Source organism: Malaya genurostris, chromosome 1 (assembly GCF_030247185.1).
Source record: "Malaya genurostris strain Urasoe2022 chromosome 1, Malgen_1.1, whole genome shotgun sequence".
NCBI classification, from domain to species: Eukaryota; Metazoa; Arthropoda; class Insecta; order Diptera; family Culicidae; genus Malaya; species Malaya genurostris.
This window is the reverse complement of record NC_080570.1, coordinates 80,075,646-80,208,932: the sequence shown is the minus strand read 5'-3', so window position 1 is coordinate 80,208,932 and position 133,287 is coordinate 80,075,646. Positions and strand designations below refer to the sequence as shown.

Here is a 133,287-nt window from a genome sequence, read left to right as displayed (position 1 = left end):
ATGATTCTGATATACCACTCACTTGAATGTAAATCAACTACAAAATGTAATTGCAAAATCTTGTAGCAATGATGTAATTTGCAAAATCTCGCAAGCAAAACTCTTACAAATAACGTATCATATTTGGTCAAATATAAATAAAAATCTTCTCTGCAACAAAATGTGACAATCGAGTTCATCTCTCTTTGTTCCATGAAATTCGTTCCATTGACTCACTACTTCACGACTAATACCGTTTTCGTTTATTGATCAGAGCAGCCCGAAAGCCGACCCAGAGTCGCCCAAACAACGTTTGATATGTTTGTTTTAGCAACCTGAAGTCGCTCTAGATCGGGCTCCAATCGCGTAGTTTCGCTCTGAAAATTTTCTCGGGTCGCACCACGCATCCAGCCGAGTTTGTTTATTTTTTCTTTTTTTTCATGAGTTGTTGTTTAGGGTGCGTACCACGTGTTCGTTTTACTCGGAGTCAGAGTAGCCCGCGTCTAGGTTCAAAAACGAAAACGGTATAACTTTCTTTATTTGAGACTAAGCTTCCTCCGAAAGTTGAGTTCCTACCCAAGCATCAATGCATCCGCAGCGCTACATTTCCTAGATGATCATCAGTAGAATGCGACAATACAACACTCTTTTCGGTCTCGAGTCATCAGTTCCCATTGTTCCCATGAAAGCAAAGAATTCCTTCAATTTAGCAAACTGTTTATTTATGTTAGGTAGAGTGACTATAATCAGAGTGGCGACAGCTGTTCGTTTGGAATGACAGCTCCCAGTTCCAAACGAGCAAACGACCTGTCAATTCAATGTAAAGCTAATGGAATGTTTTGAATTGTTGCCAAAATTACGGATGAGATGTCGTCACTCTGGTTATAGGCACTCTAATGTTAGGGTTTCTTGGCAACTGGTTAGTAACAACTAGAACAGTGTTGTTCGAGATGATTATTTTTATCATTTTCAGGGGGTTGATCAATGTTATGGTAACTGATGGTGATTCGTTAGCGAACAGTTTTCAGGGCAAATTTTCTTTGAAGTGTCAGGTCGTGTCGTCGGTTTTTCCCTTTTCAAGGTAGTCGATGAAAATTATACCATGCGAATCCCAAAATACAGACGCCATAACCTTACCGGCCGATTGTTGAGTCTTTCCACGCTTTCGTTATTGTTTTTGATCGATTGTGAGCTCACGCGGCACCCATTTTGCACAAAGCTTTCTCATATCCAAATATTCATGAATAATATGTCCAATACGTTCCTTTGATATCTTTAGGGTGTCAGCTATCTGATCAACTTCACTTTACGGTCATTGAAAATCATTTTGTGGATTTTTTCACGGTAACAGCCTCTTTTGGACGTCCACTGCGTTCATCGTCTTCGATGCTCATATGACCAGTACGAAATTTTGCAAACCACTTACGAATTCTTGCTTCGCCCGGTGCAGAGCCTGGATAACACTCATCAAGCCATTTTTTGGTATCGGCGGCACTTTTTTCATCAAAAAGTAGTGTTTCATCAACACACGAAATTCCTTTTTTTCCATTTTTTCACAATAACAAAAGTAGCTTCACACAAAATGCAATATCTCACAAACTAATAATCAGACAGCTGTCAAATGTATACACGTATCTTTTGAAGGTTGATACTAACTGAAAATGGTATGGATTTAATTCTAGTGGCGCCCTCTCATAGAAACGTCGTCGGTTTTAAGGTAGCGCTTCGCCGTGGTCACGGGAGTTCGCTGTCTATCCCGGGGTTTCACGCACTTTACCCAAAATTGTTTGAAAACGGTAAAGAAAACAGAAATTCCAAGAACATACGATTCTAGATAATTAATTTTTCTATCGATTCGTATATAAACTGTGCCTGATAAACGTTTTTATCGAAAGATTTCGTGCGAGTTTTAAAAATAAATGAGTTTTTCCTTATTCTTTCGCACGCACACAATGTCAACGCATGCAAAATCGCACGAAATCTCGCGAAAGAAAAGCTTTCTAACTAATATTTTTCGCCAAATGCATAGTAAAATCATTTACCTACAATCGTATGTTTTTGATTTTTCGTGAATCGGGTTAGTATTGGAGAAATTTGCAATTTAGAGTGAAATTTCGGCGACAAAGCAAGAGGAAGCAGTGAGTTGTCTCGCTTCGACTTGACCACGGCGAAGCGCTACCTTAATGCTGATTTTTCTTCGGAGTGCCTGGTCGTGTCGTCGATAGAACGGTCAGATAACAGATTTCATGGCTGGGTACATCTTACGCAACGTGTACTAATGTCCTGCTATGGTTGCGCCTGAACTATGTGTGATTTGTTGTATGGCAGATGATCAAATCCTATATAATAAGTGAGCACCGATGAACAAAAAAAATTACAATTCTTGATTATTCAACGAAGGTTTTTACTTACCTATTTTTCGATATTGGCACGAAATGCAAAGCGGTTTGTTTTGGTTTATTTGTGTTAGAATATAGGATCCTTGGTAACGAGTTTGTAGCAACCAGAAGTGTTGCTGGAAATATTTATTCTGTCATTAACAAGGGGTCTTTCAACATTGTGGTAACTGGAGAAGAATCACTTTTTATTAAGTTTTTTGTTCCGAGTGTCTGGTCGTGTCGTCGCTATAGCTTTTGAATTAACAGATCGGCTGAAAAGTTCGTATCGTTTCTACGACGACACGACCAGGCACTTCGAAGAAAAATCGCAATAAAAAGTGTTCATGCGCGATCACTATCAGTTACCGAAGTATTGAAAGACCCCTAGGTAATAATGAAAATATATTTTACAAGCATCACTGCTGTGGTTGCTACGAAATAGTCACCATGCACAGCATAATAAACAAACAGGTAATACTTTAAAAGATGTATTATAAGTAAAACAGTTTATTTCAAGTTAGGCTAATTATATTGATTGCAGGAATAAACCAGTTTTCATGGCGCTAACAATATGGCGATGTAATGGTGATCTAGCAAAATGGAACATATCCGTATATATATTGCCACTGAATTTTTCGTTTGCTATCTACGTATCTATCAAAAATATTTGAATGACAACAGGAATGATAATGTCGTTTCGGGATTTTGGTTTTTTCCTTAACGTGCAGAACCGCGATTTTGCATTTCATTCTAATAATCAAAATACCCTGTCAAGTCGTTCCCACTGATTGTCTCGTCTTCTACTGGCGTTTAAAAAGAGTTTCAGGCCCTAATAACCGTTCTCACTTCCACTTTCACTTCACACTTATATCACTTCACTTGATTTTCCCTGTTACTGAACTGTTACGCACACTGAAGTAGTCACTGTAGTGAAAAAAATCATTTTTCCAAAAAAATTATGTGATGTTCGTAATAACCACAAGCTCATGAAAGTAATTACTTTTTCCTCTGAAGCGACTTTCGTGATAAATACCTACATTCACTTCACTTGATTTTCACCGTGAAGTGATACCTATAATAAGGGTTTTCACCGTGTAGTGATACTGGTAATAAGGGCCTCATTATATGAATTCGATATAAGGGAAGAATTAAAAAGGGACACTCCGTTTCCGCATTTTAGCGTAGGCCACTCGACCTACGGTTGAGTAATTACGTACATATATCATTAAATGCAATTCATATCAGCGAAGCGCAGATCACAGTTGATTGAAATTGTAATCGCAGCATATTTCACCGGTAACTAAACATTTATTTTGTGTAGGACTTTTGCATAATTGAAATATTGGTGAAAAAGTCATATAAAATTTGTGAATGCTGATTAGTACATTTGAAAGTATATAAATAATTGCAATCACGATCGAAATGATTCTAACAAGTATCAACATCATCAAAATTGCAGCATAATACCAACATTCGCGGTCATACTGTTCATCTGAACTTCTGAGATGCTCTAGATTGAGCATATGCAATAATGAAACCGAGAACGATTACCTTGAAAAGATAAACAATGGTAACTAGGGTTACTGTAACTGTTATTTTGAAAACAACAATTTCTCTGACCGCGTTCCCAATTTTAAACATTTTTCATTAGATATCGTTTTGACATTACCAGTTACTGAGGGGTAGCTCGATTTGCGATACAGTTTTAAAAGCGAGTGGCAGGTCGTGTCGTCGGTTGTACTTTAATATGAAAAAATAAATTTTGAAATCGAATGAACCGTTTGTGTTTTATTGCATGTTTAAAAAAAAGTTACATGGCGGACCCTGTATAGAAACCTATAACACGTCTTCTACTTGGCTTACAATACTCTATATGCTTTTTCAGCAGTGTATGATTATGACCAAAAATGTTTTTCAGGTCGTGTTCGCATCTCATCCAGACGACTGAAACATCTCGCAGACGAGAGAAACAAAGACAACACAGCATAGTGAACAATAGAGTATACGAAATGGGCAAATACCATTCAACAAAGCCTGAAACTTGACCTAAAAGACCAAATTCATTTGTATTGATTTCAAGCGCTGCAAAGTTAGACCAGTAGCAACCGAAATTGAAATCTTGCTTAAGGAACAAAAGCATCTAAACGTTAATGATGTAAGTAAGATTCAATTCAACAAGGCGTCTAACTGTATGTAACTTATGTTGAAACATGGAAGAGTTGAGTGTGACAATATTAAAAACAAAATCCCTATAAACATGATGGACAATGCCATAGAAGTACGTGTGCATGACCTCCGCAGGCCAGCGATATGTTCGTTCGGGGAAATATGTCGCAGCACGGTGAAATTCTTTCCATCGAAAGATAGGTATGGCGGAATTTGCGAAAAAAGAGAAGAAGCGAAAATAGTGAACTCGCCTTAGTTGCGTAAAATTGAATATGGAAAAACCTTCGCTGTAACCGTTTGACGTATCGGATACTTCATCGATTGGAACACGGTGGAGAAAGTGGAAAAGATCATTGGATCCATTCTTAGACGTAAATTGTATCGGCTTGCCATCGAGAAAGAAAGCGTATTTACTCCACTATACAGGACAAGAAGTTCAGGATATATTTTATGACACGGAAGGCAACGATAATCCCCCACCTCCGGGATCAGATGTTTAAAAAGAAGCTCTCCGGATTCTAGATGAGCATTTCGCTCCATTTGCGAGCGTCATAGGGATATGATCGGTTTTATTTCGGAGCATCAAACAGCAAGGCGCCGAGACTGTCGAGAAATTTACTGCCCGACTTCGGGAACAAGGTCGACTGTGTGAATATGGTGCAGCACATGATAAGCGTATTACAGAGCAAATTTTTGATAATTGTCGATCCGAAGAATTGCGAGAAGTCATCCTAAAGAAAAAACTTATGACGGTTGCCGATATTTTGGAACAAGCACGAATAATAGAAACTGTGCAGAGAAACAGAGAACAAATGGAAAGTTCCAACGCGGTCAATGACACAGAAGTCAATCTGGCGAGAATTTCGAGAAAGCATGTATGCCACAGACTAACAGACATGACAGTATGAGTAATTTCTTATAAAAATAATTTTTCGTGATGCACTAGTTCCACCTATATTGTACTGCGCGAACTATTTACTATTTGTACACCCCTTGTGTTATGAAAAAGTTTTTTTTACTAGTTGGTTTCCCCTCGTTTGTCAACACCGATCAGCTGCTTGCAGGGATGCCTGATTTCATCAAAATATTTGAAAATAAATCGTCAATAAATTATTGGATTATGTTGATAATATATTTAACTTTTTCGCGATGTTGGAAGGTAACCATTTATTTGACTCAACGTTGTTCATCTAGACTATTTTTTATTGTGTTGGTAGTTTTCACCCGAAATTAAGTGGCGGCAGACCAGAAGCAAGTAAATATTGTAACAAAGCGGGTTCAATTTTGTATTGCGTTGGAGGATGAGAAGTAGGCAAAATTATGTATATAGTTTTGGCAATATGTATTAAATCTGTATCCTGCATGAAATTCGCATGGACGTATACAAATCAAAACATTACAGGTTATTTTGTATGAATGGCAACTCTGTTGGTAAATGAAAAAAATAAACACAGTCTAGATGACAGACAGGATGTTTTTGATAGGGTAACGTGGCGCCATCATGACACATGTGAGTACTGTCCCAAATAAAGGAATATTCAAAATGACCGTTAAAATGATTGAAGAATCTAATTTGAGTGTCCTGTCTGTTAGTCTGTGTGTATGCTATTGCTGCGGAAACACGGAACACATTGCAAGCGACGAAGCCCAGCAAAGGATAAAACCTAGGACAGGACCTGACAATTGTTAATTTACTTTTAGAACCAATTTCGGACCAGCTCGTGATTGGTTGAAATTGACATAAGCAAGTACAAGTTGTTGAAATTAAGATTACTGCAGGGTGATAGAAAAAGTGTTGTCAGTATCGTCGATAACAATGTAATCAGTTAGTAGATTTTTAAATCTGATTCATGTTAATTTCAAGCTAGAATATGATTGTTTCAAACCATTTTCTCCCTTCAACATCTACAAAGATCTCTGTTCAATGTGAAAACATATTTTGGTCTTGCCAAACTAAAAAAAATAGTTCCAGCTGATTTTTTTTTTGTAGAAATAATTCATCGATATATTGCGTATCAACAAAAGCAGAGTTGATTTTATTAGCAATATCTATGTTGATTCAATTATGCTTTATCTTTATGTTAATAACAAAATTTGTTTATTTTATTTGTTGTCTTATTTGTGTAATGATACAACAAAGTTCATTGTTCAAAAGAACCGTATCAGCCCTATTTCTTATAAACCAGAGCTGTTTTTTCAATCGTGAATGAACAGAAAAGTTTTTACGCGTTTCAAAAGTAAAATTTTATCTGCTTATATATTTTTAATCAGCTTTTCATCAATCCAAGCGTAAGTATTGATAGTTAATAATATTGGAAACTGCAATAACACGTTTTCTTAACAATATATATTTGATACAGGTTATCTCTGTCTTCATTGGAAGGGCACCGGGAAAGGGTACCGAATCATTGGATACTATAAAAAGTAATATTGGATTGATTGTGGTATGTAGATAAATATTATAAATGTATGGAATATAAATGTAATTGGAATTCCTTACAAATATATAAATTGAAGAAAAATGTACCAAAAACAATCCTTCAAATTATTTCGAAAGAAATCATTTTACTTGTAAAAACAAAACAAAATGAATAATTTTTACAAACAAAAGCGTAAGTTGAAATACTAATCATTTCAAGTTAATATCTTATCATTTATTTCAACTGCCAAGTTTATAAATTCAAAGCACTATAAATATTACCTTCATCCAAAATTAGTTCATTTTAAACTGATTTTGCAAGTTGAATTTACTATGAAATTGTTTGTCAAGAAATTGAAAGGAACGCACAAGTAAAATGTTTGTTTGTATTATCAAAATATTTATTGAAACTAACTAATCCACCGAGAAAAATCAAATATCTAGTTTTGTTGTTTCAAGCAACAATGTTTGCTATATTAAACCAATTTTTCTTTTGTCATTATTTTAATCAAATAAATCGTTACGTGAAACCCAAATTTAGTTACATTTACAATATTTTTCTCTGTGTGTACTTTGAACTCGATGGAAGAGCTCCCCGCACTTGAAGAATAATACTTTGTTTGTTCGATTCTGGAGGCCGCAGAACAAGCCAAAACCAAACGATTTCTTGGCCCATTGTCTAACAGGAGGCCTCCAAATCCTTGGTGGAACAAAGAGTGCTCATATGCTAAACGCGCGAAACAAAATGCCAAGAGAAACCTCAATGAGCACTCTTTGGAATATGGCCAGACGAATGAGGAATCGTAACGTGGGCAATGAGAGTGAGGAATACTTGAACCGATGGATATTTGACTTTGCTAGGAAAGTTTGCCCAGATTCTGTTCCTACGCGTAGCATTATTAGGGAATCTTTTCCAAATAATGGTTCCATTGATAGCCCCTTTTCAATGATGGAATTTTCCATAGCACTCATGTCTTGTAACAATAACGCTCCTGGGTTGGACAGAATTAAATTCAACTTGGTGAAGAATCTGCCCGACCTTGCAAAAAGACGTTTGTTGGAATTGTTCAACAAGTTTCTTGAGTAAAATATTGTCCCACCTGACTGGAAGCAAGAAAGCCGGGGAAACCATCTTCCAATAACAACTCATATAGATCCGTTGCAATGTTGTCCTGCATCAGAAAATTGATCGAAAAAATTATTCTTCGACGTCTCGACACTTGGGTCGAGACGAACGGTTTGTTGTCAAATACTCAGTTTGGCTTTCGTAGAAATAAAGGGACGAACGATTGCTTTGCATTACTTTCGTCTGAAACCCAAATTGCCTTCGCTCAAAAACAACAAATGGCATCTGTATTTTTAGACATTAAAGGAGCATTTGATTCAGTTTCCATTAATGTTCTTTCAGACAACCTCCATCAACATGGACTTCCAGCGATTATAAATAATTATTTACACAACTTTTTGTCAGAGAAATGCATGTATTTTTCACATGGCGATTTGGCAACATTCAGAATTAGCTACATGGGTCTAACGCAAGGCTCATGCCTCAATCAGCTCCTCTATAATTTTTACGTGAATGACATTGACAGCTGTCTAGTAACCCCATGTATACTAATACAATTGGCAGATGATGGCGTGGTTCCAATTACTGGACCCAAAGTTATTGATCTGCTAAAACCATTGCAAGATACCTTAGATAACTTGTCCGTTTGGGCTGTTCATCTGGGTATCTTTGAAATATCGTTTTTGAGAGCTTTCATCGCGACTGCTAATAAGATGTGAGGTACTGAATCCCCTGGTTATTAATAACTTCGAAAGGCTAGTTGAGCTTCAATCTCAAACAAGATTAATGACAGTATATTTTAACCATATGTCACAGGAAATCGACTCTTCAAGATATATTCCTATCTGTGACAGCTTCTTAAATGTCCCTGACTCAACTTTATTTTTCGACACATTCATGCAGCGCGAAGTGCGTGGAATCCCGGAACACCTACGCTCGATGGAAATCCCGAAAATGTTTACAAGTAAGTTAAGGCATGTTGACTCTGAGAAAATATTTTACACGGACGGATCACATCACTTACAGTTATAGTTACACGGACGGATCACAGAGTTAGCAGCAGTTCATTATAGTTTGCGTGTAATCGTCACATTAACTCCAAACCATTATTTACTCTTCACAGATAGTCTGAGTGCAATTGAAGCCATTCGCTTAAACGCTGCTGGCAAAAACGAACCGTTTTTCGTGGTGCTGTTGAGGGTGAAATTTATGAGAGATCGATTGCTTTCAACGAATTCTATAGCGCAGCTCGCTAAAGAACACTTGTCAGCTGGTAAGCTTCTTGGGATAAAGATGATCTGGGTCATTCGTGTGATGTCCAGACTCATGTCCAATCACTACACGTTAGATGCAAATCTCCTTCGAATTGGACTTTCCGAGACTAATAAGTTACCCTACTGATCCGATACTTATTTCACATTGATGTTAAATTTTTGTTTCAATTTTTTACCTTTCTCATAAGAAAGGCTATGCAATCGCTGTGAAAACCGACTTTACAACCGAGGCCCGGAGGGCCGAGTTTCATATACCACTCGACTCAGTTCGCCGAGGTCACAAATTGTCTGTGTGTGGTGTGTGTGTGTGTGTGTGTGTGACACAAATTATCTGTGTGTGTCCCATACAAAGTTCCTGAGTTTCATTTGGATACGACTTCCGGCTCCGGAATTACATGGTGATATGAACCAAAAAAAGGAAAAAAATAGTCACACACGTTACTCAGAGATTGCTGAATCGATTTCCACAAACTTAGATTCAAATGGAAGGTCTTATGGCGTCATAAAATTTTCCTGAATTCCATTTGGATCCGACTTCTGGTTCCGGAATTATAAGGAAATATGTGCAAATTTATAAAAAAATGCTTCCTCGGAATTTTTTTAACCGATTTTTGCAAAATGGGAAGCAAAAAAAAAGGTTCTTTAAAAAGTCCTCGAAAAGTTGACTCAGATCCAACTTTCGGTTCCGGTATTAAAGTGCGATTAGTGAAAATTTAAAATTTCATAAGTATTTTTTTCACAAGCGATAGCGAAACGAGGTGCACAATTTTATAAAGTTTACTGCTAAATTCATCTAGTAAGCAGATCTTGTTAGTTAGTGAATATATAAAACTACTTTGGGACTACTAGCAAATACAAATTGTTGGTTGAGTTCCCTCGGTTGAAAGTTACCAGAATTTTTACCAGCCGCACAATGAATTGTCTGCCCTTGATATCTCTCGTGTGGGTTGTGATGAAGTCCAAGAACATGCATTCGTCCACACACGACTTTATTTAATGACTTAACATGCGACTTTAACATGCAGCTTTATTGATACTTATAGCTAAACTTTAACTTAACTCTAAAACATTAAACTGAATTCCAAGCGGCAAAATGCCGTGTATGCGTGCAGTCACGATGGATGCTAGAAGACGACTGGCGATCGATGATAATGAAGGAGATCTTCTACTCGATCGCGTGCTATCTCGCTCGGTGATAAAGAGTGGTGAATATGGCCTAATGATAACATGCGCAGGTCAGTAGGTACTACGCTGCCGTTTTGGTATTGATGATTTAGGGGAAACTGTAGTACTCAAACATCCCGACCCACCCTGAAATTACACAATTTCAGTTGACTCTTACTGTTGCTGGCTGGTATCGGGTTCGTCTGCGATGGCCAATGGTAGTAGACATATTTTAGTTACAGGTCGAGTCACGTAACCGGTTGCCGTCCGTAGAGTAACGACGCGAACTACACCGTCCTTGCCTGGGTGAGTTTGATGAATGCGGGCCATTCTCCATTTCATCGATGGTTGGTTCTCATCGACGATGATGACAAGTCTGCCAGTTTCAATGTTAATTGCAGGCTGCCAATTCTTAACTCGGGCCTGGAGCTGCGATAGGTATTCGGTATGCCATCTACGCCAGAAATGTTGAAGTTGTTGTTGGATTAGCTGCCAGTGTGTGAGTCGATTAGGGGAAGTGTTGGTGAAATCCTTATCGGGAACTGCTTGCAATGATGAGCCGATGAGAAAGTGACCTGGCGTGAGCGGTTGGAGATCAGTTGGATCATCTGAAAGCTGAGTGAGCGGCCTAGAATTGAGACAACCTTCTACTTGGGATAAGAGGGTTGTAAAATCTTCGTATGAAACGGAAGTATTTCTCAAGACACGAAGCAAGTGTTTCTTAGCGGAACGTACGGCGGCTTCCCAGAGTCCACCAAAATGTGGGGCGGCAGGGGGGTTAAAATGCCATGTGATGCCATCTCTGCTGCACTCCCTTTGAATTTTTTCATGATGTTTTTGATTTCGCAGGTTCTTAAGAAGTTCTGATAATGAGTTTCGAGCTCCGACAAAATTGGTACCGTTGTCAGAATAAATATCTGAACATTTTCCTCTACGTGCCGTGAATCTTCTTAGAGCTTGGATGAACTTGGCAGTGGATAAGTCCGAAACTAGCTCAAGGTGAACTGCTTTCGTACAGAAGCAGATAAATACGGCTACGTAAGCCTTCGTTGTTCCCTTCCTGTATCCTTGACGTATATATACAGGACCGAAATAATCGACTCCTGTTGTTGTAAATGGACGAGCTGCAGTTATTCTGGGTGTCGGTAATTGAGCCATAAATTGACGTTGAAATTTTGGTTTTACACGATAGCATATCATACAACGATGAGTTATTAATCGGCATAAACTTCTTCCTCCTAGTGGCCAAAACCGTTGACGAATAGTACTTAATAGGAGCTGCGGTCCAGCGTGCAAGAGTGTTTTGTGATAGCTTCTAGCCAAAAGTTCTGAAAATTTATGATTACCAGGTATTACCATGGGGTGCTTCGCCTCCTCGGGAATGTCGGCATTCGTCAATCGACCTCCAACTTGAATGACGCCTTCAGTAGTCAAAGTAGGGTTGAACCATCGAAGTCGTGATCCTTGATGCACTGATTTATTTTTTGTAAGCGCCTCCATCTCCTTCGAAAAGACCTCCCGCTGAACCAATCGAACGAGACATGTTTCAGCTTCTCTTAGTTCATGACATGTGAGTGGTAGAAATCGCATTCCCTTATTTCGCTTAGTTCGTAGGTTTCGAATATATCGCCGGCAATAAGCTGTAACACGAACGAGCTTCGAATATTCAGAAAACTGGGTAAAATACCAATCGTTAAATGACTTTACTGGGGTCACCATAGCTACGAAAGTTTTCCGTCTCTCATTCGCATGGTCATCAGACTCCACAGAGGTTTCCGTTTGCTTTGGCCATATATGTGGAGCCTCGTTCAACCATAATGGACCATTCCACCATGCCATGTCCGAAATTAATTGTTTTGGATCCAATCCACGAGAGAGCTGATCTGCTGGATTCTGTGCGCCAGGTACATGATTCCAATGACAATTTTGGGTTGAATGCTGAATGAATGAGACGCGATGTGCCACAAATGTTGACCATGTATTCGGTGGCTGAGCAATCCATTGCAAAACCGTTCTGGAATCAGTCCAAAAAAAGGATTCGCACTTGAAATCGATAGATTTTATTACCCTTTCATAAAGGTCTACAGCCAATTGCGCTCCACACAATTCCAACCGAGGAATGGTCTGCGTTTTAAGTGGTGAAACTCGGGACTTGGATGAAATGAGCGACACCACGACCTTTTCGTTACTGTCTTCAGAACGTAGATAAATGCAGGTACCATATGCCTTCTTTAATGCATCGGAAAACGAATGTAATTGAAATGATACTGGATTCAGACACGTTACGAATCGCGGTATACGGATAGTATTCAGTTCGGGAAGTTGAGAATAAAATTGGTTCCACGAGTCCACAAGAAGTGATGGGAGATTATCGTCCCAACCTAGTGACCTTTGTCCTATACCTTTAAGCTCCCAAATCTGTTGCATGAACATTTTTGCCTTTGTTATGACTGGTCCAACTAATCCCAAAGGGTCGAAAATTTTCGCTATGCGAGAAAGTACCTTTCGTTTGGTCAGCGATGAATCCGAAATAATCTCATATTGATTTTTAAAAAGAAATGTATCTGTTCGTGGTTCCCAAACCAGACCCAAAGTTTTAACCGTTCATTCCGCATCAAAATCAACCGTTTTGTCTCGTGGAAGAGCCAAATTATCTTCTTCAACTCCAGTTAGTAAATCTTCATTGTTCGAGACCCACTTACGTAACCGGAATCCTCCTTTTTGTAACAATCCATCTAATTGACACCGGATTATCCTTGCTTCTGCGATGTTATTTGCTCCCGTAATAACGTCATCCATGTAAACGTCCTTACAAATTCGTTTTGCTGCTAGCGGAAAACTATATACTTCGTCGATGGACAGCTGCTTTAGAGTCCTAGTGGCCAGAAATGGAGCAGGTTTAGTACCGTACGTTACGGTTAATAATTCGTACGTTTCTACCGGTTCATCTGGAGAGAATCGCCAAAGGATCCTTTGCAGCGATAAGTCTTCCGAGTTCATCCAAACCTGTCGAAACATCTTCTCAACATCAGCAATGAGCACGATGGGATAGAGCCGACTACGCATTATAATCCTCCGTAAATCGTCCTGAATAACTGGTCCGTTTAGGAGAATGTCATTCAGTGTTACTCCCGTGGAAGTCTTACTTGATGCGTCAAAAACTACTCTTACGCGAGTAGTGGTACTGGAATCTTTTACTACCGGGTGATGTGGGAGGTAATAACTAACCTTAGTATCTGCAGGATTCTCAATAATCCTTCGCATGTGACCTCGACTCAAGTAATCAGTCATGAATGCATGATACTCCTGCTTTAATGTTTCATCTCGCGCTAGTCGCCGTTCCAGCAGCATTAGACGTCTTAAAGCAGTGGATTTCGATTCGCCCAATTGAGCCAGCCCATCCGGAGATTTCGGTAAGCCAACTGAATAATGACCATCATCTCTTCGCGTAGCAGTCTGAACGAAGTATTTCTCGCACCGCGTTTCCTCCATCGAGTAGGCTGAGAGTGAGTGTCCTTCTTCGCATTCCCAAAATTTGTTCATGAGTTGTTCGATCGAGTCTAAAACTGAAACATGACAAACTGATATCCTTTTTCCTAGGTTCTCTGCACACCGTCCTGTAATCATCCACCCGAAAACAGAATCCACGAGTGTAGGCATGTTAAGTCCCAACGAAACTTGTTGTTTCTTGGGGAAGAAATCGAAAAAGAACTCCCCTCCTAATAGTAGATCGATTGGATGAGTTCTGAAAAATTCGGGATCGGCCAACTGAACCCCTACAGGTGATTTCCAATTACTAACACTAATAGCTGATGTTGGTAAATCTTCGGTAACCTTATTCAAAACATATAATTCCATGTTCTGTGAGTAAGATGATAATCGCGACGTAATTGTAACTCGAACCTTCTCCGTAGTTTTTACTGGAGCTTGCCCGATACCTGATATTTCAATATCTGTCTTGTACCGTTTCACATGTAATTTCTGCGCCAAATGGGTAGAGATAATATTACACTCCGATCCGGAATCCAGAAGCGCTCTAGCGAGAAATTCATGTCCATAATCGTCGACTGCTCGGACTACCGCGGTAGCCAGAAGCACCTTCGAACCATACCGCGCTATGTTGCTGCTGACCGACGAACCTTCTGAAACTTTAGACGTAGATGCTTTATCAACTTGCAATTGATCTACTGCTCCCTTGACTTGTTTTTCTGCTCCATGCAGAACCTTCTGTTTCTCCTCCTTATAGCAGACCAAGGTGTGATGTCTTTCCTTGCACCGTCGACACGAAAACCGTGATGTGCACTCCTTTGCTTGGTGCCCTCTACGAAAACAGTTTCTGCACAGCGAATTTTGGCGTAACAATTTTTCTCTTTCCATTACCGGTAATCTACCAAATACTGGACATGTAAAAAGTGGATGTGTATCTGCACAAGAGAGACATTTGGATTGGATTGATTGAAATACTCCATGACTGGCAATCTTGTTGGGATGAACCCTTTTAATTGTTGGGTTTTGAGTATCTGGTTGTCTATTTGGCAGAGACTCTAGTACTCGTATGCGGCGAAGCAAAAACTCCATCAAATCCTTTATACCTTCTTCCTCCAACACCGACGAATGTTCTTCCCAACTTCGACGTGTTTTATCATCTAATCTTGAGCACATTAGATGAATCAGCAATAAGTCCTTGTAATCACCTGGTTGTACCACCTGATCCAGTACCTTGGTAGACTTCTCGAAAGCTTCAACTAATTTTTGTAATTCAGCCGCTGACTCCTTACGAATGGCCGAACATTCAAAGAGATTTTGAATCTGCTTCTTTTTGAGACATTTACTGTTCGCGTACCGTTTGACCAGCAACTCCCAAGCAACATTATAATTCGCTTGAGTGAGTGGTAATGATGATATCACTGCCAAAGCTTCTCCTTCTAATTGACTCCTAAGATAATGGAACTTTTCGATGTCAGGCAAATCCGACGAAAAATGTATTAGTGAAACAAATAGGTCTCGAAAAGCTAGCCACTCCTCCACATTCCCAGAAAATTTTGGAAGACTTATCAAAGGTAACTTAACGTGGGGGTGTGTTGGAGTTATGGTGGATTCTAAAAGCTGAGACGCTGGAAAGGCTCCGTTATGCTCGGGATTGTCCCGAAGTTTCGAGACTAAGAATCCCTTCAAGGTAAAGAATTTATTCTGGAACTCAACTCTATCCTTCACATACCTCTCCCCAGCCGCCCCCTCTTCACTATCAGCCAATTCCGTTTCCGTCATTGCTTCATCTATCTTCTCCCACAGTGGCTCCAATTTCTCCAACCGCGAAGCCAACTCACTAGAATGCCGGGTATCTTCATATTCCTCCATGAACGAATAGATTACGTTGAATGAAGTCATCAGATTGCGAAGACGTGTTTGTTTCGATCGAAGCTTGGACATCTTCGAAGTACCGGCGGCGACGGACATGAGCGGGCACCAAGAAAGGAAATAATTCACGAGAAGCACCCTTTGGATTTTACGTAAATTGTAGGAGAGGTACTAACCTGCTTCCAATAAATTCGTGCCTCGAATCTATTAGGTAAATTCTTCACTATTCACAATATTTTACTCAACGGTTTGATTTTAATCATGCAGCATGCAAATCATCCAAACGTTTCGGTATTCGTTGAAGTAGGATAGTTGTAAATGATCCAGGAAGTTCTTATTTTGGAGCACTGATAGGCTCTGCCTTGTCCTGTCCTATTGGACGTTATCGGGTAACAGTTGGTCCAAAGAATCTTGGTAGCCTTCGCAGCAACCATAAAAGTAAGAAAAAACCAAAGGAAGCACCAATGCCAGTTATGTGTAAGTGCTGGAATACTACTCACGTGATTCCATAAAATAAGTGCCTTGTAGATAAGTATTTAAACTAGTCGTCTTCAAACAGCCTTGTGATCCGAAACCCACGTGCTCCACATGCACGTTATGCGATGGCGGTAAATCACAATGGCGATTTCCTGAGCGTCTAAACCATGTACCAATGGCGGTAACCAATTGTGCTTCCTTGCAACAATGGTGGATGGCGTCCCTGCCAAACCGGGAATCCTACCTTCCGAAAGACTTTCAACCGATCCGGCTCGAAGGACCAAATGTTGGTTGAGTTCCCTCGGTTGAAAGTTACCAGAATTTTTACCAGCCGCACAATGAATTGTCTGCCCTTGATATCTCTCGTGTGGGTTGTGATGAAGTCCAAGAACATGCATTCGTCCACACACGACTTTATTTAATGACTTAACATGCGACTTTAACATGCAGCTTTATTGATACTTATAGCTAAATTTTAACTTAACTCTAAAACATTAAACTGAATTCCAAGCGGCAAAATGCCGTGTATGCGTGCAGTCACGATGGATGCTAGAAGACGACTGGCGATCGATGATAATGAAGGAGATCTTCTACTCGATCGCGTGCTATCTCGCTCGGTGATAAAGAGTGGTGAATATGGCCTAATGATAACATGCGCAGGTCAGTAGGTACTACGCTGCCGTTTTGGTATTGATGATTTAGGGGAAACTGTAGTACTCAAACACAAATTATAATACGGAATACTTCGACAAAGTTTCAAGGACACATTTTGCATCGTGCGGTACACTGTCATGATACACTGTCAGAGTGACAATGTACTTTAACGAGTTTTCTATAAAACTAGCAACACTGAAGGGTAAGAACAAGTTCACTATAGTTACTGTTTATTATAGTGAAAAATAAATAAACAAACAGTTTTTATCTGATAATCAAGATCACAAGCGAAATGTAAGTTAAACAATAATCTAGAATGGTTAAGCCACCATGAATATACTACTAGCTGTATTGATATTTGTAGATTCGTGGGTGTTTGTGTTCATTTTTCATCTTTTGTGCTAGTGCCGGTGACATTTAGACTGATTGTTGCAGTTTAATACAGCAACGATAAACATAAACAAACAAGTTTGTTTTGCACCGTAGCAACTAGCATAAATCGTTGCCACAAACGATCTCCTTCCACATTTTCAAACTATCGCAATGAAAGGGAGTAATTTGCTAGGGTTACTTGTTCGGGCTGTGAACCAAACATTGGCGGCTCGTTTGTATGGGACTTAGGGGTATTATTATTTGTATTTGCTACTAGTGCCCGGTTTCCGCTTCCGAAAGCGCCGATAATAGTGAAGAAAATCTCCAAAAACGGAACTCATTTCGATTTCTCAGCAACGGTTAAGCCGATTTTCACGAATCATGATTCATCCTGATCCGACTTTCGGTTCCGAAGTTACAATTTGTATTTGGTTATAGGGCGATGATTGTCAAAATCGGAGCCGAATTTTTATTGAACGCTTCCTCTAGATCGCTAAATAGGTTGAAGATTGTCTTGAGTTGTTGTGTGCGATTGGTTTTTCATCTGTTCCCACCCACCTACAGAGTGAACTGCTTGGTTGTTCTTTCAATGTATTTTATAAATCTCGGTTATAAAGCGTATAAGCAAGTGACAATTTCTCTTTGTTTACTTTCTCTTCTATTAATTACCAAGCGGTTTCCACGTTTATCACTCAACTCTTTGCATGAAATGATACCCGAAACTTTCGACTTTCAAACAGAATAGTGATATCAAAGAAAATCTTTTTAATCATCACAATAATCGAAAGAGAGAGTGATTAAAGAGAAACTGTCACTTGCTTATACAGCCTTTTGAAAAATCACCCGAGAAATCTCGAGCCTATATAACATTGTTTAAAATAATTAACACACGTAATCCAGGGTATCTGTTCGATAAATTACAAATGTCCCACAGTAACCGCACTAGGAATTTTAATTTCTCTTAATATCGTACATCTCATTATGGGAATACCTTTTTCATACGAGGCATTGTCCAATGGAATCAGTTACCTGTCCAGATGAAGAGCAATCGCTCTTTTCATAAATTTCGAACAGAATGTATGAATTGGTTTAATACAGGGGATTAATACGTCATAGTAGCTTAGAATATAGTTAGTGATAATTGTTATGAAAAATCACCTGTATTGCAACCGATTGTGGAAATTTAAAAGGACTTATGCTATCATAAGTATTATGAAAATGTATAAATAAACAAATAAAACTACTCAAACCTTTTTTTTACTTATAGGCAGAAAATAATTTCATATCACTATGTCCACTTGCTGCCAATACATTTCGTTCGAGAGTTATTTATGATGGACTTGACGAGTTATGCAATACTCTGAAAGGCGCTCATAATTCCGGTCAACCGGGAAATGACGTTACATTTTTTCTAGATATTTTTTATATTTTTTCGTGGATATATAGTGCACCGATATAGTCACGACTGGTTCGAAATTACTTCACTCGTTTCTAAGAAAAATATCCAAATCCAAAAAACCTTATCGTAAGCTTAATGCACAGACTAACAGACAGGACACTTAAATTAGATTCTTCTATCATTTTAACGGTCATTTCGAATATTCCTTTAGTTGGGGCAGTACACGCATATGTCATGATGTCGCCACGTTACCCTATCAAAAACATCCTGTCTGTCATCTAGACTGTGTTTCTTTTTTTCATTTACCAACAGAGTTGCCATTTATACAGAATTACCTGTAATGTATTGATTCGTATACATCCATGCGAATTTCATGCAGGATACAGATTTAATACATATTGCCAAAACTATATACATAATTGTGCTACTTCTCATCCTCCAACGCAATACCAAATCGAACCCGTTTTGTTACAATATTCACTTGCTTCTGGTCTACCGCCACTTAATTTCGGATGAAAATTACCAACACAATAAAAAAAAATCTAGATGAGCAACGTTGAGAAAAATAAATGGTTACCTTTCAACATCGCTAAAAAAGTTAAATATATTATCAACGTAATCCAATAATTTATTGTGATGATTCATTTTCATTTTGCCCGGGTTGGTGGTTCAATGCATAGGGCGCTGGTCTTACAAGCCAGTTGTCGTATGTTCGAGCCCCGACCTGGAAGGATTCTTAGTGTCAGTAGGATCCATAGTACTAGCCATGCAATGATTCTGTACACTAAGAATCGGCTGCGAAGTCTGTTGAAACAGAAAGGCCAAATTCCACAAAAGGAATGTAATACCAAGACTTTGCGTTGCTTCATTTTCAAATATTATGATGAAATCAGACATCCCTGCAAGCAGCTGATCGGTGTTGACAAACGAGGGGAAAGTCAGTGGCGGATATGAGGATATATTATTCATATAATATATGAATGGTAATCACACATATAAGAAGTAAAACTCACTGAATATTGATCATATGATCATGCAGATTGTTCTATCATTCAATAGTCGGAATCCTCAGTTATTTATCGTATTGAATGAAGTTTAATTCAAAATGCGGCTGGCGTTTTCATTCAGTGTAGCCAAAACCAAGAAAACACAACAACAACAACAAACGAGGGATAACCAACTAGTAAAAAAACTTTCACATAACACACCCATAACATTCAGAGTTTTGTTCCGATAGACTTAAAAATTTCACAGAATATTCTTGAAATGTTTTAGATCCTATACCTCTTTATGAATTCTTGTTTATTTATTTTATTTATTTATTTATTTATTTGGAGCAGGAAAAAGCCCAATGGAACTGAAATAATAATCTCTCACTCCAGCCGACATAAAACCTCCTCATCGTTTGTTGAACTTGCGCTTTCAACAGCTATAGTTGTTTGTTATCTTTTTGTCTGGGTGCTCTAGTTGTTACATACGACGGTTCGAATTCAGTTTGCGTTATTGGACTTGTTTCGCAAATTTTTTTGACATTACTGAAGAAATCAAACAAAAGTTACTCCATCTTCGATCGAATATGTTATGTTTTCGGCTTGCGGTATACATGCCCTTTTCCATCCTTCAATAAACTTTATTGGTGAACTAACTGCGCTAAGTTTTCCGCTGATGCCAACACACGAATGTTTGAATTTTTCATTCACGACTTGTTTTAAGATGGGTTTCTCTAGCAATATTGTCGTGCTTTGTCATAAATTCATCTAACATGGCTAACTGTTGCATTGTCCAGATAAAGGATTTTTAACAATTAAAATGAAGTCATTGAAGTCATCTTCTATACTTGCGAGAAAAAATACAATTTATTGGCTTGATGAACTTCTTCTTCTTCCTTCTTCATCTCACGTGAGATGACACCGATTGATGGCACATCAACTTAGGATATATTGCCTGTTAATTTTCGTTTATAGTCCAATGGACTTTTTTTCACTGGACTACAAGCGAAAATCTCTTTGATGAACGTTCATAGAAAACGATTGTAGCATTGTACGCATCAAAAATGTAGAAATTGGTACGTAAAGGTGGACATTACACAGATATCTGAAATAGTAAGAGAGCCCCTCGTACTAACAACTGAGTATAGTGGTAGAGATACTCTCGCGAGTTCTACCCTTCTCCTAATTTGCCCAAGGACTCGAGAAGATTAAGTTCTAGGTTGAGTACTCCGCACCGCATAAAGGTTCATTCGCGCGTGCTGAAAAAAAAATGATCGATTAAAAATATGGTGGATGCGGCGGTAGCATTCATTCGTGCCTGCCTGGTTAGCATGTTGGATGGGAGTAGGGTTTGGAGGATGGATGCGACGCTGACACCTTCATGTAAAGTGACACCGGTATTCAGCGTATAAGTACGATGAAAGGAAAAGGTAGATCAAACTCGGGAAAAAGGACGACTCGATTTGAACTGCGCTTCTTGACGGAAATTATTCACTTCGTGAAATAATCAACTGTTTCCGGTACCGAAGACTTATTCTGATGCCTAGACTGAGGATTCCACAGTTCTAGTCGTTCACTTTGTTCTGGTTCGTGGAAGAGGCAGGAGTTAATCGCGAATTATTAGCGCCGCGGTGTGAGATTAAAGGTAGCTGGTGGAACAGCGTGAGATTCTGTAGTCAGTAATATTGAATGAAGTTCCCTTTTCTCGTGCAGTTAGCTAGGTCGATGCGACTGGCATCTGCGATCTTCTTTATCGACTGAAATAGTTCTAATGTTTCAGACTCGGAGTCTGTGGAGGTCTCTCGTGTAGTTATGGGTGACCATCTGAAGTCGTACGGGGACAGTCGAGTCGTTTTGGAACCGTTTCCGATTTACCAAACGACCCGTCTTTCGGGAGAAGGTCTTACTAGCTGGGGAAAGCCACCTTGGTGGATGATCTCCTTCGGGAGTGGCGCAAAAGTCATCCACTTTCCATTCAAACGATTCCGATTCCGACAGCCCTTGGTTACACGATTTAGAAAACTTAAATTTGAGGTTAGTTTGTGGATATCTAATACTATTGAAAACTTTTGCATAAATTACTGAACCATATTCCGATTTCAACAACAACACGAAATATTCGCCATTAAGTTCTATCGGTTCTAGTACTTAATAAATTTCGAAAAGGCACCAAACGAAAGGCATGGAAATTCGTACACGCAGAAAAATTTATTTTAAATTTTAATATATTACACTTTGAATTCAAAGATATTTTATTTTGAATCAGCGCTCATTTTCATTTTCCTTTGATTCAAATACATTTGATATTTACTTCAAAGCAAATTATTTTTATTTCTACGCACACAGAAATAAACAAAATAAACATTAAATTCAAATATATTGTGTTTTGAATTTAAATATATTTTATTTCCACCTGAATTTCATTTCACTTAGAATCAAATACAATTGTTATTTGATTCAAACAAAATAATTTTGTTTCTAAAATCATTTCACTTTGATTTAAATACAATTGTTATTTGATTCAAAGCAAATTAGTTTTGTTTCTAAAATCAGGCTTTCGGGCGACTGTGTGTAGATTCAATGATGTTTTTTTTAATTCAATAAATTGTTATTTGAAAAGAATTTTTGACTAATTATTGTAAATTAAATATTAATTATTGTAAATTAATTTTTTATTTATTATTGAATGCATTTTGTGCGCTCAGTTGAGTACGGTTCCGGTATTGACTCCTCTGATTCCTTTCGTTCAATAATTTCCAAAAGCTCTACTGTGAAACCGCTGTCTGGAATGAATACAAATGTTAGATAAGAATTCATAACCTACCTATCCTATGAAAGCACTCACTATAGTATCGCACAATTCGATCGATTTCAATCTTAGCCAAAGTTGTGTTAAATTTCATAAAATCAGCCAGTACAAACGTTTGATTCAATGAAAATGTTTTAGAATCAATAATCTCTGGCATTTGATTCAAGGACGAAAAGTTTCAATCCAAGAATTTGAATCTAAGACTAAGTACATTTAATTCAATTAAACTCAAGCGTCAACATATTATCTTATTCGAATCTATTCAACGACATATTTGATTCAAATACATTTAATGTACTGTAACAAGCATTTGAATCAAATACATTTTTGATTTGTTTCAATAAAATTTGGAAATTTGAATCCATATCTCAATATATTTGAATCTAATATACTTTGCCACACTAAATTTGATTCAAAAAGTGTTTTATTAGATTTAAATTTTAGTTCAAAAATTGTTTTATTTGATTCAAAAAATTGTTTGAAGTTGACTTAAAGACTCAATATATTAGAATCTAATGTGTTCTATTTTCCTGCGTGTATGCATTGGGAAAAAAGCTTGGAGGTTAAGCAGAATTCATTTAATTTATCCGATACGGCTAAATGAACAAGTAAATACGCAGTATTGATTTAAATGCTTGCAATTGCTTTCTGATACACTTCAATAAGAGTTTTTTGGATATTTTATAAAATTTCTATATTTTCGATCAGGTAATACATATTCCTGTATGCACATATAATTGCAACCTACTGGTATTCTAGCATTCAACCTATGATCAATTTCTGAAACTCCACTATTTTCTATTTACACAAACATCATGAAACATCTTATTTTATTCTCTAAAATCCTAGTAATACCTCAACCCGAAGAATGTGATTTCACTTAATATTATTATCACTATTGTTTTACATGCACTTATTTTGTAGCTGTATTATCTCAATTTTATTGGATTATAGATGTCTAACACCATATAGGAATGTCGTTGTTGCTTACACCACGATAAATTGAATTTGCAGTTGTATCGGATACAGCTTTGAATGTTTAGAGTATAAACAGAGAATAAAGATTTTTCACTAGTCCTGGACTACATGTTCTTCGCGAGGAAATCGCAATAATGTTATGGTATAGAAAACGAATCACAGGTTGTTTAGTTTTTAAACTAAAAACGGTTTAGATTGTAAAAAAATAAAAGGTCATTATCCTAAAATAAATCTATCATTTACATAACCCACAACAGTTCACGATATTTGGTTCATTTTGCTCATAGTTTTGATCACTACAACATACACCTCGTCGGAACACATTGATTAATTGACAATTACACCTGTGAAAACGATTGTTTCAATTGAGTTCATCTTAATCAATCGACTACTTACTCTACAATAATGTCAGTGCCCGGAAGTATTTCTCCATCACAATTCCACTTAGACAGATTACGGGATGCTTTAGAACCGCCATTTGAATTTTTCGAGGTAGTTACATTGTGAGTCGTTGTGCTGGTCTCGTGGAATTCATCCTCAATAGCGGAATTATCGCACCCATCATTTGCAGTAATTGTCGTATCCACGCTGAAAGTGAACTTCTTTGTTCGATAAATGTCCACAAATGGCAAATCGCTCTACATAATTGTACCATTTTACGTGTAGAAGAAAAAGTCGAAGAAAGGGATACAAAAGAAACATTAGGGCATATTCAGTAGTGTAGTAGTTCTAGATGCATAATTTATGTCAGTTTTAAAATTTATATCTAGAAATTATAACAAAATAAACTGGCAGCCCCAACAGCGTTTTATCTGTGCTTCAAATATAGAAAAAATAGAACGGCAATGTATACCAATTTTAAATTTGACAGTAGAACTGGTCGAGTAAATAAATACGTTTGTTTCAGTTTCATTTACATCATAAACCACCCATATGAATCTTGCAGCTGCTGAATTTGCTCTTAGAGCCAAATGCGCATTAAACAAATAAATTAACAACTTATGGAGTTTAATACATAGCATACAATATTTAATAAATGTGATTTTCTTATCACGTTATATAGCTCGGGGATGTATTAAAATGAACAATGAAATCATTGTGATTAAAATCTACTTACGATCTTTTTTGTTTTGGAAGACATTGCTAGTAGCAGGCGAATATTGTTCAAATAGGACGTATGTCGAACTAGAATCAAATCCAAGTAACCATCACCGAGATGACAATAAGGATTAAAGCCCTGCGGGCTGCGTGTACATGCACATGAAATATTTGCACCATTCACCATTAGGAATTTTCCACTTATAGTCACTTCCTCCGTATCGCGCTTGATTCGATTACTGAGTTTTGTTGAGCTATGGCAGCGCTGACAATTTTCTAAACAACGAACTCCATCAAGTGGGTTGTTCCGATTCTCACTCACTTCATTGATCACTTCCTTCTCTAGTTCTACAGTAATATTGCCCTTATAACCACGGTTTAAAAGAAATTTTTTGACACCTGTTAGAAAATAATGATCACAAGTTTAGCATTTAAAAACCTATGTTCCACTGAAATTTAAACCTGAATAATCATATCGCCTAGGCCCCATCCAACGGTAGTTTTCACTATCCATTGTAACATCTCCAAGAAAACCATACGATATAACGCTAGCATACAATTTGAGCAATTGGGGCCGTTTGTTTATGTTACTGCTTTTACTAGTTCCACTCGTTGGATTATCACTTTCTGTATGCTTTTGTGTTCTGCTTTGTTTACTGTGACTAGAAACAATGTTCTGCTTCCGATAGACGCTCGATATATCTAATCCGTGTGATTGACCCAGGATTATATGAATGATTGATGTCTTTACATCAGTAGTTCCATTCAAACAGTACGCAACTGTGTCGGTACTACCCGCTGGAATAATTCCAATAGGAAGGTTTGGTTTTGGAAGATAGGGTGGATTGATAGTATCCAAACCTAGAAAAAAAACATAAAATGATTGATCAGTACAACAAGGAAACATTTACAAAACTTCTACGTTTTTTAAAAAAAAATTTGTTCTTCATGGCTTGATTTTTATCCTTATTTGCTTTAAAGAAATGACTAATGCTCATTAATGATAAAATTAAAATAAATTTATAGGATTTATTAAGCTTCAGCGACGACCAAAACTGTTGCAGGAGTTTCTTTTTCGCTTTTACCAGTGCGTAAGTTTCATTTCTACACTGCGGATACATTTGGTGTGCTCCACAAAAAGAGGAAAGCGCACTGTTCTCAGTGTCCATTAGACAGACTTTGAGTGCGTGCTTGTGTTGAAAGAAGCTGGTGCGAGAGAACCACATTCTCTTCGCATGAATCGCTTTCACGTGCTCTCGCCTAAATACACCCAACTGATCACTGGCGCGTGATGGTGAGCGAACACTTCTGTGAACTTCAATTAATAGAGAGTAGATCTGGCCTTGCTATGAAAAACTATCAAGGAAAAACGAAAATTCAACGATAAATTATTTTATTTTCCTGATTTTGCGTGTCCCACGCTTCTGTTACGCAAACCATACACCAGAGTGCTCACCGGTGTGAACACCTCTGTGAAAATATCTGGTGAACTTGACGTAGTGTCCTTTCATATGAATTGCTTACAATTAATGTTGTTGTTCCGTAATCGTTCCATTCAGGTGATAGCCGCTTGATGCTGCGTGTGAATCGCTTTTACATATTGTTTTGTTTTCATCAGGAAACGTGTTGGCCACCCATTTTTCAGTAGGGCCACCGTACATTTTTCACCGGGCATAGAAACCTCAATTGCGGCTGCTGTCAAAATTGTCCAGGTGAAATTGTGTCATTATCTCGCCGTATGTGTCTTGTTTATTTCCCTTCTCCTTTTTTGTTTATTTTTTATTCGATTTCATTTGTTATTCGTCAATCCCGCATGTACATACAAGAAACGAATCTTGAGACGAGGTAAATAAGATTAAATTATGGGTATGTTTGGTAGTGAGAAAGCAATGTTTTTGACAATAACATTTTCCATAATTAGTATATATGAAGGGCAATAACTTATTGCCCTTCATATGTACTTTTTATTAAAAAACTAGAACCAAGACGCTAAAAATGTAGAACCGATTCAAAACGGTTCTGCCAATCTTGTATGGCAAGAATCCGACAGAAAAAGAACCGTTAATAACCGCTAGGCGAGATTCTCTGCCGGAAACGGTTGTTGCATTGTTGCCAGACTTTTGTCGGAATTCTTGGCGAGTAAAAAGACCGAACACGAGCCTGGCGAGAAGGGTCAGCAGGATAAAGAGAATCCTGACAAGCACCGACCCGACATGGAGCGGCCGTGGCTCAAGGTGACTGGGAAAAAGAAGAAGAATGTCCTCATAGAACACGAGAGATGAGCTAGGGGCAATAGAGGAAGCCTTGCTGGACAAAACAGACAAGGAGAAATACGCCGACGTCCTCAACACAATGCGGAGCGAGGCATAGGCTGCCGGCCTTGGAAAGGAGATTCGCTCTATTATACGTACTAGAGCTGGCGAGATGCTGCTAGAGCTAAAATAAGGAGTGGTCGGATCAGAACTCGGGGCGCTAGCCCAGTAAGTCCTAGGCGACGAGGTCGAAGTGAGAGCCTTGCAAAACAAGGTGACACTTCAGTGTAAACGGCTGGACGGGATCGCGAGCGCCGATGAGTTATTTATGGCTTTTAAGGAGCAAGCGTCTTACAGGAATCCGTTCGCCTGGGAAAAGGACCCCAAAGCACTCAGATAGCCAGGTTCAAGCTATCATTCATGAATGCTAACAAGGTGCTAAAAGTGAGTAAGCTATATGTTGGTTGGTTGGTTTGCTCAGCGACTGCATAACTACCGCCGGTGGTGAATATGTGCTTGAGGTGTTTCGAATCTGGCCACAAGTCTTGGGACAACAAAGGCGTAGAAAAGAGCAAACTTTGTAAGCGTTGCGGTGGTGAAGGCCACAAGGCGTTTACTTGCAACAAAACACCACGGTGTGTGATCTGCGCGGTCTAGAAGAAGGCTCAAAACCACGTCATGGGCGGCTTTATCTGCCCCTTCGGCGGAGGAAATAAGACGGCCCAAACGTAGTGCAGCTAAACCTCAACTACTGTGCAGCTGCGCAGCAATTGATGCATCAGTCGCTTGTAGAATGGAGCACAAACGTCGTTATCCTCTCGGACTCCTATCGCATCCCTGCCGACAATGGGAACTGGGCTGCGGACGGATCCGGTTTAGCGGCCGTATGGACCACGGGTCATTATCCAATTCAGGAAGTGATGACAACGCAAGCCGAGGGAGTAGCCATTGCGAAGATAAATGGCATATACTATTGCAGCTGCTACGCCCCACCGCGGTGGCCAATAGACCAGTTCACCCAACTGGTCGACTGGCTGACCGTAGACCAAAGCATGGACAACAGCGTAGCCGCCACACTAACCAGAGAGAGCAAACGCTGCTAGAGGCCCTCGCAAAGCTAGATGTGGTACTGGGGAACGATGGTGCCAAAAGTACCTTCCAGCGGAACGGTGTTGAGTCATTCATCGACGTGACATTTTGCAGTCCCGGCCTGGCTGGAGAGTGAAAGATGGCTATACCCATAGCGACCACCTAGCCATACGCTACACGATAGGTAGCCTAGCGAGGTACTGCAGTAGGGAAAATGCCTCCGGAACCCGAGCCGTCCTAATACGGGCGTGCGACGCGACAACGCCGAGGAAGGCACAACAGACGACCTGTCTACTGGTGGAACGAGCAAATTCCGGACCTTCGAGCAACTTGCTTAAGGGACAGGAGAAGGATGCATAGAGCTAGATCACCGGATATAAAGAGATAAGGTTCATGGAGATCATGCAGTGACGTCTGGACGAGCCAACGTTCCCAGACATTTGGAAAAGGCAGAAATTGGTACTGTTACCGGTTGTACAAGATTCTGGTAAGCTACTTTCAGAACCGGGTATTGCTCTATGAGACCGAGTAAAGCTTACGCAGCACTTCTATCACGGCCGAAGTACCACAGAGATCCATCCTGGGCCCACTCCTGTGGAATATAATGTACGATGGTGTACTGAGGTTGAGATTCCCCCCGGGCGTCAAGATAGTCGGATTCGCGGACGACATCACGCTAGCAGTCTACGGAGAATCCATCGAAGAGGTCGAACTGAGCGCATTACACTGGATCAGCATCGTGGATGATTGGTTGCACAGCAGGAAACTGAAACTAGCGCATCATAATATAGAGATGACGGTGGTAAACAACAGAAAATCAGAGCAAGAGGCGTCGGCACATGCTGGTGATTGCATGATCCCCTCCAAGAGATCACTGAAACAATTGGGTGTGATGCTTGACGACAAGCTCAGTCTCGGCAAGCACGTTGAATATGCCTGTAAACGTGCTTCAATGGAGGGAACGTCTGCCAACGTAGCCTCCTTATGCGAGTGACAAAGGAAATGGCGAAGTAAACTTTGACCTAACGCAGTTCCTGACAGGTCACGGTTGTTTTAGGTGGTACCTCCACAGGTTCGGCTACGCGGCAACTTCTGGTTGCCATGGCTGCCCAAATGAGCTTGATACGGTAGAGCACGTCCTGTACGCCTGTCCCCACTTCGCGACGCGAAGAAATGGTCTATAAAATGTATGTGAAACTATACCAGAGAACCTAGTCCAGAGGATGTGCCACAGTGAGGAGAACTGGAACGCAGTGTTGACCGCGACCTCCCAGATCGCGGGCAGCCGCGATCGCCGGCCGCTAAAGAGAGATCAGCGAACAAGCGTCGGTTCTGTTGTTTCTGTTGTCGGGAACTCTCCGTCGGTGTAGTTTAAATTCTTCGCCGGCGATTAAGCGAGTAGATTGCGACGTAGCCCCAGTATGGTTCGTCGAGGCGCCAGTGAACCGGAAGCCATCCTCCAACCGAAGTCATTGGACCGACCCAGGCATCCTGCCGATCGATCCGTTCATGGGTATCGGAAGCGACGGTTACGGGAAAACTTCTATTGTCGGGGAATTCTTCGTCGGTGTAGGCTAGATCCTTCGTCGGGGACTAGCCGAGTAGAAGCCACAGCACCGAAGTCGAGTCGTCGGGGCGCCAGTGAACCGGAAGCTATACTCCAACCGGAATCATTGGATCGACCTCGGCACTCATTCGAGTGCCCCGGTGGCATAACATGTACGGTGGGTGTCGGGAAAACTTCCTGGCCGAGTAGAAGCCCCAGCATTGAAGTGGGGTCGTCGGGGCGCCATCAAATCGGAAGTCACGCTCCAACCGGAATCACAGGATCGACCTCGGCACTCATTCGAGTGTCCCGTGTGGCGAAACACGATATTCGGTGTCGGGAGAAACTCTTTCGTCGGGGAGCTCTCCGTCTGTGTAGTGTAGATCCATCGATGGGGATTAGATGAGTATACTGCAACGCAGCTCCGGTATGGATCGTCCGGGCGTCAGTGAACCGGAAATCATCCTCCAACCGGAATCACTGGACCGACCCAGGCATCCTGCAGTTCGAACCGTTCATGGATTTCGGGAGCGTCGGGCCCGGAAAACTTCCATCGTCGGAGAATAGCCGAGTAATTCGTGACGTTGACCAGCCCTGGGTCGTCGAGGCGCCAGCAAACCGAAAGCCAACCTCCAACCAGAATCACCGGACCGACCTAAACAACCTCTTGGTCGATCCCCTGTAGCGAAACGATTGACTCAAAGTCGAGAGATAAATGGCCCAAAAGTAGGAGAGAACGACGCAGGCGTCCATAGCGATGCATAAGGCTGGGAAGGGTCTTTGATCACCGATAGCCTTCCACTTCGAAGTAATACCTAACGATAGTTCCGGGGAGGTAGGGTTGAAGATCCAAGGTGTTTTAGTGGATAGTTCTAATTATACAGTGGTAGTCCTGTGGAGAGTCCCACACTTTGAGCGTAAATGCATTTCACCTTGTAAGAAAAAAACGGGCTCCAGCCATAAGAATGCGTGTGCATCAATCGTGTCAACCTAAAAACGCATCGGCATAATCGAGCCGACGTTACTTCGATAGAGAACTTTTTACCATCGAGCAAACGTCGTGCTTCTTGTTTTGTTATCTGCTCAAGCGAGACACAATGTTAATGTCAATCATATACAAAACGTACATCTAAGCTTCGTGCACGATTCATCCGATGTTCGAATTTACTGGGTATGTAAATATCAATCTCCCAGTAAATTCGAAAATCGGACATATCGTGCACGAAAACTTATGATTACGTTTCGAACAAGATTGACATTTATATGGAATATCGCTACTGCAAAAGAGTGAAGAAATATTAAAGAAAGGAGCACGAATCTCCGAGGACGGGTATAGCGTGATGGGTTAGTCGATGCTTTTCATGCAGCCCACCTGGGTATGATTCCCATCCCTGGACATAGGGTCAGAGTTTTTTAGCCCGAAGATGCGAATGACCTTAAGGTTAAAACCTCTATAAACGGAACAAAGAAAATCCTACGCATTTTATCACTCAATCGAGGAGACTTTGGCATTTTTTCATTCATTAAATATTTTTTGTTTCTCTTTGGTTACATTTCTGTATAATGTAACATGTCAAGTAATGTAGTAATGATACTATTCATCTTTGAATTTACGGTATTTTTCTAGTTAAAAAGTTTTGATTAGTTTTCTTTTTAACATTTTAACTAAGACACAGTTCGATTTATACAGAGGAGACTTCGGCCTGATAATGCCTTCATTTGGTATCTCTTCACACTTTTGCGCTAGCGATACATACTGTAAACGTATGTAAACTTTTGGATAGACGCGGTTGATGCAAATGGTGCATAATTGTTCGATGACGGCCCGATCGCAGCGCTACGAGAGTTTTCAGCGTGTACTCAATAGTAAGTTATATTTACTCAAATTATATTGATTATATTATTATTATTTCAATCAATTATTGACTTAATTTCAAGTTGAAACACTTTTCATTTTTATATTAAACTTGAGCATTTATGTTCAGTGTATACATATTTCAAATTCGACATTATATACGGCATATTTTGAATACGACATATTTTAAATACGGCAAAATACTGCTATATGCAGTCATAAAAAATCAAACATGGTATGTTACGAAATACGGAAACACATGTGTCGCTCAAACCAAATAATTGTTTGTGAGTAATTGAAAATTATTATTTTTTTTTCAATTTGAAACAAAGGATGAACAACGATCCTGCAACATTGGTATCGTTAGTCTAGATATCATTTAAAAATTACCTAAATCAATCATAGTTCTGTACACAAGTCCATTGAAAAGTTCTGCAAAGGTACCATCTCCACCACAGCACACAACACCATCGTAGCTGTTAAGATTAATCGTTTGGGACGTCATAATGTCATAAATTTGCTGGGCGCGTTGAGTGATTATCAAATTGATATCGATTTGTGCTAGTTTGAACAAAGGTTTGCCATACTTTTCGAACAATGTAAAAGCCTTTTGCTTACCGCCGTATGGATTAAGAAATATCAATAAGTGTTTTGGGCGATTTTGATCTGCGTAGAAAAAATCATTTTAGTGAATTATAATAAAACTTTCAATCATTGATTTTTCTAAAAGAGATATCTTCATTCACCTTTGATATCATCCAATAGACGATTGTGCCAAAGTTTGATAATTCGTTGCTCATTGTTGAATAAAACCATCTGTTGAACTCTCCATTTGCATGTACGCGAACTTACGGGACGCGCATAATGTATTATTAAGTAGTATTCATTTGCAATATTGCCTATATTAATCCTATCGTTATCATTGTTAGTTGCATTGCTTAGTAGATCATAAGAATTAACTGAAATGTATAAATAGATTTGAGAAGGTTTGTTGCTAAGTTGAAAACAGAAATTAACATTTCACCTCTGGTACTGGTATCAAGTGTGCCTGTTGGCGTATTTATTGTGGCATTTGAATTCATAGATTGTGAAGTGGTAAATACCGGCACCCGATCAAAATCCATACCTTCGTTTATTGTTGAATGTGTGTTAGAATTCGTTCCGTAAACGGTGTTGGGTTTTGCAGTCTTAGAGATCAATCGACCACTTGCAGTAGTAGAACGCTTGACTGATATGATATCAGTTATACTAATCGTCTTTTTTCCTAAAAATAGTTCAATAATAGCATCAGTTATATCTTCAGTTGTGATAATATCTGTTTCTACACAATAGGTTTGCAGGAATCTCGCAAAGTATTTATTATAGTCGTCTCGTATTATTTACGATCCCGTAAATAGAATGCATTTGTGTTCGGGATTGATGAGCTTACGAAGTACAAAAAAATATTCAGTATAAGAGCCTCAACAAAGAGGGATACACATTATTTATATGATCGAACATAACACCGAAAAAACTGAATAGATTTCCACCTAACTTGGCACAAGTAATTCTTGTTGTTCATAGATTGATATAAAGATTTTTCAAGTGTTTGCTAACAGGGGGAATTTGAGAGAAAATGTTTCGAATTTTGCGAAAAATATTTATATGCATGAAAGTAAGGATAGTGTCTCTAATAAAGAAGCTGTAAGTCTAATTGTTTGTATATACACCCAACCCTCGATGTACGCGCTTTTATATTACCTTGATCAAAAAGCTCCCGGAATTTATTCAGAAAATTAAACATACAAGATTATTCATTAAAATCGATATTGTTCCCCATCGATTGCAACACACTTATGCTAGCGCTTGATCCAATCCTCGAAACATTTTGATGTGGAACACATCTTTATTTTCTATATAGGGGTGCAAATCAGAAACTCAAGGAAAAATACACGTAGAAATGTGGTCAGGGTTTAAACACTTACAGCTCAGTCTATTTTGTATCAATTATTAATATTATTTCATCATTTGATTGGAAATATTTCTAAGTTTCGATTTGAATATATCAAGCCACGTATTTTCAATTATATATGATTGAAATTTGGATTAGTAGCGAGCAGTGTCCTATTTTGTCTGCTAGAAATTTCCGGCATACCGGAAAAGCATCGCTCTGATTGGTCAGTCGATGCAAAAGCGAAGCTGTTGGAAACACGCGAATCTATAAATAGAGGCGAAATTATAGTTAACCTTCCAGTCCTACGCGTAGCATGTTAGAGGTAGGTTGTTGCTAGATAGCAAAGACAAAAAGTGCCATACCTTATAATCAAAAAAGAACTTGAATTTTCATTTTAAAATTCCCACGCTTGTCCAATCGGTAAACTTTTATTCTCTCAACGTTGGCAACACTTTTATACACATTCTGTCAAATTTTGACGTATATAGTACGATTAGTTTTTGATTGGCGTCTATACAAAGAAGTTTAAAAATTTTCGTGTTGCTATTTTTATAATGGATGAAAATTTAAAACAACGTGCGTGCATCAAATTTTGTGTTGCAAATGGATTTAAGTGTTCCGAAACGTTGAAAATGTTAGAAAAGGCCTTTGGTGAATCGTGCCTAGGAAAAACACAGGCATACGAGTGGTATAAACGCTTCAAAGGTGGTCGTACAAGCTTGGATCATGATGAGATCCCTGGCCGCCCAACATCTGTTACTGAAGCAAATATTGAATCAGCGAAGCAAATCGTGTTGCAAAATCGTTCTGTACCGATTAGAGAAATTGCTGTGTTGTTGGGCATCTCTTATGGATCAGCCGAACACATTTTAACTGATGTTTTGGGTTTGAAACGCGTCGCTTCTCGGCTGGTGCCAAAAAAGCTGAATTTCACGATAATGCGCCGGCTCACACAGCGTGTTGTGTCGCAATTTTTGGCCAAAAACTCAACCAATATCATCAACCAGGCACCGTACTCTCCAGATATGGCTCCGTGTGACTTTTTCCTTTTCCCCAGACTCAAATTGCCATTGCGGGGAACGCGTTTTGAGACCATAGAGACCATAAAAGAGAATTCGCTGCGTGAACTAAAGGCCATACCTTCGGCAACCTATAAAACTTGTATGGAAAATTGGATCAAGCGTTGGCATGCATGTATTGCCGCAGGAGAAGAGTACTTTGAAGGTGAAAATAAAGAAATTTATTAAAAATTGAAATTTTGCGTTTGTTAATAAAATTCCGGCTCTTTTTTGATCATAAGGTAAAACGATTTGAAGCTTTAATTGGTATGCTCTGATCTAGTGTCATGCAAGCTCGGATGAAATTCCATGTTATGTCGTTTCACCTGAGAAATTGACAACTGTCCCAGGGTAAATTTTGAGTGCTTAAGATTAATTTCTAATTTATATAAGATGAACTCGATTGATAATGAGAAAAATTTAATCGCTTCAACCGAAATCGCAGAATGGTAGAGAAACTTAACGCTATAAAAATAACTGCTTGCATACAAAACTAGAATAGAATAGAAAAAAGTCGCAGGGAGCCAAATCAGGTGAATTCGGTGGTTGCTGAATGGTATTTGTTTCACTTTAAGCCAAATGTTCACTGATAACGATGGCATTGTGTGATGGTGCGTTATCGTGGTGCAAGAGTCACGAATTGTTTGCCCACAAATCTGGTCTTTTTCGAACTATTGTTTTACGCAAACGTCTCATAACGCCCAATAGCAGTACGTTCTTTTTATGCCTTATAATAGCGACACGTTCTTTTCGTTCCGAATACCAAAGCAAGCAGACGCTTGTACTTTTTGTTGCGCTCAAAACAAATTTTAATTGCGTGAAATCAACTCAAAAGATTTTTCTGACTTTCATTATAGTATCATAAATTGAGGAGCATCAATCGAAAAGGTAGAGATGTCCATCTCCTCTGTGTGACGAAGAGCAAGCAATATTTCTCCCCTCGCACTGACGACTTCAACGAGAGCTCTTCTCTTTCACATATATACACCACTGTTGTATAAAGTGTGCACGCATCATGAGTGCGTTTGTTTTTTTCCTTTTACCTCCTCCACTGAACCGCATCAAAGTACTAGAGCAGATCTATCAAATTCTCTGAGGTGGATGCAGATACTTTCACAGAGGTGTACACGCCGGTGAGCACTCTAGTGTATGCTTTGCGTAGAAGAAGCGCGGAGCACGCAAAATCAGCAAAATAAAACAATTTATCGTTAAATTTTTGGTTTTCATATACATACACGCTTAACCAATCAATTTATGTATATAGATATACAGGGTGGCAAGTGAATTGCCGATTTCAATTTCCCGATTTCTTTAGATAAAAATTCCCGGTTTTTGGAATTAGGCTCAAATCGCCCCTGTTTAGTTTTTTCTAACATTTTAAAATTCAAACTTTAAACAGATATCCCAAGTCCAAAAAGGATCATTGTAATAGGTCCGCTAATTGAGGATTCAAATACTTTCCAGGCATTTCGATGTATAAACAGAAAATATTCAATATGACATGTGCATATAAGAAAAGCATAAAACCGATTTCTTCCGAGTGCACATGACTGTTTTGCTTTCTCTATAGAAATGTATTAGAATTACTGGAAAACCCGACTTTTGAACGGATCCTCGGAGACCCATTCGACTCAGTTCGACGAGATCGAAAAATGTCTGTGTGTGTGTGCACTTTTCGAAGATATTTTTTCGAGCTCAATTTTCTCAGAGATGGCTGAACCGATTTTAACAAACTTATGCTCGTTTGAAAGCTACTGTCGGACTATTCATCAAGTTCAAAGATCAAATGGCTGTGACTTTTTATTCCGGAGATATGATTGTATAAGTGATGTAACTGACAAAACGCGTTATATTTTTACGAGCTTAATTTTCTCAGATATGGCTGAACCTTTGTTAAAATGAACCTATACGGGTTTGACCTTGTTAATAAAGGCAGCACTAGTACGTGCAGAAGTCATGAGTCCATAATCGATGTTACATTAGGCAGTCCAGGACTGATAGGAAGCTGGTGGAACATACCCACAGTGACCATCAAGCGATCCAGTACTCCCTTGGAAACTGGCCGCAGAGGAAACCATTTTGGAAGACAGACATGCGAGCGGAGGTGGTAAACGGTAGTTTTTAACAAGGACGTGTTCATCGAGGCGCTTAGGTATGAATTGTTGAACCTAAATACAGAATAGCTGACAAGAGCAATTTCACGAGCCTGTAATGTCACTATGTTAAGAACGATGAAACCAGAAGATAATCGCCGACCGGTTTATTTGTGAACACAACAATAGCCGATTTGCGTACGAGCTGTCTACAAATCAGATGGCGAATACAAAGGACCCGCGACCGAAAGAGAAGAACGTAAGAAAGCGCACAAAGCGGCAAGAGATGCACTCTACAATACAATCAGGCTGAACAAAAAGTACAGGTGTGTAATGTAAGAGACATAACTGGATGTCGTGAATACGAATAAAACTGACAGTCTTACTTTATACTTTGTGAAATGTATTCACCTTATTTAGTGAATCATGGTCGATATATTTATCAACCTCCAGTGTTACCAACTAAGGAGAATGAAGTTAGAAGATGAAATGAACAATCGTTAAATAGATTTCACTTTGATGTTAAACGTTAACCAGTTGAGTCGTGTTTATTCCTCTTCCGAAAGTTCTGCAAAATCAGTGAATTTATGAAATAGAAAAGTGGCGACGAGGTTAAAAATAACATTTCTTTTGGTTATCAGCGCTTACACATGTTTAGTACAATATATAATATCGGATAGTAAAGTGCTGTGATTATACAAATTTTCATTACGAAGAAACACAATTTTCGGCATAGCGTGCGCAAAATTTAATCAGCGAGTTTTTACGGCTTGGGTAACCATCTTATTCAACACGATTACATAAGGAAAAAAGATTTCGTCGGCAGCAGTGAGGTTATTCATAATACGGAGTGCTGAGAATTTACTTGTCCGCAGCAGCCACGAGGTTTCGGACCGGCTGAAATCGAGAAGGTTAATCTTGAGCTAGATTAGTGAACTGCCATCAACTGTTTTTCCGCACGTGGTTTTGGCATCCGGACGACGGCTCCAGTTGGATTCAAAGAAGTTTCTACTGCACTGGTACAGTTCCAGCGTGAGAGCGTTTTCTTCGGACTTAGCATCGTTGTTGAAGGTTTTGGTAGCCATCGTGATTTTCGGCGCTTGGCTTGACAATTTGATCGTCGACGGTGTTTCGGTGAAGCGTGGTTTTCAAAATACTATTGGCACAGTTGGATATAAAAAAAACTATCAAAGTTTACTGTATGCTGTAGAATAATTCAAACCTGGTATTGAAATTATTCGGATAAAGACGGTGAGAATTGAATTTATTGTTCAAAGCTGGCAAGGGCCGGAAAACCATATCGGTGAGTCATTTTACTTTTTTTCATGGAAACGTGATTAATTGATTGTGATATTTTGCATTTTTCATTTTTTCATGGTAATTATTATTCTTGGATTGATTATTTATAATTGTTACTATTGTTTTATCTTTGTATTTGAATTTTTCGTGAAATCCTTGATTTTATATGTATATTTGATCAGTTTTGCTTTTTGAAACAAATTTTAATAAGATGAGTTTATCTTCCACTATCGAGCCATACCGTAAGGGTACCTCCTTCGGGGATTGGGCCGATAGATTGGCGTTTACTTTCGAAGCAAATGAGGTGGCTGATGCAAAGCGAAAGTCCCACTTTATGAATCTGTGTGGACCTTTTGTTTATTCTCAATTGAAAATGATTTACACCAAAGATGCTCTTATAGAAGCAACTTATGCTGATATAGTTGGCAAGTTAAAGCAAAAGCTAGACAAAACTGAACCTGACTTGGTTCAACGCTTTCGGTTTAGTCATCGCGTACAGCAGCCGGATGAATCGGCCGAGGACTTCGTACAAGCAGTAAAACTGCAGGCGGAGTTCTGCGGTTTCAGTGAATTTAAAAACTTAGCGATTCAAGACAGAATCCTAGCCGGTCTGCGAGATGAGAATCTCAAACAGTTACTATTAAATGAAGAGAAGTTAACCTTGGAGTCGATGGACAGATTTATAACAACGTGGTGTATGGCAAAAGACAATGCCCGCACCTTGAAAGTCAACAGTTTTTTCCCAGATTATGGGACAGTTTCATCTCATAGCCCATATGGCCCTCCTGATCAGATAAATTATGTTAAACGCTCTGTACATGACCGAATTGGTTATAAGCCCTATTATAGGCATGATATACATACACAAAATAACAACAGACCAAACACTAGTAAATACAATAGGAACACAAGACATACTTTTAATTACGATAACAGAAACGACTACAATAGCAGAAATAATTACAATAACAACAAGAACAAGGTTTATAGTTACAGCAGAAATAACGAATACAAAGAACAAAATAAAACAAATAACAAATGCAAAGACTACACGAACATTATCTGCGATTATTGTGGAATAAAAGGACACATAAAAAGGAAGTGTTTTAAATTAAAGAATATGAAAAGGGAAGCGGTAAAATTTATAGATTCGACAAAACCTGGAACAAGTGCAGAGAAACAACTGACGTCACTGATGAATAGAATGACGACAACAAATAAAACAGACACGGACAGCGAGGAAGAATGGGCCGAATGGAACCCAGGTGATTTACAATGCATGCATGTAGAGTCCACTTATAAAATAAGTAAGCCCTGTTTAATTGATGTGTTGATTGATAATATTTTTATAGAAATGGAAGTAGATTGTGGGTCTACAGTTACGGTAATGGGTTTTATGCAATATAAAAAAACTTTTTGATAAATGTCTGAAGAAATGCAATAAAAATCTTTTGGTAGTAAATGGATCTAAACTAAAAATAAAAGGAGAAGTAAATGTTTCGGTGAAACTAAATGGTTTACAGCATCAATTGAATATTTTGATTTTAGATACAGACTACCGTTTCTTGCCATTATTTGGTAGAAACTGGTTAGATATTTTCTTTCCTCGATGGAGGCAAGCATTTTCGAACAAATTGATTATAAATGAACATATTAACAACATGAGTACACCCAATGGTGATATTTTTATAGATGAAATCAAAACTAAGTATTCTGAAGTGTTTAGGAAGGATTTTACGACTCCGATTAAAGGTTTTGAAGCGGAATTGATTCTTAAGAGGGAAATCCCAATATTTAAAAAAGCTTACGACGTACCCTTCAGATTGAGGGAGAAAGTTTTAAATTACTTAAAAAAATTAGCGAAAGAGAATGTGATAACGCCGGTAAACACCAGCGAATGGGCATCACCTGTGATAGTAGTTATAAAAAACCCTTATTTATCCACCTAGTGGTGTGATAATGCCTTTCTCTTCTTTCATAACAATCTCATGAAAATATGTTTCATACTTTTATTAGATAATTTTGGACACTAATTTTGACAACAATTGATTTAGATTGATTCGAGTAGTTCACAAAAGCAGGCTTCAGTGTTTATGTCACATAGTCAGCATCATTTTTCCAAACTAGTGCTTGACATTTGCGTTGCCAATTTGTATGAGAACAGTGATACTAATCTAAAAAAAAATCGACTTTTTGGGACTTAGAAAAAATACGAAAAAATACGAAGTCCCAGAAAGTTGATTTTTTCAAAAAAATTTTTTTTGAGATGACACTAAATTTCGATGTTTTATGCAGTTTTAAGAGTTTTGGCATCAAAAAAAATTTTCTATTTTGGAAATTTCGTGTACTCCTATGGTGCTTTTTCAAGATCGAAAATTGTCAAACTTTTACCACCGGGCAGCACCCCTTAAGCATGTCCGATTTAGGTCAAATTTTGCATGAAGGCTGTTTTCGAGGTGCTTAAACTTTTGAGCACTAGAACTTAACGAAAACAGAGGTGATCCCAAAATTTTGGCACCCTTATATGTTTTGTCGGTTACGTCACTTATGCCATCATATATCTGGAACCAAAAGTCACAACCATTTGATCTTCGAACTTGATCAATGGCCCGACAGTAGCTTTCAAACGAGCCCAAGTTTGTTAAAATCGGTTCAGCCATCTCTGAGAAAATTGAACGCGTTCAAATACAACGCTTTTTGTCGGTTACGTCACTTATACAATCATATCTCCGGAACCAAAAGTCACAGCCATTTGATCTTCGAACTTGATCAATGGCCCGACAGTAGCTTTCAAACGAGCCCAGGTTTGTTAAAATCGGTTCAGCCATCTCTGAGAAAATTGAGCGCGTTCAAATACAACGCTTTTTGTCGGTTACGTCACTTATACAATCATATCTCCGGAAACAAAAGTCACAGCCATTTGATCTTCGAACTTGATCAATGGCCCGCCAGTAGCTTTCAAACGAGCCCAAGTTTGTTCAAATCGGTTCAGCCATCTCTGAGAAAATTGAGCGCGTTCAAATACAACGCTTTTTGTCGGTTACGTCACTTATACAATCATATCTCCGGAACCAAAAGTCACAGCCATTTGATCTTTGAACTTGATCAATGGCCCGACAGTAGCTTTCAAACGAGCTCGAGTTTGTTAAAATCGGTTCAGCCATCTCTGAGAAAATTGAGCGCGTTCAAATACAACGCTTTTTGTCGGTTACGTCACTTATACAATCATATCTCCGGAACCAAAAGTCACAGCCATTTGATCTTCGAACTTGATCAATGGCCCGACAGTAGCTTTCAAACGAGCCCAAGTTTGTTCAAATCGGTTCAGCCATCTCTGAGAAAATTGAGCGCGTTCAAATATCTTCGAAAAGTGCACATACATACACACACACACACACACACACACACACACACACACACACACACACACACACACACACACACATACACACACACACACACACACAGACATTTTCCGATCTCGACGAACTGAGTCGAATGGTATATAACACTATGGGTCTCCGAGGCTCCGTTCGAAAGTCGGTTTTTCCAGCAATTCTAATACCTTTCTATAGAGAAAGGCAAAAACCCTTCTTAGTCCACTTAGTGGAATTTTCATATATCTTGAAAAATCACCATAGGGGGGAGTACATGAAATTTTCGAAATCGAAAAAAAATTTTTGATGCCAAAAGGCTTAGAATTGCATGAAACGTCGAGATTTAGTGTCATCTCGAAAAAAAATTTTTTTGAAAAAATCGACTTTTTGGGACTTAGAAAAAATATGAAAATTTTTCTAAGTCCCAGAAAGTTGATTTTTTCAAAAAAACTTTTTTTTGAGATGACACTAAATTTCGATGTTTTATGCAGTTTTAAGAGTTTTGGCATCAAAAAAAATTTTCGATTTTGGAAATTTCATGTACTCCCCCCTATGGTGCTTTTTCAAGATCGATAATTGTCAAACCTTTACCACCGGGCAGCACCCCTTAAGCATGTCCGATTCAGGTCAAATTTTGCATGAAGGCTTTTTTCGAGGTGCTTACACTTTTGAGCACTAGAACTTTACGAAAATAGAGTTGATCCCAAAATTTTGGCACCCTTATATATATAAGAGCGGTAAAAATCAACGTGTTTTGTCGGTTACGTCACTTATACCATCATATATCTGGTACCAAAAGTCACAACCATTTGATCTTCGAACTTGATCAACGGCCCGACAGTAGCTTTCAAACGAGCCCAAGTTTGTTAAAATCGGATCAGCCATCTCTGAGAAAATTGAGCGCGTTCAAATACAACGCTTTTTGTCGGTTACGTCACTTATACAATCATATCTCCGGAACCAAAACTCACAGCCATTTGATCTTCGAACTTGATCAATGGTCCGACAGTAGCTTTCAAACGAGCCCAAGTTTGTTAAAATCGGTTCAGCCATCTCTGAGAAAATTGAGCGCGTTCAAATAGCACGATTTTTGTCGGTTACGTCACTTATACAATCATATCTCCGGAACCAAAAGTCACAGCCATTTGATCTTCGAACTTGATCAATGGCCCGCCAGTAGCTTTCAAACGAGTCCAAGTTTGTTAAAATCGGATCAGCCATCTCTGAGAAAATTGAGCGCGTTCAAATACAACGCTTTTTGTCGGTTACGTCACTTATACAATCATATCTCCGGAACCAAAAGTCACAGCCATTTGATCTTCGAACTTGATCAATGGCCCGCCAGTAGCTTTCAAACGAGTCCAAGTTTGTTCAAATCGGTTCAGCCATCTCTGAGAAAATTGAGCGCGTTCAAATACAACGCTTTTTGTCGGTTACGTCACTTATACAATCATATCTCCGGAACCAAAAGTCACAGCCATTTTATCTTCGAACTTGATCAATGCCCCGATAGTAGCTTTCAAACGAGCCCAAGTTTGTTAAAATCGGTTGAGCCATCTCTGAGAAAATTGAGCGCGTTCAAATATCTTCGAAAAGTGCACACACATACACACACACATACACACATACACACACACACACATACACACACACACAGACATTTTCCGATCTCGTCGAGCTGAGTCGAATGGTATATAACACTATGGGTCTCCGAGGCTCCGTTCGAAAGTCGGTTTTTCCAGCAATTCTAATACCTTTCTATAGAGAAAGGCAAAAACCCTTCTTAGTCCACTTAGTGGAATTTTCATATATCTTGAAAAATCACCATAGGGGGGAGTACATGAAATTTTCGAAATCGAAAAAAAAATTTTGATGCCAAAAGGCTTAGAATTGCATGAAACGTCGAGATTTAGTGTCATCTCGAAAAAAAAATTTTTTGAAAAAATCGACTTTTTGGGACTTAGAAAAAATATGAAAATTTTTCTAAGTCCCAGAAAGTTGATTTTTTCAAAAAAACTTTTTTTTGAGATGACACTAAATTTCGATGTTTTATGCAGTTTTAAGAGTTTTGGCATCAAAAAAAATTTTCGATTTTGGAAATTTCATGTACTCCCCCCTATGGTGCTTTTTCAAGATCGATAATTGTCAAACCTTTACCACCGGGCAGCACCCCTTAAGCATGTCCGATTTAGGTCAAATTTTGCATGAAGGCTTTTTTCGAGGTGCTTACACTTTTGAGCACTAGAACTTTACGAAAATAGAGTTGATCCCAAAATTTTGGCACCCTTATATAAATAAGAGCGGTAAAAATCAACGTGTTTTGTCGGTTACGTCACTTATACCATCATATATCTGGTACCAAAAGTCACAACCATTTGATCTTCGATCTTGATCAACGGCCCGACAGTAGCTTTCAAACGAGCCCAAGTTTGTTAAAATCGGATCAGCCATCTCTGAGAAAATTGAGCGCGTTCAAATACAACGCTTTTTGTCGGTTACGTCACTTATACAATCATATCTCCGGAACCAAAACTCACAGCCATTTGATCTTCGAACTTGATCAATGGTCCGACAGTAGCTTTCAAACGAGCCCAAGTTTGTTAAAATCGGTTCAGCCATCTCTGAGAAAATTGAGCGCGTTCAAATAGCACGATTTTTGTCGGTTACGTCACTTATACAATCATATCTCCGGATCCAAAAGTCACAGCCATTTGATCTTCGAACTTGATCAATGGCCCGCCAGTAGCTTTCAAACGAGTCCAAGTTTGTTAAAATCGGATCAGCCATCTCTGAGAAAATTGAGCGCGTTCAAATACAACGCTTTTTGTCGGTTACGTCACTTATACAATCATATCTCCGGAACCAAAAGTCACAGCCATTTGATCTTCGAACTTGATCAATGGCCCGCCAGTAGCTTTCAAACGAGTCCAAGTTTGTTCAAATCGGTTCAGCCATCTCTGAGAAAATTGAGCGCGTTCAAATACAACGCTTTTTGTCGGTTACGTCACTTATACAATCATATCTCCGGAACCAAAAGTCACAGCCATTTGATCTTCGAACTTGATCAATGCCCCGATAGTAGCTTTCAAACGAGCCCAAGTTTGTTAAAATCGGTTGAGCCATCTCTGAGAAAATTGAGCGCGTTCAAATATCTTCGAAAAGTGCACACACATACACACACACATACACACACACACACACATACACACACACACACACAGACATTTTCCGATCTCGTCGAGCTGAGTCGAATGGTATATAACACTATGGGTCTCCGAGGCTCCGTTCGAAAGTCGGTTTTTCCAGCAATTCTAATACCTTTCTATAGAGAAAGGCAAAAAGATGGCCAGATTAGACTTGTAATTGATTGTAAAGTTTCGGTAAACAAAGTTTTGATTCCGAATACTTATCCTTTACCCTCTGCTAATGATTTATTTGCTAAATTGGCAAACTGCAAGGTTTTTTGTTCACTTGACTTGCAAGGCGCATATACGCAATTGGCCTTGACAGAACGGTCTAAGAGATTCATGGTCATAAATACAATTAAAGGTTTATTTACGTACAACCGTTTACCACAGGGTGCTTCTTCTAGTGCCTCAATATTTCAACAAGTTATGGACCAAATTTTGAATGGAATTGATGGAGTTTATTGTTATCTCGACGACGTTTTGATTGCAGGTAAAGACCTGAACGATTGTCGTGATAAACTAGACATAGTATTGAATAGACTTGCAAAGGCAAATATAAAGGTAAACTTAGATAAATGCAAATTTTTTGTTTCGCAATTGAATTATTTGGGACATATAATAAGCGAAAATGGGTTATTACCTAGTACAGATAAAATATCAACTATTCAGAATGCCAAAGTACCTAAAAATGAGAACGAGTTGAAATCCTATTTGGGATTAATCAACTATTACAATAAGTTTGTTTCTCATATGTCTTCCAAGTTGTTTTGTCTTTACAATTTGTTGAGAAAAGATGTAAAATTCATATGGGATAAAAATTGCGAGAAAGCTTTCCAAGATAGTAAACAATCCTTGATTTCAGCTAACATATTAGAGTTTTATGATCCTAGAAAGGAGATTGTGGTCGTTACAGATGCCTCAGGCTATGGTCTTGGAGGTGTTATGGCACATGTAATAGATGGCATAGAAAAGCCAATTTGTTTTACTTCTTTTACCCTAAATGACGCGCAAAAGCGATACCCAATTCTTCATTTAGAAGCCTTGGCTTTAGTTTGTACAATCAAAAAGTTTCACAAATACCTTTATGGGCAGAAGTTCATCGCTTACACTGACCACAAGCCATTGATAGGAATATTCGGCAAGGAAGGCAAAAATTCAATATTTGTAACAAGACTTCAAAGATATATTCTTGAATTATCAATTTATGATTTCGAAATCCAGTACAGGCCTTCTGCAAAAATGGGTAATGCGGATTTCTGTTCGCGATTCCCATTAGAGCAGTCGGTTCCCGTAGATTTAGATCAAAATTTTATAAGAAGCATAAATTTTAGCAATGAATTCCCAATTGACTTTGTTATTATTGCCAAAGAGTCAAATGACGACATTTTCTTAAAACAGATTATGACTTTTATGCGTGATGGTTGGCCGAAAAAGTTGGACAAACGCTTTTTAGACGTTTATGCCAATCAGAATGATTTGGAGATAATTGACGGATGCGTATTGTATCAAAATAGAGTGGTTATTCCACATAAAATGAAAAGCGGGATACTTAAACTTTTACATGCCAATCACGCGGGAATGGTTAAAATGAAACAGTTGGCAAGAAAACAAGTTTACTGGTTTGGGATAAACAAAGATATTGAAAATTATGTTACAACATGTGAAGTTTGTAGTAGCATGGTAGTAGTGCCAAAAACAAAGGTTTTGTCTCATTGGACACCTACTACTAGACCTTTTAGTCGAATTCATATCGATTTTTTTCATTTTTCTCACCACACTTTTTTTATTGATTGTTGATTCATTCTCAAAGTGGTTGGAGGTAGAATGGATGAGAAAAGGCACGGATTGTGCAAAGGTGGTGAAGAAATTGGTAGCTTACTTTGCTAGATTTGGCTTACCAGATGTTCTGGTTTCTGACGGGGGTCCTCCATTCAATTCTTATACATTTACAAACTTTTTGGAAAGGCAAGGAATTAAGGTGTTGAAAAGTCCACCTTATAACCCTTCAAGTAACGGCCAGGCCGAGAGACTTGTTAGGACAACAAAAGAAGTTTTAAAAAAGTTTTTATTAGAGCCGGAATCGGCAAATGTTGATTTGGAGGATCAGATTAACTTATTTTTAATAAATTATAGGAATTATAATATGACAAGTGAAGGGCGATTTCCCACAGAACATATATTTAATTACAAACCAAAAACTATGCTTGACTTATTGAATCCCAAAAATAATTATAAAAACCCTTATTTATCCACCTAGTGGTGTGATAATGCCTTTCTCTTCTTTCATAACAATCTCATGAAAATATGTTTCATACTTTTATTAGATAATTTTGGACACTAATTTTGACAACAATTGATTTAGATTGATTCGAGTAGTTCACAAAAGCAGGCTTCAGTGTTTATGTCACATAGTCAGCATCATTTTTCCAAACTAGTGCTTGACATTTGCGTTGCCTATTTGTATGAGAACAGTGATACTAATCTAAAAAAAAATCGACTTTTTGGGACTTAGAAAAAATACGAAAAAATACGAAGTCCCAGAAAGTTGATTTTTTCAAAAAAATTTTTTTTGAGATGACACTAAATTTCGATGTTTTATGCAGTTTTAAGAGTTTTGGCATCAAAAAAAATTTTCTATTTTGGAAATTTCGTGTACTCCCCCCTATGGTGCTTTTTCAAGATCGAAAATTGTCAAACTTTTACCACCGGGCAGCACCCCTTAAGCATGTCCGATTTAGGTCAAATTTTGCATGAAGGCTGTTTTCGAGGTGCTTAAACTTTTGAGCACTAGAACTTAACGAAAACAGAGGTGATCCCAAAATTTTGGCACCCTTATATGTTTTGTCGGTTACGTCACTTATGCCATCATATATCTGGAACCAAAAGTCACAACCATTTGATCTTCGAACTTGATCAATGGCCCGACAGTAGCTTTCAAACGAGCCCAAGTTTGTTAAAATCGGTTCAGCCATCTCTGAGAAAATTGAACGCGTTCAAATACAACGCTTTTTGTCGGTTACGTCACTTATACAATCATATCTCCGGAACCAAAAGTCACAGCCATTTGATCTTCGAACTTGATCAATGGCCCGACAGTAGCTTTCAAACGAGCCCAGGTTTGTTAAAATCGGTTCAGCCATCTCTGAGAAAATTGAGCGCGTTCAAATACAACGCTTTTTGTCGGTTACGTCACTTATACAATCATATCTCCGGAAACAAAAGTCACAGCCATTTGATCTTCGAACTTGATCAATGGCCCGCCAGTAGCTTTCAAACGAGCCCAAGTTTGTTCAAATCGGTTCAGCCATCTCTGAGAAAATTGAGCGCGTTCAAATACAACGCTTTTTGTCGGTTACGTCACTTATACAATCATTTCTCCGGAACCAAAAGTCACAGCCATTTGATCTTTGAACTTGATCAATGGCCCGACAGTAGCTTTCAAACGAGCTCGAGTTTGTTAAAATCGGTTCAGCCATCTCTGAGAAAATTGAGCGCGTTCAAATACAACGCTTTTTGTCGGTTACGTCACTTATACAATCATATCTCCGGAACCAAAAGTCACAGCCATTTGATCTTCGAACTTGATCAATGGCCCGACAGTAGCTTTCAAACGAGCCCAAGTTTGTTCAAATCGGTTCAGCCATCTCTGAGAAAATTGAGCGCGTTCAAATATCTTCGAAAAGTGCACATACACACACACACACACACACACACACACACACACACACACACACACACACACACACACACACACACACACACACACACACACACATACACACACACACACACAGACATTTTCCGATCTCGACGAACTGAATCGAATGGTATATAACACTATGGGTCTCCGAGGCTCCGTTCGAAAGTCGGTTTTTCCAGCAATTCTAATACCTTTCTATAGAGAAAGGCAAAAACCCTTCTTAGTCCACTTAGTGGAATTTTCATATATCTTGAAAAATCACCATAGGGGGGAGTACATGAAATTTTCGAAATCGAAAAAAAATTTTTGATGCCAAAAGGCTTAGAATTGCATGAAACGTCGAGATTTAGTGTCATCTCGAAAAAAAATTTTTTTGAAAAAATCGACTTTTTGGGACTTAGAAAAAATATGAAAATTTTTCTAAGTCCCAGAAAGTTGATTTTTTCAAAAAAACTTTTTTTTGAGATGACACTAAATTTCGATGTTTTATGCAGTTTTAAGAGTTTTGGCATCAAAAAAAATTTTCGATTTTGGAAATTTCATGTACTCCCCCCTATGGTGCTTTTTCAAGATCGATAATTGTCAAACCTTTACCACCGGGCAGCACCCCTTAAGCATGTCCGATTCAGGTCAAATTTTGCATGAAGGCTTTTTTCGAGGTGCTTACACTTTTGAGCACTAGAACTTTACGAAAATAGAGTTGATCCCAAAATTTTGGCACCCTTATATATATAAGAGCGGTAAAAATCAACGTGTTTTGTCGGTTACGTCACTTATACCATCATATATCTGGTACCAAAAGTCACAACCATTTGATCTTCGGACTTGATCAATGGTCCGACAGTAGCTTTCAAACGAGCCCAAGTTTGTTAAAATCGGTTCAGCCATCTCTGAGAAAATTGAGCGCGTTCAAATAGCACGATTTTTGTCGGTTACGTCACTTATACAATCATATCTCCGGAACCAAAAGTCACAGCCATTTGATCTTCGAACTTGATCAATGGCCCGCCAGTAGCTTTCAAACGAGTCCAAGTTTGTTAAAATCGGATCAGCCATCTCTGAGAAAATTGAGCGCGTTCAAATACAACGCTTTTTGTCGGTTACGTCACTTATACAATCATATCTCCGGAACCAAAAGTCACAGCCATTTGATCTTCGAACTTGATCAATGGCCCGCCAGTAGCTTTCAAACGAGTCCAAGTTTGTTCAAATCGGTTCAGCCATCTCTGAGAAAATTGAGCGCGTTCAAATACAACGCTTTTTGTCGGTTACGTCACTTATACAATCATATCTCCGGAACCAAAAGTCACAGCCATTTTATCTTCGAACTTGATCAATGCCCCGATAGTAGCTTTCAAACGAGCCCAAGTTTGTTAAAATCGGTTGAGCCATCTCTGAGAAAATTGAGCGCGTTCAAATATCTTCGAAAAGTGCACACACATACACACACACATACACACATACACACACACACACATACACACACACACACACAGACATTTTCCGATCTCGTCGAGCTGAGTCGAATGGTATATAACACTATGGGTCTCCGAGGCTCCGTTCGAAAGTCGGTTTTTCCAGCAATTCTAATACCTTTCTATAGAGAAAGGCAAAAACCCTTCTTAGTCCACTTAGTGGAATTTTCATATATCTTGAAAAATCACCATAGGGGGGAGTACATGAAATTCAATATTTGTAACAAGACTTCAAAGATATATTCTTGAATTATCTATTTATGATTTCGAAATCCAGTACAGGCCTTCTGCAAAAATGGGTAATGCGGATTTCTGTTCGCGATTCCCATTAGAGCAGTCGGTTCCCGTAGATTTAGATCAAAATTTTATAAGAAGCATAAATTTTAGCAATGAATTCCCAATTGACTTTGTTATTATTGCCAAAGAGTCAAATGACGACATTTTCTTAAAACAGATTATGACTTTTATGCGTGATGGTTGGCCGAAAAAGTTGGACAAACGCTTTTTAGACGTTTATGCCAATCAGAATGATTTGGAGATAATTGACGGATGCGTATTGTATCAAAATAGAGTGGTTATTCCACATAAAATGAAAAGCGGGATACTTAAACTTTTACATGCCAATCACGCGGGAATGGTTAAAATGAAACAGTTGGCAAGAAAACAAGTTTACTGGTTTGGGATAAACAAAGATATTGAAAATTATGTTACAACATGTGAAGTTTGTAGTAGCATGGTAGTAGTGCCAAAAACAAAGGTTTTGTCTCATTGGACACCTACTACTAGACCTTTTAGTCGAATTCATATCGATTTTTTTCATTTTTCTCACCACACTTTTTTATTGATTGTTGATTCATTCTCAAAGTGGTTGGAGGTAGAATGGATGAGAAAAGGCACGGATTGTGCAAAGGTGGTGAAGAAATTGGTAGCTTACTTTGCTAGATTTGGCTTACCAGATGTTCTGGTTTCTGACGGGGGTCCTCCATTCAATTCTTATACATTTACAAACTTTTTGGAAAGGCAAGGAATTAAGGTGTTGAAAAGTCCACCTTATAACCCTTCAAGTAACGGCCAGGCCGAGAGACTTGTTAGGACAACAAAAGAAGTTTTAAAAAAGTTTTTATTAGAGCCGGAATCGGCAAATGTTGATTTGGAGGATCAGATTAACTTATTTTTAATAAATTATAGGAATTATAATATGACAAGTGAAGGGCGATTTCCCACAGAACATATATTTAATTACAAACCAAAAACTATGCTTGACTTATTGAATCCCAAAAATAATTATAAAAACCCTTATTTATCCACCTAGTGGTGTGATAATGCCTTTCTCTTCTTTCATAACAATCTCATGAAAATATGTTTCATACTTTTATTAGATTTATTTTATTGATCAATGGCCCGCCAGTAGCTTTCAAACGAGTCCAAGTTTGTTCAAATCGGTTCAGCCATCTCTGAGAAAATTGAGCGCGTTCAAATACAACGCTTTTTGTCGGTTACGTCACTTATACAATCATATCTCCGGAACCAAAAGTCACAGCCATTTTATCTTCGAACTTGATCAATGCCCCGATAGTAGCTTTCAAACGAGCCCAAGTTTGTTAAAATCGGTTGAGCCATCTCTGAGAAAATTGAGCGCGTTCAAATATCTTCGAAAAGTGCACACACATACACACACACATACACACATACACACACACACATACACACACACACACACAGACATTTTCCGATCTCGTCGAGCTGAGTCGAATGGTATATAACACTATGGGTCTCCGAGGCTCCGTTCGAAAGTCGGTTTTTCCAGCAATTCTAATACCTTTCTATAGAGAAAGGCAAAAACCCTTCTTAGTCCACTTAGTGGAATTTTCATATATCTTGAAAAATCACCATAGGGGGGAGTACATGAAATTTTCGAAATCGAAAAAAAAATTTTGATGCCAAAAGGCTTAGAATTGCATGAAACGTCGAGATTTAGTGTCATCTCGAAAAAAAAATTTTTTGAAAAAATCGACTTTTTGGGACTTAGAAAAAATATGAAAATTTTTCTAAGTCCCAGAAAGTTGATTTTTTCAAAAAAACTTTTTTTTGAGATGACACTAAATTTCGATGTTTTATGCAGTTTTAAGAGTTTTGGCATCAAAAAAAATTTTCGATTTTGGAAATTTCATGTACTCCCCCCTATGGTGCTTTTTCAAGATCGATAATTGTCAAACCTTTACCACCGGGCAGCACCCCTTAAGCATGTCCGATTCAGGTCAAATTTTGCATGAAGGCTTTTTTCGAGGTGCTTACACTTTTGAGCACTAGAACTTTACGAAAATAGAGTTGATCCCAAAATTTTGGCACCCTTATATAAATAAAAGCGGTAAAAATCAACGTGTTTTGTCGGTTACGTCACTTATACCATCATATATCTGGTACCAAAAGTCACAACCATTTGATCTTCGAACTTGATCAACGGCCCGACAGTAGCTTTCAAACGAGCCCAAGTTTGTTAAAATCGGATCAGCCATCTCTGAGAAAATTGAGCGCGTTCAAATACAACGCTTTTTGTCGGTTACGTCACTTATACAATCATATCTCCGGAACCAAAACTCACAGCCATTTGATCTTCGAACTTGATCAATGGTCCGACAGTAGCTTTCAAACGAGCCCAAGTTTGTTAAAATCGGTTCAGCCATCTCTGAGAAAATTGAGCGCGTTCAAATAGCACGATTTTTGTCGGTTACGTCACTTATACAATCATATCTCCGGATCCAAAAGTCACAGCCATTTGATCTTCGAACTTGATCAATGGCCCGCCAGTAGCTTTCAAACGAGTCCAAGTTTGTTAAAATCGGATCAGTCATCTCTGAGAAAATTGAGCGCGTTCAAATACAACGCTTTTTGTCGGTTACGTCACTTATACAATCATATCTCCGGAACCAAAAGTCACAGCCATTTGTTCTTCGAACTTGATCAATGGCCCGCCAGTAGCTTTCAAACGAGTCCAAGTTTGTTCAAATCGGTTCAGCCATCTCTGAGAAAATTGAGCGCGTTCAAATACAACGCTTTTTGTCGGTTACGTCACTTATACAATCATATCTCCGGAACCAAAAGTCACAGCCATTTTATCTTCGAACTTGATCAATGCCCCGATAGTAGCTTTCAAACGAGCCCAAGTTTGTTAAAATCGGTTGAGCCATCTCTGAGAAAATTGAGCGCGTTCAAATATCTTCGAAAAGTGCACACACATACACACACATACACACACACACACACACACACACACACATACACACACACACACACACACACACACACACAGACATTTTCCGATCTCGTCGAGCTGAGTCGAATGGTATATAACACTATGGGTCTCCGAGGCTCCGTTCGAAAGTCGGTTTTTCCAGCAATTCTAATACCTTTCTATAGAGAAAGGCAAAACCCTTCTTAGTCCACTTAGTGGAATTTTCATATATCTTGAAAAATCACCATAGGGGGGAGTACATGAAATTTTCGAAATCGAAAAAAAATTTTTGATGCCAAAAGGCTTAGAATTGCATGAAACGTCGAGATTTAGTGTCATCTCGAAAAAAAATTTTTTTGAAAAAATCGACTTTTTGGGACTTAGAAAAAATATGAAAATTTTTCTAAGTCCCAGAAAGTTGATTTTTTCAAAAAAACTTTTTTTTGAGATGACACTAAATTTCGATGTTTTATGCAGTTTTAAGAGTTTTGGCATCAAAAAAAATTTTCGATTTTGGAAATTTCATGTACTCCCCTGCTTTTTCAAGATCGATAATTGTCAAACCTTTACCACCGGGCAGCACCCCTTAAGCATGTCCGATTTAGGTCAAATTTTGCATGAAGGCTTTTTTCGAGGTGCTTACACTTTTGAGCACTAGAACTTTACGAAAATAGAGTTGATCCCAAAATTTTGGCACCCTTATATAAATAAGAGCGGTAAAAATCAACGTGTTTTGTCGGTTACGTCACTTATACCATCATATATCTGGTACCAAAAGTCACAACCATTTGATCTTCGAACTTGATCAACGGCCCGACAGTAGCTTTCAAACGAGCCCAAGTTTGTTAAAATCGGATCAGCCATCTCTGAGAAAATTGAGCGCGTTCAAATACAACGCTTTTTGTCGGTTACGTCACTTATACAATCATATCTCCGGAACCAAAACTCACAGCCATTTGATCTTCGAACTTGATCAATGGTCCGACAGTAGCTTTCAAACGAGCCCAAGTTTGTTAAAATCGGTTCAGCCATCTCTGAGAAAATTGAGCGCGTTCAAATAGCACGATTTTTGTCGGTTACAATCATATCTCCGGATCCAAAAGTCACAGCCATTTGATCTTCGAACTTGATCAATGGCCCGCCAGTAGCTTTCAAACGAGTCCAAGTTTGTTAAAATCGGATCAGCCATCTCTGAGAAAATTGAGCGCGTTCAAATACAACGCTTTTTGTCGGTTACGTCACTTATACAATCATATCTCCGGAACCAAAAGTCACAGCCATTTGATCTTCGAACTTGATCAATGGCCCGCCAGTAGCTTTCAAACGAGTCCAAGTTTGTTCAAATCGGTTCAGCCATCTCTGAGAAAATTGAGCGCGTTCAAATACAACGCTTTTTGTCGGTTACGTCACTTATACAATCATATCTCCGGAACCAAAAGTCACAGCCATTTTATCTTCGAACTTGATCAATGCCCCGATAGTAGCTTTCAAACGAGCCCAAGTTTGTTAAAATCGGTTGAGCCATCTCTGAGAAAATTGAGCGCGTTCAAATATCTTCGAAAAGTGCACACACATACACACACATACACACATACACACACACACACACATACACACACACACACACACACAGACATTTTCCGATCTCGTCGAGCTGAGTCGAATGGTATATAACACTATGGGTCTCCGAGGCTCCGTTCGAAAGTCGGTTTTTCCAGCAATTCTAATACCTTTCTATAGAGAAAGGCAAAACCCTTCTTAGTCCACTTAGTGGAATTTTCATATATCTTGAAAAATCACCATAGGGGGGAGTACATGAAATTTTCGAAATCGAAAAAAAATTTTTGATGCCAAAAGGCTTAGAATTGCATGAAACGTCGAGATTTAGTGTCATCTCGAAAAAAAATTTTTTTGAAAAAATCGACTTTTTGGGACTTAGAAAAAATATGAAAATTTTTCTAAGTCCCAGAAAGTTGATTTTTTCAAAAAAACTTTTTTTTGAGATGACACTAAATTTCGATGTTTTATGCAGTTTTAAGAGTTTTGGCATCAAAAAAAATTTTCGATTTTGGAAATTTCATGTACTCCCCCCTATGGTGCTTTTTCAAGATCGATAATTGTCAAACCTTTACCACCGGGCAGCACCCCTTAAGCATGTCCGATTTAGGTCAAATTTTGCATGAAGGCTTTTTTCGAGGTGCTTACACTTTTGAGCACTAGAACTTTACGAAAATAGAGTTGATCCCAAAATTTTGGCACCCTTATATATAAGAGCGGTAAAAATCAACGTGTTTTGTCGGTTACGTCACTTATACCATCATATATCTGGTACCAAAAGTCACAACCATTTGATCTTCGAACTTGATCAACGGCCCGACAGTAGCTTTCAAACGAGCCCAAGTTTGTTAAAATCGGATCAGCCATCTCTGAGAAAATTGAGCGCGTTCAAATACAACGCTTTTTGTCGGTTACGTCACTTATACAATCATATCTCCGGAACCAAAACTCACAGCCATTTGATCTTCGAACTTGATCAATGGTCCGACAGTAGCTTTCAAACGAGCCCAAGTTTGTTAAAATCGGTTCAGCCATCTCTGAGAAAATTGAGCGCGTTCAAATAGCACGATTTTTGTCGGTTACGTCACTTATACAATCATATCTCCGGAACCAAAAGTCACAGCCATTTGATCTTCGAACTTGATCAATGGCCCGCCAGTAGCTTTCAAACGAGTCCAAGTTTGTTAAAATCGGATCAGCCATCTCTGAGAAAATTGAGCGCGTTCAAATACAACGCTTTTTGTCGGTTACGTCACTTATACAATCATATCTCCGGAACCAAAAGTCACAGCCATTTGATCTTCGAACTTGATCAATGGCCCGCCAGTAGCTTTCAAACGAGTCCAAGTTTGTTCAAATCGGTTCAGCCATCTCTGAGAAAATTGAGCGCGTTCAAATACAACGCTTTTTGTCGGTTACGTCACTTATACAATCATATCTCCGGAACCAAAAGTCACAGCCATTTTATCTTCGAACTTGATCAATGCCCCGATAGTAGCTTTCAAACGAGCCCAAGTTTGTTAAAATCGGTTGAGCCATCTCTGAGAAAATTGAGCGCGTTCAAATATCTTCGAAAAGTGCACACACATACACACACACATACACACATACACACACACACACACACACACACAGACATTTTCCGATCTCGTCGAGCTGAGTCGAATGGTATATAACACTATGGGTCTCCGAGGCTCCGTTCGAAAGTCGGTTTTTCCAGCAATTCTAATACCTTTCTATAGAGAAAGGCAAAAACATATATTTATTCCTGAAACCCTAAATGATGATCGATTGGAAAATTTTCCAAAACAAAACAATAAGAAGTCATGTCCGAATGATGACTTAAGTGATCTGATGGAGGGTGATACCGTTTGGTATAAAAACCACCATCATCACTTGCCAAACAGATGGGTAAAAACCACATTCTTAAAACAATTTTCGTTGAATACATTCCAGGTACTTCTTGGAAACGTGGCCCTCATGGCGCATCGAAATCAAGTTAGACGTTATAAGGATCGGGACCTCGAAGCAAGACCGAACATTCTGATGGCTCCTAGTTCGTTTGTCGACAAATCCGATGGTTTGGAGCAGGAGGAGTATTATAACGGGACCGAAAGCGGTTCAGACGAAAACGTGTTCCGGGGATTTCCAGAACATGATCCGGCGAAGGTCGGAAGAAAACGAAAAGCTGCCATGGCGAACTTGTCAGGTAGCTATGCGAAGCGCGCTAAGCGCTTTCGAAAACAACTTAGAGATCCTGATTATATCTATGATATGTGAACTTATTGATTTACTCAGATTACTAATCTGTTCGAAATGTTAAATAATTTTCCTTTAAAAAGAATTCAAATTGTATTTGTAAATAGTAAAATAAGGTTATTTTTCTTAATTATAAGCAAATTCCTCTGAAAAAGGAAGAGTTGAAATGTATTCACCTTATTTAGAGAATCATGGTCGATATATTTATCAACCTCCAGTGTTACCAACTAAGGAAAATGAAGTTAGAAGATGAAATGAACAATCGTTAAATAGATTTCACTTTGATGTTAAACGTTAACCAGTTGAGTCGTGTTTATTCCTCTTCCGAAAGTTCTGCAAAATCAGTGAATTTATGAAATAGTAAACTTTGGAATATAAATTAGTTGATCGATAGCGGGAATTGTGCAAGTTTTGCCATTTTATGCTACTAGAATTTGAAACGATACACCTAAACTGCAGTACAGTACACTGCTCCCGACGAATGAAATCTAAATGAAAGCACGACCTAAGCGTTTGAGGCTCTATACCACGCAAAAGGTCTGCTTTCATTGCCAACTGCTCCAGTGGACGACTGAGGTCCAAATGAGAGTTGCGACCTGAGCGTTTTAGGTTTTTAACCACGCAGAAGGTGCACTCTCTGAAGCTGCTGGTTGATTAAAGCCCTGTCCGCATTAGGCCGATGCATGCAGCTGTGTGCATGTGCAGCTCAGCCATAGCCGAAGCAGAGAAAAAGTAAACGCCGGAGAGCTCGGATCGGCCTAATGCGGATAGCCGTTAAATCATTCACACGATGTCTCCTTCCATCGAACGCACAAGAAGAAATGCTCGATTTTTTACCACGCTTCCCCTTTTATACGCATTCAGTTGAAGATATGTGCCTGACTACCTCAAAATTGTCGTCCTTGCGCGAAAAACCCAAGCGAAAGTAAAGAGTTTTCCGCATTGTTTTCAAATTTTGAGAAAACTTAATTTTTGAGTTGTTTGTGGTTATCTCACACTGTTCAAATAATTATCCTAAATTCCTGATCATATTTTTTGATGAAATGGTGAAAGAATTATGTTGCTACCATTAATACAAGTCGAGATATTCACGATTAAGTTCTGCCCATTCTTCCATATGGCTAATTTTGAAAAGGCACCCCATAGTAAAGTAAGTCGTATTCACGACAAAAAGCTTGCCTGGAGGAACTCTGTCGAAACGCTAACGTGAACCCTTGGGAAGACGCCTATAGAGTTGCCGTGTCAAAATTAAAAAACCCTACTACTCCACCCGACAGGTCCCCGGAAAAGCTGAGTCATCATGTTCCCGCGACATGAAGCTACGATATGACCACCAACACCGTACGACGAGCCAGTTGATTACGAAGAAGAGGCTCGAGTAACGAATGAGTAGTTGATCGCAGCGGCGAAATCAATGAAAGCGAAAAACAGCTCCATGACCTGACGGAACCCCAAACGTCGTTCTTGAAACAGCGATCCAAGCGTACCCGAATTTTTTCAGGTCCACGTTTCAAAAATGCCTCGATGAAGGAAACTTTCCCGACTTCTGGAAAATGCAGAACCTAGCAAGCCTCCTGGAAATCCCTCCTCAACCAATATACCTGTTGGATACTGTAGGTAAGCTGCTAGAGAGGGTGATATTACAGTTAGCTGAAATATACAGAGAGCGAAAATGGCCAGTCGAGTATGCAGTTTGGGTTCCTAAAAGGTAAATCAACAGTAGATGCTACTCGGACCGTTCGTGACATCATAGAGGCAGCGCAAAAGCGACAAAGAAGAGTTAACCGTTGCTGCACGGTGTTAACCCTGGATGTAAAAAAATGCTTTCAACAGTGCATGCTGGGAAGAAATCGCTCGATCATTGCATAGACTGAAGATGCCGGTTTATCGTCGTAGAACCCTGAACAGCTATTTCCTTAATTAGATGCTTATGTACGAAACAGATGGAGGTCAGTCCTCGGCCCAACGCTCTGGAATATGATGTATGACAGAGTACGGATGCTGAGACATCCCTGGGGCGTGAAGATTGTTGGATTCGAGGATGACGTTGTGCTCACAGTAACTGGAGCATTCCGAGAAGAAGTCGAAGTTCTTGCCACAGAGGCGATAGGCATAATGGGAAACTGTATGATGGAGAAAAAGCTTGAGATAGCCAATCATAAGACTGAGGTGTGCTAATTAGTAACTGCAAGGCGGTGCAGCAGGCGGAAATCGCAGCGAGACACTTGGGTGTGATAATCGATGATCGGCTCAACTTCAACAGCTACTTCGATTATGCATGTGGAAAGGCAGCAAAGAAGATTTCAGCTCTAACCAGGGTCATGCCAAACAACTTGGCAATAAGCAGCAGCAAGAAGAGACTGCTAGCAAGTGTTGCTACATCAGTTCTCAGATACGGGAGCCCAGTCTGAGTCCCCGATATTAAAACGAAGCGAAATCAGGCATTTCTGAACAGCACGCACAATGCGATGAGTATGCGAGTCGCGAGTGCATATCGTACCATATCGTTGAAAGCGGTGGGCGTAATCGCTGGAATGCTCCCTATCATAATTCTGCTGGAGGAGCTTAGGTACAAGTTTTGTATGCAAGCAGTTATTTTTATAGCGTTAAGTTTCTTTACCATTCTGCGATTTCGGTTGAAGCGATAAACTTTTTCTCATTATCAATCGAGTTCATCTTACATAAATAAGAAATTAATCTTAAGTACTCAAAATTTACCCTGGGATAGTTGTCAATTTTTCCTTTGATGAGGAAAGGGTAATAGGATAATTACTAATACATGAATAAATAAATACAACAAATTTTTAGTACGAGTTCACGTATTAAATTTCTCCCAAGATAGGAATATTAGCAAGAGTTAAAGAGTAGGTTGATAATCTAGGCACCTGTAGTAAAATGTTAGTTCCCATATCAACAGTTACACTCTGTTCCAAAGCAAAGTAAGGTATGTTTGAATTTGGCCTTTCTGTTTCAACAGACTTCGCAGCTAAGCGTACAGGAATCATTCCATGGCTAGTACTACGATCCTACTTACACTAATAATCCTTCCAGATCAGGACTCGAACATTCGACAACTGGCGTGTAAGACCAGCGCCGTATGCATTGAACCGCCAATCCGGGCCAATTCTACCCCACTGCTTGCTAACACTCCGCATCTCCTCATTCTGCTAAAAACAGGAGTCACCGGTCATCGTTTGACATCGAGTAGGCATGAGGTCGAGGATTGTGACGACCAGAGCTAAGTCAATAAAACTGCCGATACGAAACAGTATGATATGATATTTGTTGCTCTTTCCGGAATGTCGTGCACTTTGACCCCCAACATTGGCTGTCATACACATTGTACATATAAAAATGATTATTGATACATATAAATAAATGTTATTTTGATTAATTTTCCAGAACAGAAAAACCGAAGCCTTTTCTCCAGAAATTCATTACCTATAAAGTATTAATCTCCAGAAATACAAACTCTAGAAAGTAATAAAATCCAGAAAAAAAATCTCAGAATGTACTAAAGTCCAGAAAACCATACGCCCGTAGGCATTAGTCGCTAAAATATTATTATTGGTATAATAGGCTATCTGCGCAGCTCCGGAAGCGCCATGTGGCCCATGTGGCGCATAGCGTCTCCAGCGCGGTGCGCTGCATCGAGCGTATGAAATGTCCAACAAAGTGTGATAGCTTACAAAGTTTACAATGGTCTCTATTTTCTTCTTTTACATCAACGCAACTGAAAATTTTGAACACTTCTGTTCGCATTATCTGCAAAAATCAGATTTTTTTGGTGAGTTTTCACAATATTTTTGTAAATATAAAAAATTAGGTATAGGATTCGCTCGAATTTTGGGAAAATTACCCGATGTCCGGAAGGCCAACCGATTCAGCTCGACGAACTGAGCAAATGACCGTGTGTGTGGTTAGTTGTGTGTGTTGTTCACAAAGAGGTCAAGATCTCAGAGATGGCGAGACTAGTCGCAAATGAAAAGTCTTCTCGTCAGCTAGTACGCAACCGATTGGTTTTGCGATTTGATGTTTACTTTTTAAGTTATACATAGTTAGATGTTAAAATTTTCAGTTTTTTGTAATTGCAATAATTGGATTGCCTAGTTTCAAGCCAATCTATGTAAAAATCCATTCACTTTTAACAGAGTGTTCAGTGGTCCCAACCACATCAAAACACGTTTTCTGTTTGAGTTTCAGAGGTTGATTTTGGGGCTTCATTGCATTCAGAAAAACTTTTGTTTGGAACTGTCTTTTTCTTTGAATAAAATCAGTTTTCATTAATCCACTTAGAAGTGAGTTATAAGTTTTAATTTGCATACATTGCGTGGAAGTGAAATTCAAGCCTTTTGAAGAATTATATAACATGTTACTATAAGAAAATATGCCACACATGGGCCCTTTAAAATGCATCGGTGTCGATATAAGGAGCATAATTGATATGAGGCTCCCAAAATGTAGTTTTTCCTTCATAACTTTCTTGAACACACAGACGAAAAAGGGAATTGAAGGAACCACGCGGTAGATTCACAATTTATACGCGACCCACTGTGCTCAGGCCTAAAATAAATATGAAAATACACGTTTAGAAATGAGTGTCTTAAAATTCGTTACTAAACGTAGCACTCTAATATGCGTTAGTTGTCCCTTAGTTGTTCCCAAAACCTGTTGGGAGGTATAAAAATGCTTCTTCATTATTTCTATCTGAAACAAATGATAACGAACGAGTCTAAAATAAAACAATCACTGGTAGATAAAAACTGATTCGTCGTTTACGTCACTTATATCATCATATCTCTGGAACTGGTAAGGATAGCCACTTGATCTTCAAACTTCACCAATAACTCAATAGTAGCTCTGAAACGAATCTAAGTTTGTTTCAATTGGTTCAGCCTTCTACACACACAAACACACATACACACAGAGAAACATTTTCCGATCTCGTCGAGCTGGTCGTCTGATCGAGCTGGATCAAAAATTGTTTTTTCAGCAATTCTATTACCCTTTATAGAAGAAGGCAGAAACATTGATGCAAGAGTATTCAAACGTATGTAGTGAGATGAAATGTGGTGAATCGCTTTTGTACGCGAGTTTCCTTAATCGACAAGAAGTAAAGATACCTAAAAAAACGGGATAATACAAATTTTCGCTTTTTGGCGAGCTATTGGTGCGCAAAACAGTTCCCTGGAAAAACCCATTGTCATTTCGCTCTTCTTTATTTTATTCCTTTCCTCAACGATTTATGACGAAAACTAGAATATTTTACGGTTTGAAAGATGTTTTCAATAACCTTGCTCGTACTTCATCTGATTATGCAAATAATATTAATTAAAATAGTCGAGTTAAACTTGTAAAACCAAGGCTAAGGATATCAAAGAGTACCGCGCTGACGACGCCAGCCCTCACAAGGTGCCGCTTTAATCGCTATTTCGAGATATGCAGTTAGCCTATACCGTTTGACATAATGGTTATTTAGCATTATAGTTATTTGGCATAATGATAATTTGGCATAACAGATTCACATGCTGCTTAATAATAGAATTTACTGCGATTTTGAAAGGTCTAATGCGTCGTTTTCAATGACCCGCTGCCCGACCTCGCTGTGCTTAACTGAGGGATAGCCCCTAGCAGTAATCGGGGCAAACGTCCGCAACTAGTCAGAGGTGGCTTCGGCGGGGGCGCTGTCATATACATATATATATATATATATATATATATATATATATATATATATATATATATATATATATATATATATATATATATATATATATATATATATATATATATATATATATATATATATATATATATATATATATATATATATATATATATATATATATATATATATATATATATATATATATATATATATATATATATATATATATATATATATATATATATATATATATATATATATATATATATATATATATATAAATGTGTGTGTGTAAGATATATTTATTAATGTCATATAAAGAATATCATATTTGTGAAGCAGTCCATTATTATTATACTGAGAACATCATCTTACCTTTTTTCGAATTCTCTGCATCCCATACGAGTACACCACCATTGTAAAATACTCGATATTTTTTCTTGGAGATTACGAAGGAATTCAAAAGCACTTCATTTTGTTTGCTCATGACTTCTGTACTTCAGAGCGATTTCACGTTTCTATGTTTCTAATAGTGTTAATGTTCAAGCACTTTAAATTTTTATTGGCTGCTATCAAACAATTGAATTAAACTAAACAAATAACGAGCTGACTATTTTACAAAAACGATGTTATTCGTATGCCTGTATATGCTGGAGCTATCTAAATTTGTCAGTCGGAATGTTCTCGGCACATATTCTCTGCAATAGACTACTACACTGAATGGAGAAAATCAATTTGACCATACATACTTACTGACAGATAAGTTATATACATCAATTTTCTTTTTCGCGAAGGGTAATTACCGTAATTATAATTCTCTTGCTGGATGAGATATTGAACCAGTATTATGCTTTATTTACTTTTACGACTAAACCAAAAATTTCAAAATTTAAGAAACCACATTCTTAGAATAAAAAACAGTTTGAGAAAAATATTGTTATTTAAACTGGTACAACCTTTATCTTAACACTATTAGGCAGTCAGATTATTACAAACAAAAAAATTGTATTCTGTTTTTTACGGAAATGCAGAAAAGTGTAATCCAGATAATCAACACAAATTGTACACAACAGCAACGTTGCCAGGTATACCGATTTCTCGGTATTTATACAGATTTCTCCGCAATACAGATATGTACTCAAAAAATACCGACTATTCACGGATCATGCAGATTAATACCGACTTTGGGTTGAGCTGGAATAGACATGACTAAAAGGCTATCCGCATTAGGCCGATCCGAGCTCTCCGGCGTTTACTTTTTCTCTGTTTCGGCTATGGCTGAGCTGCACATGCACACATCTGCATGTGCAGCTCAGCCATAGCCGAAGCAGAGAAAAAGTAAACGCCGGAGAGCTCAAATCGGTCGGATCGGCATAATGCGGATAACATTTAAAGGTTGTCGTGGGACCTATTCTTTTTGCTCACCTAAATAAGCCTTGGTGACCATTTTACTGGTACTTCTGTAGAAGAGATTTTGATACCGATATGGCTCGGATAGATTTTTGAGCCTAATACAGATTTTTGGAAAAATGACCTGGCAACGCAGCACAACAGGACAAAGGAAACTAACAAAACACGATTGGCACATCAACGTTGAAATGAAATGCAGAGGCGCTATTCGTTTAGAGAGGAAATTCCCCTCTAAGAAAAACAACGTCCAAAGGATGTCCTCTGTTTCGGGTCTTCCGTTTGCCGATTTTGAAACAGACCATTGAACCGCGCGTAAATTTTTTCGTTCGACAAACTCGGCAGACAGAGGTCCAGTCAAATACAAATTATAATACGGAATACTTCGACAAATTTTCAAGGACACATTTTGCAACGTGCGGTACACTGTCATGATACACTGTCAGAGTGACAATGTACTTTAACGAATTTTCTATAAAACTAGCAACACTGAAGGGTAAGAACAAATTCACCGTGGTTACTGTTTATTGTAGTGAAAAATAAACTTGAACTATGTCGTCCCGGGTTCGTGGTTCAATGCATAGGACGCTGGTCTTACAAGCCAGTTGTCGTATGTTCGAGCCCCGATCTGGAAGGATTCTTAGTGTCAGTAGGATCCATAGTACTAGCCATTCAATGATTCTGTACACAAAGAATCGGCTGCGAAGTCTGTTGAAACAGAAAGGCGAAATTCCACCAAAGGAATGTAATGCCAAGACTTTGCTTTATGTTGTTGTGTATGAGATATGGTTATTCCATATCGGATTTTATTTTTGTCCTCCTTGGCTTTTCAGGATGTTTGCTCCTTGGCTTTTCGGAAATTGCTCAGTATTATATGTTAGAATGTCTCGGCACTGTTCACCGAATCGTTGTGGTAGCCATCCGTTCTTCTCATTGCAAATCACTCCCGTCAGAGGAGTAGAAATTTTTCCAACATCTGCTAAATGCGGGGAACCAAGGGGCAAATCACTCTAAACTCTAGACAATCTCATACTAATAAACTCATGTCATTCCAAAATAATTTTCTCTAATTTCATTTAATCCCAACTAGTCTAGATAAGTTTGGGTAATTTAAAACTAAGCCAACCTAGTTTTGCCTAATCTTGTTTGAAGTGTATCTGTCATTCGAGCTCCCACGCAGAGATGCCATTTATACAGATTTATCTGTATTATACAGATTTTTACATGCGCATACAGATTTAATACAGAGTACAGCTTTTATACAGATTTCTCAAATTAAATACAGATTTATACAAATACCACAAAAAGTAAGAAAGAAATAATGAAACTTTTCCGTCTAAGCGTGTTTGATTGCCCATATTAAAATGAAAATTTTTTCGTGCAGCGTCATGAAACTTTATTGTCAGACTGAAAAGTTGTATGATCTGATTTGACGTTGCGTAATAAGGCGTTTGAATTCCAAGTCATCATTTTCAAACGAAAAAAGTATATGGATTTACAATTCAATTGTGGTTGATACCAAAAACAATTAAATTTCGTCCTTGAATGTTCTTGTCAGTGCGGCAAGGACTTACGATATAAAAGAATGCTCCTTGCATTTGCCATTCTATAACAATAATCTAATGGAATAACATCTTTAAACATCATTTTTTTCCGAAATTTCCTTCCTTTAGTGAATACAGATAAATACAGATTTTTTTATACAAAGCAATACAGATTTTCTATGAAAATATCTGGCATCTCTGCTCCCACGTTTACAGCTTCTGATGTCAAAATAATGCATTTCCAGATCTCGGCTAAACTTCTCTAATCCCATTCCAATCCAGCGAGATCCCTGCTAAACTTTTTTACTCCCGGTAAAACTTGTTTGAGTTCAGACAAAGTTTAGAGTGATTTGCCCCTTGCGGGGAACCTTTACGTCATAATACTAATAGAAAATAATTCAATTAATAAGTTTATCCATCGTGAGAGAGAAACTGCTGTGTCTGCCACCGTTCGGGCTATAATCAATTTGTCTGGGTCACGCATAGATGAGTGACTATTGGGAAAACGCATACACAGCTTGCATTTGTTTCTCTTTTAACTTTTATTTTATCGTGTAGAGCGTTAATCGCTGTTTCCGTGGTACATATACGAATCGTACCCATGTTCCACGCAAGGCCCGTTTATGAAATAAAGTACCATTACAGTCAAAAAATATCGCCATTCTTCATCCATCGATTAGCTGGAGTGTACCTTTGAATTTGTTGCAATACAGCATCGGAAAACATAAACAAACAAACTTGTTTTGCGCCGTAGCAACCCAGTAAATCCGAACATCGGACGCATCGTGCAAGAAAGCTTTTGATTGCATTTCGAGCTTGCATAGTGTATCGGTAGAACAAAAGAGTGAAGATATACCAAAGCAGAGAGCGGATGTCTAATTACTCAGGTGATGAGATATATCGGGGTTGGATTTCCAACCTCGAACATAGGGTCAGAGTTTTTCTGGCCCTAAGAGGCGAATAACCTAAAGGTTAAAGCCTCTATGATCAAAACAAAATATTGTATTTCACACTCTATCGGGAAGACGTCGGCTCGAAAATGCCTTGTTTGATGTTCCTTCGCTCTGTTCCTATAGCGATACATAATGTAAACATAAAGCTTTCTTAGGTCAACGCGGTTGATGCAAATGGTGCAGAATTGTCCGATGACGGGCCGATCGAAGCGCTACGATCGGCCCCATATCGTGCTCAATCGGTCCGATAATCGGGCCAATGATCGGACTTATACGGGTCGACAAATTTCATTGGGAACTAGCATAAAGCGTTGCCAGAAACGATCTCCTTCCACATTTTCAAAATATCGCAACGAAAGGGAGCAATTTGCTAGGCTTACTTGTTCAGGCTGTGAACCAAACATTGGCGGTTCGTTTGTATGGGACTTAGGGGTATTATTATTTGTATTTGGTCCAGTGTCGAGTAATTTTCAATGTAAGGACTTGAAGCCCCGTTGGACTATTTTTACTGAAGAATTTTGGAAATGTCTACCTTTTTTTTAATAAACACTACATTTTTACAAACTACAAACTAAGACAAAAAAAAACAGCTCACGTTACGATTTCGGAGCCAAGTCTGGGATCCATTTTGACGTTCTCGGCGTTGTACTGTTTCCTTTTTTTCTTTTATTATTGTATTTTACCAACACGTATATACAGTTTCGTAGTATTAGCAAATACAAATTATAATACGGAGTACTCCGGCAAAATTTCGAGGACACGTTTTGCGTTATGCGGTACACTATCAGGGTGCACTGTCAGAGTGACAAAGAACTTTAGTGAATTTTCTGTATAACTGGCATTGCTGAAGGTTGAAAATCAGTTCGCCATGGTAACTGTTTATTATTATTATAAATAAAATCGGAAATGTTCAATTCATATCGAAGAGGATATATTCTATTGTGATTTGATTCCTAGTTCAATTTAATCTAACAATAATTCGCTTTCATTTTCGTTACAATATCATAGTTATATTTTTTGATTGTGTATTTTTGCAGGAAATTCACAGCTAAAATGCGGTTCAAGATCGAACTTTTTCTATTGAACCATCCTCGGTGGATTTTTAATAGTTTATGCTAAAAACTACAAAATTATACTAAGAATTATATAAGTATTATGTAAACATTGCGGACAAATTATACGGAAACTGAAACTTAAGCCCACGATAGAAACAATGGAACAAAGAATACCGCTGAATTATGACACGGTAGATATTGGTGCAAGATAAATAAAATTAGCATTAGAAGTCTGCAAAAGATACAATAGTTTAGATTTTTCTGAATATTTTATTATCCTGTAATTTTGGTGATGGAATTTTAGTCCGCTTAACGAAAATACCATTCCATTTCTTAGATCTAATGAAAATATTTAGTACCGCATAGTCCATTGATTCATTGTTCGTACCTGTTTTCAAGTTTTGTCAAACAACATCCTTATCAATTTTGCCCAATTAGTTGGTTAAGCACTGCATCGTATGACGAATACAAAATGGATCACATTTTACCTGATTATACTATAGCCGACGACACGACCTGCCACTCGCCTATAAAAACTGTATCGCAAATTTAACTACCCCTCAGTAACTGGTAATGTCAAAACGAACTTGCCTGGAAATCTATTGAAACTGGCAACAAAGGCCGAAATCTGTTGATTTTGAATAACATTTACCATAACCTTGGTTACGTTTGTTGTCTATCTATAAGGTATAAATTGTCTATAAAGAAATCAAATGTGTTTTGTGCGAACCAGAAGAACGATGGTCGGTTGGTCAATACAAAAGTCGGAAGGACCATGGTTTCATGGACCAGATGACTCCTGAAATTGCCCAGTAAACCAGGAAATTGCATAAAGAATGTTCAGCATGAAGAAAAAAATGGCAAATGCCTTTGAATCATAATATTGCTGAGACACTTCTATCTTCCCTTCTATTGTAGATACTTCGATATGAACCGTAGGTCCTATCTTGTTCACCGAGAAAAATTTATATGCTAAAAAGGCGTTTTCGAAACATTTGGATAAAGTAACTGTGTAGAAGTAAACGGAGCAGTTTTCACACGATAATTAAGGGCGTAAAATCGATCCCGTATGTTTCGGAAACAGTTTAAGGAAAGCATTTATTTTTTCTCATTTCGTGACGGATAACAATCGTATACAATCAGATGAAGGGGAGCGTCTAGCATTCTTCCGAGCGAGTACAGGAGCTCTACTTCATGTAGGATCGGGAGTGCCTACGTTTGCCAGTTTTAAGCTTAATCACAGACTAACAGACATGACAGTATGAGTAAATTCTTATAAAAATAATTTTTCGTTATGCACTAGTTCCACCTATATTGTACTGCGCGAACTATTTACTATCTGTACACCCCTTGTGTTATGTACAAGTTTTTTTTACTAGTTGGTTTCCCCTCGTTTGTCAACACCGATCAGCTGCTTGCAGGGATGCCTGATTTCATCAAAATATTTGAAAATGAATCGTCACAATAAATTATTGGATAACGTTGATAATATATTTAACTTTTTCGCGATGTTGGAAGGTAACCATTTATTTGACTCAACGTTGTTCATCTAGACTATTTTTATTGTTTTGGTAGTTTTCACCCGAAATTAAGTGGCGGCAGACCAGAAGCAAGTAAATATTGTAACAAAACGGGTTCGATTTTGTATTGCGTTGGAGGATGAGAAGTAGGCACAATTATGTATATAGTTTTGGCAATATGTATTAAATCTGTATCCTGCATGAAATTCGCATGGACGTATACAAATCAATACATTACAGGTAATTCTGTATGAATGGCAACTCTGTTGGTAAATGAAAAAAATAAACAAAGTCTAGATGACAGACAGGATGTTTTTGATAGGGTAACGTGGCGCCATCATGACACATGTGAGTACTGTCCCAAATAAAGGAATATTCGAAATGACCGTTAAAATGATTGAAGAATCTAATTTGAGTGTCCTGTCTGTTAGTCTGTGGCTTAATTACAGCGTTTTTATGGGCACGATAGAACCGACGACACGACCTGCCACTCGTTTATCAAAACTGTATCGTAAATTTAACTACCCCTCAGTAACTGGAAATGTCAAATCGGAAACACTAGTGATTTTTTTTAAACTGGCAGCACAAGTTGATATATTTATTGATTTTGAATAACAGTCACCATAACCTTGGTTACTGCATATCGAAGGCAAGATGAATGTAAACAAAATAAATTTCAGATCAGTTATTATAGTACGGAACATTTTAATGGATTTATTTGACTCGAGCGGAATGTAAAAATTGAGGAGTATGAGTTAGTCTTTTATAAAGCCAAGTTCAAAATTCAGGTCTTGACTTGAAACCGTTGTGTGAGAAGGAAGACATGGAAATGACCGACAACGAGCTGAGCGAGGCTAGTGCTCTGCGGTACCTGTATAACGTACGGTAAAATGATTTCTTTGTGGAATTCCACTAGTAATCCTTGAATAGTGGCCTATTCGGTGAAATACTGTTTCCACTTCTGCGCAATCAACCGACACAAAACAATTTTGACACCGGTATATTACACCGAATCCTACTGCCCAGAAAAGCTGGCAGTTGAAGTGTACGGATGAATCGCTGGAAGCAGATCATTGTCCTCGTTCGTTGGTTTCATCCATAGTTTCGATTAAATTCCGAAAATCGAGTTCATTTAAATGCATTTCTGCTTAATTTGGACAAAGTTTAACACTAATAGAACTATTCCACCGCTTTCAAAACATGTTTATTTGTTTTGGGGTTCCTTGGTAACTACACTGAGCTAAATTTTCTTTTTCACATTATATGATATTCTAATGATTTTGCACTATTAGCATTTCCAATAATAGTTACAAGATGTGTTCAACATCATGTCAAATATATGAGATAATCTTATGAAACATAAAACTCTTCTTAACGTTATTTTCACAAGATTTCCATATAACGAATGAAATTTCCAGTCTGAGTCAAATTTATTGGCGCGTCTTATAACCATTACTAGATATCCGCACAACATACATTGGAACAATCTATGAAGCGCATATTATATTCACTTCGAATTTATTTATATAGGTTCATATATACCATATGACTAGTTTTATAAAATTTATACATCCAAACCTCCATTTACGTAACTTATATATGTATATATGTATTAATATACGTACGCATGTGTGCAAATATTTGTATTTCCTAATACATATAAATATTGGTGAAGTAAAAGCGATCATTTATATGTTTAAATATATACACATATAAGCAAACGAGTGAGTGTGTAAGAATACATACATACATATATAAGGTTCGTTCAAGGTTTGGGTGTATATATATATATATATATATATATATATATATATATATATATATATATATATATATATATATATATATATATATATATATATATATATATATATATATATATATATATATATATATATATATATAACTTTCAATGGAGGTCATGCGAATAGCAGATAATTGCCAACTGCTACTTTTCTTTGAGGATTCAAGCTGTACTAGTATTCCATTCGGTAAGGGAGCACCTCATGACATTTGCGAAAGAGAAGTGAGATCCCGAGACTGAAAATAAAAAAAAATGAATCTTACTAAACAGATAGAGTAATGAAATGTACCGGATATATATTTCATGGTTCGTTAACGCTCATCCTTGAACGAAGTTGGATGTGCTGTCTTGTCAGCGATTTAAAATTACATTGAGATGCGAAACTTCCTGAAAAAAATGATCTGGAGCAGTTGATGAATATCGAGGACACAACTATTCACGACTTTCATCGGATTTCCATATAAATTATATGGGATATTTTTATAACTTTCATTATGATAACGTCCATTTAGATTTGACGTACACATTAAATAAAGATTATAAGTTTCCATATAATTTCTATGAATTATATTCTGCGTATGATTCATATGACAAATCTAATGAATATAAATAAGATTTTCATTTCAGTGTAGTCCATAGCAACTTAAACAGTGTTGCTCGAGAAGATTATTTTTATCATTTACAAGGGGTCGCTAGATTTGTGGTAACTGGCGGTGAATCGTTAGCGAACAGTTTTAACGACGACACGACCTGCCACTCGTTTATGAAAACTGTATCGCAAATTTAACTACCCCTCAGTAACTGGTAATGTCAAAACGAAATTGATTGAAAAAATATTGAAACTGGCAACAAAGTACGAAAAATGTTGATTTTAAATAACAGTTATCCATGGTTACGTATGTTGTTTCATTACAATATATTAAACGACATTCTTAGAAGGAAAACAATATGTGAGTTCTGTGAATCGGAAGGAGGTTGGGTGGTAGAAAACTTGATCGGATTAACACGAGGCCCAGAGTTATCTCAAAAAAGGTATTAGCTTCGAATTACCACGTACGAAATGAAAGTACGGAGCTTAACTCTATTTTGCCTATATTATAGATCACATACTTCGGTATGAATGAAATAGTAGGTCCCATCTCGTTCACCGAGCAGGGTTGGAAAAATCTGTATGCCGGAAAATTTTTGTGATAGTCACTTAATAAAATAAAAAACACAAAGAACTGTAAGGTAGTTTTCACATCAGTAAAAGACCAGATGAATAAAACCGAGGATAAATAAACCTTATTATAATGAAAATAACAAGAAGGCAAATTGTTTCGACAACTTTAATAACGTGAATCATACCGCCCGATTGCCCCTAACAAGCGTGTAGCGGTCGTTGTGGCCGTATTGTGAAGGATAGCGATAGTACTCGTTCTGCAATGAATAACTGAGCTAATCGTACAGAGGAGCGTAATGCTTCCGTTCGTATCGATCGAGAGCCAGTCGCTCACGTTTTTAGGTAAAGCAGAGCAACTACGAATAGTACGGCGTTATACTAAGCGAGATCGGATTCCAAAGCGCATACGTCTAAGTTCAATGAGCGAGCTTGGCTAAAGGTATCCTATAATTCGATCCAGGCCGTCGTGAACGAATTAACGACGGAAACAGTTTGGTTTTATAGCGATTGGAATGTTGAATTGACCTACTTTTTACTTTATTCTCATATTAATTTTTTGTATCTGGTTGTTTGTACCATAGTGTTTCCGTTTGGTTTTTGTACGTTAATGTGATTTTGCGAATAATTTCAGTCCTATTTACAAAATGTGTATCATATGCAGAAGTTTGAAAATCATTCAGAAATTCGTAATCGTCTTGGGTCTATGGTGTTTTATACTAAATGAGTTCTTAAATCCTGAGTTTCAGCGGATTGGGCAGCTGTTGCGTGGATATGAAGTATTTCTACATATCCGAAAAAAAACTATGTGGTTTGACATGGTCGTCGCCTGCCAAAGAAAAAATGTTCTTTTACTATTTATACTTTTTATTAATGCAATCTCGATCCATATTAAACAACCGAGTTTTTCACTTACCTATTTTATGATATTGCCAAAAGTTGCGAGCGAAACCCGATGAAAACTTTTAATTCTAATTGAAGAATAGTTTGTTTTTGTTTATTTGTGTTTCAAAAAAGGTTTCTTGGTAACGAGTTTGTAGCAACCAAAAAAGGGTTGCTGGAAAATTTTTTTTCTATGATTAACAAGGGGTCGCTATATTTGTGGTAACTAGCGGTAAATCGCTCACAGACACTTTTTAATCTGATTTTTCTTCGGAGTGTCTGGTCGTGTCGTCGGTACAACCCTTCCGGTTAATTGTGGAATATAATTTCATTCAAATGGCTGCCTCGGCTGGCCTTGCATTACGCCATACGGTCGGTCAAGTTTTTTAGTACATTTTCGATTGTATGCAGCTTTATTTCAGCTATGGCTGCACGAATGTTGTCCATCAAGGTTTGAGCTGTCTCTGGTTTGTACACATACAACTTATCTTTGACAGCTCCGAGGCGGCCAAACGACATCCGAATTTCGACTGATAATTCGATCTTCGAAGACTGTGCGCAGAAGATCGGTCGTAGCGTTGGCTGTTTGGCACGGCGCGCCGTTTTGTTCGAACCAAATGGTGTCCTCTTCAAGTAACGGGAAGAACCAATCGCTAATCATGGCGCTCGCCATTGACCGTGGCGGCGGCTCCTCCCTCATTTAAAAAAAATGGCCCAATGATGCCGCCAGGCCAAAATCCGCACCAAACTGTCACTCTCTGAAAATGCATCGGCTGCGTGCGGGTTTTCCGTCCCCCAGATGCGAAAATTTTTCTTATTAACATACCCGCTGAGATTAAAATGTGCCTCATCCGAGAAGATGATTTTTTAGCGACCCTTACACGAGTCATTAAAAATGTCATTACTGAATTATTAATGAACGTGTAATGGTGCAGTAATGACGAGATTTCTAACAAATTTGAAATACATCATTACTTAGTTACATTAAAACTGACATTTTAAATGCTCGTGTAAGGGCCGCTTTTGGCAAAAATCGGCGTCTTCTTCCAGCTGATTCTCAAAGTAAAACTGCACTATTTTCACGCGTTCCTTAAGCGTATACACAACCATTTTCGTTCAGCAGTAGGATAAAACAAAGTCCAGTTATGATGCATTCGATGAATGTGGGGTCACTATCTGCGTTGGAAATCATCTCTTTGGCCACATCAACACGACGCTGATTTTAAATGAAATTCACCTTTTTTGGCACCAGCCGAGAAACGACGCGTTTCAAACCCAAAACATCAGTTAAAATGTGTTCGGTTGATCCATAAGAGATGCCCAACAACACATCAATCTCTCTAATCGGTACAGAACGATTTTGCAACACGATTTGCTTCGCCGATTCAATGTTTTCTTCAGTAACACATGATGTTGGGCGGCCAGGGATCTCATCATGATCCAAGCTTGTACGACCACCTTTGAAGCGTTTATACCACTCGTATGCCTGTGTTTTTTCAAGACACGATTCACCAAAGGCTTTTTCTAACATTTTCAACGTTTCGGAACACTTAAATCCATTTGCAACACCAAATTTGATGCACGCACGTTGTTCTAAATTTTCATTTATTATAAAAATCGCCACACGAAAATTTTTCAACTTCTTTGTATAGACGCCAATCAAAAACTAATTGTACGATATGCGTCAAAATTTGACAGAATGTGTATAAAAGTGTTGCCAACGTTGAGAGAATAAAAGTTTACCGATTGGACAAACGCGGGAATTTTAAAATAAAAATTCCGGTTCTTTTTTGATCATAAAGTATATGTATATATATATTTTGGAATCATTGGCACGATACGGCTCGACAGAATTCACTATGTATTTGCGACATACATACACCAGCATTCATTACACAATCACTGAAAATAGCCAAAACAACACATTCACACGTGGATTGGACAATAGGGTGACTAGTCACCTCACTCGACTCGCAGAATAAGGGCCTATATCACACTACTAGGTGAATCAGGAAGTTTTGTTTTGTATTCTGAAGTATTTGTTGGGTGATCTAACATTTATTTTTGGTAAAAACATTGTTATAGATTTCTCACATGATATTCGGATGATAAATAAAAGTTAAAATTTGTGTTTAAAGTAAAATACAATCTTAAAATTTACAAACAATATGTTGTGGTATTGAATTGCCTACTTTCATCATTTACATATCATTAATTTTATTACAACGTTGATATCTACTGTTAAATTTGGAAATGACAAAAATGTTTATTTTTATCGATTCCAATAATTAAAAGGATATATTTTAATTAAATTGCAACTCAATCGGACAAATATTCAACATAAGCATAAATGGTATTATTTATGATATTTCCCCTAATTCGGTTTAGGCAATACATGAAAATCTGTTCTGCATGTTCAGCTGTGAAAAAAGTTAAACAACTAATACCGTTTTGCGATAAAATAGAACGGTCAGCCTGTGTTGTTCGGAAGTTCATCATTTTTTAGCAAGTTCGTTGGAAAGCCAGTCTAATCCCTCGTATAAACCGTGTCCTTGGGTGGCGCATGTTGCCTGTATATACCACTGCAAAAAAATATAGACGAATATTATATATATATATATATATATATATATATATATATATATATATATATATATATATATATATATATATATATATATATATATATATATATTTATATATATATATATATATATATATATATATATATATATATATATATATATATATATATATATATATATATATATATATATATTTATAAGTATATATATATATATATATATATATATATATATATATATATATATATATATATATATATATATATATATATATATATATATATATATATATATATATATATATTTATATATATAACTCGCGTACCCAGAAATCATGTGAATTTTTTTTTGTTATGGTCATTTCTACATAACATAGCCAAAAATTAACAGAATCGATCGAATGTTCCACATTTTAAATTTAACACCCTTTTTAAAAAAAATCGAAAAAGCAATTTTAGATTTTCAAAAAATTATGACTCAACAACAAAAAAACATACATCGCCCATTTTTTATATTTTATGTGAAAATGTTTCAGCTTTCAGAAGAAAATATAAAATGGCATAGTGCCCATTAGTTGCAAACCATGAAAACCGGTGAAAACTTCACAGCATATCTAAAAATTAGCAAAAACGGCAAAATTTGATTTTTTGATCCACCATAACTTCAGTGCACATATCTCAATGCACTGAGCACATCTTATTTTTTTAGACGACTTTCTAGTTTGAAAATTTCCAAAGTTGGACCGGGCGGCCACTCACTGTTGCATCAACTTTGCACAGATTTGTTTTGAGGTGTTCAAACATTGGGGCATTACACTACATTCTTCAATACTTGTTTCAACTCATAAAAGTTAGGAAAAAATACTGAAACATAATTATACCTGTCTGTTTTTTAGTTGATTGAGGTGTAATTTATCTGTCAATTCAGCAGCTGTCATCGCATTTGGTAAGTCTTGTTTGTTAGCAAATACCAGCAAAACAGCATCCCGCAACTCATCTTCCTGCAACATACTTTGCAGTTCTTTCTCCGCTTCTAAGATTCGTTCGCGATCATTGGAATCAACCACAAAAATTAATCCTTGTGTGTTTTGAAAATAATGACGCCACAAAGGTCGAATTTTATCCTGACCGCCTACATCCCAGACGGTAAAGCAAATATTCTTATACTCCACTGTTTCCACATTGAATCCTATCGTAGGAATAGTTGTCACGACTTCGCCAAGTTTTAGTTTATACAGGATAGTAGTTTTACCAGCCGCATCCAATCCAACTGCCAAAAATATGAATACATGCAATTTGATAGAAAACATTTACTTGCAAACTAATAACTTTAAAACAAATTGAAATTAAAAGAATTCATGTGACGTCACATATAAACCGACAAGCCAATTTAATAATGATGATATTACTGTATTCAATTTGAGTATAGAATTGTTTTGTTATATTTGCAATTGTTAAAACACTCACCCATTAAAATTCTCATCTGTTTTTTCCCGAAAAGCCTGGTTAAAACGCTAGAAATGGTAAGACCCATTCTGAAAAACTTCAAATTTTACGAGATGTCAACTATCAAACTTGTAGAGGCCACGACAACTGGGGCCAGCACTGTTGTGCCGATTCTAAACTCGTCGAATGAGATCAGAGTGCCCAGGTAAAAATTTCTAATATCTTCAGACAGGGTTGCACAACAGAGTTACCATATTCACCTTCACAGTTTTTCTGTAAAACCTAGGACAGGACCTGACAATTGTTAATCCACTTTTAAGACCAGTTTTGGACCAGCTCGTGATTGGTTGAAATTGACATAAGCAAGTACAAGTTGTTGAAATCAATATTACTGCAGGGTGGTAGAAAAAGTGTTGTCAGTATCGTCGGTAACAATGTAGCTTGATATTGGATATTATATTTTTCGGGCCATATTTCAAAATTATTAATTTCAATAGGATTTAAGTTTAATTTGTTTTTAAGTTCTGTCAATGCGGAAAGTATACAAGTACATTTAACAATCACTGGATGATGCAAAGAGAAAGCCTGAAATCACGAAGTGTGATATGGACGAGAATATTGATTATGTTGGTTGAGAATAGCACCGAATCTTTGGATACTATTGTATGTTATTATTATTTTTCTCAAATAGAATATGTTGAATACTTTAGTTAATAAAGCTGCAAAAATTAATTACCCAAAATTGAGTGTTTTAGAAAAATTTTATTAAGCTGTTTCAACTAAACGTTTTCTTCAAAACAAACATCTGATCAAAATGAATCCAGAGCTATATTTTTGACCGATATAACATTTGTCTAAGTGTTTTCAAATGATAAATAATTGCATGTTATAAGGGGAGAAAGTTTTCAGAATGAATAATTATCTCTACTGGCAACAGTGATCCCGAGGCATTTATTATTTACAGCAGGGAGCAACCGGAATAAGAAGAGAAATATTTTTCTGGAAAAAGAAGCCAGTTGTCTGGTCCTGTCCTAGTGTAAAACCAAATTTTTTGCCTATATGCCACACAAATTCTGTGTCACAGAACACATGTTTTTGGTGTTGTACTGTTTTCGTTACCACAGTGTTATTCTCATCGTATTTCGCAGTATTTGCAACAAGATTAGAGAAAATGTATTAAGGAAATTTAAACTCAAAATAAACTGAATTCAACAATGCAATAATTGTTTTCGTATTCTGAAATATTCAATACAGCTTGCGAATTAGCCTTAACAGTCAACATACTACAAGATACCAATAAATTATAGATGCTTTTATTGCTTCCGGTTTTGAGTTTTTTTTTTTTTGGTTATTGTAGGTACTCTAATTAGATAATTGTAAAACCTCCAAATGTTGGATAGCTCAATACCACACAAAATACGACGAAATTTTTGTTAATATGACAAGTATTATTATTTGAATATTGGAATGTAAATAACATGCATTAATATAAAACAGAAATTGGCTGCACTGCCAATGTCGCTAGTCACATACTAAAACAAGACCTGACAACTGGGGTGCTGCGTTTGTTCCAAAATGGACCAGTTTCTGATTGGCTGATTTTGATGTGCTACCAGTGTTGTAAATCGGTTTTTCCAAAAATCTGTATTTGGCGGAAAAATCTATCTGCACAATATCTTTCTCGAAAATTCAAACATCGATTGAGTGCGGAAACTGATGTTGCGATCAAAAAAAAAAAGGTCGCTCGACCTCGTTTACCCCTATGAAATCCAACACAAAAACTGAAAATCGGTATGTATCTGTATGAAAATTGAAATATCGGTATTTTGAGATAGCATATCTGTATTCCTGTATCGAGTCCAAAAATCGGTATAAATACCGAGAAATCGGTATAGCTGGCAGCGCTGTGTGCTACCCGCACATTGTGAAAAGAAAAAACTATTGCAGGGTACGCGAGCAATGGTGCCAAGTATAAAAAAAATTAGAAAACAAGTTTATTAAAATGTATAATTTTAACTTTCCAATGAACATGAAAATTTTTCAGAGAATGTTTCACTTTTTTCCAATCTCATTTGTAATAAATGTTTATAGTGGCAGCACTGTGTAATTAAAATCAGTATCAAGCCGTTTTTCTTTTTAGTTAATTAAAGTATAACCAAAAAAGATTTGTTAAATTAGTGTAAACTCGAAAGTGTGTTCAGTTTTACGAGAAGAATGAACTGTTGTGTTCCACACTGTGGTCGCACTAAGCATTTCTATCCAAACTTGACTTTTCCAAACGGTTTCTAAAAGATCTGGTAATACGTCAACAATGGATTCGATTTTGCGTTCAACATGAGATATTTCGTGTTTTGTCATCAAAGCTCAATTAATCGTTTTTAAGCATTAATATATAATACTAAAATGCATTCGCCAACACATTTTTCATGTTTTATTATAAAAAACCGAGTCAAAAAATTCAAATTTTATAAATAGTTTTTTTAGCATAAAGTTATTAAAAAATCTGTATATATGGCTACACTGTAGCCGATACGTTGGTATTTATTCCACAGGGCGAAAATGACGAGAAGGATGATTCTGAAGGAAGAATAAGAAGCCAGTTGTCAGGTCTTGTCATAGGTCACATACAGCCAGAGATGCCATTTATACAGATTTATCTGTATTATACAGATTTTTACATGCTACAGATTTTATACAGATTTCCTCAATTTAATACAGATTTATACAGATCTCACAAAAAGTAAGAAAGAAAAAATTAGCTTTTTAGTCTGAGCTATCTTTTAGTATTTGATTCCAGTGACGATATAAAAGTCTATCAAACAACGACAAATCACAAATTAATTTGGAAATCTGTGAAATCTATTTATATTATAATTTGAAACCATTTTGAACTGATATTGAATTTTTTTGCAATGACTTAGTGGGAACATATATTGGAGAAGCCAAATGAATGAAAAACTAACAGAAAAGATGATATATTGGAAAAAGATACGCTCAGAGACAGTACTTTATCCAAGGAAGTGATGGCATCATGAAACTTTACTGTCAAACTGAGAGTTGTATGAACCGACTTGACGTTGCATATTGGGCGTTGAAATTCCATGTCAAATTATAAAGTCACCAATTTCTAACTAGATAAATATATGGGATTCAATTGTTGTGGATAAAAAATGAAACTTCGCCGTCGAATATTCTTGTGAGCACGGCAATGACTGATTGAATCTACCATCCTACAACTGCAATCTATTGGAATAACATATCTTAGCATCATTTTGTTGTATAAATTTTATTTTATTAGTGAATACAGATTAATACAGATTTTTTATACAAAGAATACAGATTTTCTATGAAAATATCTGGCATCTCTGCATACAGCTAACTTTCATTAATAATTCAGCAGAGCCCATGGAAAGCAAACAAAATAAGAGTAAGAAGCCAGCTGTCTCGTCTTGTCTTACGGTTTGGGTTGTGATCAGGGATGCTATTCATACAGATTTATCTGTATTCATACAGATTTTTACAAGCGCATACAGATTTCATACAGAATACAGATTTTGTACAGATTTCCTGAACCCGATGCAGATTCATACAGATTTATAAAAAAAGGAAATTATTAAATAATTGTTTTCGTTTAAGCTCTCTTTGGTAGTAGTTTTTTTTTTTCATAAATACGTTTATTTCTTAAGGCAGTTTACTTAAGTTTTTCTTCGCCGTAGCATCACTTTTACATAAAATTCTTATCCTAATTTAATTCTAAAATAGTCACAACGATTTGAATTTATTACAACATATTCCTCTTATTACTTAAGACATTTTGTTGATAATTTCATAAACTATTTCAAGTTTGTTTGTATCATTACATAATTTCTATTCTAATTTAGCTATTAGTTGAACTCATGGACGCAGCTGGAATCAGTACTAAGTCTTAAAAGGGGCCTTTATTAAATTGAAACTCCAATTTTCTTTATGAAATGATAAATAAGTTTCATGTATGGAAGGTTACGACAAGCAAGAATGTCTCGAACTGGGACATTGGATAGTCTACCTTGGGTACGCAAAGAATTTATTAGTTGAGATCTGACATCACGATACTCCACGCATGTCCAACCGACATGATCAATATCCCGATAACCTTCTCCACAAGCACAATGATTAGTCTCGGAGTGCCCAATTCGAAGGAGATGTGCGTCTAGCGTGTAGTGATTGGACATGCGTCTGGACATCATACGAATGAAATCCCTACTCACATCCAGTCCCCTGAACCATGCCTTTGTCGATATTTTCGGAATAATTGAGTGCATCCACCGACCCAGATCATCTTTATCCCAAGAAGCTTGCCAGCCATTTGTTGTTTTTGAGCGAAGGCAATTTGGATGTCAGACGAAAGTAATGCAAGGCAATCATTCTTCCCTTTATTTATACGGAAACCAAACTGAGTATCTGACAACAAACCGTTCGTCTCGACCCAAGTGTCGAGACGTCGTAGAATAAGTTTTTCGAACAATTTTCTGATGCAGGACAACATTGCAATTGGTCTATATGAGTTGTGATTGGAAGCTGGTTTACCCGGCTTTTGAATGGCGATAACTTTCACTTGCCTCCAGTCAGGTGGAACAATGTTTTGCTCAAGAAACTTGTTGAGCAATTCCAACAAACGTCTTTTTGCGAGGTCGGGCAGATTCTTCACCAAGTTGAACCCAGGAGCGTTATTGTTACAAGACAAGAGTGCTATTGAAAATTTCATCATTGTAAAGGGGTTATTATTAAAATCATTATTTGGATTTTAGTTCCTCTGCGTAGGAACAGAATCTAGGCAAACTTTCCTAGCAAAGTCAAATATCCATCCAATATTTGAGTATTCATCTTTCTCATTGCCCACGTTACGATTCCTCATTCGTCTGGCCGTGTTCCAAAGAGTGCTCATTGAGGTTTCTCTTGACAAACCTTCGACAAAATGTCTCCAGTAGCTACATTTTTTGGCTCGAAGTATGCTCTTGTACTTGGTTTCTAAAGCCATAAGTTTTTCAACATTCTGAGGAGTTCCTCCTCCCCGTTTTAGAAACGTCTTGCAAGCATTTTGTTTTGCGAGTTTAGCCTCTGAGTACTCTTTGCCCCACCAGGGGTTTGGAGGCCTTCTGTTAGTCGTTGGCCCAGGAAGGCGTTTAGTTTGGGATTGTTCTGCGGCCTCCAGAATCGAACAAACGAGGAAGTCATATTCTTCAAAAGGAGGGAGCTCTTCCATTGAATTCAAAAAACTAGATGTTTCTACTACTTTGGTATTTAATCCAGTCGATATTTTTTGTCAAATCATATAAAATACTAGCTGAAGTAGCAATGCAATTGCTACTGCTAATTGAGATGATGATTGGTAAATGATCGCTACCGTGTAAATTAGGCAATATTTTCCAAATTCAATCTAGTCGAATTGATGTTGAGCAAAGAGATAGATCTAATGCACTTGAGCGTGCAGGAGGTCTTGGGATCCGTGTCAGGCTACCCATATTTAAAACTGTCATGTTAAAATTGTCACAAATGTTTTGTATTAAAGATGATCTGTTATCATTGTAAACTGAACCCCACAAAATACCGTGCGAATTGAAATCCCCCAGAATCAATCGTGGAGCAGGAATTCCCACATTATCGAAATGACGGAATGCGTAATGAATTCTTACTCGACTGCATGATTTTTCAGTGCTCGATCGGTTCAATGCTAGAATTTTCGCCTGAGTTGGCAGCTCGATCAACCTGATTGACAGTGACATTATAAATGTCATTGAATATTCGCTCATTTTATGAATGTGTTAGTGTGAAATTTAAGCGACTTAAGCCATTTCACTACACTCCAGCTAGAGGAATGGATGATGCTGACTAAGGTAGGCCGTTTTGTTAATTTCCAGCGAATTTCAATAGTTTATATTGGGATTCTAAGAAGAACTGGTTATTTACTAGTTCTGTATATCCGAAAAACATGAAGTTTTGAATTTGAATATTCAGTTATATAATGTTTTCGTTTAAAAATAAACTGAAAATCAGCACGAAAACGTGCAAAATCAGGAAAGAAGAAGAAGAAGACGAATTGACAATTCAGTCCGCATCTTCTCACTCAATTCCGAATGATTTCCGAATCAACCGGTTGTAGGCGAACCGGTTCATTCGGAATCGGTTGTTGCACTGGAGTTGGAATTGATTCGGAATCCATTATGATTTCCACATGAAATTCCGAATGAAAATTTCTCGCCGATTCGGAATTGATTCGGAATCCATTCGGAATTCATTCGGATCTGATAATGTGGGCACTTTACCATACGGAGAGTCTCTATCGAGACGTATAATCACAGACTAACAGACAGGACACTCAAATTAGATTCTTCAATCATTTCGAATATTCCTTTATTTGGGACAGTACTCACATGTGTCATGATGGCGCCACGTTACCCTATCAAAAACATCCTGTCTGTCATCTAGACTGTGTTTATTTTTTTTTTCATTTACCAACAGAGTTGCCATTCATACAGAATTACCTGTAATGTATTGATTTGTATACGTCCATGCGAATTTCATGCAGGATACAGATTTAATACATATGGCCAAAACTATATATGTTACATAATTGTTCCTACAATGATAAAAATTTGCACGATCGATTCATATGTAAACACCACTTCAATTTCATATGCTTTTTCATATCAATACATAACCAAAGCGATTTGTTCCAAGATTTCATGTGCAATTTCACTAAGATGCTAGATTAGATTATTTTTCACTTAGCTTTGATGTGTTTTTCCTTTGGATATGATGTGTTTTGCTATTGAATCGAACTACATGTGTTAAACACTTCATTTTCTAGTGGGAATTACTACAGCACAAATGTACGTGCAAAACACTTGAATCGGTCAACTCTGTTTCAATAGAAATCTATGTGGAAAACAATGTAACATTCACATGAAATGCATACAAAATCTAAAGGTAACAATATATCTGATCGTTTTTAAGTGCATTTCATATAAACGTAGCATGATTTCCACTACATATCAACAGTTTTTACATTCATTTTATGAGTTAAGTGTATATTTTCATGAATTTCATGTTTATTTATTTATTTATTTATTTATTTATTTATTTATTTATTTATTTATTTATTTATTTATTTATTTATTTATTTATTTATTTATTTATTTATTTATTTATTTATTTATTTATTCATTTATTTATTTATTTATTTATGGAGCAAGGAAAAAGCCCGATGGAGATGAAATTTGGTAATCTCTCTCTCCAGCAGCCATAAAACCTTCTCATTATTTGTATCAACAGATTACAATGATCCAACAGATACATTTGGACTTATTACTAACAATTGAAACTAACAATTAAAACTAACAATTAAAACTAAATCTATAACCCTATATCTAATTGATGACGCTAAGTCTTACATGGCAGTAATAGTACTCTTGCTTAAAAAGTGAGTGAGAAGAAAAGAGTGGGAATATATACAAGGGTTGGTGGAGAAGGTGGTAGACGAGCGTGGGCTAGCAACTGTGTTAGAATCGGCATGAAGATCTAATTAGTGACCAAAAAGATGGTGGAAGGCAGAGAAAACGACGGGTTTAGAATCGGCATGTAGATCTAATTAGTGATCGAAGAAAGCATGGTGGAAGACAGAGAGAAAGAAGAAATGACGACCGGGTTATTTTCGGCGGGCGAATCTAGTTAGTTTCCAATGGAGAATGATGGAGAGGAGTGGGGTTGAACGAAAATACAATAATGTATGTGTTCTACAAGCAGTGATAGATCAAATGCTCTGCACATGTTGCTAGCGTGCAAATTATTTTCAGTGTACTTCTCATCCTCCAACGCAATTCAGAATCGAACCCGTTTTGTTACAATATTTACTTGCTTCTGGTCTGCCGCCACTTAATTTCGGGCGAAAACTACCAACACAATAAAAAATAGTCTAGATGAACAACGTTGAGTCAAATAAATGGTTACCTTCCAACATCGCGAAAAAGTTAAATATATTATCAACGTAATCCAATAATTTATTGTGACGATTCATTTTCAAATATTTTGATGAAATCAGTCATCCCTGCAAGTAGCTGATCGATGTTGACAAACGAGGGGAAACCAACTAGTAAAAAAACTTTTACATAACACAAGGGGTGTACAGATAGTACATAGTTCGCGCAGTACAATATAGGTGGAACTAGTGCATCACGAAAAATTATTTCTATAAGAATTTACTCATACTGTCATGTCTGTTAGTCTGTGGTATAATGTTAAAGTCATTAAAATTTAAAGCTATGTTTGAAGTAAGCCATATTTCGCACAAAGCAAATACATCACATTTTTGACTATGAAACAAAACTTTAAATGAATCAAGTTTTGGCATGATGCTTCGACAATTGCACTGCAGGACAGTGATTGAATCATTTGCGGCGGATGATAAATTATCCATCAAATGATACAAAACCTGAGACAATTGGCCATTGAGCTGATAACTGCTTCAAAAAGGTTCTAGCTATTAGAAGGAATGCCATTATGAGTGACTTTAAGGGTTCCGATATATTGAATGCTGAGAAAATCCATTCTACAATTTCCGAAAACTTCAGTAATCCTGTTGGTGGCTGTGAAATGGAGCCTACTGGATTATTATTTTTTTCTGTGCTAGATCCTGGATTGGTTTGTGAATTTGACAAACCAGGAGGCACAGTCTTTGGTTTTGACTTCTTTTGTTTAACACGGGGATCTTTTTTTGAAGATGAAATTTTAGGTGTCTTTTTTGGTAATTTGGAGGAAGACTTCTTTCTCTTAACTGACCCTTGGGTAGTGATAAACGAATTACCTTCACTACCTTCATCAGAGTCAGAGTCCTCTGGTTCCTCTCGATTTGAAAACCCGTTTTCGGTTTCCAAAGGGGGGACATCAATGACCGTTTTAAGCATTTCTGCATATGTGCGCTTATACCGTGCTTTTAAAGAAAGCTTAATTTTGTCTTTGTGCACTTTAAATGCAGCGCATACATAGAGTTCTTGAAACGACCAACACCATGCTTGAGTAAATCATCTACGAGTAATGACTCGCTTCGGTAACAACACCGTCAATTTCGACATCTTTGGAGGGTATGTAAACTTTAAGATTCGATTCCGTTGTTCGGTAATTTTTTTGATGAAAACTTTCGGTAATCAATAGAAATTACCGATATTTCGGTACATGAACTTCATTTTACAAAACTTATGCAAATTTTTACCGGACGATCAGTTTTACGTAAGTTTTCATTACAGAATTCTGTAAATAAATATAAAATTCATACGGTAAATCTGAATAGTCGACGAGTACGGTAAAAACCATACAGTCCGTATGGTAAAATAATCTTCCAACAACCAAACTTCTGTAAATACTGATTGTCGTGAAAACTAACTGTTAAACAGTTATTAAAATTTTCTGTAAGTGTCTTTTTATTTACCAATCGAAAAATATTTTGAAGGGTTCGTCGAATGGAATGAGGTACAAGTGCACAAGTTTTAAAAACATTAGAACTACTCAAAGCTTTTTGTTTACTTATAGGCAGAAACCAATTTCATATCACTATGTCCACTTGCTGCCAATACATTTCGTGCGAGTTATTTCTGGTGGACTTGACAGGTTGTGCAGTGCTCCGAAAGGCGCTCATAATTCCGGTCAACCGGGAAGTTTTATATTTTTTCGTGGATATATAGTGCACCGTAGTCACAACTGGTTAGAACTTTCTTCACTCGTTTCTATGAAAAATATCCAAATCCAAAAAACCTTATCCTAAGCTTAAATTGTATGTTGTTTTATGAAATCCGAAAATCTATTGAAATTCAGAATTTAACCAAAAGTAAACAAACGCAAAAAATTACCGATCCATTCGTTAGATCCATTTGGTTTACAGTTTACGGAAGTTGTTTGACAATTCAGCAATAACCGAACGATCGGTATTCAATTCAATTACCGAACTGATTGCCGAACGTTGAAGCTGTTGAAATTACCGAATTCTGCGAAATTTTCTAAGTGTGTACGTTTTAACGGCTGCTGCCAACAGGTCTCTACCTGTAGTCAAAGACATCATATTAACAAGATATCCAGCTCTCACATTTCCCGAACAAATCTTTGGCAACATCCTTTTTTGCGAGCATGTCGCCCTCAGGTGAGTCCGCATCGAATCTCATACATAGAAGTAGGGGAGAGAAATGTCAAAATCGTGCGCGCCAAAATAGCAGGGCTGCGCACCCATACAATTGACATGATATGTTGAATGTGATGCCGTGCGATGGCGTGGCTGAACTGAAGATTGATGTCGCTCCAAGCTGACAGGGTCTGCTGTAGTTCAACCGTTGTCGTATTTAACGCATGTAAACCAACAAGCGTTATTGAATTGCACGACGTAAAATACACTGGTGGCGTAGTAAGACAGGTTTGGTTGTGTTGGTAATTTTCTCACGAAATTAAGTATGGCGCGCCGGGATTCAAGCATGTAAACATAAACAAATGACCATTTCAGATCGGGATTTCACTTCTAAGTTACTCCAGCTGTCGCGCAGCCTGGCGAATCTTTGGCACTAATTGAAAATCTTGACATTTCTTCTTCAAGGGCTTGCAAGGTATTGTCGAAATATAGAAAAATTTACACACATCCGATTCTGTTCATTTCGTTGGAGGAAGGATTTGGCGGATCGCACTGTGGTATCTATTACAGTTATTATGGATAATGGAGTGATTGTGCTGTGGGTGGCATTTCAAATCCAGGTGATGAAAACGATTGAAACATCCCGGAACAAAAGACCGCATTACATTGTCAATATTTCAGCAAGAGCTGTCGAATAATTTCTAATTACTCCACCTTTTCAACGATTTCTTATGAAAACGGGCAAATTCATTTGAAAAATCATAGTAGAAGTTGAAGAAAAAATTTTTACTCTGAGGTGGTAATGTTGATCTTAGTTCATTGTGCGAAATTTACCGGTTATTCAGAATAGAGCATTAAACTTGGTTTGATAGCATTTTTCAAACGCATGGAAATAACAAATAAAGTATCCAAAATAAATAGTACTCGATCGCTATACATTCTAGTATTCGAGAAATCAACATTAAACTCCTTTCTGTTTAAAAAAATGTTTTACCGGTAGCGACACCTGCCAATGAAAAATGGAACCAAGAAAAGGAGGATTCTTTCGGAAATTTTCATATCGGCAGTAGTGATTTGCAACATTTTTATCGTTTACTAGCTGACCCGTCGAACTTCGTCTCGCCCGATTTTTTTTTTGAATTTATGTTTGTAGAATTGTAAAACCTCTTATGCTGTTAATGCATCTTTCCATTACTTTACTGATTACTTGGCTGCGATGAATTCATCAAAAAAATTGTAAATGTGTTAAAAGCTTTTGTTACGCCAAAACTAAGCGAATGCACCATATCATATTTTGAGTCAGTGCATCGAATAGCGATTGTAGATCTCTCTCAAACTATGGTTTCGACATATGGAATAAAAAGTGAAGCAAAAATAACTAAGATGACTACCGGTAAACCAAATACAAATTATAATACGGAATACTTCGACAAATTTTCAAGGACACATTTTGCATCGTGCGGTACACTGTCATGATACACTGTCAGAGTGACAATGTACTTTAACGAGTTTTTTATAAAACTAGCAACACTGAAGGGTAAGAACAAGTTCACCATAGTTACTGTTTATTATAGTGAAAAATAAATAAACAGTTTTTATCTGATAATCAAGATCACAAGCGAAATGTAAGTTAAACAATAATCTAGAATGGTTAAGCCACCATGAATATACTACTGGCTGTATTGATATTTGTAGATTCGTGGGTGTTTGTGTTCATTTTTCATCTTTTGTGCTAGTGCCGGTGATATTTAGATTGATTGTTGCAGTTTAATACAGCAACGATAAACATAAACAAACAAGTTTGTTTTGCACCGTAGCAACTAGCATAAAGCGTTGCCAGAAACGATCTCCTTCCACATTTTCAAACTATCGCAATGAAAGGAAGTAATTTGGTAGGCTTACTTGTTCAGGCTGTGAACCAAACATTGGCGGTTCGTTTGTATGGGACTTAGGGGTATTATTATTTGTATTTGGGTAAACGACCAAAATGGTAAAAGCCGGGTAAAATAAACGATATAAAAAAAATAAGATGACTTCTTTAAATTGTTTCCACAAATTTACAAAAGCTGCTCTCGCGACTTGTAGTTCGTCAATTCTCGCTAGTCTGGTGATATTATTTAATCGTGTTTGATTAATGTTCGTAGCGTGAAAATCACAGGGAAAAATTTCGATTAACAATTTAGCGATAAAACTTAATTTTTACTTTTAATTTAGGACTTCTGGTCAGTCAGTAATTATTTAGTAAATTTTTGACATATCAGAGACTCGGATGTTTCGCATCGCTAAGTTCGACTCCTCTGGTAGAAGGTAAAAGTTTAGATGCAAGAAACCTTCTCCTTACTTAAGGGGGGTAGGGTCTAAGCGATGGAAAATATCATTCAAACAACATTTTGTAATTTTTTCGTGGAAAAATATTGAGAAATAAGTCGGTGAAGAAGTATTTTTAGGGCGCTTCTTAAAAATCATGATTTGCGGTGTCCACTGTATTTCAGCGCAGACTAATCAGAAGTGAACAAATCAAAGCAGCGTAGTTAGAGTAGAAGTTTTTCTAGACCCCAACGTCACTGTTTGATTTTTTTAAATTTTTTTTTTGAATTTTTGGTGGTTGTTCAAAGTGAAAACTACGATTTTTCACGAAAAAATCCGTCGTTTTGTAGTTGTAAATAAAGTGGTATTTCGGATGCCCAACAACGAAAAACCCGACGAAACTTGTAGAACAAAACGAACGCATGTATTTCGTAAGAAAGGAAATTATTATTAACTAGGAAACGGAAGCGTTGTATACAGCAACATACTCGACAGTGGTGTTACATTAAAGTAGGGGCTCACAAGGTTAATAGAGACGGTGAGTTCAAGGGGCTGCTCCATCAACACCCTGCTCAGCAACTGCAATTCACCAGTCCGATCCCGGTGCAGTGTCGTCGAAATGCTGCAACTGGTAACCCTTTGGTCATCATATCCGCAGGCTGATCGGTCGACGGAAGAAATTTGAGTACAATGCTGCCACATTTGATTAAATCTCGCAGAAAATGAAACTTCACATCAACATGTTTAACACGTCCAAAATCTCGAGACTCCTCGGCGATTCGCATTGCAGATTGATTATCTTCATAAACGGAGATCGGTTGCTTACTGTTATATCCCAAATCAAGCAACAAACGATTTAGCCATATTTCATGGCAAACCACAGTACAAAGTGCTGATATCTCTGCCTCTGTTGACGAAAGAGCAACTGTCTGTTGTTTCCTGGTGATCCAGCCAACTGTACATCCAAAAACTTTAAAAATACCTCCACTGATAGAACGTCTATCAGATGAATCGTTTGCCCAGTCAGCATCCGAAAAGACTTCCAACAACGGTGCCGATTCATTCGCCCGGAAAACAAGACCGAAGTCCAACGATCCTTTTATATACCGTAGTATCCTTTTTAGATGAGTCCAATGTTCATCACTGGGGCAACTCTGAAACTGACTGAAGAAATTAACTGAAGCTGCTAAGTCCGGTCTAGTAGTTAATGATGCATATGACAAACAACCAACGAGTTCCTTAAATGGCTGCGTGGTACGATTATGGTCGTTTACTTTTAACTTCAATCGGTTTTTAATAGGCGTTGAACAAGGTTTGCAATCTTCCATTTTAAATCGCTTCAGAACGTTCTCCAGATAATGGCGCTGATTTATCTTCATCACACCACCAACACGATTGTATTCCACGCGCATTCCAAGGAAATGTTTAATTTCTCCCATATCTGCCATCTCGAATTCATTAGATAAACAACTCTTTACAAGTTGCACAACTTTCAGTGTCGCTCCGACAATCACGATGTCGTCTACGTAAAGAACTATAATCACTCGAGTCTCTCCAGATCCACGAACATAAAGACATCGATCATTGGCGCTCTGCAAAAAGCCTAAACGGTCTTTCATAAAACTATGAAATCGACTGTTCCACGCACGAGAAGCTTGTTTAAGCCCGTATAAAGATTTTTCCAACCGACATACTTGATTATTCTCGACAACAAATCCTTCCGGCGGTACCATAAAAATTTCTTCTGTAAGTGTCCCATTCAAAAAGGCAGCACGGACATCCATTTGATGCACCACCAATTTATTCCGACAAGCAACTGCTAAAACCGTACGTAACGTGTCGAGCTTAGCAACAGGAGAGTAAGTTTCGCTATAGTCGAAACCAAACTTTTGGCTGAAACCTCTCGCCACTAAGCGAGCTCTATAGCGATCCGGCTCTCCATTCATGCCATGTTTTATTTTAAAAACCCACTTACTTGTAATCGGCTTTCGATCTTTTGGCAGCTTTGTAACAGTCCACGTCCTGTTTCTCTTCAGAGCTGCGATCTCTTCATTAACAGCTGCTTCCCATTTCGGCCAATCCTTGCGTGTTTTTGCTTCAGCTAAAGTTCTCGGCAAATCTTCGACATATTCCATTGCATTCAACGCATATGCAGCATACTCCATTTCATAATCTGTTTGCCATACGGGAGGGTTCCGTTCGCGCACTGGTCTGCCTGTAATACGTGGTTCAAATGAATTATTCGTATTTTCATCGCTTGTCCCCGTTCTCAAGGATTCTTCCAAAATATTTTCATTATCCATTTCTTCTTTGATAAACTCCGATTTTTCATTATCTCTTTCGACAATCGAAATCACGTCAGAAGCTCTGTCATCATATTTTAGAAAACTTTCACCGTACTCAGATTCAACAAAATCAACATCACGGACGTGTAATATTTGCCTCTTCGCTGGGTGCCACACTCGATAGCCATTATTAGCGTAGCCCAAGAATAAACCCTTCCACGATTTGGAGTCTAATTTGCTGGGTTGCTCTTTTGGTACATGTACAAACACGTTACAACCAAAGACTCGCAACTTTCTGACATCTGGTTTACATCCTTCCCACAGCTGATACGGAGTCATATCAGACATAATAGCGCTAGAGGGACTACGATTCAACAGATCCAATCGTCAATGAAGGTGACAAAATATCTCATACTATCAATTCCAAGCGGTTTAATCGGCCCGCAAACATCGGAATTAGAGATGGTCGGGTATCGGGTATTTTACCCGAAACCCGACCCGTACCCGTACCCGACGGGTTTTTGGTCGGGTACGGGTAAAAATTTTTATTTTCAATCGGGTACGGGTCGGGTACGGGTAAAAAAAATTTACTGCTTACTCGGGTACGGGTCGGGTCGGGTAAAAAAATGTACTACTCACACGGGTACGGGTCGGGTACGGGTAAATTTTTTTTTCTGATCGATTACCCGACCATTTGTACTTCACATAAATATGTTTACACGTTGACGAGAATTTTTTATTGCAAAACAGTTGTTCCGAAAAATAAACAATTTGATTCAAGGGGTTTTGACATTCGCGCCTAGGACCAGACCTGAAAACTGGCATCTTTTTCCAGAAAAAAAAATTTCTTTTCTTCATTTAAAAAAAACGATCAATCATAGTTACGTGAAAAGTTATGTGAATATTTTCCACCCTACTTTTTTATAACATATTTAATAAGACACACTGCCTTAGCTCTAAGATGTTGCGGTCTTTTCACGTAGGTTTTAATGGACTACCATTTTAAAGCTGTTTAATGCACAATCCAGTAAAAATTGTTTGATTTATATATAAAATGTAGTGTAGTACTCATATCACATTCAGATACCAGAAAACTGTTATTTTAAATATTGGTTGGAGATTTTCAAAATTTACATATAAATCATTAGGATTCTAACCATAAAAACATGAACATTTATTTCAGAAAATCTGCATAGAAGTTCTTCTTATTCTTCACTTCTGGGTGGTGTCACCTCACTTGAAATGACACCGATTGATGGCACAGCAAGTTGAGCTATATTGCCAGTTAATTTTCGTTTCTTTTCACTGAAAATCTCGATGCGTGACAACGTGGAGTCGCAAAAGTACGGGTGAAAATCTTTTCACGCAAAATGCTCAAATTTTCACCGTGTTCACTCGTTGAGGATTCCAAGGGAGGTGGAACAGAAGTTCAATGGCTGTAAAAACCACCAGCTCCCGTTAACATCGTTGGTGTGGGTTTGTGAGGTTTACAAAACGGGCATATTTGACAGATTAATTTGAATCAAAATCATAATTCATTTTGCTTTGTAGTAAAAAAAAAATGTAACCAAAAAAAAATTTCTCACAAATGTTCAAACTATTTACACTTGAAGGACTCATAGTTCACCATTTTCAAAATTGAATTATTCACACCGGGAATACACGTGAATTATTTGATGTTTGGTCAATTCACGTAAACGAACCGATGATACTCTATTAATTTTAGGGGATGTTCGTGATTTTTCAAGTGATTTTAATTGATTTTAATGTAATGAGCACGCTTACTTGTGGTTCTAAAGAATTGGAACAAAAGTCGCACTGTTTCGTGAAAACCATACCTACCCAAAATTGAATACAACGGGTATTACGACATTTTGGATAAATATGCTTCTCGAAAAATTTGAGTAGATATTACTCCCTTTTGTTGACATTTGTAAATGAGTATAAAGTACCAAAGACATTGGAAATCTATTCATGCTTCACAGTGTATTTATATGTTTTAATGTAAACAAGCATTTTAATGTATTTTACTTACAAACTAGAGCCTGATACGCTCTATCTAGCTCGCTATCTAAAACACTTTATTTTTTCCATCCTGAATTTTGGTAAACTTTTTACTACTCATTCGGGTCGGGTACGGGTACAGGTAATTTTTAATCGGGTACGGGTCGGGTACGGGTAAAATTTTTTATTTTTTATCGGGTACGGGTCGGGTACGGGTAATTTTTTTTTATTATTGATCGGGTACGGGTCGGGTACGGGTAATTTTTTAAATTTTTAATCGGGTACGGGTCGGGTACGGGTATTTTTTTTTGCTGATCACTCGGGTACGGGTCGGGTTCGGGTATAAGAATTTCTATACCCGACCATCTCTAATCGGAATGTACGAGTTCTAAAACACGCGACGATCTCGGATTATTAAGCATTCGAAACGGCTTTCGAGTCTGTTTTGCTAATACACACGGTTCGCAAACAGTTACATTTTTATTCGATGTTTCACCTTCAGGATTAAAACCAACACACATGCCATCATTTATTAACTTTTCCAAGCTTCGTGCATTCAAGTGGCCGAAACGCCGATGCCACAGTTTAAGATTTTCCGGCACACGCCCGAATGATAACAATAAATTATCGATATTTTCACGGTCAACGAACATATTTAAACGATATAACTTCCCGACGCGAGCACCCGTGGCAATCAACTTCGAATCATGAAATATGCCAACAGAATCCTTTTCAAATACTATTTTCATACCAGCTTCATCACATCTCATCACCGAAAATAGGTTACATCGAAGCTCTGGTACGTATAGGACATTCTTAACTGAGCACTTTATTTCTCTTTTGTTTACAACAGAAATCACTTTTACCGTTCCTGCTTGTTTTGCTACGATCGTTTCACCGTCTTTAGCAATCGCGATCTCCACTGGTTGCTTGAGATCTTCCAAATCAACGAACAACGATTTGTCATTGACTAAATGGTCGGAGCATCCAGAGTCGATGTACCAATTTACTTTGTTCGTAGCACCAGAACGAACAGTGCCCCTGCTGAATCCAGCAAAACATAATTCATCATGTTCTGCTACATTGGCCTTTGATTTGTTTACATCCTTCTTCTTCTCGTTTCCCTTTTTTTTGCACAGGGCATTCTGCCAGCTTATGGCCCTCCTGTTTGCATCCGAAACATTTCATTTTCCTACGTTTATGATGCTGCTTCAGGCCAGAGAAAGCTGCCTGTTCATGAGTGTCTGAGTATACTTCAGTGCCTTTTCTCTTCGTCTCTTCATCCAAAAGTCGACACTTAAAGAATTCTAGCGTAAGGACCTCCTCCTGCATAGTTTCGAGTGCAGTAACGACCGCCGAATAAGACGAACCGAGAGTCAAAAGAAGATGACACACAACGTCAAGTTCATCTAGCACTGCGCCGGTTCCTCGGTACTCCCGAACTAGTTTGTCAAATAGAAGAAAATGTTGCTGCAAGCTACCTGTATCATAACGGAGAGTAAGCATCTGTCGCTTTAGATGCATTCTAGTCGCTACGCTATGCCTTTCAAATACCCGATGTAATGCATCCCATACATCCTTCGGGTGCTGTTTATCCCGTACGTATTCCAAATGCGAATCATGAATTCTGCTAATTAAAAGAGATTTGCATTTACGATCCTTTTTAGCTCTTATATCGCGTTCTCTAGTTTTTCTATTTTTCGTTTCCTGGTTATCATCTGGATGATCTCTTAGCTCGTCGATATCAGCAGCGTAGCGCTGAACACAATCCACTAGTTCATGCTCTTCTAAAAGAACGAGCATTCTGAACTTCCATGCGGAAAAGTTAGAGCCATCGAATACCGGTAGAAAAACTCGATCTTGTTTTTCCTCCTCCATCGTTTACACTTTTACTTATTTACGCGACGGAACCGATAGAACGAATCCTGGGCCCATAACCTAAAGTGGTATTTCGGATGCCCAACAACGAAAAACCCGACGAAACTTGTAGAACAAAACGAACGCATGTATTTCGTAAGAAAGGAAATTATTATTAACTAGGAAACGGAAGCGTTGTATACAGCAACATACTCGACAGTGGTGTTACATTAAAGTAGGGGCTCACAAGGTTAATAGAGACGGTGAGTTCAAGGGGCTGCTCCATCAACAGTAAAACCTCCCCAAAGTACCAAACAACGAAAAGCAAAACGTTGGGGTCTGGTTTTTTATGTGTAGAAAATGTGTGCAAAATTTGAAAAAAATTGGTGCACTAGTTTTTGAATGACGATGGACACGGACTTTCAAAACCTGTTTTAGAGGAAATCGCGTTTAAAGTTTTTTGTCTATAAAATCAATGGAAACAATTTATTACTCAAGGGAGCCCGTAGGGTCTAACATTTTCAAAAGTCATATTTTTTTCCTTTATGATTTGTTATAATGAAACATTTCAAGAATAGTTTGTCAAGTTTTTAAGTAAATCGAAGCAGAAATATCAAGCCTGTGTGCCGAGCTCTTACTTCTTCGCAGTATGAGATGAACAAAGATGAAGGCACATAACTTGCTGAGTTTTGTTCCGATAGGCTTGAAAATTTCACAGAATATACTTGAAATTTTTTTCTATCAGAAAATACAACGAAAAAAATAGATGATTTTTTAAAAGTGTTAGACCCTGCCCGCCCCTTAAATGAACCTTGTTACGTCGAATTTTTCCGCACTTTATCTTCAAATCCTTACTCTTACTTGAGTACTATGGCTCTACATTTTTCATATTCTTTCTCCTCTCACAATCTCTAGTTTGTTTGAAATTGTCAAAAAAGCCGAAAGATAAAATGAGTAATTCATGGACATTCGAAAGTTCAAGTTAACATTCCTTTAAATTTTGTGTCCATTAACTTTTACATGAACACTGAATTCGTTTAATAGTTTTATCAATAGTCATCTCATTAGTCAACACCACATCATATTGTTTAGTACCTCACCTACAATTAACGAATGGTGGAGTTCGGTACTGAGAATCTATATCAGAAAGTTTTATATGAAAATAATGTGCAATTCTTCTGTTATAGCGGAGTATTATAGTGGATCTCACAACTAATGGTTTTCAATCCACCAGAATGTATCCGACGCGAAGGAACTACAGCAAGCTAAATGCAAGACAACCTCTTTGTTTGATCTCATTATTTAAACAGGTTAATCATATCATTGATTCGTACAAAAATCGTTCTATAATGTGATTTGTTCAACTCACGCCTACGATGGCCAACAATAATCATCTAACTGATTACATTGCACACAATGCATCTTCTGGTAAACAATATCAGAACTTTCGATCCTGTTTACGGCATAGCTAGAACACTCATATGCGTTCCATCATTAAATCATTTTGCAAGTAATAATGTTGATACCCAATTAAGTACGTGGCTTGGAATGACAAACCACATGAATCAAATATGTATCTAGTATTCTTTTCTTCAAAGGTCAAACACTTATGCAACTCGTTGCGCTCCAAACATCAATCGTAGATCTAGCAATCTAGCAGACTTTTTCAGTGGAAAATTCCATTGTCCATACAAAATAACTTAATTGGTTTTCCCCACTTTCCCGGTATTTTTTCCTAATTTTTTTTGATGTACGAACCCGGTGGGGGTAAAAACTGATCAAACAAAAAAAAATCATCTCAATCCGTCCATCCGTTCTTACGTGATGCGATTACAAAGAATGATCTCTGCATTTTTATATATATAGATATAGATTCAAGAGTACAAATAGATATTAGCAATAAAAGTACACTCGGAGTAGAAGAAAATCGATTTCAAAGTGATTACTACTACATTTTTTTTAGTGTAAACTACGATTAAACATGGAAAATCTTCAGAAATGTGTGAAACTGGGTAAGGTTAGGTTTTTTCGGATCAACATTTTTTTAAACAAAAACCATTGTGATCTTAATTTCTCGAGTACTAGAATTTATAGCGATCGACTACTATTTAATTTGGATACTTTATTTGTTATTTCCAGGCATTTGAAAAATGGTATCAAACCAAGTTTAATACTCTATTCTGAATAAACGGTAGATTTCGCACAATGAACTAAGATCAACATTATCACCTTAGAGTAAAAACTTTTTCTTTAACTTCTACTATGATTTTTCAAATGAATTTGTCTGTTTTCATATAAAATCGTTGAAAAGGGGGAGTAATTAAAAATTTTCCTACCGATTTGACTGCTCTTGCTGAAAGTAAACGCTTAGAAAAAGTTACTCCAAGTTCGAGTACTAGTTACTCATTTTCAAATGATACATGGAAACGTCAAAAATTGAGTAGTTATCATCAATGAAATTGAGTAACTCCTACTCTAAATTTGAGTTTCACGCAATAACTCGTTTTTTTTTGTTACTATTCGCAAGATCAGACTAAAAGTTGTAATAACCATTTGTAGCAACAGGTTGTATATTTTGTTAGTGAGATCGCGTATTTCGAGGGTGAGTGTCGTCGGTGAGTCGCTCAACACAAACGGTGTTGAAAGAATGAAACCGAATATGCTCAAATGTCATTTATGAGGAATAAGTGTATGATTGGTGCCTGAGCATAACTGACATGTATGTTAATTTGCGATTGACACACTACTCCAAGCAACCACCACTTGATATAGTATTGAGTTCAATTACTTAATATTTTAATACAATACACTCAGCAAATGAGCAATTTTGGTATATATGAAATAACAATTTGGTGTATATGAAATAAAATTTCACTCAAAATTTGAGTTACTCTATTTTTGGTACAAGTACAAATAAAGTATTACTAAGTAAATGAGTCGATTTTACCCAAATATCGTTTCCAGTGGAAGAACTCAAATTTGAGTAACTTCGGAGTTACTCTAAATTAGAGTTGTTCCACTTTTTCTACACGCGGCCAAAAAATTACCTAATTTTGAGTACTTTTCACTCAATAGAGGGGTTGTGTGCAGGAAGCCAATTTTGGGTAAAATGGGTTTTACTTATTTTTGAGTAAAAGCATCAATAGTACTGATTAGGTAGAAACTACGCAAGCGATATAAAAATCAACTTGGGTAATTTGATTTCAGTTTTCGTTCGATGGTTTGAAAAATAAAACGCAAACAATAAAGTCAACTATGATTACTTTATTTATTTAATATTAATCTTTTTACATATTTCAACAATGTAACTATATCATTGAACTACCAAGGCTGTTCTATTCAGCTGCTGGAACTGCACCGTTGAGCGATCGAACGCATCTCAATATCTTCCATCGCCTGAAATGATATTGCGGTGTAATTATTATTTTAAAAAGAAATTATACAAAGCTACTCACACTGCGATTGATGACAATCATTGAATTATTCTCCCAAAACCGACAATTTTACAAAATAATTTCACTCACTTCAAATCTGACCGATAGTTTCTGCAATGCAACACACAAAATTTTTTCACCCAACAGCAACTTATTGAAGTAAACTACACTGTTGAGTGAAAACTACTCAACCGATACAGTACTTTTCACCCAACAATTAAAAACATGCTTGATTACTTCATGTTAGGTGAATTTAAGTCAACCGTTGGTTTTTTTTTGGCAGCGTGTATAGATGAATGAGATCTTACTCATTTTTGAGTAACTATTTTTAAGCGTGTATCATCTCTAAACAAGCAGCGCCTCTACATTTTAGTTTTGCGACAATATGCCAATCAGAATCCCGTAACATAAGCAGAGATGCTAGTTATTTTCATAGAAAATCTGTATTACTCTCTATAAAAAATCTGTATTTATCTGTATTGGCAAATCGTCGCAAAGCTGATTTACCGGTAGCGACACCTGCCAATGAAAAATGGAACCAAGAAAAGGAGGATTCTTTCGGAAATCTTCATATCGGCAGTAGTGATTTGCAACATTTTTATCGTTTATTCAAGAGTACAAATAGATATTAGCAATAAAAGTACACTCGGAGTAGAAGAAAATCGATTTCAAAGTGATTACTACTACCTTTTTTAGTGTAAACTACGATTAAACATGAAAAATCTTCAGAAATGTGTGAAATTGGGTAAGGTTTGATTTTTTCGGATCAACATTTTTTTAAGCAGAAACCAGTGTAATGTTGATTTCTCGAGTACTAGAATGTATAGCGATTGAGTACCATCTAGTTTGGATACTTTATTTGTTATTTTCAGGCATTTGAAAAATGGTATCAAAACAAGTTTAATGCTCTATTCTGAATAAACGGTAGATTTCGCACAATGAATTAAGATCAACATTACCACCTCAGAGTAAAAACTTTTTCTTCAACTTCTACTATGATTTTTTAAATGAATTTGCCCGTATTCATAAGAAATCGTTGAAAAGGTGTAGTAATTAGAAATTTTTCCTACCGATTTGACAGATCTTGCTGAAATTATCATCTCTAAACAAGCAGCGCCTCTACATTTCAGTTTTGCGACTATATGCCAATTCACTATAACAACATTAAATTTCAAAAATTAAATGATGTTGAAAGATGCTATTCCAACACATTATGGCTGTAGAATGGTAGATTCAATGAGACCAAGACTTTACTTCTCGTTACTGCAATCAAATACTAATAGATTACTCATACGAAAAAGTTTTTATTTTGCTTCTTGGGATATTCGTATTAAATTTAAGAAATCTGTATCAAATCTGTATTTTGTATTCGTATGTAAAAATCTGTATAATACAGATAAATCTGTATAAATGGCATCTCTGAACATAATTACAAGGAATATGTCACAAAGCTCATTTTGGCGAGTAAAAAAAAGCAATGGTACCTGGCAACGTTGGTAGAGGACTGTGCGACTCTGAGTTGCCAGGTTATTTTTTCAAAAATTTGTCTACTCAAAAATTATTTGGATTTGTCTGTGTCTACCATATACATGGAAATTTTAGCCGGGCTTCATTTTCAGTGAGCAAAAGAAAGGTCTCTCCACCTATCGTATAGAAGCCAAAACCGTAAAGATCTAGAGAGATCTGACATAATCTAGGAAAATCTGGGAAAATTTGAAAAATCTGGCAAAAGATCTGGTTAGTTTGAGTGTCTGACGAAACGAGAAAAATCTGACATTTGCCAGACAAATCTGGCAACCTGACAACGCTGGTCCGACTGTATATATGAACATGGTGGACTCGGAAGCAACGCGATCATCCGTGAAAGTTAAAGAGGGTAAAATCATTAGCGTTAATATTTATAGAGTTTCAATCCATAATTGTTTTTGCAGAGTTAGACGATGAATCCAATCTGATGAGTTTAGAAAAACTGGATCGGGATTCTCCAGAGATTTGGTCAGAAAAAGGTATATTTTTGTGTGAACTGTTTCCCCTAGAAAGTTGAAATTGATACTAACGTGAATCACAGTCATACATTGAATGTTTTACTTTCAATTTGCATGGTAATATAATTCATAGCATTCTTTTTCGATATGTGCTCATGAAATGTTACCAAAATATAGGATTATGCTGGAATAACTAGCAGACTATAAAAGAGATTTTCGGACAATGTTTTTTGTTTCATTTGAGTTCCATATCGTTGTCCAGATTGTTTGAATAGCGACCCTTACACGAGTCATTAAAAATGTCATTACTGAATTATTAATGAACGTGTAATGGTGCAGTAATGACGAGATTTCTAACAAATTTGAAATACATCATTAGCGACCCTTACACGAGTCATTAAAAATGTCATTACTGAATTATTAATGAACGTGTAATGGTGCAGTAATGACGAGATTTCTAACAAATTTGAAATACATCATTACTTAGTTACATTAAAAATGACATTTTTAATGCTCGTGTAAGGGCCGCTAATAAATCTGCCATTCAATTTCCCGCTGACAAAAACAAATTGATTTGTATGGAAGTCATTGAAAAATTGTCTGAAAGTTATACATTGGTTAATTAAAAGAAAGCAAGATGTAGACGGTTCTCGTTTCGGATGTTCAAATCATAGCAGCAATATCCACAGACTAACAGACATGACACTATGAGTAAATTATTTTAAAAATAAATTTTCGTGGCGCACTAGTTTCACCTGCGCGAACTATTTACTATCGGCACACGCATTGCGTTATGTAAAGCGACCCATATACTTTCAAATCAAAAACTGAACGATTAACTGAACTGAGCGTGTGTGGTGACTATTCAGTTTTGCGTTTTGTCTTCATGTCAGTTTCATTAGTCTTTTTCATGAAGGCACATTATTCTGATCAAAAGAAAACTGACGGACTGAACGATTAACTGAAAAACTGATCAGTAAATGGAATAAAACCAGCTCGGTGGCAAGGAAAAGGCGCTCAAGCAAGTGCTATTGTAGCCAACATCTGGGGCATTTGATGGTCATTCAGAGTATGGTAAACAAACATTCAAGCATCGGTGTTGTTTTCAAGGCTAACTGAATCACTAACAGTCTTCTTAAAGACTAAAAATTAGCCTTTCTCAAGGCTATACAAAGAGTGATATTCTAATATAATCAATTTTTTTAAGACTAAGAAATTAATCAGCCTTTCTTAAGGCTAGCTATTCAAAGAACTAATCAGTCTTTATTAAGACTACCACAAAATCAGTCTTTATCAAGACTTTTCAAACTAGGAGTCTAATCGAATACTAATTTAGCCTAGTTATTTCAATTTCAAAAATGCCTGCGTTTAAACGGAAAGGCAGCAAGCCAAAGGCTAAAAATAATTGAATACGGAATAAATCAATCCGTTATTCAACATTTTTCTAATAACATTCACGATCTTATAGAAACTGAATGTAAAAATAAAAGGCAACGGACTGAATTCCCTTCCGTTGATCCTATGCAGTCTAACAATATTTACGATATTCTTCCTGAATCCGATTGTAGCGACATAGAAAAAAAAGTTCAAAAATTCCCAAAATGGACGCTTGTCGTTCTGGGAAGAAACAACAATCTATGCCAACAGTGACGGTGATGATTTCTGACTTCAAAGCATTCCGTACTGAGCTTTCTACTTTTCTCCCGGAAGTAAAAGCCTCATTTCAAATCGGACGAAGAGGAGAATGTCGAAAGATGGAAGATTACGAACGTCTTATCCGATATTTGTCCGAGAAACTTCATAAATTTTATTCATATGATATAAAATCAGACAGACCCTTCAAGGCTGTCTTGAAAGGCTTATCAAATGATCAAAGTACTGATGAAATTAAAAATGAACTAAAAGAATTGCTTGGTTTTGCCCCTTCCCAAGTAATAGTCATTAAAAAAGAGCGAATAGTACTTCTAAACCACGCTCTGGAATTTCCCATGAACTGTACCTAATACACTTCAATCGAAGTGACGTAAACAATTTGAAAACTTTAGAAAAAGTACGTTTCATTTCCCACATTAAAATTTATTGGGAACATTATTTACGGCATAATGGTATTGCAAACTTAACGCAATGTCGTCATTGCCCAGGCTTCGGCTATGGAACCAAAAATTGTCATATGGATATACGGTGTTTGAATTGTGGTAAATCGCATTCGAAAGACGTTTGTCCAATGAACGAAACCACTGACAAATTTTCATGTTCAAATTGCGATAGAAATCATAAATCCAATTATTTGAAATGTCCTGTCAGGGAATAAATTGTGAACGCTCGTTCGCTTAGACAACAAGTCAAATCAACGACCTCAAATTTAGAGAACATACCTGAAAATCAAAAAACCGTTACAACTGCCACGCCTAATCATTCTAAGGAATTTATTTCTTCGAATTTAAAACAAAAAACATACGCCTTCCAATTCGTCTTCTAACGAAAACAATTTATTGACAGGAAAATAGACATCGTCATCAACTTTTTCTAATGACAGTTACGCTTTGGTACCAGGTAGAAAACTACCCCTTAGCTCTTTTAATGTAAATCATCAAAGCACAGGTACCCTTCCAGTTCATCTTCTAACGAAAACAATTTATTAATAGGTAAATCGGTCAAATCATCTTCTAATGGCAGTTACACTAGTGTAACAGGTAGATTCCTTCAATGCCATTCGCTTCTTTAAACGATGTCGATTTAGGCGATATAACGGAAAATAAAATGATCTACCTACAAGATCAACTTTTTCATATGATCATCCGAATGAATTCGACTTCATCACTTTTTGAAGCATTTCAAATCGGATGGCAATTTGCAAATAATATTATAATGAATTTAAAATTCAACAGTAATGTTAAATAATTATTTGAATATTTTAAATTGGAATGCTCGATCGAGTGAAGATGAATTTTATAATTTTCTCAAAGTTCACAAAATTCATATTGTCATTGTGACAGAAATTTTTCTTAAACCAAATGTCAAATTGAAAAGTAATCCACATTATGTGGTTCATCGATTTGACCGGTTTACTGGAATGGGTGGTGGAGTTGCCATTTTTGTCCAACGGCAAATTAAACATCGAATTTTACCTTCTTTCAATACTAAAGTTATTGAAAGCTTGGGAATCGAAGTTGAAACCATTCATGAAATTTATTTCATCGCTGGAGCATATTTGCCATTCCAATGCACCGGCGAACAATTAAATTTCTTTAAAGGCGTTTTGCAAAAACTCACAAGAAATCAACCGAAATTTATCATAATAGGGGACTTAAATGCTAAGCATGTACAGTGGAATTGTAGGCAAAATAACAGTAATGGTAAAATACTTCATAATCAACTCTCAGCAGGTTACTTCACAGTTCTTCATCCCAGTAATCCGACTTGTTTCTCTTTCGTGAAAAATCATTCTACAATTGATCTGGTTCCAACAGATCAAAGTCACATTTGAAGTGAGTCGATTACACATGCTGACTTTGACTAAGATCATCTTCCTGTAACATTCAGACTTTCCAACGAAGCTATAATTAATCCAATTAGTTCTATACACCCAAACCTCCATTTACGAACCTTATATATGTATGTATGTATGCTTACACACTCACTGGTTTGTGTATTTGTGTATATATTTATACATATATATGATCGCTATTACTTCACAAATATTTATATATATTAAGAAATACAAATATTTGCACCCATGCGTACGTATATTAATACATATATACATATATAAGTTACGTAAATGGAGGTTTGGGTGTATTCAACTATCATAGAGCTAATTGGTTGGATTACAGATCTCACATTGAAAATCATGTGGATCATGAAACTATTTTAGAAAATTCTGCGGACATCGACACAGCAATTGATAATTTGAATCACTACAAGCTAGACATCTTTCAGTTCCCAAAGCTCGAACTAAATTAAATTTTCCTATCATCGATGACAATCTTCAACTACTCATTCGGTTGAAGAATGTTCGTCGACGACAATATCAACGTTCTCGTGATCCTGCTATGAAAAACATAGTTAAGGATTTACAAAAAGAAATTAAACATAGATTTACTCTTTTGCGAAATGAAAATTTCGCTAAAGGAGTTGAACAAATTAAACTTATTCTAACCCTTTCTGGAAACTTTCGAAGGTTCTTAAGAAACCTCAGAAACCAATTCCTGCTCTCAAGGAAGAAAATCAATCTTACAAATGGTGAAAAAGCTCAAAAACTTACTCAGCGGTTCGAGAGTGTCCACAATTTTAATTTGAACGTTTTGAGTCCTATTGAAAATAAAGTCTCACTAAAATATGATCATATTTCAACTCAAGTGTTAAGTCAATCATTAGGAAACTTAAAAACATAAAGGCTCCTGGTAATTATGGAATTTTTAATATTCTTATTAATAATCTTCTCGATGTTGCTTTGAGACTCTTGGTTAAAATTTTCAACAAGTGTTTTACTTTAGCTTACCTCCCAAAAAGATGGAAAAACGCTAAAGTAATTCCTATCCTCAAACCAGATAAAAACCCAGCAGAAACATCAAGTTTTTATTATTTTTACGTTTCGTCTTTGACTCATCAGTGCAGAGCAGTTCAAATTGAACTGCTTAGTGCTAAACTCGGCAGTTCAATTTGAACCGCTAAGCTAATTTGGCTAACCCCTAAATGATCATAACTGCATCGGCCAGAAATAGTCGAAAACACGTTTTCGTTGCAAAACAAAAAGTGTTCTGTAAGTAGTAGAAACTTTACGTCTGCTTAGCGGTTCAAATTGAACTGCCGAGTTTAGCACTAAGCAGTTCAATTTGAACTGCTCTGCACTGATGAGTCAAAGACGAAACGTAAAAATAATAAAAACGGTTATGTGCCCTAGTACAAAATTTGGCTAACCCCTAAATGAACATCAAGTTATCGACCAATTAGCTTACTTTCTTCTATCAGTAAACTTTTTGAAAAAATATCTTGTTGATAATGATGTCTCATATAAATGAGAATTCAATTTTTTTACCAGAGCAGTTTGGATTTCGTCATGAACATTCAACTACTCATCAACTTGTCAGAGTAACGAACATGATAAAAGCAAATAAATCTTCTGGGTTATCCACTGGAGTTGCTCTTCAGTATTTGGCGCAAAGGTTTAATATCAAAAATGTCTGATTTCCAGTTTCCTATTTATTTGATCGAAATGATTCAAAATTATTTAACTGATCGTACTCCTCAGGTTAGCTATCAGAATTGTAAATCTGAATTGCTACCCGTACGAGCCGGTGTTCCGCAGGTTTCGAGCGTAGCTCCAATCTTATATAATATTTTCACTTCTGATCTTCCAAATCTACCCGTTGGTTGTTAGAAACCGCTATTCTGTGACGACACAAGTCTGTTAGCCACAGGTAGAAATCTAAGAGTGATCTGCAGTCGCCTAAAAAGAAGCTTAAATATTTTCAGTGATTATCTGTCAAAATGGAAAATTAATCCAAATGCTGCAAAAACGCAGTTAATTATCTTTCCTCATAAGCCAAGAGCTTCTTTTCCTAAACCAAGAAATAATCACATTCTCAAATTGAATGGCTTGGAATTGACATGATATGATCAAGCAAAATACTTAGGTTTAACGTATGACAAAAACTCACTTTCAAGGATCACATAGAAAGAATCCGAGTAAAGTGTAATAAATATATTAAATGTTTATATCCACTTATAAACAGAAATTCTAAGCTCTGTCTAAAAAACAAATTATTAATTTATAAGCAAATTTTCAGACTAGCCATGCTTTATGCAGTACCTATTTGGTCAAGTTGTTGTTCTACCAGGGAGACAACGCTTCAAAGGATTTAGAATAAAATTCTGAAAATCATCTTGAAGCGAATGAGTTACACAGCCTCACAAATATAGAACCATTAGATGTAATGTCGCATAATATAAGCAAATTACGACAAAAATCGATGCAATCTTCAATTGGATCGATTCGCTTTCTGTATTAGTTAGTAAGTTAGTATATAAGTTCCTTTTCCCCATTACCCAATACAAGTAGGTTTAGAATTTTCCCTACACAAAAATCACAGAATTGCGGAAGCAAATGATGTCTTCATGGTAATAACCAAATCATGTATATAATAGGGCTGAAAAATCACCACTTGTGGCTGAACACCCAATTTAAATCTTAACAATTTTATTTTTACTCATATTCCAATAAATAGTTATTTTTTTTTTATTTAAAAGACATTTTTATTCAGGCCTATTTGCGTACAAGCTTTACGTGGCCGATTGAGCCGATTTTTTGAATAAATTTTTTTTTGTATTCGATCTCGTTGTCACCCTTTTTCTAGGAGGAGAGGAGCTTCCGTTTCCCTCCTGCGAGAATTGAGGGGCACTTTGTTCGTCCCGGGTTGGCGGTTCAATTCATAGGGCGCTGGTCTTACAAACCCGTTGTCGTATGTTCGAGCCCCGACCTGGAAGGATTCGTAGTGTTAGTAGAACCGAAGCACTAGCCATGCAATGGTTCTGTACACTCTGAATCGGCTGCGAAGTCTGTTGAAACAGAATGTCAAATTCCACTACAGGAATGTAATAACAAGGCTTTGTTCGTGGCTCGTCTCGTCATCCATTGACGCATCGGTGGTATTGTTGATTTCCGTCTTCTTTTCGTTTTCCTTGTTATTCGCCGTCTTGATCTCGTTGCCAGTTACTGTAGAAGCGCCTTGTTGTACATTGGTTGCAGTTGCTTGTTGGTTAGATGGTAAAGGTGTTTTTGAAACAGAAGCACTGCATTCACTAGTTTCCGTTGTTGAGCGGTGGTTCTTGTTTTTGTTTTCGCAGTTTCAGTGCAAGGTTTGCCGTAGTGTGCAGGTTGTTCACAAAACTGACATGTAACCAGTTGATTTTCATACGTAATCAGCGTTTTACACGGATGTATCCCGCCTTGATCACAAGTGATGTAAGATGGAATTGCTTTACTTAGTTGCATACGTACCATTCGTACGCCATTCCGGATACCCGGGAAAAAAATCCGCCATACTTCCCTTTCGATGAAAAGAGCTTCACCGTACTGCGACATGATCTTCCGAACGGACTGATCGGTGGCCTGCGGGGGAAGGTCATGCTCGCGTACTTGTATGGCATTGTCCACCATGTACACAGGGATTTTATATTTAACATTGTCATGATTAATACTGTGCACCCCGTTATTAATCGAAGCAAATGCAATTGCATCTCTTTCACGTTTGAACATAATGTACACACAGTTAGACGCCTTGTTGAATTGAATCTCACTTACATCATTAACGTTTAGATGCATTGTCCCTTAAGCAAGATTTCAATTTCGGTTGCTGCTGGTTTTACTTTGCAGCGCTTGAAATCAATACAAACTGAATTTGGCCTTGTAGGCCAAGTTTCTGGTTTTGTTATATCGTATTTGCCCATTTCGTGCACTCTATTGTTCACTACACTGTATTGTCTTTGTTTCTGTTGTCTCGACCGTAAACGATTTGCGACTGTGTCGGATGAGATGCGAGCACGAACAGGATAACTAGTTATTAAAAAAACATTCGAGCATGTCAAATCGAGTAAAATCTTAATTTCCTTATCGTAGTGATGATATTCTGATCGATAATTTGTGGGGAAGTGCGGTAAAGGGTACTGAATAAACAAGTAGTTTGTAATATCCAATTTTTTTTGTTAGCCATTCTTCTTCATTGTTTTGGTTTTTGCAGAATGATGCTGGCCACAGTTACATGACGTCATAGCAGGGGACTGGATAAAACAGCTCGAGAACTTCAGTCAAACGTTCGGCCGGATAACCTCTTCAGTCACTTCAGTTATTCACGAGAAACTGGCGTTAAAAGCGCTTAAAAGTTTTTTTTACTAGTTGGCTTTTTCCAGTTTGTCAACACAGATTTGAACATTAATCGTCGCAATAAATTATGGGATTACGTTGATAATATATTTAACTTTTTCAGCGACGTTCGAAGGCAACAATTGATTTTTCTCTATGTTGTTCAAAAAAATGACCGAAAAACTGATTTTTAGGTTGTATTATATTTGGGAGCGGGTCGTTTCGCCGAATGCCATTTCGCCGAATAGGTCATTTCGCCGAAAGGGTGATTTTGCCGAAAAGGTAATTTCGCCGTAAGGGTCATATCTCCTGCATGTTATGTCTCCAGTATAACTGATGTGGCGCAGCCACATAACCGAAGCCAAGATGACTCCAAGATGACACCAGCTGAGTCGGCCGCCGACCCGCCGTCGGAAGCGGCGGCCTCTTGCATACAAACCTGTAACCGCCTCGTTTGCCCGGTCTACTCGAAGCTAGGTTTCTTTGCTTTAGTTAGGTCCGAACGAGCGGTAGCGAGGTTGGACAGCACATGAACCAAAACGATGTGGCGTAGCCGCATTAGATATTTTTTCATTTTCACTTAACAAACGGAAAATACCACCTACATTTGCCTGGTAGATACACCTATGCAATTGCTTTGATGCTTAGTAGCTAATAGTCAACAAGTTTTCTTGGGAACTACAATTACGCTATTATCTTTTGTTTGTCTTTAATTTAAATCAATTCTAATTACGATTTTAAGACGTTTTCAGGATTCGGCGAAATGACCCTTTCGGCGAAATGGCTTTCGGCAAAATGGCATTCGGCGAAATGGCATTCGGCGAAGTGACCCATTTGGCGAAATAACCCTTTCGGCGAAGTGGCTTTCGGCGAAACAGCTTTCGGCGAAATGACACTGATCCGTTATATTTATTCTTTTTAGTTAGTTTTTCGCACAGATTGTAAAAAAATCCATTACAGGGCCCGATGTAAAATGAACTTGTAGGCCAGAAGCAAGTAAATATCGTAACAAAACATGGGATCAATTTTGTATAGAGTTGGAGGATGAGAAGTATGCACAATTCTGTATTAAATTTTGGAAAAATGAATTGAATCTGTATCCTGCATGAAATCCGCATGGACGTATACAAATCAGGCCATTACAGATAATTATGCATGTGTGGCAATTCTGTTGGTAAATGAAAAAATACAGCCCCTGCTATGACGCCATGTGACTGTGACCAGCATCATTCTGCAATAACCAAAACAATGAAGAAGAATTGCTAAAAAAAATTGGATATTAAAAACTACTTGATTATTCAATACCCGTTACCGCACTTCCCCACAAATTATCGATTATAATATCATAGCCCTATTTCGCAATATCATAAAAAATTGTTTTTAAACACAATTTCAAACAGTCCTTCCAACTCCAATACTTAAATTCTAGATTTAGCTTTAGGGTTAATTAAGTACCCAATCCACAAGTTTAGTTTAGTGCTCCCTTAGTAAGTCTGCTTCCATTCTCCATCGACTCTTCTATGAAGAATAATATTCACCATTAGGTACGTTTCTAACATCCGCTCGACACTCTAAATCCCCCACCATCTTTTTCGATACTAACTAGGTTTTTATGTTGTTACTAATTATTTTTTTGCTTCACCTCTTCTCCATTTTTCACCATCTACCATCAAATCAAACTAGGCACTCTTGACCCCTGCCGGGAGGCATAATTTTACTTAGTGTTAAGCAATATTTCTGTTGGATTTTTCGTAATCTGTTGATATGAAAAGATGAGGAGGTTTTATGCCAACTGGAAAGAGAGATTGTAAATTTCAGCTTCAGAAGGCTTTTCCATGCTCCCAAATAAATAAATAAATAAATCATTACGATAAGGAAATTGATATTTTACTCGATTTGAAATGCTCGAAAGTTTGTTTATCATAATCTGAGCGCTCTGATTACCCACCAAATGCTCCAGATGTTGGCTACGATACGCACTTGCTTGAGCGCCTTATCCTTGCCACCTGTACTGTATAAGTGATTATCAAATGAAATACTCCGTAGTTCTATGACCAAATAGAAGTACACTCAATCAAAGACAGGCGACTCTATTCTCTTTCATTCTTCTATTCCCTATAGAAGAGAAAAAAAAATGAAAGTACTAACATAAACTTATACTTATACTGTCCGATTATTATTTAGTCACATTGTAATCAAGCAGTGAAAGGAGAAATCCAGAGAAATTTAGAAATCGGCAAAGGACCGATGCCGATCTGATCGATTTGTTCTTGCGTGAAGCAATTATCAGTGTGGTTTTATCCAACGAAAAACAGATTTGAAAAATCAAAATGATAGAAATTTCGAAAACTGTAATCGAACCAACCAACTATTTCCACCCATAAAATTGTTGATTTTAATCACTCTTCAAGGAAACACATTTGCTTTCTTATCCTTCATCCAGTGAAGCCGTTTGAGATGTATTGTATATCTTTATCTCTTGAATATCTTGAATAACTAAGACTTTATGACAACGGTACTGGAAAAAATATCAGATTTTGGTCTACGTGGTTTATGAACGGTCCCAAATAGAAATCGCTAATTCACTTGCCACCCTGTTATTTCCATTTTGATAAACCTGATACTTTTGGTGCGAAAAAGATAATTCAATTACTTTTTTATGGTGATCTGTAGCACTGAAAAGTGCTTTGAAATGTAAGTACCAACAGGATCTGCATTTAGATCCGAGATAGTTCTTTTTCTATTTCTGATATTTCATTTATCAATATTTTTCCAATCTTTCCATTGGGTACTGGTAGTAGTTATAATTGTTGCTTTCACGAAAGGACTCACACATATTGCCACATATTGAAAGAGGAATACAGTGCAAAAGTGAGCAAATGCAAAAAGCTAACTTTGATATAGTATGAAAATATAGTGCCAAAATATTGTTCAGATCAGTTATTAGTACTTCGTATGTGGTATTGTTTTTGTCGTGAATACTACTTACTTTACTATGGGGCGCCTTTTCAAAATTAGCCATATGAAAGAATGGCCAGAAATTAATCGTGAATATCTCGACTTGTATTAATGGCAGCAACATGATTCTTTCACTATTTCATCAATAATATGATCAGGAATTTAGGATAATATTTTGAACAGTGTGAGAAACCACAAACAACTCGAATTAAATTTTCTCAAAATTTGAAAACAACGCGGAAAACTCTTTACTTTCGCTTGGGTTTTTCGCGCAAGGACGACAATTTTGAGGTAGTCAGGCACAAATCTTCAACTGAACGTTTTAAAAGGGGAAGCAGATGTCGGGGCGAGAAGACGCATTCAAACAGCGGCATTGGAGAGGGCACCTTCTGCGTGGTTAAAAATATCAAACGCACAGGTCGTTGTTCTCATTTGCCTTCCGGTCGTCAAGGCGAGAAGACGCATGAAACCAGTTTCGCATCATTTGGCACTGCGAGCGGATGAGTCGGTTTGTTCGCGAAGCTAGTTTCAATTCAAGTAAGAACGATTGCATCAGACAACAGAGCTGCTGGTCGTTTGCATTGAAGAGAAAGAAAACGAAAAGTGGACAACATTATACAACATCAGCCGTTCTAATGGCTCTAAATGTTATCTGAAGAACTATTAAGATTACTTCTTTGCAAATCGATGGTAAAAATCATCAGTTTAGTGAAAATCCAAAACACAGGGTGGCAAGTGACCGGGAAAACCGGGAAAAAGTCGGGAATTTGGTTTTATCGGGAAAAATCGGGAATTTTAGTGCAAATCCGGGAAAAAATTTACTAGTCTTAATTTAGTAACGATTTTCAGCATCATGATTTTCTTGATACAACAAATGAAAAGATGAAGACCATTTTGTGTTTAAACTAGGAGTTCAGAACAAGTTTTGAAACTTCTTATTGTCCCTCACAGGTTCAATGGTGCACAATCCATTGAAAATGGAGCCAACACCTCAGCAATTTTAAATCAATAAGAGCTTTCTTAGTTGCCATCAATAACAGCACAATGAATGCTCATAATGAAAAATAAGGATAATTTGGATGCTTCTGCTGGATTTCTATTAAATCTCGACAAATTTTAGAAAAGATCCCAAGTGAAAATGACAGTTTCTCTTTGTTTATTACGGCATATTTTCCAACATTTTTTTAAAAAGCAAATCGAATGTTGATAGTTTTAGTCGTTGTTCTATGCAAAGTTCAAGATAGAAGGATTCCCTATAAGACCGTAATTATCGAAAGAAAGAGTAAAGAAAGAGGAACTGTCATTTGTGCTTAGGATCTTTTCTAGTGTTTGTCTTCAAATTACAGAATAAGTATGCATAATGGTAATGGTTTTTTAAAGAATTCTTAGGAGCCGTGTTTTTAGTTGCCAGCTAGTGATTCCACTAATTTCACCAAAATTTGTCTCAGTAATGTGAAATTGTGACAATACTTGTTGTTCAATAGGTTTGCAAGGAGTATTTGATTTCCTTCTTTGACTGCCGAAACTGGTTTTTCAGAGTTCGGAAGAGCCTGTTCAGTGTCGATGATAAGAGAATCAAATTTAGATAATCTCAGTCATTAGAGGAATAGGTTATAGTTGTTTTTCCAAAGTGACAAGCGTACATTCTAAGAATTCTAGAAGGATTTTGTTCTCTCGCCAATACCCAACTCTGAAGGGATATCGGTATATGTTGTTAGCAATGGTCCTCATGTGCACCTCGTGCACTGCACAACTGGTCAAAGTGTCAACTCTGTGAGAACTTATATGCATACCATTCAGGAGAGGCTTCAGTGGCTTATGCTTATGGCAGTTGAAAACAAATTGTTGGCTCTGTTGCAACGTCGAAACGGTTTTGATATCATACGGCTGAAAAGTTCGTATCGTTTAATAGAAACACACATTTTTTTTGCCAAAATTCGTTTTTATTATTCAACATAATTGCCATCAGAGGCGATACAGCGATTATAGCGATCTTCCAACTTTTCGATACCATTTTTGTAGTACGTGTTATAAAAACATTTGTCAGTTTGGAGAAGGACATTCGTCTCTCAGCCCAAAGCCATAATAACCCACCAATCAACAATAATGACGGTTCATTTAAAAGAGAGGTAATAACAAAGAAAAAGCAGTGCACTCACCATTTGGATTGTCGTCACGTTGCCAAAAATCACGTCTTTCTCGGCGGTCTCGCCGTCCGTTCTGTTTCCCATGAAGTTCAGATTTGCCGCAGCAGCGAAATTCCTCAGGCAGCTTTCCCGGGTGATCCTCGTGCGAAGTGGGTGTCGTTTCCGTCCTGTTTCTTCTTCTGGTTCTGCCTGTCGACTCCAGCGCCAAACCTCGGAATCGGCTCTCCGGATACCCTCGTGCTATCCACGATAATGCGACTATTGCACTTCCAGGGGAAACGCTGACCCCTCACTGATTCTTCACCACTTCGGTTTTTACCGCGTCCGCACAGGAATCCGATTCACAACGGCCCTGCGAAAACTGCTTGCTACACCGCTGCAGTGCGATCACACAGCGACGCCGGAACCACTCGGGGAACGCTTGACACGGGAACTCTGGATGTTGGCGTGGTGATTACTCCCAATTTTTGCTGTGAACGGGTCAACAAGTCCGTTGATTTTTATCGAAACCACCGATAAGGATCGCTGACCAGGACGTCATTCACTCGGGACTCCCGGGACACGCGGTCACGGTTTTTTCAGTCGCTTGCTTCACACTTTCCCGGCCTTCTTTTTTTCACGTCCTCTCGCTCGCGTGTTCACCTAAAAACTGATTTGTCATTTTTTCCCTCCGTCCGGCCGGCGTACTCAAACCAATAATCAGTACCGTTTCGCTTTTCAAGCGAGTTTTTCACTGATGTACCTGTTTTAATGCAGAGTGTTTCGTGCACACTTAACACAAACCCCTCATGAACCTTAAGTTACTAACTTAACTGTAACATACGATTTGTCCTTTGCCTCAAAATAGGCCTCAGTTTCAACGATTACCTCTTCATTGCTTCTAAATTTTTTACCAGCGAGCATTCTGAGAACAGGAAAAAGTCACTGGGGGCCAAATCTGGAGAATACGATGTATGAGGGAGCAATTCGAAGCCCAATTCGTTCAATTTCAGCATGGTTTTCATCGACTTGTGACACGGTGCATTGTCTTGATGAAACAAAACTTTTTTCTTCTTCAAATAAGGCCGTTTTTTTTTAAATTTCGTCCTTCAAACGCTCTAATAACGCTATATAATAGTCACTGTTGATGGTTTTTCCCTTTTCAAGGTAGTCGATGAAAATTATACCATGCGTATCCCAAAATACAGACGCCATAACCTTACCGGCCGATTGTTGAGTCTTTCCACGCTTTGGGTTCGGTTCATCGCGTGCAGTCCACTCAGCTGATTGTCGATTGGACTCCGGAGTGAAGTGATGGAGCCATGTTTCGTCCATTGTGTCCACTGCGTTCATCGTCTTCGGTGCTCATATGACCAGTACGAAATTTTGCAAACCACTTACGAATTGTTGCTTCGCCCGGTGCAGAGTCTGGATAACACTCATCAAGCCATTTTTTGGTATCGGCGGCACTTTTTTTCATCAAAAAGTAGTGTTTCATCAACACACGAAATTCCTTTTTTTTCAATTTTTTTCACAATAACAAAAGTAGCTTCACTCAAAATGCAATATCTCACAAACTAATAATTAGACAGCTGTCAAATTTATACACGTATCTTTTGAAGGTTGGTACTAACTGAAAATGGTATGGATTTAATTCTAGTGGCGCCCTCTCATAGAAACGATACGAACTTTTCAGCCGATCTGTTATAAGCAGTGCACAACCCGTAAATCTAGTCACGAGACGTCACTGGTTGTTAGAAGGAATTGGGTTTGCGGGAGGAGTGTTGTGCTTTAGTTCATTCCTTTTTAATTTTTAAGCTTATACTATATCAGGCTAAAAAAGTATTGGAATACACTAGTCCGCGACCGGTCTAAAAGAACTAGTTCTCGAAGATTGAGTGAACTGGAGTTCTTCATTGAAGAATGGTAGCTCTTTTTTCTTCTCAATAGAATAGTCTTTCGAAACGTTTGCTGGTTTGAGGAATCTGGTAGAAGTTCGCGTACTTTGAAAATGTATTTAAAGAGAATGATTATTGGTAGAACACATGCTAAAAGACTTCACTATTATTGAATCTGTTTACTACAAAATATAATTTATAGCTCTCATATTATTTTCGAAGAAACATACAAAGTTTCAGAAAAACGAAATAACGGTTCGATAGAACTAATTCTTTCGGTACAACTATCAAGTTTTCAACAGTTCTTTGAAATTAACGGTTTTGCCGATTTCTAGAACACACTCCAAACTTGCATAAGTTTTAAGAAGGACTGATTTTCCAGATAGCCTTTAAAAGACCGATTCAGTGGTAGTCTTGAAAAAGATTGAATAGTTCGAAAAATAATTATTTTAATTTCAATTGTAAGACTTTAAATTGAATTTTTCATCATTAGGCTTTCAAATAACTGATGATATTTCTGGAAAACTACAAAACACCACCAATAATCGTCTAATATGATGTGAAAGCTGCGCTTAAGAGCATTCTTGGAAAAAGCAAGAAGTTTAAATACATTGTGTTGATTTTTCAAGAAAATTGCAAGAATTTTGATGCTTCATTCCTTCAAGACTGATCACTTTCATCACCGTAGGAGAGATATGTTTCTTGTTTTAATCATATTGTTACATCGAAGTTACTGGCGAAGTAAAAGGCAAAATAAAGATGGAATACATTGGACTGGATGGTACCAGACCCTGTCAGCTTGGAGCGAAATCAATCTTCAGTTCACCAACGCCATCGCACGGCATCACATTCAATATATTATGTCAATTGTATGGGTGCGCAGTGCTGCTATTTTGGCGCGCACGAATTTGACATTTCTTTCCCCTACTTCTATGTACTAGATTCGATGCGATCTTGTCTGAGGGCGCCATGCTAGCAAAAAAGGATGTTGCCAACGATTTGTTCGGGAAATGTGAGAGCTGGCTATCTTGTTGATATGGTGTCTTTGATGGTACTGTTAGTTCAGCAGATGAACGTTTGGACAAACTGTGGATGAGAGTTTTAATCGTAGTTCCAAGGAGATACCCGAAAATTAGTTGTTTCTCAACTCTCGATGTTTTTTGGACATGTTAAAAAACCGGGAATTTTTAGTCTCGCGCACCGGGAAAAACGGGAAAAAACCGGAAATTGAAATCGCTAATTCTGGCAAGTGAAAACAATTTGATTTGCTTCGTGCACTTTTTGCTGTGCAAAAATCGTTCGAGAAAAATGTTCCGAACTGTGCTAAATATCGTAGAGAACTCCACAATTTGACCCTTCTAAAAGGCAGAAATGAATCCTGTACAGCATCTTGATAGTTTCTTTCAATGAAATATGCAAATCTGGAATGAGATAATCGACGTCAAAAATCGTTTAAAATTCTAGAAATCGTGTCAGTTTTATTCGTATTCACGACAACCAGTTATGTCTCTGACATTACACACCCGTACTTTTTTTGAGTTGAATATGATAGAGAGCTGAATAAAATCTGAAAACCCTCTTCTACCAGACAACCTGTTTTTACGAAAACTAAAACATTGAATATGATAGAGAGCTGAATAAAATCTGAAAACCCTCTTCTACCAGACAACCTGTTTTTACGAAAACTAAAACACTTTTCATAGTTTCAGCAAATGTAAATTTTGAGTTCTAACCGATGATTGTGCATAATTTTTTTTTCAGAAATCCATGAAATAAATACACCAAATCTCAATTTCTCTCCACCAGCATGGACTAAAGGTCTGACGCAGGATGATATCAATTCAATGTATCGTGAGTATATTTATGGAAATGATTAGATTCTTTGTAATATTAAATGATTTGTAGAATTGGGTGCTTTATCGACAAATGGCATTATAGCAGAGGTTAGGAAACTTTACGATCAAGCATATCAGCTTGGAGTTCAAGAGGCCAAAGAAATGTCGCGCGGTAAATGTTTAAACATCTTCACAAGTAACCGTAAAAAAACATGAATAATACTATAAGTACTTAAGTTTATTTTAGGTGTTATTGGTTTAGTGGAGGAATTCGAATACATTTTAAAGCAACTAAACAAGACTTTTGTTTCGAAAGAAATGTTTAATCCCCGTTTGGCATATGAGGGTGGGAGTCAATTCAAGTTTCTTACAATGTGGGTAAGTTGAATCCAGTCTGACCTTACTGAGATCAATTGTTTGTAATTCTTGGTAGTTTTTAATGGAACTTAGACTAGGATGTTGCAAACGACCAGAAACCAATAACATTTGATTCAGTGTACAATCGGAAATCGACATGCATTCTGGTTGTGGATTGGATCTGGTTATTCATTCAAACTAACTTGCTACGATAAATGAAAAAGGAAGTGAAACTAACGGCTTCGTCCTAAACTGGATAATTTTGTTCAGATTGGAGGCTTATAATTATCAAAAACAAGGGCAAATTATAATCCTAAGAAGCGTAAAAGTCAAACTTATTCGGCCCAGTCCTAAGTCGGTGTAAACGCTGGTATTCTTTCGCACCTTTCTTCGATATGTTCATGGATCTTATGGCATGAAAGAGGCTGGTCTTGTATCTTTTCTACCTCAAAATCTATATTTCCTTTTCATAGGGTGTATTTTTGTGCTGTGTGTAAAGTCTTGTGGCAAATCTTTGCGTAGCTGAAGATACTGTCGAGTTCAAGTTCATACATTCGCCCTCAAAACCGTGTTCGTATTCACGAATAGTGTCAAGCGGGGGATGAGTATAGCGTGATGGGTAAGTCGATGCCTTCCACGCAGCCCACCTGGGTTCGATTCTCAACCCCGCACATGGGGTCAGAAGCTTTTCTGGCCCGAAGAGGTGAATGACCTCAATGTTAAAGCCTCTATAATCAAAACAATAACAACAAAAATAGTGTCCAGCTGTTATAATAAAATGGTAGTACATACAGAATCAAAATAATCGTCTACGACGAATTACTCACTTGTCTGTGACTTGATCAAACTTTCCATACGAACTTGTTTGTGTTTGAAGCGAAACTCACACTGTGAACGCCTTACTCTTCACTATGGCCGGGTGTCAATTAACATTTAACATATACATACGTTGTTTCATTATTTCAATAGCAAACTGTTGAAAAACAGATTTGAATTAATCTATGTTTTCACGATCCAATCACAGCATGCCATCATGATGTCATCCGTTTGTTTTTTTTTTCGCACAGCCGACGGTTTCGATCTTTACTTCACACCTCGAATTTCATGTCAGTAGCAGCTCTGCTTGGGTCGGCATAGGTAAACAAATACCGCCATGCATGAAAAAATGTTGTTCTCTTCACTATTAATCTTCGAACCAAAAGGAATCTACAAATAAAGGGTGATTGTTTTGCTGGTATTTTTTGGCAGCACTGTTTTTGACAGATAACGCGTCACGATTCATTTTCTTGTGTCATTGTCAATCTTGTTCAGTATTTGGTGTGGATTATGAACAGGTGGCATTGTTCGTGAAATACCGGCCGATATGTTGGAAAAAGTGCGCTAAAATTGGACCTTGCGCATTGGCCATCTAAAACGGAGCGTTTGTTTCCAATAGTTTGAACAAGAGATATTAGTTTATTTCGTTGTACTATAATCACCGAGATTTTTAATTGGCCCTATCAATCATTTCAGTGTTGGGTGTTACTAGAGTTCACGTGGGCAACATATCCTAGTTCGTTTGATATAACATGTGTGGAGCATGGAAACCCCTTCCCTAGACCAGAGTAAGCAAAGTCTTGGCATTACATTCCTTTTGTGGAATTTGTCCTTTCTGTTTCAACAGACTTCGCAACCGATTCTTAGCGTATAGAATCATTGCATAACTAGTACTATGAATCCTACTAGGCCAGAGTAGCTCTTAAGATATAAAAAAGAAACACATGTTTAATTGTATAAAACATATTTTATTTTTACCATTTTTATTCAATTAGTTACTATTATTATAGACGACAGTAAATCAATAATTTAATTTTTTTTGTTTAACTTTGCTAGCCGGACCAAAAAGTAGTAGATAAAACAATTCGTTGCAATATTAGATCAGTGAACGTTTAAGTTTAAATCGGTTAAGTTCAGAGGCACATATAAGTAAAAGCGTACTTAGTATTATATTAAAACAGTTTGTTATATCCACATGCAACAGAACATATAAATCTGACAAACTTTGATATAGTTACAGACAACTTTAAACCGCAAGTAATTTAATTAGTTTTTAGTTACAAGACACTTTTGGCTCTTTAAAGCACTAAAAATAATCGTTTCATTGCATATTAACATGTGCATTTAAGAAAACTTACTTTTCTCTGTTTGTTAAAATTATCAATTTAGATTGATACGATTCATATATATATATATATATATATATATATATATATATATATATATATATATATATATATATATATATATATATATATATATATATATATATATATATATATATATATATATATATATATATATATATATATATATATATATGTGTGTGTGTGTGTGTGTGTGTGTGTGTGTATGTGTGCGCGCGTGTGTGTACGTGCTCTGGATAGAATATAAATTTTAATTTGATAATTATTGCTACATGCTACTTTGTTAGCTTATCGGATCCAAGCACGTTAAGACTTTTGAAAATATCCTATTTACATTTTCAATCAAATGACTAATACTTCCATGATTAGATAACAATTATGCTGTCGTCAGTTATTCAGTTCCAGCCGCCCGTTAGCTTGTGGAATAATTCTTCGTTCAGTGTTTGATTCGTTTCTTTAGATCTCATCGACATAAAGATGTAGCCACCAATGAATTCGTGTATCACTTTGCAATCGGCGGATAGTGATGAGAAAATAACACTTTCTCCTTGAAGCTGAATCATCATACATTTAATTTCCCAGTTAACATTCCAAGCCTAAAATAAAGATAAAGTGATTTAGTTAAGTATTATATATATATATATATATATATATATATATATATATATATATATATATATATATATATATATATATATATATATATATATATATATAAATATATATATATATATATATATATATATATATATATATATATATATATATATATATATATATATATATATATATATATATATATATATATATATATATATATATATAAATAAATATTTGTGCGGCGATGCAAGTCTCCTTAACTTCTTCATAAAGCAAGTAAACAAACATTTCTCAACAAAATCCCCAGTTGCACTTCGTTCATTGGTAGAAGATTTTCAGCGTCATGTGAAAATTTTAACGCAATTAGGAGAACCTACTCAACATTCTAGCAGTCTGCTAGTACAACTTCTTAGCTCCCGTTTAGACGACAGAACACTCAAGGATTGGGAGGAATACGTGTCCGACGATGTTGAGCCCACTTATACAAATCTTATAAACTTTCTAACAGAAAAATCCCGTGCGATGGAATCATTATTAATTAGTGCAGATGCGGCCCCCACTCAACACAGTAAACTAAATGTCGTTCCAAAGCAATTAAAGCAAAACCATCACAGCTCTTCCACTTCTCGGATTAACAGCTTCGCCACTACAGAAACCCCGCAACCCGCATGTCTTGCATGTAATCAGTATCATTTACTAATCAAATGTCCAGTTTTCGAGAAGATGTCAGTGAAGGATCGATTTAATTTGGTTAACACTAAACGGATATGCAGTAATTGTTTCCGAAGTGATCATTTCGTGCGAAAATGCGCGTCGAATTTTTCTTGTCGCCTATGTCAAAAAAGACATCATACGTTACTTCATCCAGGTTTTGAAAGGTCGAATGAAAATCCAACACAGCATCCGTTGATTTCTCGTCAGTCTCAAAACAGCATCGCCAATCTTGCAATAGTGAATGATGAAAGGCAGACATCTATCCCAGTTTCATCCAATGCTGCAGCTAATTCTCAATCCACGAACGTGCTATTATCGACTGCCGTGGTAATTATTTTAGATGAGTTTGGTGGCAGGCATTTGGCCCGAGCGTTGCTGGATTCGGGTTCGCAATGCAATCTAATAAGTGAGCGTCTTTGTCAGCAACTCCGTTTACCTAGACATCGTATCGATCAATCTATTTGTGGTGTTGGTATATTAAGCTTGTGAGTTACTGGCTCGGTGTCCACCGTGATTAAATCGAGAATCGGAAATTTCTCATGCCCGATCGACTGTTTGGTGCTTCGCAGTCTCACTTCACAGCTTCCAGCTGTTCCTTTATCAAGGGTTAAATGGAACATCCCCAGTGAGTTCCCACTTGCCGATCCCGAGTTCAATATATCCAGGAGAGTGGATCTCATTATCGGACATTTCTATACGATGCTAAAAGGTGGTAGGATGACTTTAGGCACACCTTCTCCTATATTACTCGAAAGTGTTTTTGGTTGGATTATTTCGGGTAAAGCAGACCTTGGGAATGATACCCGAATTGTAAGTTGCTGTGTCTCTACCCTAGAGTCAATTGATCGCAATTTAGAAAGGTTTTGGAAATTAGATGAATTGGATTGGACTACCACCACCCCAACCGAACAATTTTGTGAGAATTTTTATAAAAATACAGTAACGAGAGATTCCACTGGTCGCTATATTGTTAAATATCCAAAAAAAAAAGAGAATTTTTCCGATATGGTGGGTGAATCATATTCTCACGCACTCCGACGGCTTCACAGCCTGGAACGGAAATTAGATAAGGATGATGATTTAAAGAAAAAATACCATGCCTTTATCGCAGAGTTTTTAGATTTGGGACATATGCACAAGCTAAAATCGAATGAAATTGATCCTCCCAACGTTTTTTACCTCCCACACCATGCCGTCCTAAAGGATTCGAGTACAACAACTAAAGTACGTAGTGTATTCGACAAAAACTAGTACAAACTAGCAAAAACTAGTACAGGACACTCATTGAACGATGCCCTTTTGGTTGGACCCGTAATTCAAGACGATCTCTTAAGCTTAGTCATACGATTTCGAAAACACAAGGTGGCGTTACTGGCGGATATCGAGAAGATGTACCGTCAGGTTTCCATTCATCCCGATGATTGCCCCATTCAGAGAGTTTTATGGAGATTTAGACAAAGTAATGCCGTTGCCAAATATGAGCTATCCACTGTAACCTATGGCTTGGCACCATCTTCGTTTTTAGCCACCAGAACTCTAAAGCAGCTCGCCGATGATGAAGGTGAAAATTTCACACTCGCTGTTCCTGCACTACGAAAGGATTTTTATATGGATGACTTCATTAGTGGTGAATCCAGCGTCGAAAGGGCAAAGAAATTGCGAGAAGAGATAAGTTGCTTGCTCAGTTTGGGCGGCTTTCGTTTAAGGAAATGGTGTTCGAATATTCCTGATGCTCTAACGAATATTTCACCTGATGATTTAGCCACGGAATCCAGCAGAACGTTCGATCCCGAAGAGGCAATAAAAACACTAGGAATCAGTTGGGAGCCGATTACTGATTTATTCCGTTTTGATATGAATACAAATATTGTTGCAACTACGATTACCAAAAGAAATATTCTTTCGGCTATAGCTCGTCTATATGATCCACTTGGCTTGATTGCGCCGATTATTATCCGAGCTAAAATGCTTCTTCAATTGTTATGGACGTTATCACTAGATTGGGATGAGGAAGTGACAGATGTGGTTCGCAATAGATGGAAGTATTTTGTTTCGGAACTACCTGCTTTGGCTTCGTTTCGTATCAACCGATACGCCTTTTGTGAAGGACGAACTGAATTACATTGCTTCGCAGATGCATCAGAAGCAGCATATGGGGCCTGTGTTTATGCTCGATCGTATAATGCTTTGGGAACAGTTAAGGTTGAACTTTTGGCATCAAAATCAAGGGTTGCCCCTTTGAAACGTCGCAGCATCCCTCGTCTGGAATTATGTGCTGCCCAGTTAGCAGCACATCTTTATGCAAAGATTTGTTCTGCATTAGATATGAAGTTTTCCTCAATTCATTTTTGGTCGGATTCAACTGTGGTTTTACATTGGATCAGTTCCCCACCTCACACCTGGAAGACTTTTATAGCGAATAGAGTAGCAGATATCCAAGAAGTAACTCATGATTGCAAATGGTTTCATGTTCCTGGTGCCGATAATCCCGCTGATTTAGTATCACGCGGTATGACGGTGGAACAATTTTTGAATAGTGATCTCTGGAAGCATGGACCGAAGTGGTTGCAGGGGGAAAGCATTATTTGGCCTAAACAAAACTGGTCAATGTTAACACACTCTGACGAAGAGCTTGAGCGCAAAAGAACCGTTCTTCTAGTTCACTCAATACCTCCACCTAACCCTTTAATAACCCGTTTTTCGACTTACCATCGATTGATACGAGCGATCGCTTACTGCTTACGATTTATCAACAACTCTAAGGGTGGGAAGCGATCAACTTGCATAACACTTTCAATTCATGAGTTAGATGAGGCAAAGATGATATTGATACGGATTGTTCAGAAGGAATGCTTTGCGCAAGAACTTAATCATCTCAAGAAAGGTATGCATGTTTCAAAACGATCATGTCTGAAACTGTTGAGCCCTTTTCTAGACAGTTCCGGATTAATTCGAGTCGGTGGCCGGCTTAGACTTTCAGAGGAGGTTTACAGTACTCGCCATCCAATATTACTACCAGGATTCCATCATTTTACCAAATTGCTATTGATGTCGATTCACCTTAAACTGATTCATGGGGGAATGGCACTTACACTATCAACTGTTCGCAATGAATACTGGCCAATTAATGGAAGAAGAGCTGTACGTAGTATTATTCGTAGTTGCTATCGCTGTGTTCGTGCTAATCCACGACCCGTAAAGCAACCCATGGGGCAGCTACCGAATGCTCGTGTCACTCCAAGCCGCCCATTTTCTCGCACTGGGATTGATTATTGTGGTCCAGTTTATACGAAAACTATCAATCGTAAGGCTACCCCAACAAAGGCTTATATTGCCCTGTTCGTGTGTTTCAGTACGAAAGCTGTGCACATTGAACTAGTCGGAGATTTATCCACATCTGCCTTTATGTGTGCTCTAAGACGCTTTGTGGCTAGGCGAGGTCGTCCGCTCACATTTTTTCAGACAATGGTACAAATTTTATAGGTACCAAAAACGAACTTCATGCTCTTTATCAAATGCTTACCAACCGCAACGAAACGCACCGTATCGCTACTAGTCTCGCAACGGAGGGAGTTTCATGGCATATGATACCCCCGCGTGCCCCCAATTTTGGTGGTCTCTGGGAGGCGGCTGTTAAGGTTGCCAAACGACATCTCGTGCATCAATTAGGTAACAGTGTCTTGGTTTACGAGGACTTGGTGACAATTTTGACCCAGATAGAGAGTTGCATGAACTCTCGGCCGCTTGTTCCGCTGTCACAGGATCCTAATGATCTACAGGTTCTAACTCCTGGACATTTCCTTATCGGAACTTCACTTCAAGCTATTCCTGATACCGATTGGAGAGATGTGCCGATGAATCGATTGAACCGATTTCAGCTTATCCAGCAGAAGGTGCAACAATTCTGGTTCCGCTGGAGCAGCGAGTACCTGAAAGAACTTCAACAACAAGCTAGAGTAGACCCGACGAAGATTGATCTCAAGGTTGGCCAGGTGGTGATTCTTCAGGACCAGCTGATGCCCCGAATCGCTGGCCATTAGCTGTCATTCAGGAAATTATTCCTGGGCAAGACGAAGTTACACGAGTTGTGGTTCTTCGCACATCATCTGGGACGTTCAAACGCCCTGCATCTAAGGTTTGCCTGTTACCTGATACCTTCGACGAAGATGAAGAAGTCAACGCAGAGCACACTCAACATCTCCCGGATTCGCATTGTTTAAAATATGAATGAATTATACTGAATGAAATATTGTTAGATTTAAGTTATTAGTGAAATTGTTAATTTTAGGTGGCCGGTCATGTTAGATTTAGTTTAATTTGAATTCAAATCAGAATCCACCTAAAATTGTTCGTGAACGCGCCCCAATCTAAGCCGTTGTTGGCAATACTATTAGCTGATTTGGTGTCAATACTATTAGCTGATTTTCTCACGCTCGTTATATCTCTAATAGCCTTTGATACTTGGTACCTTGGTTCTCTTCATTTTTCTACCTGCCAAACTGACCGGTCACACGTACCGCATCGAAAAAGATAGTTCTGAAGAAATAAAGTTGACTTATATCAGTGATCACGTTTCTACCTAAGCTCAGTGGTTTCATTTTGCTTAGTTAAATTACCGTCCCTATCCCAATTACACCCGTGATCGACCCCAGACGATACAGAGAGAAAGAGGCTCTAGAGAAGAAACACTACGCCTCCCACCACGAATATTGATAGACGGTGACGATATCGAGGTGGTTGACGAGTTTGTGTATTTGGGCTCACTGGTGACCGCCGACAATGACACCAGCAGAGAAATACAGAGACGTATTTTGGCAGGGAATCGTGCGTACTTTGGACTCAGAAAAACCCTCCGATCGAGAAAAGTACGCAACCGCACGAAACTGACCATCTACAAAACGCTCATTAGACCGGTTGTTCTCTATGGCCACGAGACCTGGACTATGTTGGCAGAGGACCAACGCGCCCTCAGTGTGTTCGAAAGAAAGGTATTGAGGACCATCTATGGTGGAGTGCAGATGGAAGATGGAACATGGAGGCGGCGTATGAATCACGAATTGCAACTACTGCTAGGAGAACCACCCATCACAACTAAAATCGGACGTCTACGATGGGCTGGGCGTGTCATAAGGATGTCAGACGACAGCCCAGTGAAAATGGTTCTTGAATCTAATCCGACTGGTACAAGAAGAAGAGGAGCGCAGCGAGCAAGGTGGATCGATCAAGTGGAGGGTGATCTCAGAAGCGTTCGTGCCTTGAGTGGCTGGCGACGAGCAGCCATGGACCGAGTTATGTGGAGACGTATTCTTGATACAGCAAAGGACACCCCAGGCCTATAGCTGTTAGATGATGATGATGCATACATTCGAACGAATACGAATAAACCATTCTTGTTTGCACTCGAATAAATTCAAACGCGACTCGTTTGCTACAAAATACTTAAATATCAGTAAACTTCTTCAATAAATGCTAAGCCATGATGAAATCACTCCCATTCTTGTGATTGATATGCGAAACGCTAAAATGTATGCCAGTTTAGTTTCGAATTCAGCATTCGTACGAATGTAAAGTCCAATTCTTGTTCACAGACGAATAGACGAAATGTGGTCATGTCATGATTCGTCAGTTTAATAATTTTATTCGTTCGAATACATCGAATGCTTGATCGAATGTGAAAATCGATTTGCAACCAAATGATAGATATATTTTTTCATAAAACATTTAGAAAGCATAGTAGCTATGTAGCTATAGTAAAATATCTGTTTATTCTGGCGAGCCTTCGGATATAACATTGCAAGATAAATGCAACATATTTTTCGCAGATACTACTGATCGGCCTTTTATTTTCAATGTTTTTTTACTCTGTACGGAATTTAATTTCAAAATTTTATTAACCTTTAATAAAATCGATCTTTTGTACGATATTTATTTATTATGTAGCAATCGTCACTTTTTGGTGCTTGGAACTTTCCTAAAAAACTTGCGATGCCGATCCTTTCTTTGCACAGGAATCGCGATCGTACACATTCGAGCGAAAACAAAAATAGCTTGTTCGTATTCGTCCGAAAGAAACAAGCATGATGATACAAATCAACTATAAAACAAGTCAAACAATTGAATCACATGACCGTTAATTCAGAAAAATGCTCGATCATTACGTTTACGAGAAAAAAAGTGCCTTTGAAATTCGTAGATCGACGTGCATCAAGGACCTCGGCGTTTTTCTTGACGAGCAGTTAACATTCGAGCAACACACCAACTACATTGGGGCTAAAGCTTCTCGCTGCCTTGGATTTGTGATGAGAATGGCTAAGCATTTTACGGATGTTTACTGCTTGAAATCCCTATACTGTTCACTCGTTCGCTCTACTCTGGAATATTGTTCAGCTGTTTGGAACCCTCACTACCTCAATGGCGTTAATAGAATCGAGTCTATTCAACGTAGATTCGTTCGATTCGCTCTTCGCCGTTTACCTTGGACCAATCCTCATCAACTACTGAGTTATGAAAGTCGCGGATTGCTAATCGGTCTAGACACACTGCAAGTAAGACGGGAGCTATCGCGTGCTTTAATATTCTGTCTGAACTTCCAAAATTTTCTGTCTGATCCAATTAATGTAACTTCTGGCGTACTTCAAGGTTCTCACTTAGGGCCTCTTCTTTTCATTTTACACATAAACGACATTTCCTTCATACTCAAAAATCTGAAAGTGCTTATATATGCAGACGCCATGAAACTCTTCATGGAAATAAAAAATATCAACGACGCTGTAATATTCCAGAACGAAATCAATCTATTCCACATTTGGTGCTGCAAAAGTCTACTCCAACTCAATGTAAAAAAAATGTAACTCAATAACTTTCAGTAGGAAAAATGGAACTATTTCTATAAACATACATCTAGGAAATCAACTTGTAGAAAAATGTAAAATTGTAAGAGATTTAGGCGTAATCTTAGACTCCAAGCTCACTTTTGTGGAATACTACAATACCATAATCAATAAAGCAAATAGCATGTTTGGCTAATCTATTCAAAAACAATTTCTTTTATATGCACTTCGTAAATTAAACTGGACAGCATTTCCTCTACCATCATATGATGCACGCTGCATGCTCATCAATATTCAAACACTTAAAGAACGCCGCGACCTTGCAATGCTGTATTTTATCAGCGACATTATTTCTCAACGCATTCAATCACCTTCTTTATAGTGGCAACTAAATTTTTATACACCTAGCCGTCAATCACGAACCAGGAAATTATTTTTAGAAAGAAACACTAGAACAAATTATGCAAAATATAGCCCAATCAATCGACTAATGCGCCACTACAATCAATATTGCGAACATCTTGACCTTGGTATGTCCAAAAATGAAATGAAATTACAGCTTAGTCGTAGAAATAATGCGTAGTATCTAAGTAAACATTGTAAACCATTTATATTTAGTCTGCATTTGCTTGACGAAATAAATAAAAAAAATGTCGAAATTGAAACGGTATTAACTAATGAATACTGCAAGGAGTAGTTGAAAATACATATCCGTGTTGTAAATATTACATTTTGGTGAAAGTGATTATTAAGTTGTGATAAAGTGAAACTGATAAAAAAAATTCTACTAACAGCCCAATGCAAGAAAGTGGTTTATGAATGTCGTTTCATCAAGCAAACACTTTTCACGGGAATGAGTTGGGTTCGTTTTTAGCAACGGGGGTGTGAGCAAACCCGATATAAATTACCCGATTAGGTTTGGCTTCAAATAAAAACGACGTAAGTGATTGAGACGTTGAGAGTTAAGCTGATCGTTTGAGATCTTGTTGTCAATCCTATTGTCTCTGAATGACAATTTAACGCGTTGCGGCAATAAAAATCGCATCCATGGATCAAGTCTGGAAGCTGAAGATTCATTTTTTTTTCAAAACTTTTTGAAAACTATGAATTATTGACAAACCTGTCCTTTTAATAGACATTATTTTGTCTGTAAAATTTCGTATATTGTATTCGTGTGTCCATATAGGACTTCTCTATAACTTGACGGGATGGAATACAATTTATATACTGAAAAATGTCTTAGGAAACATGGATACTTCTTACTGAGCCTGGGTAGTTTCATCAAACAACTTAGCAACGGGGATGTGAGCAAGCGCAATACAAAAAATTGATTCAATTTTCAGTTCAATGACGTTGCACCTGTCTTCGAACAAACGTTTTGACAGCAATTAGGGTGGAAACTGGATTAGGTTCTTCATCAAGTGAAAAGGATATAAATTAAGCGTGTGTTTCAAAATAGTGGAGCGCAGGACTTTGTGAAATTTTCACACAAAATAGCTCGTTGCGCACCAAACGAGTTTAATAATATACCTAATATTCATATTTAGCTCTTCAGCGGGCAAGTATCGCACAAATCGATACGCGAGAAACAAACGTCGAAGGTTTCCAATTCCATACGACACAACTTCCTTCAATTTTCCGATGGATTTTCCTTATTAATTATATGCTATGTTATAGTGCAAGTCGAGGCGGATAACACAAAAACAGATTTGTGTAAATCCGTGCAGCCATTCTTGTTTGATACCCATATTTGCCCGTAAATGTATCGTACATATAGCCCTATAGCCGCTAAAAACTGTCATAACCTCGCACAAAGCAATAAACCAGCTCACTACTGCAAAAAACTGTCTCTATCTTGAACGTTATTCACATGTAGCATATACTACTGAACGTTTTCTACGTTTTATTCATACGGCCCAATTAATTCGAAGTACTATAAGCATTGGCGCCTAGTGAAACATACATTACCAACACTCAAAAATTTAGACCAAATGACTAGAAATAAAATTTAAATTAGACTGATTCTAATGACGGTGACGGACGTCCAATATCTGCACTGTTTCGGAAGATATTCATATGAAATATGATGAGACATTTGGTTTGTAAAATTATTGTAAGATATGATGATTTTGTTATAGTAGAATCTGTCATAGTTTAACATCATAGAAGAATCTGCCAAATACTGTCTCTATGCAAAATGCAAAATTCGAATAATAGTTGATGTGATTAAACTTTACTAAAAATTATTACGAACCTTCATCGTGTTGTAACGCCACGTCTTCAAGTGGTCTCCCGTATTGATGTCCATCTTCATAATGCGATTGCTGGCAACACCTAGTAATTCTTCTTTCTTATGTCCGTCAAACTTAATCACAAACAGAGTAACTCCAAACTCTGGTAAACTTTGCCAAGCCCGAATGAAGTTCAATTTTGCGTCGATCAAGGAAAGATCCTTCACATTAGCATGTGCTTCCAACATTCTCGTAACCGCTTTATTTTTCAATTTTTTGGAATATCTAGGAGAAATATACTCGTTTGGATCGATATTATTTGGATTGATTGTGACTGCCGCAACTTGTGCTGGTTTCTGCATACTCAGGAACGATTTAATACTAGACACTTCACTGTCATATGAACTGTCAGCTAAAGATCGACCTTTTGACGCCAATCGACAAGCTGCCATCCATTTAGCGTACTGATCTTCACTGTCACATCGAATCCACATTTCACTGTTGGTGTTCTGTTCTAGTGGAACCTCCAGTTTTATGTTAAATTTGCTATGTGCAAGATTTACTTCTGGTGTGACTTCGCAACCACGAAGATTGATTGTGATTTGGGGTACATTGTTTGATCTTACATCATCTCGGCTCTTATATAGGTGTAAGTGCAGGTCCTTATAGGTAAACCAATATCGTTTGTATCCCTTGAGAGTAAATTTTTTTGGCCTAGAAAAGGAAATGCAAGTTACATATAAAATTTAGTAAAATAATATTTATCTCACTTCAAGAAACGCAGATAATCCGTTAGCTCCGGTATATGCGTGATGTCCCCTGCATTATGACTATTATTTGGCCCTTCCAGTGTTATTTGAAGCTCGCGTAAAGCTGCATCGACATCATCATCTGCTCCGTTATCCAAGCTCGATGTGTCAATTCCAGAGTCCGGTTGTGGTACTTCATTTTGCAAGTTAACTTGGAACTGCAACGCGCCAAACATGAGCATTTCCTCCTCAGTACATTCGATTTCTTCGTTCAGTAGCTGCCATTTCGCTTGTTCATATAGCTGATTTATGCGAACTTGATCATATTTAGGATTCAAATCAAAAAATGTATAATATTTGAAGCGTAGACATAGTGTATCAAATTCCCGGATACCCTGTTCCATAATTGAAAGTGAAGAATCTAACCAACCAACATTCATCCGTGCTCGCTCGACTAATGTTTTCGGTTTAACCAATCTAGATCGTGCTTCAGGACTGAGAACACAAGGGCTATATGCCAAATTATCAATTGCCTCGCCCAAACTTGATGACGATTCGTTGAACATAGTGTAGCCATTGCTGTTGTTGTGCCTTAGCGTCTGTGGAAAGAGAGAATATTTTAGAACATGTAGACATTGATTTCGTGAAAAACATACTCCTGTAGGTGATCCGATTGGAGTTACGGGTAAAGTAGGTTTATTTGTATTATAGTTTGCATGTTGTACTGGTGCACAAGAAAAGGGTCCTACATTGGTTGTACCATCAAGACTTCCGTTACTGCCATGAAAGTAACCTGCAGAAGCCGGAATAAATGTATTGGTGTCAGCTGCCGGTTGTATAAATTCACGGCCATTGCCATTTTGCTCGATCGGAATTTTCTTTTTTGGCAAATCTGCATAATTCTTTTTTAAATGTACTGGCTCTAAAGGATTGCACAAAGATAGTTCCTCGGGATGTCGGATACCTAAATCTTTGCATAGTGCTACTACTGCACCAAAAGTCTTGATTGAAAAATCCACCCGACAGTCTAGATATCGTAGATCCGGCATCTGCGAAGGAGAAAAAAAGATTATAATTTTAATAGATCATTTATTTACTTAAGATAGAATTTTCAAATGAAAAGTATGTCGGTCCGGATCAATCTCGGTAGAATTATACTTAGGTTTTTTTGTGTGACGTTATGACCAGTTGTCTTTAGTTCGAGACACGAAATAATTTCAATCGAGTAGATTCTGTTCAACCCTACACGGAACCGCAAAACAACGTAATTTTAAGTACATTCCACTTAATTTGGGGCTTCCGTTCAATAACCTAATTTTAGATAAAGTGGCTCTAGGTAGTTTCTGTTGGTCGTGACAATTCAAAACACTTTTCAGTGCTACAGATCATCTTGAAGAAATAATTGAATTTTCTCTTCCGTACCAAAAGCATCAGATTTATCAAAACGGTAATAGACAAAGTTTGCACCGTCAATAACACATTCAATTACGACTCACGCAATGCGAAAATGAAGGTATTGATGCAGAATCGTTATACTAGTATGGGTGTCGTTTGGAAATATGCTGTGCGCGAAACTGGGTTGCCACGTATACAGATTAATCTGTATTTTTATTATAAATAACTATACTGGATATTTCATAATATATAATTGTGTTTCAGAGTGTTTAATGTAACTAATCTGAACTTTAGTTTAAGTGCATCGTTTCAAATTCTAGTAGTGAAAAAGGGGAATGCTTGCATAATTCATACAATTGATCGACTAATTGATATTCGGAAGTGTTAAGGAACATACCAGTTGTTTTCGTATTCACGACATCCAGTTATGTCTCTGACATTACCCACCCGCCTTTTTTGAATTTACAGACTATGCAACCCTGCCTTAAGATATTTGAAATGATAATTTTAATATAGTTGTGAATCAATTACATTTGGTCAAAGGTTCAATATAATGGTTTCTGATGAAACGAATTCCTGTGAAACGTATTTTTTAGTCAATACTAACATTAGGCACTTGCTAATCATTAAAGAACATTTACAGAGAAAAACTGGAGTTTTTATTCCCTAGGTACGGTGATAACTCAAGTAACAGTAAAAGTAAATGACTACTGCTACAATAGCACTATTCATATGTAATAAAACTGATTGAAAATTGGACATCTTCTCGTAACATGGAAAAATGGATCATTTAAGTGTGTTTGCAATATCTAAGCCCTAAAAAATATTTCTTAATATTCTTTCCATTCTTTCTATATTTACTCATACTTATCAAAAATACAAACAAACGAAACACAACAGGACCTGTTTTGGAATGGCTCTGATGATTTCAGAAATAATTTATAAAATATCATTTCTATTTCAAAGATTTAAGTACAACTAAATACTTTTTTTACATCATAACAATAACAATATTACTC

General features: G+C 37.5%; 5 protein-coding genes across 16 annotated transcripts in view; 1 reads left to right on the top strand and 4 right to left on the bottom strand.

Moving 5' to 3' along the window:
- Positions 1 to 13,050: 13,050 nt before the first annotated feature.
- On the bottom strand, positions 13,051 to 15,903 carry LOC131426373 (uncharacterized). Its single transcript, XM_058589063.1, has one exon. The coding sequence runs from the start codon at positions 15,901 to 15,903 to the stop codon at positions 13,051 to 13,053; it is 2,853 nt and encodes a 950-aa protein (XP_058445046.1).
- Positions 15,904 to 23,060: 7,157 nt separating this feature from the next.
- LOC131440601 (ceramide kinase) lies at positions 23,061 to 63,196 on the bottom strand. Of its 8 annotated transcripts, none has more exons than XM_058612030.1 (9): positions 63,118 to 63,196; positions 62,537 to 62,859; positions 32,347 to 32,586; positions 32,069 to 32,281; positions 31,713 to 31,988; positions 25,043 to 25,441; positions 24,600 to 24,979; positions 23,879 to 24,120; positions 23,061 to 23,826 (listed from the first exon to the last, which is right to left on the bottom strand). In XM_058612030.1, the coding sequence occupies exons 2-9, from the start codon at positions 62,646 to 62,648 to the stop codon at positions 23,718 to 23,720; spliced, it is 1,971 nt and encodes a 656-aa protein (XP_058468013.1). In that variant the 5' UTR covers positions 62,649 to 62,859; positions 63,118 to 63,196; the 3' UTR covers positions 23,061 to 23,717. The 8 variants fall into 8 exon arrangements, with proteins under 8 accessions (XP_058468013.1, XP_058468008.1, XP_058468006.1 ...); XM_058612025.1 differs by lacking the exon at positions 63,118 to 63,196 and adding an exon at positions 62,915 to 63,102 and having other exon boundaries at positions 62,537 to 62,872; XM_058612023.1 differs by lacking the exon at positions 63,118 to 63,196 and adding an exon at positions 62,915 to 63,102 and having other exon boundaries at positions 62,537 to 62,869.
- An 11,268-nt stretch (positions 63,197 to 74,464) lies between these two features.
- LOC131440600 (ADP-ribosylation factor 2) lies at positions 74,465 to 76,696 on the bottom strand. Its single transcript, XM_058612022.1, has 3 exons — positions 76,537 to 76,696; positions 75,951 to 76,339; positions 74,465 to 75,067 (listed from the first exon to the last, which is right to left on the bottom strand). Exons 1-3 carry the CDS (start codon positions 76,601 to 76,603, stop codon positions 74,981 to 74,983), a joined length of 543 nt encoding a protein of 180 aa, XP_058468005.1. The 5' UTR covers positions 76,604 to 76,696; the 3' UTR covers positions 74,465 to 74,980.
- A 23,584-nt stretch (positions 76,697 to 100,280) lies between these two features.
- LOC131440599 (protein lin-52 homolog) lies at positions 100,281 to 117,508 on the top strand. Of its 2 annotated transcripts, none has more exons than XM_058612021.1 (4): positions 100,281 to 100,422; positions 100,478 to 100,552; positions 117,181 to 117,225; positions 117,280 to 117,508. In XM_058612021.1, the coding sequence occupies exons 1-4, from the start codon at positions 100,371 to 100,373 to the stop codon at positions 117,423 to 117,425; spliced, it is 318 nt and encodes a 105-aa protein (XP_058468004.1). In that variant the 5' UTR covers positions 100,281 to 100,370; the 3' UTR covers positions 117,426 to 117,508. The 2 variants fall into 2 exon arrangements, with proteins under 2 accessions (XP_058468004.1, XP_058468002.1); XM_058612019.1 differs by having other exon boundaries at positions 100,282 to 100,422; positions 117,136 to 117,225.
- Positions 117,509 to 119,917: 2,409 nt separating this feature from the next.
- LOC131440596 (unc-112-related protein) overlaps positions 119,918 to 133,287 on the bottom strand; it is an 83,064-nt gene continuing 69,694 nt past the window's right edge. For 3 of the 4 annotated variants that reach the window (XM_058612012.1, XM_058612014.1, XM_058612013.1), the window contains exons 3-6: positions 131,530 to 131,922; positions 130,895 to 131,472; positions 130,148 to 130,838; positions 119,918 to 120,345 (exon numbers count right to left, since the gene is read on the bottom strand). In XM_058612012.1, coding sequence (XP_058467995.1) covers positions 120,145 to 120,345; positions 130,148 to 130,838; positions 130,895 to 131,472; positions 131,530 to 131,922 — 1,863 coding nt within the window. In that variant the 3' untranslated portion in view covers positions 119,918 to 120,144. Of the gene's footprint in view, positions 120,346 to 130,147; positions 130,839 to 130,894; positions 131,923 to 133,287 lie in introns of all 4 variants that reach the window. The other variant, XM_058612011.1, reaches the window with a different exon arrangement.

Bases quoted from the DNA above. Each gene is read 5' to 3' on its own strand.
- LOC131426373 (XM_058589063.1), bottom strand. From the start codon at position 15,903: ATGTCCGTCGCCGCCGGTACTTCGAAGATGTCCAAGCTTCGATCGAAA.
- LOC131440601 (XM_058612030.1), bottom strand. From the start codon at position 62,648: ATGAGCAAACAAAATGAAGTGCTTTTGAATTCCTTCGTAATCTCCAAG. The intron at 31,989-32,068 runs GTGAATGAAGAT...TTTTCTACGCAG, and splicing joins TCTATTGGATGATATCAAAG to ATCAAAATCGCCCAAAACAC. The intron at 24,980-25,042 runs GTTTAAATTTCA...ATTTTCTAACAG, and splicing joins TAGGCGATATGATTATTCAG to GTGTCAAAAAATTTCTTTTA.
- LOC131440600 (XM_058612022.1), bottom strand. From the start codon at position 76,603: ATGGGTCTTACCATTTCTAGCGTTTTAACCAGGCTTTTCGGGAAAAAA. The intron at 76,340-76,536 runs GTGAGTGTTTTA...TATTTTTGGCAG, and splicing joins ACAGATGAGAATTTTAATGG to TTGGATTGGATGCGGCTGGT. The intron at 75,068-75,950 runs GTATAATTATGT...ATTTTTTTGCAG, and splicing joins ATCAACTAAAAAACAGACAG to TGGTATATACAGGCAACATG.
- LOC131440599 (XM_058612019.1), top strand. From the start codon at position 100,371: ATGAACATGGTGGACTCGGAAGCAACGCGATCATCCGTGAAAGTTAAA. The intron at 100,553-117,135 runs GTATATTTTTGT...TTTTTTTTTCAG, and splicing joins AGAGATTTGGTCAGAAAAAG to AAATCCATGAAATAAATACA. The intron at 117,226-117,279 runs GTGAGTATATTT...AATGATTTGTAG, and splicing joins TGATATCAATTCAATGTATC to AATTGGGTGCTTTATCGACA.